At 42.0% G+C, this 144,179-nt stretch overlaps 1 protein-coding gene across 2 annotated transcripts; it reads left to right on the top strand.

Annotated features, from left to right (window-relative positions):
- The first annotated feature begins 49,091 nt into the window (after positions 1-49,091).
- Positions 49,092-142,387, top strand: LOC102444287 (beta-1,3-galactosyltransferase 2-like). Of its 2 annotated transcripts, XM_075936729.2 has the most exons (4): positions 49,092-49,438; positions 61,344-61,403; positions 132,085-132,192; positions 140,670-142,387. In XM_075936729.2, exon 4 carries the CDS (start codon positions 140,930-140,932, stop codon positions 142,073-142,075), a length of 1,146 nt encoding a protein of 381 aa, XP_075792844.1. In that variant the 5' UTR covers positions 49,092-49,438; positions 61,344-61,403; positions 132,085-132,192; positions 140,670-140,929; the 3' UTR covers positions 142,076-142,387. The 2 variants fall into 2 exon arrangements, with proteins under 2 accessions (XP_075792844.1, XP_075792845.1); XM_075936730.2 differs by lacking the exon at positions 132,085-132,192.
- Positions 142,388-144,179: the final 1,792 nt, after the last annotated feature.

Genomic DNA, 144,179 nt, shown 5'->3' with positions numbered 1-144,179 from the left:
AAACATGTAGTTCATGCTGACATTTTCAAAACAAAGCATTTTGACTGTCCTCAATTTTAAGATTTACTTCTGTTTTTTAAAGTGTGTTCTGTTAAAAAGCTTGAATGAAACCAAACATTCAATGTGGGGTTAACTAAAATGTTTTACCCAAAATGAATATCTCTTTGTAATTAATTAGAATTTCAGTGAACCAAAAAACACCTGCTTTAAATGTTATGTGGAATGGGGGCTCACATTCTGCAGAGACTGAGCAGCACCAGAGTAGACCTAGTTTGTCATGGCTCTGAATACTAGCTCCATTAATCTCCTGAATGCTAACTACCTGTATAAATGGTAGGCATGATTTAGCTAGGTCTCGTCTTTAACTATCATATGCAACTAGGCCTGCTCAGGACATCACAAGATTGATGTTATGCTTCCCACCCTCTTAACAGAGAAAGACATGACTTCTGGTATGATATTCCTGTATTGCCCGCCCCCCTCCACTTTTATGTTCAAATTATCTAATAAATATTATGGTTGCATGATTTATATACAATACTAAAGGGAAAACTTAAAGTATAGAAGGAGTAAATATTGCAATTTTAACTTCATCTCACTCAAAACTAACATTTAGAACAGCATTTTCTTACAGAGAGGCTCTGCTCTGTTTTTTGAAGACAAAGAAAGTTCTGGGGATGAGCTGTTCTGTGAATTACTAATTGTTAGACTCTCTTGGATCTCTGAGGGTACGTCTACACTACAACGTTAATTCGAACTAACTTAGTTCGAATTAGTTAATTCGAACTAAGCTAATTCGAACTAACGCATCTAGAACTAAAAACTAGTTCGAATTAGTGTTTTGCTAATTCGAACTAGCGCGTCCACATTAAGTGGACCCTGAACCGGGCTTAAGGATGGCTGGAAGCAGTGCCGGCAGGGCATCAGATGAGGACTTAGAGCGTGGAGATGCTGTCTCAGGCTAGCCCAGGGCTGTACTTAAAGGGTCCCGACCCCCACCCCGGACAGACAGTTCTCAGGGTGCCCCGCTTGCAAAGCAGTCCTGGCTTGGATTGCCCGGAGTACCCACACTGGGCACATCACACCACTCGGCCATCAGACCGGCTGCACTTGCCACAGGCTGCCATCTGGGGAGAGGGGGCAATTGGGGGGCTGCAGGAGAGTTTCCACCCCCAGAAGCCCGCAGAGCCAGCCCAGTCCTCCCCATCGGGGGCGCGTACCCCATTCCTCCCTCACCTCCTTCCACTTACCCTTCCCTAGCCCCTCTTCCTGACGTACAAAATAAAGAAAACATGTGGTCAAAACTAGAAACTCTCTTTATTTAACAAAACTCGGGGAAACTGGGAAAAGGAGGTGGGAGAGGGGAAGAGAGAGGCTGGGAGAGGGGACGAGGAAAACTGGGAGGAGGGAGCTGAAAGGGGGAAGCAAGGGAATGGAGGGGGTGGGGAAACTCAAGGATCAGGGGTGGGGGTCTCACCGGGCCAACCGCCTCCCAGCACGGCGAGGGAGGGGGCCTAGGCGTCCCCGGAGGGATGGTGTGGAGGGTGCAGAGGTTGAGGTGGGGGGTGTGGACATTGAGGAAGAGGTTGTGGGGGTTGAGGAGGAAGAGGTGGGAGGGGGGGCAGGAGTGGGAGGAGGGACAGCAGTTGGGGGGGCAGCAGGTGCAGGACCAGCACAGGGCACCATGCTCTGCAGCAGGAGCTTCAGGTTGGTGCTCAGCCCTCGGACCTCAGCCAGCAGCTCGTGCGCAGAACTGCAGGTCTTCCTGCATCCAGGCCTGCAGTGTGCGGTGCACGGCTCTCAAGGACCCCAGGTGCTGGTCCCAATACTCCTGCTAGCCTCCCACTAGTTCGAATTAAGGGTCTACACAGCCCTTAATTCGAACTAGTAAATTCGAACTAGGCTTAATCCTCGTGGAATGAGGATTACCTAGTTCGAACTAATCGCTCCGTTAGTTCAATTTAAATTCAAACTAATGGAGCGCTAGTGTAGCACCTATGAAAGTTAGTTCAAACTAACGTCCGTTAGTTGGAACTAACTTTGTAGTGTAGACATACCCTTAGAGTTCTTTGAAGGGGTTAACAAACATGCGGATAAGGGGGATCCAGTAGATATAGTATACTTGGATTTTCAGAAAGCCTTTGACAAGGTCCCTCACCAAAGGCTCTTGTGTAAATTACATGGCCATGGGATAAGAGGGAAGGTCCTGTCTTGGATTGAGAACTGGTTAAAAGACAGGAAACAAAGGGTAGGAATAAATGGTAAATTTTCAGATTGGAGAGGGGTAACTAGTGGTGTCCCTCAAGGGTCAGTCCTGGGGCCAATCCTTTTCAATTTATTCATAAATGATCTGGAGAAAGGGGTAAGCAGTGAGGTAGTAAAGTTTGCAGATGATACCAAACTGTTTAGGATAGTCAAGACAGAAGCAGACTGTGAGGGACTACAAGAAGATCTCACCAAAGTGAGTGATTGGGCAACAAAATGGCAAATGAAATGTAATGTGGATAAGCGTAAAGTAATGCACATCGGGAAAAATAACCCCAACTATACGTACAGTATGAGGTGGGCTAATTTGGCTACGACAAGTCAGGAAAGAGATTTAATGGGTAGCAGGTTTAAAATTAATAAAAGGAAGTTCTTCTTCACACAGCGTGTAGTCAACCTGTGTAACTCCTTGCCAGAGGAGGCTGTGAAGGCTAGGACTATAATAGAGTTTAAAGAGAAGCTAGATAATTTCATGGAGGTTAGGTCCATAAAAGGCCTAACCAGGGATAAAATGGTGTCCTTGGCCTCTGTTTGTCAGAGGCTGGAGAGAGATGGCAGGAGACAAATTGCTTGATCATTGTCTTCGGTCCACCCCCTCCAGGGCACCCGGTGTTGGCCACTGTCGGCAGACAGGATACTGGGCTAGAAGGACCTTTGGTCTGACCCAGTACAGCCGTTCTTATGTTCTTATGTTATGTTCAGACGGTGGAGCCCAGAGACCCATGAGACCACTGCAAGTTACCAACTCTGGAGGAACCCAGGAAGAGGCGGCTGCAGGGGAACCAAAGGATCCAATGACCTCATGGAACAGACCTGCACCACTGCTGGTAGGAAGTGACCCCAGGAGGATGTCAGAGTGGTTTCTCCCCCTCCCACCCTGAGGTAAGCTCAGCTCAGCATGTTTAGGTCAGACTCCCCACTGAGTGAATGGAAGAATGCTCTGCCGCTTATGGGCCCCGGGTCAGGACCTGGTGGAGTAGGGTGGGCCCAGGTCCCAACCCAGGGCCTTCCAGTACTGGGTAGTTGCTCCCACCCAACTAAATGACTCTGCCCTGAGTTAAAGGGCCACCCCATATTGACTTTGGCCACTAGGCCATGCTGACCTGAGTTAAAGGACCATACTTTATTGACTATAGCTAATAGGCCATATTACTCTAGATAGAGACTAATTTGTATAGATTGAGAGAGGCAGCCAGCAGCCAGAGAGACAACCAGGCAGTGGCCACACCTCTGGGTACTTGAACCCGAGGACGTGGAGTGCATACCACGTAACAGCATATTATAGTAATTTACAAGGTAACCACAGGGTCATCAGGGAAAATATTTGAACTTAATTGTGAATTGTTGGTAGTTTTGGATGCTCCCTATAAAAACAAAACTGTAGCCAAAATTCTGTGGCTGTGAAGTGCTACTGATGTCATTGGGAATCTATAGGGATGTGATCTTGCTCTATTGGGAAGTTTAGAAACCTTCCAGATTATATGATAGCAATGTGCAGTTTATGGAGTTTCTTGTGTTGTAATGGAAAGGGTCCCCCCTATTATTTTTATATTCAAATAATGCTTAACATTCAGAAATGCACTTGACTGTGTATATTGTGACATGATCCAAAGTAGTATATTGAAAAGTTAAGTCTCTGTGTAATTCAGAAATGAACTTGGTGTGCGTAGTACGTGCCATATTTTTGAACTTGGAATCTAAATCTTTAAACAAAGAGTTACTCTGCTTCACAGTGACTCATGCACTGGGAAAGTGCCTGTCATCCTAAATCATTCATAGACAATGCTGGTTATGCTCTGGAGCTACATAGCACTCAGATATCTCTTTATAGTATAAAAACTAGTTATAAATTAAAATATGCATAAGAGTAAATCAGAACATATGGGGGAAATTGTCCTTGTTGGCCCCTCAAGAGGGGAACCAATAGTGTTTCAGGCTTTGTTCCAATTCTGGCTTTAGTGAGAAGTGTGTGAAAACTGTAAGATTAACATAATTTCAGTACCTGCATTTCACCTCTTGAATACTGACCTTGTGCTTGCATTGCTTAATTGCTGACTCTAGATCTGATCTATCTTTTTAGTGCTTCATATATGCCTAGATTGTGGTTGACAAAGGAGTCTAAGGGAGTTGGGCACTCAGCTTAGTCGCTAGACAATGGGCAACCTGAATGCCCACCAGAGCATGTTATTTACACACAATGAAAATAATCCCTTCTATTTTTTTCACTGTCATAAGCTGTAGCTAAATAAATTCTACTCCACTGGTTTTTGGGTCATCTAGCAAAATATTGTTACAATTGCTAGTTACAGTTTGAATTCTTTCTCCCAGAAGATGTGGTCCAATTGTTCCCTGCTTTGTTCCCAACAAGCACACTTACTGCAGGCGTGGACTTCATTCTGTTTGCAGACAGCAAATATAATCAGGTCCAGAGCACTTGCACCTAAGGAACCATTCACTTTTTGGTTTTTCGTCTTGATCCATCAAAGTGAGGTGTAGTATAGAATTAGTCTGAGCTGGATGAAACACTTGGGCTGTGTCTACACTGGACCACTTATTCCGGAAAATCAGCCGCTTTTCCGGAATAAGCTGCGAGCTGTCTACACTGGCCCTTGAATTTCCGGAAAAGCAACGACGCTCTACTGTACAAAATCAGCCGCTATTCCGGAAAAAGTATTCTGCTCCCACTCGGGCATAAGTCCTTATTCCGGAACACTGTTCCGGAAAAGGGCCAGTGTAGATAGCCCAGTAGTCTTTTGCGGAAAAAAGCCCCGATCGGGAAAATGGCGATCGGGGCTCTTTTCCGGAAAAGCGCGTCTACATTGGCCACAGACGCTTTTCCGGAAAAAGGGCTTGTGAATGGCCAGACAGTGATATGACAGTTGTGCATGTTGCTATTAACAAAGTGCCCCCTGCATTAAGTGTGCTTGCCTGTAAACTCTGCTCCACGCCTCTCATCCCACAATACAGTACAAGCAAGAAAGACATTGTTGAGAAATCTTGTGCTTTTATTTAGGGAACATAAAGAAGCAGGGACAGAAAAGGAGTTCAGAGCGGGAGCTACAATGCCCCTGTTCAGCAATCACCTAAGTGTGAGAAGGACAGCCTTTTGTTCCAGAACCATCTATGGGGGTTAAATGTGAGGCTGCCCTTGAACTCCCCTCCCTCCCCCCCTCCCACACACACTCTCCCCACATGGATATATACTATAGGGCACCTGGGAGAAGGGGCCATTGAACCTGGTGAAGCGGGAATGTGGACAGGATCTCTGTGCATCTGACCCTCCTGTGAGTCTGAGGCATGTAGCTCTGTTATGATCCTCGAGATGTTCTCCTGTGCCTTCACTTTGTGTTCCCTGCACTCTCTCCTGTCTTTGGGCTCCAATCGCAGCAGCTTTCTCCTCCATTCATTGTCCAAGCAGGCCGGTTTCATTTGCTCATTGAACAAGTCAACCTGAGAACGTGTTCACCTTTGTACCTGTGGTAGCTGAGAAAGCTGAAGGAGCTGAACCCAGGAATTCTGCAGCAGGTTCGCTGTAGCACACACTGCAACAAATAAAGTGAAGGACAGATTTTACAGGAGATAGAATGTGGAATCTACTCTCTTAGCATAAAAGAACATCTGTCCAAGATCATATACACGGCTAAAGTTATGCTTTTACGTGCCCACTATGCAGCAGGTATACCACAGAGCTCTTAAAGGAGCAGCTGGACTTGATTTGGTGGCAGGCATGGTAAGGGACAAGTCCGCACTTCTTCTTTTGCTTCTGCTTTGAAAGTGTGTGTGACACTGGGCTGGCACATAGTCACTCCCACAGCTAGGCAAGTGTCTGCATTTGCAAAGGAAGGCCACAGCGGAGTAGTGGCAGGGCAGGGAATCATGCGATGACTGTGTGTTCGGCACTTTTTGTTTGCTGGAAGAGTGCAACTTCCCCTTCCCATCGGGCCTCTGTTTCTCCTCACGAAAAGCAGGACTGCCAAAATTGAGTTTAATGGCCCTTTAAGTTAGTGGAAGGGGTTTTGTGGTTCCAAGAACATGGCCTTCCTTCCACTCGTGGAAGTTCTGCAGCCACTGCCAATCATCCCACATCCACATCACAATGCAGACCCAGCCGTCTGATGGTGTCTCACGGTCCCAGAACTGGTGGTGCACTGTTTCCAGGGTATTGGCTGGTGGGTGAGTTAGCATGATTTCATGGCCTTGCCTGAGGCAGCGCCTCCGTATCATGGCAAGCTTCAGCCTCTTCCTGGTGGAGCAACATGGTCAGACTCTCAAAGCACAAGGCCACGAGTTGCACCACAACACACATGAGCATGACAATGCTTTCCTGCATATCAAGCTCCATTCTCGCACTGCTATGGCATCCGCATGGGCAACCAGGGCATAAAATGACACAAGTGGACTGCTTCCTGGTGATGTCACACAAAGTGGGAAGGAGTAGATGAGTGCATTCTGGGACACTGGTGACATGAGCCCCTCAGTACCTGCTGCACTGTTTTGGACCCAGTGGACACTGTGAGCATAGCCCAGAATGCAAAGCTGCCCATGCTGCCTCACTTTCAGAGTCAATGGGGATGTACTACTTCGGACTACATTAGATTCTTCCGTGCAGCAAGGACTCAAACCTTTGACTTTGCAAAATCAGGTGGTAGGCAACCGATCATATTATATTCGACCTTCTCTCATAGTGTGCCTCTTGAGTGGTATTTAACACTTTTAAGGCTGTGCCTGGACATGTAAGGCCACATGAGTTTTTATAATTTCCTATCATTTAAATCAAATGTACACTTGTTCAGAACTCATTTTAACCAATGTATGACAACATATCTGATAAAGTCCTGTGCTTTCTTTTTGCATTGTGCTGATTTTGCTGGAACCAAAATCTTTCAGTGTAGCAAACATTTAATTTAATTAAAAAATATGTTTGGTCAGAAAGAGAAGTATTTCTCTTACTCTTAGTATTCCATTCGGATTTCAAGCTTCATATTTAGTATTAGTATGCTATTTCTTTGGGTGCTAGCTTCAGCTAAAAATCTCATCTTTCTATAGTCTGAATTCTAACTTTTATAGTTTACACCTTCAAAATTTCAGTGTCAAATATCTCAGCTTTAAGAAGCATGGAACAAAATTGTTTGTTTTCTATTAATGCCTACGACATTTTTAATGATTGTGGTTACTTGAAAATGCTTTTTCAAATTAGCACAACTTTTTAAAAAGTGTTACTGTTAGATCACCTTCACTTCTTTGTCAAAAACCAGTATGAATTGCATAGCACTGTGCCCTGTCCCTATGAAAAGATGTTGTTCTACCATGAAGGCCATTGTATCATGTTATTTCACATATAAATACATTTATTCATAGGACATTTCTTCTAGAATAGAAATTGTGGGCTAAATAAATTTGAGATGACAAAGATTTTGAGTAGACTATATATAATCAAATAACTATTGGGACCCCATTCTGCAAACTTATCCCCAGGAGATCTAATGCAATCATCGCAGATGAAAATGGATTTTTTAGTTAATCGTACATGAGTAGTCCACAATGAGCTAAGACTAATCAGCATTTAGCTCAATATTCTGGAGATAGTATTTGCTGTTCTGACTTCACTGCATACACTTCCTGCCATGCATACTATTTCAATGGGATCTCCTTGCTTATCACACAGTGGCTTAGTATCAAATGTATTCAAGAGACTAAATAACTAGAGTCAGTTTTATACCTAGAAGTCAAATGATTCAATATGATACCAGTTTCTGGGATGCTTTCTCATGCAGCCCGGCTATATTCACCTAACTCAGAAGAAGTGCTCCAAAAGTTACACATTTTAGCTGAGAGTATTTGTAAGATTTTTGCCAATCACAAAACTGTCTACATGACACTAAATCCACACATCAGTTCATCCCATTTCCTTGTTTTATACCTTTTCTTATCTTTATTTTGGATACTAGCATTCCAAGTACTGGTCCATAAAGGTACCTTCTCTGCATATACCATGGCACAGCATTAATAATCCTGGCTTTGGAAGCTTCACATTTTCTCATGCCAAAAGCTTTGAGAAATGGTATGGGATATTCAGTAGAGGCTTAGTGAATAGGTTTGTAAAAAGACAAAGGCCCATTCAGGCCATGTAAGTGCTAGCAATGCGTATATACACAGTATAGTGCTATATTGCTATTGTGTGCTTTAATGCATATTAATATACATGGCATTATCATATTCTGGGATGAAATCCAAGCTAATGAATGGTTGTCACAACCTGCCTTGAAACCTTGGATGCCTCACAATGCTTTGGCTGCCAGTCGGGACAGTTCACAAACAACATGCACTTCACAATGTCTGTGCGTATAGCTGCAGCCTGCCAACTACGTGCCAGACACACTCTGGCTTCAGCAGTTCTGATTACTGATTGCAGGCTGACCCTAACACACATCTCGTTCCAAGCTTTCCCCATGAGGTAACATCTGCATTGCCCAGCCTTCTCCTGGACAGTCTAAATATTAGAGAGCTATTGCCCTGTAAGGGGTAAATATTCATGAGTGTGCTTCTTTAACTGGAGTTGCCAAGCTATTCTATTTAAACCCCACACTGACTTAGTTTTGATTGCAGAATAAAACCCATTTCTTTAACTACAAAGAAAGTTTTAGCTTAGTACATGTAGATTTACTTAAAGTTAGGAAAGATTACAAGAGAAATAATACCAGTAACTAAAACTTAACATACCAGACTTAACATTCATGGTAAAATTCTTAACACATGCTCCAAACAACACAGCTAACCAATTCTCAAGTCAGGATCTATCTTCACAGTTCAAAGGGCTGATTTCATTGCTATTTTAGGTGAAAGAGTGAGGGTACGTCTACACAGCAAAGTTATTTCGAAATAACTTTCCTAGCATCTACACAGCCAAACCTCTATTTTGAAATAAATTTGAAATAGTGGAGCACTTATTTCGAATATGGTAAACCTGATTCCACGAGGAATAACGCCAAATTTGAAATCACTATTTTGAAATAAGTGCTGTGTAGACAATTTCTGCCTTAAAAACTCATGGTGTGATTAGCCCCCTTGTTACATTCTAAGCTTTCTTTGAACTATTTCTTGAAAGTTTGCTGATAATGGTAATTTCCCTCTCCTTCTTCCTTCAACTAGAAGAGGGGGAGAGATTACACTCTTCAGTATCAACCTACCAAATAATGAAGGCAACAATGGTTCTTTGTCTATGTAGAATAGTGATAGAGATGCAGCCGTGTTAGTCTAGTGTAGTTGAAACGAAAGACAGAACAATGTAGCACTTTAAAGACAAACAAGATGGTTTATTAGGTGATGAGCTTTCATGGGCCAGATCAATATGTGGAAGAAAATTGGCACAACTATATATACCAAAGTGATACAATAAAAAAAAAGTGAACGCATATGAAATTGACAAATCAAATTTTAGAACAGAGTGGGGGTGAGGGAGGAAGGTAAGTTTCTGTGAGGTAGTGACATAGGGGTGATAATAGGGACGTTTCTGTGAGGTAATGACATTAGGGGTAATAACTGGGGAAGCTATCTTTGTAATGGGTGAGATAATTAGAGTCTTTGTTTAAACCAATACATAAAGTGTCAAATTTAAGCATGAATGACAATTCTGAAGTTTTTCATTGAAGTCTGGAGTTAAAGTCTCTTTGAAGCAATATGCATGTTTTAAGGTCATTAAATGAATGATCAGTCTGGCTGAAATGGCAGGCAACAGCTTTCGCTCTATGAGAGAGTCTTATGCCTATTTTGTGTGCATTGATTCTTTGGTGAAGTGTCTGAGATGTTTGGCCAATGTACATAGCAGGCAGACACTTTAGGCACATGATGGCATAAATTATATTTCTGGATGAAAAGGAATATGTATTCTTGATCTTGTAACTGGCATGGTTTGGTCCAATAATGGTGTCAGCAGAGTAAATATGAGGGACAAAGCTGGCACCGCGGTTTGTTGCAAGGGAAAGGTCCTGGGTTGTTATTACTGTGATATGTCCTGTGGTTGTTGGTAAGAATCATCCTGAGGTTAGGTGGTTGTCTATAGGAGACTATGGGTCTGTCTCCTCATTCCACGAGGAGTACCGGTAGTTCAGAATAGGAATCCTAGTCCGAACTACCTAGTTCGAGCCCCATGTAGCCGCGCTGCACGGGGTTCGAACCAGTGGGGTTTTAAAAATGGCGGCTCCCCGCTTATGCAAATGAAGCCCGGGAAATTCAAATCCCGGGCTTCATTTGCAATTGCGGTATGCCTACATTACCCTCCTAGTTCGAACTAGGAGGGTAGTGTAGACATACCCGGGCTCCTTTTTCTTCCTCCCATCCCCATATTTTCCTTCTTCCACCCCCACTCCATTCTCCCCTATTTATTTTGGTTAAGGACATCCAACACTCAGGTCATCTGGAAGAAGTGGGTTGTGCCCACAAAAGCTCATGATACCATCTACGGCTATGTCTAGACTGCAGGCGGATCTTTCGAAAGAGCAATCCGCTTTTTCAAAAGAGAGCACCCAGCAAGTCTGGATGCTCTCTTTCGAGGAAGCCCTATTTACATTGAAGAACGCCTTCTTTCGAAAGAGGAACTTTCGAAAGAAGGCGTTCTTCCTCGTGAAACGAGGTTTACCGCCATCGAAAGAAAAGCCGCGTTCTTTCGAAATAATTTCGAAAGAACGCGGCTTGAGTCTGGACGCAGGGGAAGTTTTTTCGGGAAAAGGCTACTTTTCCCGAAAAAAACCCTGAGTCTGGACACAGCCTACATGTTTTGTTAGTCTTTGAAGTGCTACCAGACCATTTGTTGTTGTTTTTAAGTTTATTCTGCACAGACTAACTTGGCCACCCCTGAAGCTTCAATATTCTAGCTCAATATAGTAGAGACTGAGAGAGCTCCATGAATTGGGGGTGGGGGGACGGGGAGAGGGAGTGGGGAGGGGAAGGACGAAGGAGAATTCTGTTAATCTGATCTGATATTCATTTAAAAGGATGCACCAGTAAATAAAAGAAGTGATAAAAGCAACATAAAACCTGATAACTTTTCCCTTGATAGCCAACCTGATAATAGAAAAGCTATGGAATTAAATTATGCTACTAGAGATGGGCTAGTATTCTGTATTGCAAATACGTACTTTGAAGAAACATAGGGAAATGTCCACACATTTCTCAGAGGGTTTCATAATCCCAGGCCTTATTTCCATTCTTTGATATAAATATCCCCTTGACTAAGAGAACAAAACAAAAAAATCATTCATATGTGTTTCTACTCCCCTGCAAAGCTGTATGTCCCGCAGGACTACATAGTCACTCTAACACTGGTTAGCATTCTGGGACACTGACATAGGACAGGATGTGGCTCAATACTGAGGCATAATAGGGAAAAGCTAGAAGCACAGCTTTAAGCTTTCAATTTCATTTTTCCAGCTATTGTGAATTTATGTGCCATCCTATCATTAAACTAAGCATTTTGTGTTTTAGACAACCATCAAGGTTCACCATATTTCATGTAAAGTAAGTAATGAATAATTCTTTTCGTGTTACAAGGAAAGCATTCATAGTACATGAATCATAAATGAAAGTTTGCATCCTAAACCCTCTGCCTTGGTGGTGATATTTCTCCAAGGTTTAGAGACCTGCCACTAAGTAATGTGATTTCCTTTTAGGTCTTATTTTTAGGTTGAAACATGCCTCTAAAACTATAGTCCATCAATTCCTTTTTTTTCTCTATGGAACGAGCACATGGAGGGGTCATATACTGATAATAAAAAAGCTGTGGAATTAAGCTATGCTACTACAGATGGACTAGTATACTATATGACAAATGGCCACTTTGAAGAAACATAGGGAAATATTCACACATTCCTCAGATTTTCATAATTCCAGAACTCATTTCCTTTCTTACATATAAAATCCCTTTGGCTAAAGAGCTTTTTTAGTATCAGTATTTATCATGACTGTAGCAAGTCATGTGGTAGAGAGGCTGATTTAAGTGATGTTACCTACCGGAGGCTAGGTCCTCACTGCTATGGTAAGTTGTACAAAGAAACGCAATTTGCGGTATGCAAATTGCACATCTTTTTCCGCTTTACTGTCGAAAGAGGCTTTTCCAAAATTTGGTAGGTCTACATGGTGACAAATTTTGGAAAAAAGTGCTCTTTTGACACATCCCTTATGCCGCATAAAATGAGGTTTACTGGGATGGCGAAAGAGCGTGTCCACTTTTTCAAAAAAAATTCCGAAAATGCAGACACATACCTTGGACGTGGCATTGCTTTTCTGGGATACCTGTAGATATAGCCATAGTTAATAGTCCTGAAGAAATTCAGTGTGACATTGACGTTCACTCAAAGAGTTCTTCATCTGGTCCAGGGGACTTTTTACTTTTCAACTTATCATTGTATTTCAAAAGCACCTCTACTGAGAATTCAGTCTTGGACAGTTCCTCAAAGAATGGCTCAGGGGTGGGAATCTCTTCCTATGAAGTGCTGACTAATTCAGAGAGTTCATTAAGCTCTCTCCTATGGCCTTGTCTTGTCTGAATGCTCTTTTACTACTTGAGCTGTCCACGGGCCCCATTAATTTGTTTGTCTGGCTTCTTGCTTCTGGTGTACTAAAAAAAATATGTTCCTCTTAGATTTTGTGTCTCTTGCTAGTTTCGCTTTAAATTCTTTTTTGGCTTTATACTTATCCCTTAAACTCTGGCAAATCAAGTGTAAATTTAATTTTCCTCAATAGGATTTGACTTTCAATTTTAAAAAAAGTCTTTGTCACTAACTGCATCATTTGCTCAGTTTAGTCATTGTTTCACTTTTTTCTTTTTTGCTTACCTTTTCTTGACTGGAGGGTTAAATGTATAATGAATCTCTGTTATGAGATTTTTTTATAAAGTTTGCTTACAAACTGCAGGAATTTCACTCTTGTGAGTGTTTCTTTGAGTTGCCACTTAACAAGCCTCACTGTTTTTGTGTAGTTTCCCTTTTTGAAATTACATGTTACTATTGTAGGTTTCTCTGGTGTACATAGCACCCTAAACTTGAAATAAGATACACAATTTGCATTCTGCAAAATGCGTATCTTATTTCGATTCTATTTCAAAATAGCTTATTTTGAAATTTGGCACATCAACACAGCATCAGATTTTGAAATAACACTATTTCAAGACATCCCTTTACCATCCTGGAACGAGGGTTACTGGAATGCCAAAATAGTGCAACCATTATTTCAAAAAATATTATTAAGACATGGGGTAGTTTGTTAAGATGCAGGGTATCCCAAAATAGCCATGCGGTGTAGACGTACCCCCTACTGAGTAGCTTCAGGGGATAGCCAAGTTAGTCTGTACAGAAAAAAACAACGAATGGTCTGGTAGCACTTTATAGACTAACAAAACATGTAGATGGTATCATGAGCTTCGTGGGCACAGCCCACTTCTTCAGCTGACTGGAGTTTTGAGTTTAGGATGTCCTTGACCAAAATAAATAGAAGGGAGAGGGAGGAAGGAAAAGAAAGGAGGTGGGGCAGGAAACAAGGAGCAGAGGGTATGAAAATATCAAAGAGAAAAATGGGAAGGAAGAACTGGCAATCAGTAAGCACCTGAAGTTTGGATAGTTAAAACAAAGCAGATAAAGATCATAAGCAATAGATAGGAAGGGTACTAATGCAAGAATCTACACAAATAGCTGTTTGCATCTTTATTGAATGTTAGGTTGATAAGGTTCATCAGGTGCTTACTGATTGCCAGTTCTACCTTCCCATTTTTCACTTTGATATTTTCATATCCTCTGCTCCTTGTTTCCCGCTCCCTCCTTCCTTTTTTTCCCTTTCCCTCCCTCTGCCTTCTCCCCTATTTATTTTGGGTCTGCGCATCCGAAACTCAAAACTCCAGTCATCTGAAGAAGTGGACTGTGCCCACAAGATGGCTCATGATACCATCTATATTTTGCTAGTCTTTAAGTGCTACCAGACCATTTGTTGTTTTTTAAGTTTATCCTCTACAGGCTACCCCTTGAAGCTTCTGTGTATGTAGTTGATTCCTTTAACTAATTCTATCTATCTGTCTATCTATATTTTTATAAATGAGATGGTTTACATATTAATAATATTTTAGCTACTAAATGATTGGAAACAGTGATTTTGGGGGGAAGTGGTAAGTTCTGAGTTGCATATTGACTTAGGTATGTAGCTGATCTTTTGGGATCAGAAAAACCTGTTATTTGATTAGAGTGATTTAAATAACCGCTCATCTTTAAATCCAGTGTTTTTTTGGGGATAATACAAGTATTGGGATGCCCTATTGGCTAACAGAAGTTTAGCACTGTGGCTGGTTTGTTATATCAAAACACCAGCATTTTGGGGTGTATTTACCCTATTTCTCAAAAGCATGACCTGAACTTGGTGTTCTTCATTGTGACACACAAAGACATGGATACATACAGCAGGCTAAATTTGTCCTCCAGGATCTCTCTCCTACCTTTCCCTACATCAGTGGTACCAACAGTTATCACCAACACTGGCTCCTCCTCAGCACTGCACATAAGCTTGTTTAGAAGTCTCAATATCTGTACCCTTAAAACAGGGGTGGACAATAAAAAAAAGCTAGCCCACAGGGTTTGTTCCTGATGGGCCACTGCCGCTATGTTTACTTACACCTCTGTAGGTACCAGAGGATCACAGCGCTTGTTGGCTGCAAATCACTGTTCATGGTGTGGAAGAAAACATTGTCCTCACTCTGAGTTTGTAAGCAACAAGTAGCCAGAGGCAGTTTTATTATGAGCTGCAGCAAGGGAAAAACTGGTTCGGACAGGGGGGAGGGGCGGGAAGGCGGGAAGCCCACCCCCCTCCGAGGCAGATCTTCGAATACAATCAATTATGAAGCAGTTTATAGACTGTCCATTAGATATAATAACATTAACAATTAGTCTCCTTCCCATTACCAACACCAATAGCTAACAGTTATTTTAGTTCCAAACAGATGCTCCTTTTCTCAAGGTCCCTGCCAGAGTCAGCATTCTATCCTTATCTCCGTACGGAGGCGAGAGGCAAAGGCAGCGTCTAATTACAGATCTCGCGATGTCAGGCCACAGACTTAGCCTGACTCTTGCTCTCTTGTTAACGAGACCAAGATGGCTGCACACAAATTCCCTTATTCCCTTTTCCTGCCTCCACAATTGCCAATGAAAGTGACAGAAAACATTACAGACCAGGATGCCACTTCCTGCAGCTCTCATTGGCCATGAATGGCGATTCACAGCCAATGAGATCTGTGATCATCTTATACCTATGGAGGCGCAGAAAAACATGGGGGGTCAGGCTCTGCTAGGGACTAACCCTGTGGACTGGATTAGGCCCACTGGCTGGAAGTTGCCCACCCCTCCCTTAATACTGATATGCAATTCACCACTCAGTTCTCCTGGTCACCACACACCCAACTATCTCTTTTTCTAACTCCCCATGACTATTATCTATCTCTTCTTAATACCTGGGGTTCCCTCTGTCAGGGGTTATCCTCAATGCAAAAGTGCATCATGACGTCTGGAAGTAGGTTCTCACTAGTCTGGCACCCTTGAGACCTGAGCAGTCCCGGACAAGGGAATTTGCCAAATGAGGGAAAATCCCCTACTACCAGCCCCCTGAGCCTGCTGCCCCTCCCTGCTGCTGGGTCCTTCAGCCATGCTGCCAGGCAGATAACATGGCTGCCCTGGCACTGCTTCCATAGCTGCCACTCCAGCCCCACTGCTGGCACGGCAGCACACAGCGTTGGCCCTGCTGCTGTGGCATCACTCTCACTGCAGGCTGGCACATAGCCCTGATTGGGCTGCTGACCTGCCTCAGCCCCAGCTGCATTGCAGTGGTCCCAGTTCCATAGCAGTGGCTTCACTTCCACAGCCCAAGATGGACTTCCCTTGATGGGCTGCTGCAGCCCAGCCTTGCTCCCAGCCAGGCTGCCACAGCTCTGTCCCTATGCTGGACTGGCAAGCAGGCCCCCTCGGGCTACTGAGGCACAACCCCGCTGCTGGGCTGCTGGGCTCCTCATTCTGAGGAACATGATCTGCTTGCAGTGAATGCACACATACGTCTCCTGCCCACAAGGTGACTATATACATCATTCAGTGCAATAAACTGAAGAACCCCCATTTTGCATTATATCTTTCAGGGTTTTGAGGGTGGCTTTTTGAAGGGGGAGTAGAGGGTGAAGGGCTTTATTGGTTTAAGTGGGGAGAATGTTTATTAGCTCAGTCTGGCTTTCGGGTTCTGACACAAAATTCCCACATTAACAAGCTCCTCTAGTCAGGTGAGGGGTTTAAAAGCGAGTCTTGTTCCCTCTGAGTTAACCCTGATCCCTTGTAAAGTTGTAATAAAACTTACTGTTCATATAGTGCCAACAATATATTAGGTGACTTTTTACAATAATTAAATATTTTTACAATATATTAGGTGACTTTGTACACTATGGAAACTAATAAGGAAATTAAACCTATAGATTTTCTTGACATTGCCCTTTACACTGAAGTTTAAGATCAATATCAAATTATCTTATTTGTTTTCAGTCACATGATCATGAAAATGATTTACATTAGCGGGATGAATTAGAATTTCAGTAAGCTCAATTGTCTGTTACTCTTTTCTTTCTAAAGATATAGGATGTTGCCCTACTTTATGACCATTCCTATTCCTTCATGAGCCCTCCGTTATCCTTGTTATGAACTTCATAATAAGGAGCTTTTTCAGAGTGCCTAGTAAGTAATTATGCATTCCTCCCCATTGTATGTGTTTCTGAGCTGCAAGACACAGACAGAAAATGAATCCATAACTATATCATGCTTTTTTAGAGAATGTCACTACTAAGCAGAATTGCAATATTTGGTTTTATTCATTTTCCCATGCTACAAGTGAAACTAAGTACAGAACTGGGTTCCCTTATTAAATTCCTTGGATTTTCTATATTTACTGTATTAACTTTCACAGGAAAAAATACAAATATCTGAACTATTTGCAACTTGTTAAGACATGCATTTTTAATAGTGTTTTTCACCCTTCACTCTTCTGTTTTATCTTTCTACCCTTTGTGCCAGACCAAACGTAGCACTAGTGATTCACTGTTTATCACTTTTCCCTTCCATCCCCCCTCCCAATCCTATGGGATCATAAGGATGTATAAAGGATTGCTCATATGAACAGCAGCTTCAGGTTGGGCCTCAAATCCACACATGTCCTGCAGCACTGGGAACACCACTGTGGATTTTGTGGAGACGATAAAAGCATCATTTTGTCAGTATCATTTAGCTTGTGGCATTTGTTTTGCAAAATTCAATGCTCAGGGGAAAAGCACATATTTCCCATTCATATTCCCATGATATCTTATGCCAAGAGCTTCACCAGCTCATTAGCACAAAATGTTTTCTGCATTCCATTCCTTGAATATAGAAAAGACTGCGATAATCAGTGGATTTGAAAAAAAAAACCTAACCCTAACCTCTGTAGTGTTATGTAAACTATGAAGTTGGGTACCTGGCTAGCAACAGAACTTTGGAAAGTGGTGGGATGATTTTCCTCATTTCAAACGATTAGCTCATGATGGTTATCTGAAGGTGGATCCACAGGATAAAAGCCTAACAAAGCTAAGTGTTGTACAAATACACAGTTTTGATTAGGTCTATAACCCTTCTGCTGGATAGGGCCGGCAACAACCAGGGTTGGGTTCAATGTCTAGGGGTACATCTCACACAGAACTGGCTCGAGCCCTCACCCAGTAGCCTGGGATATTCACACACCCCTGGGTGCCTCTGAGTGGCAATGCTTCCCCACTTGCAAGCACAGAGTCTGAGGGTGTGTCTAAACTACATGGCTCCGTCGACAGAGCCATGTACATTAGTCAAGACGGCAAAGGGAAATGAAGTCGCGATTTAAATAATCGTGGCTTCCTTTACATCAAAATGGCCGCCGTACTGTGCAGATCAGCTGATTGTCAGCTCAGTACGTCAGTCTAGACAGGGATCTGCCGACCCCAGAACCCTTTGTCGGCAGATCCTGTAAACCGTCGACGGAGCCATGTAGTTTAGATATACCTTAAGTGTAGAAAAGAAACTTTTAATGAAAGAGAGGGTATGTCTACACTTGTAGCCTATTTTGGAATAGGGCTGCAAATGTAGGCATTCAGAATTGCAAATCAAGCCTTGGATTTAAATATCCCATGCTTGATTTGCATCTTCCTGGCTGGGCACCATTTTTGAAATTTACAAGCTCGGAATAACTGCCCACGTCTACACGCGGCAGTGAAACAGGTGTTTGAACTAAAGCCCTATTTCGAACTACCTGTTATTCCTCCTGCAATGAGGTTTAACAGGTAGTTCAAAATAGGGATTTATTTTGAACGCCCGTTTCACTGCTGCATGTAGACGCGGGCAGTTATTCCAGGCTTGTAAATTTCAAAAATGGTGCCTATCTGGAAAGATGCAAATCAAGTGCGGGATATTTAAATCCCGGGCTTGATTTGCAATTTTGAATGCCTACATTTGCAGCCCTATTCTGAAATAGGTGTCAAGTATAGACATACCCAGAGAGAGGGAAGAGACATGGCATTAACTTGGGAAAAATACCATGAACAGAGTTCATAACTTCCCATGAGTAACGGTCCCAGCTCAAATGAATTGAGCAATGTCCTTGGTCTCTCAGGTTCACTAGTCCAACAAGGTAAGGGTTCCATTCACTTACCCAAACTTTCCCCGTACCCCACTTCAAATGTCCCACTTACAGCTCTGTCCAGTCAGTGCAAACCCAGAGACATCACCCTGATAACTTTCTTCATGGAGCTTGATGTGATGCCACCTGTATGCTGTCTCTGCTGCCCACTGGTTGTTCCCTCCAGCCTCTCCTCTGGCTGCCTGCCGCCGCTGCTACTGGCCACTCACTGGTCATTCCTGCCAGCTGCTCCACTGGCCGCCTGCCACTGCTCCTACTGGCCTCCCGCCGGTTGATCTTGCCAGCCACTCCACTGGCTGCAATGGGTCTGGCTCCAGGCCAAGCCAGTGACTTCAGCTGTTAGTGATTTCAACTCTTTAGTCAACACTTAGGCTGGCAAAAGATTCCAGGTTTCACTGGACTAGCAAAAAGACTCATGGAGTCTGCTTTAGGTCTATTCTTAAAGCAAGGGGGAAAGAGGCAGGTTGAGCCAGTCTTACAGGTCACACCTGACAGGCATGAAGCAGGCTGACTCAAGCCCTTTAGCTCTTTCCTCCCCAACTCAGTTCACTCAACTCTGGAAGGGGGGAGGCTTGTTCCTCTGAGACCTCTTACCATGATGGTGTCTCTCCTGCAAGCATTGGTGTCATGCTTTACAGTTCCCACATTTAGGGGTAGCATGATTTGTGACCCCACAACAGCCCAAATTAGTTACAATACATCACATTCCATTCCATTCCAACACTGATCCTCCATCAGCCCTGGCTGAATTGTATTTACATGACCACACTTTGGATTCTTTCCCCCTCCTGACATGAGCTGTATTTACATATCAACAGTTAACAGTTAATTATCTTGCAGGGATAAAAAATTGGAGTGAGCATATCCACCCCCAGGGCAGTTCTCGCCTTTTAGCTGGCTGATAGCAAGCAATAATTCAGCCCCTGCTTACAGTTCAATCCTCCCCACTCTTGGGGTACGTCTAGACTACATGCCTCTGCCGACAGAGGCATGTAAATTAGACATACTGACATAGTCAATGAAGCGGGGATTTAAACATCCCCTGCTTCATTGAATAAAAATGGCCGTTTCACGAGGTTTATAGGATCGGTCGACAAAGGCTTTCCTTGTCGACTGATCCCCGTCTTGACTGCCGGTTTGTGCTGACAAACAGCTGAGCTGGCACAACGCAGCAGCCATTTTTATTCTAATGAAGCAGGGGATATTTAAATCCTCGCTTCATTGACTATGTCGATATGTCTAATTTACATGCCTCTGTTAGCAGAGGCATGTAGTCTAGACATAACCTTTTCTGAAATGGTTATTCTATTTGACTCAGAAATAACATTTCTGCAGCAGAGAAAGGGCCACTGCAGAACTGATTTACAGTCAGGGAACTCTTGATATCAAACCCCCGTATTAATGCCTGATCCAAAGTGCCCTGAAGTCAATGATAGTCTTTCATCAACTGACTCTAACTCAGTTGCAAGTGAATTATTTTGCTGGTGAAAACACATTTATAATTTTTAAAAATATAGAATTTGTTTTTGAGGTACTGTTAATACATGTTTAAAGAGCTAGACCCAGTCCTTTGGTCTGTCTTAACTGTGTTTTATATTCTCCTCTAATTCTAAGGCTGGTTGACTATTTGTTTCTTAACAGAACTTCAATCATCCTTTTGTGGGCTCCACAGTTACACTCAATGTATCACTTACGGATCCCCAATACTGGGAAAATCCTATCTAGCCAGTTAACCTAGCTTTGTAGTCCCTTTATACTGATATAGAACCACAAAAGGGACATAACATAGTTTGTATTTCACCCCTACAAATCAAATCTAGAACAAAATCCAACATTTATCTCAATTGTTGGTTATTAGAATTTACTAGCTGAAATAGCTTTAATAAAGATCACAATATCATCTACCAAGTTTTCAAACTTGATGGCCGACAGATGTCTAAATCTAAGTGTAGGCATTGAAATTAGGCTTTTTCCCCCCTGTTGCTGCTCCTTCAGCTGAGTCCACCACCCACTAGACCCAATAAAGTTCTAACACATGTGTAACTTTAGACAAATGAGTTTGGAACTACTCATGTGCATAAAAGCTTTGCTAGATGAGGGTTTTACATGTTTAAAAATTTTGGCTATAGTTTTTAGGCAGAACTCTGAAGAAAAAGGCCAACATTATTTTCTCAAATGCATCTCTAATTCTAGAGAAACTCAAAAGAAATCAAACGTAATACCAGAATGAGACTGAGTGAAAGCAGAATTTGACCGAGAGGCTATGTCTATACTACAGAGTTTTTTTCAGAAAAATGGCAGTTTTTCAAAAAAAAAAAAAAAACCTTCACTTACGTCCACACTGTGTGTTTTTTCACAAAAAAATAGAGCAGAGAGGGGTTTCCGACATTGGTAAACCTCTTTCTATGAGGAAGAATCATTTTTCGGAAAGAGCTCTTTTAGAAAAAGGCATCTGTGGATGAGGAAGATGGAGTTTATTTGAAAGAAGAGAAAAGAGGAAAAAGCACAGGTGCCATGGTGGCCACTCCATCCATAGTAATCACAGCTTAAATGTGAGATAGCATCCATTCAGTGTGGATGCTATCTTTGAAAAAGGCAGATCACTTTTTTGATGTGCTTTTGCAGTGTGGATACTCTCTTTCGGAAGAAGTTTTTTCAGAAGATCTCTTCCAGAAAAGCTTCTTTCAAAAGAAGCCTGCAGTCTAGAGATAGTTTAGAACTATGGATTGCAGAAACAAGGCTTCAATCTTAACCTATAGATACTGAAGTTGTTTAGGAATTAAAGAGATTAATTTAAAATTGTATATAAACAAATTAGCTATGATTTGATAGATACTTGCTGCCAGCAGGAAAGTATTAAACAAAACAAATAAACAGATTGACTGATTCAAACCTGAGCAGATGAATAAATCTCCAAGACACAAGTCATCAAAACTGAAAGACAGTATCTTACATTAAAAATATCAGACAAGTCTGTTTCTGAGAGGCAGGGTGAAATAACAAGAAGAGACGCACTGAAGCAAGACCATTTGCATTCTGCAGACAATTTAACAGTGTATGTAGAAACAGAGTAAATGAGGGGAAAACCACTTGCAAGAAATAACCCATGCAAAACAAATACATGGTCAACTGTAAAAATAGAAGGCTTTGGATATTTTTTTCTTTTTTTCTCTTTATTCTTACACATTGTATTGTCCAAAAGAAATATTTTCAGAATTGATTATATGAAAATACCTTGATGTGAAAAATATAAAATTTGGGAAATTGCTTGCTTGTTGCAATATTGACTGCTGCTTGCAATCAGGCAGCCTGGCTCAGGATTCTGTATCTTTTCTCCATGAACACTTCTAGTATAAAAAGACATTGCGACTAATATACAGAGATCAAGCAAATAATGAAAAATTAAATTAAATAATAGACAATTTGTCAGAAGCTAATCAATAACAAAGTATAATATCTGTTTTATTCGTGTGGATGCTAGGAAAGGTGCCATGCACCTCTAATTATGTGCTTACATCTACTTTACAAAACAGGCATATCATCAGAACTCATTTGATGCAACACACACATACTTAAAGTAACTGCTTCATAATTGTAAAGATACCCTGTAGAGTAGAAGAGAGAAGCTGGAAATTACGGTGTCCCTGGGAACTCTCCTATTGTGCAGAAGCAGTGGGAGATAAGAAACCAGTTCCATACTTCTGCATCTAGAAATATAGCTGTACACTGGGAGAGGGGAGAGGATATATGTGTAACACATTCTAAAGTGAGGGTCGGGAGAGGGATTAATTTCCTGGAACTCCTACTGCACAGGTGTCATAACTAACAAGCCTTGAATTAGGTTTAACAATCTAATATAGAAGTCTTTTGGGCAAAACACCAATTGGAGACACTGAAAGAGGATAGAGGGTTTGTTGTTTTTTATTTCCGAGGGACCTTTTTTAAAGGATGTTATGCCTTCTGCAACAATTAGAAATGAATTTGGTGACAGAGTCTGCAAGAATACAGGACAGGAATAGTACAAATATGATCTAATTATCTTTGAGAATGCAATGCAATGCAGTATGCAAAATAGACTAAGGTTATAATCTTGGCTCAGCCAGGCACATACTGTTTGACCTTGAGCAAATAGTTTCTTCCCCTTTTGCCTATGTTTCGGTTCCCTCTGCTTTTCTATCTTATGTAGTTAGACTGTAAGTTATTTGGGGCAGGGACAATCTCTTACTAGACATTTGTACAGTTCCTAGCATAATGGGTCCACCTCCACTGTTGCCTGGACGTGCTTCTGTAATACACATTAGATTATACACAAGTCAGAATGGGAAGGGAAAGCGAAAGCAAAAAAACCCACCCCACCCCAAAACTGATTCACATACCAGGTTGGATGAAAATAGGAAAAAAGTCAATCAGTAGAGCTTGTAATACCTCTGCAATGCATCTTAATGAAAAAATATTCTAAGATCCCAACCAGGTTAAAATTAAGAAAAAATCATTTTTAAAAAACAAGGAAAGTAGTGTTAATAGAAGGTACAGCATAGAAGTAGTCTGTAATTTTGTAGTACTCGGTTTAGAAACTGTCTGCCATATTTTCAGCTGGTCTAAAACACTTAATGGCCTTTGCTTTTTCCTGTGTGACATTAGTTTCACTTACTTTCAGACTTGTTATTTAAAAACAAACGAACCCCCCACCTTGTGTTGCCAGTAAAACTGGTTGAGGATTTTTATGAAATAATTTGTTAGAAAACACTAAGGGTATGTCTACACTACAGCATTATTTCAAAATATCTAATTTCGAAATAGCTTATTTCAAGATAACGCATCTATATACAAAATATATTTCAAAATAGCATTTTTCTATTTTGAAATAGCACTGAGTGGATGTTGAATCGCATTTAAGGCTGGTTACCTTGTGGCCAGGGCAGCCAGCAGGGCACCCTGGGAAGGGCTGGAGGCCCCCTATTTCAAAATGAGCATCTACACAGCGCTTGTTTCGAAATAGCAATTTTGAAATTGGTGCTATTCCTTGTGGAATGAGATTTGCCAATTTCGAAATAAGCCCTCTGCTATTTCGAATTAATTTTGAAATAACGGAATGGCTGTGTCGTTGCTAGGAAAGTTATTTCAAAATAACTAATGTTATTTTGAAATAACTTTGCTGTGTAGACATACCTTAACTGAATAACAACTTTCTTTGGGGGAGGGAGGACAGAAAGCGGATCTGATTAGATCCAACTTTCCTTAGTTCTAGAATGCATGATGGACTGCCACTCTGACAAAAAAATAGCTATTAGCCCAGTGGTTAGGACATTCACCTCCACTGTGTGACGGGGCAGGGAGACAAGTTTAAGTACCTGCTCATTCTGAATGGGAATCCCCTAACCACTGGGCTATTGGTGTTCCGAGAGATGGGGAGATCTTCCTCTGTTTTATTTTCTCTCCAGGCCCCTAGTTATCAGTTACTTGCCTGAACACTGTGTTTTACTGTTTACCGGTATCTGAATACTTAGAGGTCATTCAGGATCCATTTCCATCTCGTCCTATATATATCTCTTCCCTCAGTTTTCACAGTTGTAAATTTCCCATCAACCTCCTGAGAGTTTTGTCAGGCCAAGAATGCATGAGGACTTCAGTGTTTGGGTATAGTTAGTTGACCTGAAACTCCAAACTTAGGGTGAGAAAGAATAAACATTCATCAGATATTAAATGTGTTATGCATTTGGGAAAAGCTGTCATGAAAAATATTGCTTCTCTTTCCTTGCTAGTCTTAACATGATAGATGAACAAGTTAAAGGGAGAATGGCTCCTTAATTCTGTCCTCAAACATCTATTGGAGCAGCTGTGGAGATTCCATTGGGTACCATCAGAATCAGGAAAAGCAACTATTAAGTTTTATTTTCATCCAGCAAATTTAACACAAAATTGCAAAGAAGTTTTCCTTTGACCCAAATTATTTTATTTTTTTGATGGGAGGAAGAGAGGGAAATTAGATTTTTGGTTGGAAGTTTTGCCTAACTTTTGCACTAAAATCTATTTTTCCACATTGTTTTAGGAGACAAGTATTCCTAGTCAATATTGATATAAACTATTCAATGGATATGAGGTTTTTAGGGAGGAAGAGTGTGTGTGAGGGAGAGATCTTAATTGTGATAGTAATACGCTAGGAACTCATTTCACATCTTGGCAAGGTGCTTGCTTTCTTTTGCCTTGGAGTGCTTTTTTCTAGAAATCAGCTCCTGAAAATCTTTCTAGTCATTCACATTGTCTGAAGTGATGGCTTGTATAAGTACGGATGATTAAATACAAGCTCTTCTGCTGTTCTTTGCCAGCAAGGAGAAATTCATGGCTCCAGCAGATGTTCCTATTTAAGATACGAGAAACTATAATTGGGCTTGAAAAATAGATTTGAGTCCTACATAATTGTATCAGAAGCAAAATGCAGGACAATGTAGCACTTTAAAGACTAACAAGATGGTTTATTAAATGATGAGCTTTCGTGGGCCAGACCCACTTCCTCAGATCAAATAGTGGAAGAAACACTCTTTCTTCCACTATTTGATCTGAGGGAGTGGGTCTGGCCCACGAAAGCTCATCATTTAATAAACCATCTTGTTAGTCTTTAAAGTGCTACATTGTCCTGCATTTTGCATCAGCTACCCCAGACTAACACGGCTACATTTCTATCACTATTCTCATAATTGTATCAATGCTTCATTCTTCATACAATGAAACTGTCTCAATCCCCTCCTTGACCCCAAAAAACAAATTTAGAAATTTATAAGCAAAGGTTGTGCCCATTTTTGGCATCCAGTCAACCCCATTCTTAGACCATGTTCATGTTCATGTTGTGGTATCTGGCCACAAGCGTGAACTCAGCTATCAGTCACAAACAGGAACATGTAATTTATTTTTATCATATTGGTGATAAAAAGAAAAAAAACCCTGCTAGATTAGGCTTGGGAGATTTCTCTATAAATGTATCTAGGTGAGTTATGTGCTCTATTTTCTTGTCTTATTTATGAAGTCGTAATTTATAATATATGGTATAATACATAAAAGTACTTGTACAATATATAAAATAATAAACATTCATAATACTGTCTAAAAATAATTTATCTCTTATTGAAAGTAAGAATACAGCACTGTTCTTAAATTTCAAACAACCCATTGGACTATCATTTATATTGTTTAATATAATTTGTCTGGTGTTTGTCTCAGTTAATGTAATAAGAGGAGTGCTCCAGAGCTAAGGGTCATATTCCACCTTCCTGTAAGATCTGGGAGAAACAAAATACAACCCATGGGCTGCGCTTGGCCCACCAAGTCACTGTATCCTGCCCGCAAACACAGCGGAAACCTCCAGAAGGCTCCCTGCCTGCCTCACCACCACATACCACTCAGAAAGGTCAGCATTGGGGCCCTGTTTCCTGTGAACAGCTACAAGCCCAGAGGGAGTGGAGGAAGAGGCTTTGCACACTGTCCCTGCCCCAGCACAATCTTGCAGCTTCCAGTTTCTGAATACCAGTTTCTGAGTCTGGTACTCCAGCTCCTCCTTCCACCAAACTCTCTGTCCCTGTCCTGCACCAATACCCCTCCCAGACACTGCGCCCCAATACTTTGCCCCAGGTCACAACCTTCCCCTGCCCAAGGTTACAACCCAAACCCCTGCACTCTCTCCGGTACCCCAGTATCCTGCCCCAAGTCACAACTGTCTCCTTCATCCAAACTCTCCCCCAGATCCATTCTGGATCCCTCTGGCCCCCAAGTGCTACCACAAGCTCCCTTCTGCATACAACTTTCATGCCAGACCCTGCACCTCCTCTATTAGTATCATGGAAGAGTGTGGCTCTTGAACACTTACCAAAGTCTTGGAGTGCCCCCTATCAAAAGTTATTACCCATTCTGCCTGAGGGTATGTCTACACTACAGAGTTAGTTCGAACTAACGGACGTTAGTTCGAACTAACTTTCATAGGCGCTACACTAGCGCTCCACTAGTTCGAACTTAATTCGAACTAGCGAAGCGCTTAGTACGAACTAGGTAAACCTCATTTTATGAGGATTAAGCCTAGTTCGAACTAGCTAGTTGGAATTAAGGGCTGTGTAGACCCTTAATTTGAACTAGTGGGAGGCTAGCACTCCCCAGGTTTCCCTGGTGGCCACTCTGGCCAACACCAGGGAAACTCTATGCCCCCCTCCCGGCCCCTGACCCCTTAAAGGGGCACAGGCTGGCTACGGTGCCCGTGCCAGGTGCAAGCCTGCCAGCACCCAGCCAGCAGACCCTGCACCTGGCACGGCTCGAGCCAGCCGTCCGATGCCCCCCAGCCCTCCCCCTCTTCCCGGAACCAGGCTGGCGGCTCCCGGGAGCTTGCCCGGGACCGCAAGAGGCGGGCACCCGCCTGGGATAGTGCAGACATCGAGGACCTCGTCCACGATCTCCGCACTAGGAACAGGAAAGTGGCTGGCTTGGGCAGGAGAGCTGCCAGCCTGGCCACCCAGGAGCAGGTGTGCATGAAAATCAATGGGGTCCACTGAGACCCCCAACCCTGAGCCCTGAGCTTACAATGGCCATCCTGGGACAGACCAAAAGTCCATCTAGCCCAGTAGCCTGTCTGCCGACAGCGGCCAACCCTAGGGACCCTGGAGGGGATGGTCCAAAGACAGTGACCAAGCCATTTGTCTCATGCCATCCCTCTCCAGCCTTCCACAAACCTTGGGCAGGGACACCACTCCTACCCCCTGGTTAATACCACTCCATGGACCCAACCTCCATGACTTGATCTCACTTCCCTTTAAACTCTGTTCCTAGTTCACAGCCTCCTGCAGCAAGGAGTTCCACAGGTTGACTCTTTGCTTTGTGAAGAACAACTTTCTCTTACTAGTTTGAAGCCTGCTACCCATTCCTTTCCTTTGGTGTCCTCTAGTCCTTCTTTATGGGAACTAATGAAGTACTTTTCTGTATGCACCCTCTCCACCCCACTCCTGCTTTTAGAGACCTCTATCCTGTCCCACCTCCGTCTCCTCTTTTCTAAGCTGAAAAGTCCCAGTCTCTTTAGCCTCTCTTCATATGGGACCTGTTCCCAACCCCTGATCATTGTAGTTGCCCTCCCCTCTCCCACCCTCTCTCTTCCCCTCTCCCACCTCCTTTTCCCAGTCTCCCCCAGTTTTGTTCAATAAAGACAGATTCCATTTTTGACCACAATTGTCCTTTATTTTGCCCATTAAGAAAAGGGGCTAGGGAAGGGTAAGTGGAAGGAGGTGTGGGAGGAATGGGGTACGAGACCCCGACGGGGAGGACTAGGCTGGCTCTGCGGGCTTCTGGGGGTAGAAGCTCTCCTGCAGCCCCCCAATTGCCCCCTCTCCCCAGATGGCAGCCGGCGGCAAGTGCAGCCAGGCTGATGGCCGAGTGGTGTGATGTGCCCAGTGTGGGTACTCCGGGCACTCCAAGCCAGGACTGCTTTTCAAGCGGGACACCCCTGAGAACTGTCTGTCCGGGGTGGGGGTCGGGTCCCTTTAAGCACAGCCCTCGGCTAGCCTGAGACAGCATCTCCACGCTCTAAGTCCTCCTCTGATGCCCTGCCAGCACTGCTTCCGGCTATCCTTAACCCCGGTTCAGGGTCCACTTAATGTGGACATGCTAGTTCGAATTAGCAAAATGCTAATTCGAACTAGTTTTTAGTTCTAGACGCGTTAGTTCGAATTAGCTTAGTTCGAATTAACTAATTCGAACTAAGTTAGTTCGAACTAACTCTGTAGTGTAGACATACCCTAAGATACTAACACCTAAATTCTCTAATTTCAGCAATAGCCTGATCATGCCTAGAGTTGTACAAATAATAAGGTTGGTTGGTTCACACGACAATTTCAGAAAATCAGATTTTTCTTTTGTTTGACCCCAAAATAACGTTGAAATTTCTGGCAAATTGAAAAGATTTTAAAAAATCATTTGGGGGCAAATGAAATGTGGTTTTTTTAGCATTTAAAAATGAAATACAATTACTTTTTAAAGTTTGAATGTAGTTTTGAATGGAAAGTGACAAATTTTCATTCAAAATTTGTTAAAATGGCTTTCTGGATGTTAAGTGTCTTAATCTAGAGTTTTCTAGAGATGACACATTCACACTGTTTTGGATTTTTCAGTTTTTACAAAGGGGGGTGATAGTTGGTCAAAGATTTGCCCAGGTCTAATCATGGCCCCCTTTCTTCTTTAAATGAAGTTTTGTATTATGGAAATGCCTTAAAAGCCTCAATCCAGAGAGGGGCAGTGGGATAGTCCCCCCCCCCCCCCCATGCTTTATGAAAATTGGCTTGTGAGTATACAAATGCGTAACTCAAAGATGCTTTATGCATAGATGTGTCATTTTAAAAATTGTAATCTACTGAATCTGAATAGCCTATTTGCATTCTTGTATCTTTCTTGTATGTGAAGTTAGAAGTATTAAGTAGGAAGCTGCTTTATTAAACCATTTATTCTGGTAAAAGCCATTAATGATACTTTAGGAACTTTATGGCTCAGTGGTCCTAGTCAACGACCTGTGAATGGATTTGTTGTTCCTGTAACCCTAAACTGTGATTGGTCCTAAAAAGACATGTGATCTTGCCACCAGAGACTGGAATCTGTTGTTCCCTCTAAACTGAACAGTAGCACATCCCTGCAGCTGCTTAATGAGCACTACCTAGCCAGGGGCTCAGGACTCATGCACGGAGCTGCCTGGCTGGGGAAGAGGCACTTCTCCCTCAGTGACAGCAGCAGCTCCCTGCTGAGGCCAGAGCAGTGAGTCTTTCCCAGTGCATAGGGCTACGTCCCCCACCAGCAGCTGTGCTAAACTTTTATACAGAGTCAGATGGGTTTATCTGGGGTTTGGTCCTCTCTGGGATTTGCTTTCCTGGCTGCTGTCAACAGGCCTATAGCTGAGCCCTCCCAGAACTGAATTGGTTCAGCATCTGTGTTGCTCTGCTGGGGGGCTGTTACCCCAACTCTGTGTCTTGGCTGAGGGAGCCCAAAAGGACAGAGTGGTGGGCATCCCAGAATGCAGGAGGTGGGTTCAGTGATGTGACCGGTATGCTGGGTGAGATTCCCAAGGGGACCCCTGTCATCCAACCCATCACAGGGAAGTGGGGCTCCTTTGTAGTTACCCCTTCAGGACCACATGCAGCTCCCTGCATTAGTCAGCAAGGTTTGACTGTCTGCTTGTGGCAAGGTGTCCAATGTTACAAATTTGGCACCAGTCCCTAAACAATCAGGTAACAAAACAGACCCTCAGAATTTGGCTGTCTGTGTCCTAAAACAAAGAGGGGTGTATGGGTTACAGGTAACCTTTATATTCAGCTACTAAGGGTAAGGCCCTGACCTGGCTCAGGGTTCTGTGTTAGCCATGAGGATCTTCTCCTCTCTCAGTCTCATCTAGTTCTACCCCTGAACAAAAGGGGGCAAGTCTTCTTAACTGGTCTGTTGGTTCTCAGTGGATTAGTATCTTCAGACAGCTCTTTTAGGCCTCTGGAGGACTGTGTTGTTAGTCACTTGGTCTGAGTGGATTTTCCTTGAGTGATGAGTATCTTGTTGAGGCCTTCAAAAGGGACCAGAGAAAGCCTGATAGACTATGATTAGAATCTGTTGTGTGAGGTATTGCATTAGGTTGTTCTGATGGTTTCTGCAGCAGAAGACTGGAATTCTCTAGAGAGGTTTCCCAAACTATTTATAGTGCATAGATTTGGTTTATATCTCTTTTCTCTCCTTTCACAAGCTGGGGAACTTGGACACGGATTAAGGTCTTGATCCTGAAAGCTGCTGTAGGTATTCTTCTGCATCGGTGGTGTTACCAAATTGGGGCCCCATTGTGGTAAGTGCTGTGTGTACACATTGTAAGAAGTCTCCCTTGCCTTGCAGAGTACAATTTAAATAAGCACAGTAGATTACAGAAAAGATACAGACAGATTCCTACCAAAGGTCACATGGGAAGTCCAGTAGAGTTAGAAATAGCACTTAAACATCCACAGTTTTAATCCAGTGTCTTAACCATCCTTTCCCTTATAAGGAAGATCAGCAGAGTTTGACCTGAAGAGGCTAAGCCCTCTTTTCCTAATAACATATGTTTTAGAAGAGTGGGGAGAGAAGGTGTACATCCTCCTCACACCTCCCTTCAGGGAATGTGACATTTTAATTGGTACTGAAGAAAGTGTCAAAATGTAAGGTAGCAGGACTAAATGTGCATTTTAAAAAGAAATAGGCAGTTCTGTCTGGAATGCAGGCAGAGCCATGACCTAACAAAGCCCAGACATACGCTGTTTGCGTCTGTAAGTGCCTAGTTCCTGTTGCTTACACTTATGTTTGCAGTCAGATTAGAGCGCTACTCTGTATAATTCTGTGAAAATAAAATGTGGCATTAGTTTGTTTTAATATCCCTAACGTTTTAATCTCTTGCATTCCATGCAGCTTCAGCTGTAATTATCAACTCTTGGAAAGCTTTGTTGACAGAACATAGAAAATAACTTTATTTTAACCTTTTAGTACTGGCCTGGATGGGTCCTAAATAGCACTGAAATCATGGTGCTAAATTGCAGACAATTTACAATTTCTTTCAGTCTGTTTTTAGCCTCTTTGATGTTGAGGTGATAATGAATGGTCATAAGTGATAATAAATACATCTCAGGAAAGTACTCTTTAATTTGTCTCTCAACATACTTGATTTCTCTTAGTAAATGAAAGCAGAAGGTCTGAATCTTGCAATCCTTGCGCCCAGTAAGAATCCTATTAATTCAGCACCAGATTGGGTCCTGAACCAATATACTGAGCATAGCTGGAAATGTAATGTATTCATATAGGAGTCATCATCTCTTATTTGTCTGCTTGCTAACCGATTGGTTAATGGCAATCAAATGGAGGACAAACTACGTTTTATTGCTCAAGACAGACAACCTCTTCCTCCCATCCACACTTTATTCATAATAAGAGTCATATGCCAGCCTGGCTAATTATAGATATGTTTCTATGTTCAGTTAACTGTACCTTCCAAATATCTCTTTAAACATATAAAAAAGCTTGTCCTGCCAGGTGACAGAATGATATCATCATGCACTCTGGCCACAAAAGCTGCCAGAGAGAGGGGGGTTGGCAAGTCTAGCGAGCAGCGGGTGCAGCCCCATAATTTAAATTAACACTAGATTTCTTCACAACTGTATTTTAATAGTTGTTTCTCCTATTAAGTTTCTTTATTAAAAGAATCTATTACATCTATAGCAGTAATGGGTTTCATGGTGAGAATTCTTTTATGCAACACCCTGAGAATGGGAAGGAAATGTAATGTATCTTCCTAACACTGCTTGCTAAAATGAGAAATGCAATGGTGAGGTAATGGACTTGAGTGGAGGGGTTTGTGTTTCTAAATTAGTTATCAAATACTGTGGAATCAAATATTTAACTAAGAGTATTTTTCTCTCCCCATGGACCTCAGTGGGAGTAAAACTGCAGATATAACCTCTTAAAATTCTCTTTGGTACTCACCTTTTACTTATTACTGGGTGTGCACATGTTGGGGATAGCGTAAAGGAGGGTAAGGTTCTGAATGATAGCTTAGTATTCTTACACAGGGGAATAAATCTTCTCTGGCATTATATGGTGAACAGCCTATTGTTCTGATGGTGCCACCTGCATAGCTTATATCCAGAGCTTAGACTAGAGCTGGGTGAAGCTACCTTTTAGAGGCATAAGAACTGGGTAGCTAGAAATGGGGAGAGAAAAGGTGAGATGGTAAAGCAAACTTTTAGGGTACATGTCTAAGTCCATGTTTTCTTCTGTGAGTCCAAGTTTCCATTCCTATTGAGTCACTTCCTCCCCCACCTGGAAGAAAAAGGAAGTAGTAGCCCTTCTGAGGCTTTCGTTTTACCTAACACATGTTTGTTGCTTTCTATGACTCAGATTCTTATGCCCCATTACTTCCCCACTTGGGGTACATTATTATTGTTATTGTTTTTTTTTATTGTTGTTCAAATAATTAGCATGGACTGAAAAGAGATTTATGGAAAAATACATTTTTAAGGTTTTTGTCCCCATTTTTTAGAGTTTAAAATGAAACTTTTAAAAAAGGTTGTTTTTTTTTTCTTTTCGGAAAAATTTGAAATTCCACAGCTTCCTCTCCTTCACATTTGCCTTTTGGTCGTGGAATGCAACAATTTGAATTATAATGATTCACTTCCACTTTTTCCTCTGTCTGCCATGCAACTTTTTAAAATAGTTACAGGCAAAAAGAAAAATTAATACAAAATTAAAAGGGGGGAGGTGGGAGAACACTATGCACCACACGTTCTGTTGCATTTGGCGGCAGAAATGAATAAAGAAGAAGGAGATAACACAAAAATTCTGATTTTTGTTTATATATCATGAAGGTGTCTATTCCTTCCTCTGACCCTGATCCTGCACATACATAAGAGTACAACTTTGAGCGGTTCTAGACCTATATCTAGACTGCACTGCTTTTCCTCCGGTATCCCAGAAAAGCAATGTTGAGTCCAAGGAAAGTGTCTGCCTTTTTGGAATTATTTTTTAAAAAGCCAACATGCTCTTTTGCCATCCCTGTAAACCTCGTTTTATGAGGAATAAGGCATGTGTCAAAAGAGCACTTTTTTCAAAATTTGGCACCGTGTAGATGCACCATATTTCATTAAAAAATTTCAGCAGTAAAGCGAAAAAAGATAGCATTGCAGTGTAGACCTAGCCCTACTAATGTCAATACAAACTTCAGCACAACTCTCACCAGGGATTTGTTAAAAATATTTCTTTAACAGACTGGCTCATTATTTTTTACTCTACTCAGGTATGTCTACACTAGCCCCCTAGTTTGAACTAGGGAGGCTAATGTAGGCATTCGAAGTTGCAAATCAAGCCCGGGATTTAAATATCCCGCGCTTGATTTGCATCTTCTTGGCTGGTCACCATTTTTGAAATTTACAAGTCCGGACTAACTGCCCATGTCTACACGCGGCAGGGACCCGGTATTTCGAAATAAAGCCCTAAATCGAACTACCTGTTATTCCTCCTGCAAGGTAGTTCGATTTAGGGGCTTTAATTCGAAATACCGGGTCCCTGCCGCGTGTAGAGGCGGGCAGGTAGTCTGGACTTGTAAATTTCAAAAATGGCGACCAGCCGAGAAGATGCAAATCAAGCGCGGGATATTTAAATCCCGGGCTTGGTTTGCAATTTCAAATGCCTACATTAGCCTCCCTAGTTTGAACGAGGGGACTAGTATAGACATACACCTCCAGAGGATTGAGGAAAGCTATAGTAAACAAAAAATCCATTGAATTACTGATTTTTCTTTTTTTAATTTGCTAGAAACAGTCATGCTGACTTTTTTTTATCTTTTATCTAAATAGGTATCCAGTTTTGTCTTCTGTCAATATTGTCTATTGGTCCTAATTACTAGTTCTAATATCCATGACAAACATGTTTTCAGATGTGAATAAACCACCATAACTTCTTTATAAAGAAGTCCAATACCTGAGCCCTTGCTACTCGTGTCTTTAAAGAGCACAGATATCAGTTGCTGGGTTAAGGAATTGTGAACAAAAGACATGGAAACCTAGTGGAAAGCTACCAGCTACCAGTTGTCTTGCTGCAATGGGTGAAAGCAGACCAGCGCTGTGCTGGTGGTCTTAAATATCACTGCAGGCTGGTAGCATAAGAGGTTCTTTCCTTATATTGTCACAGTAGGGTATAGAGTAGCAGGGGACCTGACAGCCTGTGTAGGCCCTTGGGCAAATTCGGGGAAGTGGCTCCATGCTCCTGGAAGGAGTGAGATCTCAGAAGGAGGGACAGAGCTGGGGCTATCCAGAGCACGCTGCCCCCAGCCCTCAGAGGCTCTCAGAGTGCTCAGTGCAGCACTCTGGCAACAATGTAAAGGGCAGTCAACACTGTCACAGTACCAGCATTGGTGCCAGGGAGACTGAAGCTCCTTTGAATCACTAGGCCACAGAACAACTGTCCCTTCTGTCTTCCCCGGTGGGCAGGCCTGTAAAATATTGTGGTAAGAAGTACTATGGAACCTGACTAGCGCAGTAGGATGGAATTGTGTCAGACTATCCAGCTTTGTAGAGCCGTTACTCTGTACTCCAAAAAGAGAGGGAAATGCCTTGGAGCATCGCACACTGATTCTCAACCGCAGTTACTAGAGTGTATGTTACCAGAGTGTACCCGGTGCTCTCCACACAGCTTTAATAGAACCTCACCACGCCAGCAGCATTTTAGAAGCTAAGGTCTCCATCTAGAGCAAGGCATTCTTCTGGGAACAGAGATGACAAAGGTAGCACCTGTACTATGGGATTCCCAGCAGGGTGCCCTCTGAGATTTTCCATCCGTGAGCAAAGCGAGTTTTGTCTAGTGTGCCAACAACGAGGTCACGTGTGTTTGTTCAGGTGTGAGCCAAGAGACTCTTCCAGGTAGTGCCCCCCCACTTCTTGGGGACAAGTTGAGATGTGACCCCACCGAGGGATGCTGCTCTCTGGGCAGCCTGTGTACAGGGCAGAGACTGCCCCAGCCTGCTCCTTGTGGGGCTGCTGAGTTCCCACAGAGGAAAGTTGTTGCCAGCACCCAGGGTTTGCAGGGAGTGAGATGCTGGGGCAGGGACATGTGAGGTGCGGGGGGCAGTGGGCTCTGAGGGGCAAAAGAGAGGTGCAGGAGGGGGGAAGAGAGGTGCGGGGGGGCCCAGCCCCAGGAGTAGCTGCACCACAGCCCAGCTCCAGTTTTGGGCAGCCGCCACACAGCCAGCCCAGGGAGCATTTGGGAAGCCACTTTGATGCCCTGAACACAGCTCCAGCCTTGGGGAATGTCTAGGGCTGGAGCTAGCCCTAGCCATTAGTGGAGCCCCCCATCATGTGGCCACAGCTGCCGGAGCAGCCCTGGCCCCCCTGAGCCGGTCTTGGCACCAACCCACCACACAACAGGTCCCAGCACCCCCCTGCCATGCAGCAGCTCCCAGCTCCAGCCCCCGCGCCACATGGCCTCAGTCCCCCCTCCCAATTCCTCCAGCATGCCGCTTCAGCTGGCCCCGACCCTGAGCCACTGTCTGCTGCGCCACTCTCCTTCCAGCAGGAAGGTGAGTGCTGCCGTGTGCTCTGCGAAATATGTGGGCAGGTGGAGCATTTTTTGTGTGTGGCCGCGCAGGCGCGCACCTGAGCAGGAACTATGATGCCCAGTCATGTCTGTGAAACAAGGCACTCGGGACTGCATCACACAAACACATTCAAATTTTTGCTACAAATTCATTGGATCTTCATCAGCTTCATTAAGCGTGGCCTATGTCAGGGGCCTTGATCAAGCCCATATCACAGGCACTGGTGAACTTCATGGGCACAATATGGGGTTCCTGCATCCTGGTTCCTTGGGGCTCCAGATTGTCTGACTAGGTTTGTGTCTATTGGCTATGGCTGTTCCTGCTGAACATCAGGAAGCCTGGGATACCATGACATAATACACAAGGGTCAGTTCTAGAAGCTAAGTCCAGTATCTCCACTTTGACAATGATCTCTGCCCTGCTAGCAGGATCTGGACAGAAGCCACTAGCTTGTGGGCAGTAGGCTGTTGTGCTTAGCTTATGCCCGCCATACACAGAACATAATTCCTTGAGCATCTGGGACCTGTGGGAAATGCCATATTTTATAAAACTTCAATGGCCAAAACTGGACAAAGTATCACCAGAAGACTTCTGCAGTTTCTCTGGCTGTGCTCTCCCAGAGGGGCACAGCATATATAGGATATAGGCTGAATGCTCTCACTTAGCTCTACCTTCAATAATCCAGTGCCATCTAGGGAAGCACTGTCGGGATAACTATTTCATTTGTATCAGGTTTTCTAGACCTGTCTGCCTTCATCATGTTATAAATTGGCTGCTGTTGCTGCAATAAGTGGGTCATTTTCAGGAGCAGACTGAATAGCAGAAAGTACAGTACTGGATAATTGGACAATTCCTAGTACTTTCTGAATAACAGAACTCCAAATATGGATCTCTCCCAGAGGTCCTCACCCTTTTTGAACACCTCCCTGGGCTCCTTGTGCGTCTTAGGGGAGACAACAAATCAGTGGCAACACAGTAGCATTGCTTGAGCAAGGATAACAATGAATGCTGACATCTCTTAGGATACGTCTACACTGCATGGCTATTTTGGGGTACTGGAGGTATCCCAAAATAGCTACCCTGCATCTACACAAGCCTCCCATTATTTCAAAATATTTGATTAAATAATGGGTGTGCTATTTTGCCATCCCAGTAAACCTCGTTGCATGAGGGATAAGAGATGCTTGAAACAGCGTGTTATTTCAGAATTTGGCGCTGTGTAGACATGCCAGATTTCAAAATAATCTATTTCGAAATAGATTTGAAAGAAGATACACAAATTGTGTAGCACAAATTATGTATCTTATTTCAAGTATAGGGTGCTGTGTCGAAGCACCTTAGTCATCATTGTGGTTATCAGGCACTTCTTCCAATCTTGCATTAGAAATTGCCTTAACAAAGAAGACCAGTGGTCCATATAGTCAAGTATATTGTTGTTTAATTTGGGTGATTTTTGTAGCACCAATACAGTTTCATCTTCCGGGCTTGTTAGTGTGACATTTGCTTCCACCTCCTGTTAGCTTGATGCATCTCTTCACTGAATCTGTGTAAATTGAGGTAAGTAGACATTTCTTTGTTAAGCATAGACTTTTTTAACAACTCTCTTGAGACCAGCTCTATAGACATACTTTATTTATAAATGCAGCTTATCTTCCTAACTCTTAGTATCTATTATTTGTTTACAGAACACAAAATATAAATGATTAGTGAATTATTAGTTTTCAAATGATATCTCATGAGGCATATTTTGTACAAAGACTGTTACAATAGTGTGTAAGGTATGAATTCAAGGGTGCTTAGTGTCACAGTGTATCCATTCATTAAGAATATTACACTTATTCCCCCTTGCAACTAACACTTATACTCAGCTATTCATAGAAATGCTTCCTCAGAGATTTCAGGAAATGAACATTATGCTCCAAAAAAATCCATATAAAGTTCTTAACTAAGGAGTACACAAATATTTTGGCACAATTTATTCTCAGCAAATTTACACATCAAATCTACTTAGTGTCATTTGTAAGTGGTTTTACAAAAAAGCCTTACATTTCCTTTTCCTGAGAGTGTTCTCTTGATCTTTTACCATTTTCACCCACCAGAAAAACACATCTTATTTAGACTGAGTACAATGGAATCATAGAATCATAGAACATTGGAACCGGAAGGGACCTCAAGAGGTCATCCAGTCCTGTCCCCTGCCTTCATGGCAGGACCAAGCACCATCTAGATCAGTGTTCCCCTTGTCTGCAAAGGATGAAACAGAGCCAATGGGAGCCACGAGGCTCCATGGCCATGGCGCCACTAAATAAACAAACCGAGACAGCCAGTTAAAGCGTTTCTGAATGTGTTTCCACTCATTCCACGAGGAGTACAGATAGTTCGGAATGGCTAAGTAGTTCGAACTATCTAGCCGGTGCCGCGTGTAGCCGCGCGGCACGGGGTTCGTACTAGCCGGCTTTTAAAAATGGCGGCACCGGCTTTATGCTAATGAAGCCCGGGAAATTCAAATCCCGGGCTTCATTAGCAAGTTCGGTATGCATACATTACCCCGCTAGTTCGAACTAGTGGGGTAGTGTAGACATACCCTCAGATACCTATGGAAATAAGTGAATATACAAACCAGCACTTTTCTTTTACCTGTTCATTGTCATCAGGGAATATGACTCTGCAAGTATAGACATAGGTTTAACTTTTTCTTAGGGCCATGCTACTGGTGTTGTTGTGGCTCTCTGGTGTTTACTTGCTCCCTTCTCTCTCAGCAACTCTGAGCTTTCTGCTCTCTCATGACACACTACCTTCACAGAACATTTTCCAGTGTAACCTTTCTGCCTTCGTGTGTCTTTGTTTTGCATGGAGTCATAAGCTCGTTTCTTGTGTAAGGGCTGCTTTTTTTTTGTACCATATGGTTCCAAAAGGAGCTTCTTATATCTATTATAAGTAAATATGGCTGTTAGGACCCCAGGTTCAAGGAGGTTTAATGCAATCTGTAATGTGTGCGCGTGTATAATGAATTGCTTAGCAGACTGCTAAAATGTAGCCAATGGTAACATGCAGCAACTGCTTTAAACAACACAACATTGCACTGCAGTTCAGAATGGGAAGCAAAGAAGAAAAGCTCCTGAAAATACTGGAGAAATACACAGGGGCTTCACTTGTAAATTTTTTCCCAGAAAGATTTTTCAAGTGCAGGATCTTCTATAATTATGAATTGTCTATTAGCTGTTGTTAGCATCAGATGGAAGAGGAGGAAAATACTGCATGTTAAGATCTGGAGACACTGAAGCTTCATGAATATGTATCTACCAGCCTGAATCCCAGCTCCACTCCCTTATCTTAAAAATAATTAAATTATTAGACTTTCTAATGATCCACCATGTGAAACAAGGTATAATGGAACAGTGTAGTCAGTGTTTGTTCCCTTTATTATTTGGTACATGCAAATACAACAGCACTATGTGGTCTGGGACTGCGCGGTATAGGCTGGGGATTGTAAAGGAAAGTAATTATAGCTACCGTGACTACAATAGAGATGATTTAAATGACTCTTTGATAGGTCCTTCCAAGGAACTGTACACGATTCTGAAATGAATTTGCAAAAAGTGACAGGCGTGCTATCTCCATTTGCACCCATATGGACAGGGCCGGTCCTAACCAAATGGCGGCTCCAGGCACTGGACAAAAATGTATCAAGCAAAAAAAAAAAAAAAAAAGAAGCACCAGGGAAAATGTGTTGGGGAGTAACCAGAGAAACCTGGGGGAGAATTCAGGAGGTCAGGCTGAAATGCTACAGGAGTAATGGCAGCCGCAGGTGACTGCCTGGCTCACCCACACCCCTAAGACCAGCTTTGCATGAGGAAAGCAAATCAAAGAAGGTGAACCCTCCACAGCTGACCAGCCATGATTGAAGTGCTGATCCCAATGGCTTCTGTAGGAAAGGAGGGCTCAGAGTCTCACGGAAATGTACCCTACAATAACACTAAGGGTACGTCTACATTTGCACCCTTGTTCAAATTAGGGAAGCAAATGTAGGCGACCGAAATTGCTAAAGAAGCGGGGATTTAAATAGCCCGTGCGTCATTAGCATGATCTTGCCGGCGTGTTACTCCGTTCAACAGCTGTTTCAAAAGTGAAAGTGCGCACCGGGATGTGTTAGTTCGAACCAAATCCCCTGGTTTGAACTAATGTTACTCCTCATTTTCAAGCTTTTCTTTCTCCTAAAACAATGAATTCCTCAGGGAGAATCAGCAATTTATAAAGGAAGCAAATAAGATAAATATATCTAGGAAAGTTGAAGACAACTCAACATATTTTCCTTGTTTCTGTTGCAAATGAAAGGTCATACTTGGCATATGTTAATTAAATATGCGAATGTAATAGTAATGGGGCTCCTTCCTTACTAAGTGGAGGCATAAAGAGAGTTGATGGCACTGAGATCAACTTTTTCATATTTGTTTGTAACAGAAGAATGCTGTGGTATCTATGGAATCAGGAGTTTTAGCTAGAACTCCTCCCTCTCTTTTTGCTCCAAATGTCATTATTTAATACACAAGTAGAATAATTTAGAACTTTAATGTTGTTAATTTAGATGCTATGGGTTATAAACTTGCCAATTCCTCTGATCAGAAGATGATAAGAGTCTCATCCCAAAATCAGGCTACACAGAATATGCAAAGGACCCTCCAAGGTATGACAGAATACTCACCCTGAGACATAATTCATACTTTTATTAAATGTATGGAATAATAATTAAATGGTAAATTGAAATCAGAGCTACAAATTAAATGCTGTATTCGAAAGGTACAGACGATATTGACTTCTGCAAAGATTTGGTTACTCTACTCGCACCCTTTCTGGATAATCTGGTGCTAAAGGACGAGCCCTTGCTTGTGCCATGCCCAGAGAGTTCAGGTCCGGGTTCATCAATTCTTGAGTGGGAGGTGCACAGCTCAGATGAAGCTAAAGCTAAGAGCTATTCATGTTAACTGAGTTTACTTAGCTGACTTAAAACTTAATATTAAGACTAACAAACTACTGAAAGTCAAAGCTTAGAGCAGGGGTGGGGAACCTGGAACCCATGGGCTGGAGCTCACCCACAGCTTGCCTGGATCTGGCCCGAAAGCCTTGGGGTGCTCCCCCAGCAGTGGAGAGCCAGCACGGGTACTCCAGCCACATGGGAGTGTGATGTGGCTGGAGCCCTGATGCTGGCTCCCCGCTGGGGTTGGGAGGGAGCCCCGTGTGCCCAATCAAGGCAAGCCGCAGGCTGTATCTAGCCCAGACACTCTCCCTGGCAGGGGGAGGAAGTGTCTCTGTTTGCTGCAGGGAAGCTTTCCCTATGGGCACTGCCCCTCATCACTCCCATTGGCTGGGAATTATGGCAGTGACGCGCAAAGACCCTTGTGCCCAACCAGGTGGACAATCCAAATCTCTTTCCTTCCCACCCAGACCCCATACCTCCACCCCCTCCTTATCAGATCCCACACTTTCATCCCACTTCTGCAACCTCCTTCAAAGACCCTACATTCCCCACCCTGCTCCTGCCCCCTTCTTTTCCCAGACCCTGCACCCCAGCCCATTACCCAGCAGCACCCTCATGCTCATTGAACCCCTCATTTTTGGCCCGACCCCAGAGCACTGGACGGGGGCATAAAATCTACTGGCCCAAGGCCCCCAAAAGAGTTAATCTGACCTGGGAATAAGCCCTGAGCCCCTGTACCTCCCTTTCTCTCTCCCAGTATGGGGCCAGAGCTTGCTTTTCACTTGTGTGTGTCCCTGACCCAAAAAGGCTCCTCACTCCTGGCTTAAAGAATTAGGGTATATCTACACTAGGGTGGCTAATGTAGTCATTCAAACTTGTAAATGAAGCCCGGGATTTAAATATCCCGGGCTTCATTTGCATGTTCCCAGGAGCTGCCATTTTTAAATTCCCTGTAGTTCGAACTACCTGCCCGTGGCTACACCCGACACGGGCTAGGTAGTTCGAAATAAAGCTCCTAATTCCCGGGCTTCATTTGCAAGTTCGAATGACCACATTAGCCACCCTAGTCCGAACGAGGGTGGCTAGTGTAGATGTACCCTTAGAAACTAGCTTAGAAACAAGCACACCTTTCTCCTAAATTGCATGAATCTCTGGCACCCATTTCTTATAGGGCCCTCCTTCTATATCCAAACTGGCATCCCCACTCCCCAAAATATTAGGGTATACCTACTTCATAGGCAGGTGTGTGTGTAATGATGGATAACATTAGATAACTCTCACGTGTTAATTTAGTTCTCCGGTTACTTTTGATTCTTTCCTTGTGATGTACCTGTTAAGTGTGAGAGTATAGATATGAAACCACATCCTATCCTGCCTTTTATTTATCTAGCTAGGTAACAGGTCATAAACATATGTTAGCAAATTTGCTATCTGGATGTAAGGTCCCAGATATAGATATGCAAACTGTCTTAGCTCAACATAGAGGATGTGGACTATAGGTCCCTTGTGTTCTAGCCAAACCGATTTAACATAAATCTATAAACAGCTTAGCCCTATAAAGAATGTCATGATGACAGTTCTGTTTAAAGATCAAATGTGGGTTTTTTTGTTTTATTGTTTGTTTGTTTGTTTTTGCATGTTCATTCCATAGGCATATTAAAGGCCAGACCCTCAATGTAAATCAGGGATCTACGACAGTTTATAGCAGCAGAGGACTTGGCCCAAGGATTTTAACATTTGTTATATGATCTTTTTTGTACATTACAATTAAACCAACTCCCCATTTAAGAAAAACTCTAGATAATTTCTGTAGAGAGCTTATTACCTGTACAATCCTAAACATATAATAGGTGACATAGACCAGCAAGGAGCGTATATATTGATCTTTGTATGCTGCATTGACGGTTATGTATTTTTTTACTTATTTTTTTGATCAAAATTGCAGTCTAATATCATTCCTGCCTGGCTTGTTGAAGAAATCCACTGACTGCAGTTTGTGAAATGCTTTTGATAATGCATAATGAATTAGCTAGAAAATGGTGAACTAAATAGTATATAGCAGCACATAATTTTTTTTCCATTAAACACTAACGGCATGAATTGCCAACCTTGTTTTTCTTCTAGAGATGAGACTAGATTCATTAGGGTAATAGTAAATGTTTTACCACCTTTAATGTACTTGTATAGACGTAATTCATAAATGAGCTTGTTCCTTCATAAAATCACTCAATGATCTGTCTACAAAAAGATACATAGACTATAGTAAAGTAGCCTGAACTGTATGCGTATAATGTTTAATGACATAAAACTATAACTCCTGAAGCAACCCAAACTTAACTCTTGTTTCGTTTGACAACCACAAGGGTTGAGCCTCCAGGGAGCTGAGTACTTTGTGTCCTCACTGAAATGAGGGACAGCTGAGGGCTCAGCAATCCCTTCCTAAATCATATCGCAGTTTCAGCTACATGATGTGACAAAACCTGGATCATGTGACAAATCACAACCACCCTGAAGAAAAATAGTATCTTAAGCTATCACACTTGACATAAGAGTTATATGGCTAGAAGTGCTAAATATTGTTGGAAGAAGTGATTATTTATGGTTGAGGGAACGAAAAGGAGAGATTGTACTATGTTACAAATGATTTACTCTTCCTTCAGTAGTTAGCTTGCAGATAACTTTGAGGGAAATGTGTAGGTCTGAGCTTCCAGTAAAAATCTTTCTATTGCGAATTTGTGATTTCAGTATTGGCTTGGGGTAAAATGGGGTTGCTTGCACTTACATCTTATGGCTACACAAAGCCCCAAAGGGGGGAGTGTGGTCCAAAGGGGGCAAATGCTCTGCAGCCTACCAGGAGCCCCAGGACCTGTGAAGCACCAGACAGCATGCTTTAGGTGGCACTGAGGGCTGGTTGCCCCCAGTTCCCTCCCTTTCCACCTGAGCCCCTCTCCCTTTTGGGAGCAAAGGCCTCCCACCCTACCTTACCCAGGAGCCAAGCAAGTCTATTTAATTTTTGTAAGTACTCATTCTATCTCTAGTGACTTGAATGAAAATAAAATAATGAATGGTAATTTATCAAAGATCTTGTTGTTAGAGTCATTATCTTTGAACAATAAAATAAAAAACCATTAGGATCTTAACAACTAAAATCCCAAATCCCAAACTTACCTTTCCAGAGGAAGGTCAAAGCTGTGACAGAGCAGCAAAACCAATCCATCTCCCAACCCCAAGTTTACTACCTAAGATTCTCTTCCTAATCTTTTTACATATTCCTCATATGAAGCCTCACTGAAAACCCACTGAAATTTGTTAGAAACACTTCTATAAACTTCAGTGGGTTGTCTTGGTTCAGCAGATTTTGGCTCATGTACCTAATGAGTATTTCAAATTAAATTTGTCTGATCTGTGGAAAAAAAATCACCACCCCGAAAAAATAAAATTATGTACTTAAAACTAATACAGAAAGGAGACAATGTTGTGTAGGTCAAATACATTTTCTTGTACAAATTTTTGCATGACAACCTATCAATGGAAGTGTGACTCCTTTCTAAATCTGATCCTTCCTTCAAAATAAAAAGGGACAGGAGAGTAGTCCCAAAATAAAAAGGGAAGGTGACTGATGCTGGTGGGGGGCATAGCATTCAAACCCACCACCCTGTGCTCCCCCAGTGGTTATCCTAGCCCTGAGGCAACACTAGAACCCACCCCACCTTGCTATCTTGAGGATGTCCCTTATCCTGCTGCCAGAGCCAGGTCATCCAGGGGGTGACCAGAGCTGTCAGGAGGATGAAGTATTCAAGTCCATCACCTTGTGCTCCCCAGGCAGATGCCTTGTCCTCTAGGCCACTCCAGAACCCACCATACCTCCCTACCATTGGGATGTCCCTTATCCTGCCTTCCTAGTGCCTGAGACTGGTCCACCAAGGGTGCAACCAGTGCTGGCGGGGTGGGGGTGGGGGGCTGATTCTGGTGTGGCCTAGGGGAAGGCTTTAAAAAAATAAATCATTAATGGAAGGGGCATATTTTCCTTTTTAAAAAGGTTGAAAATTGAAAAAATTTTGGATTACTAATGGAAAACTTTGAAGTTTTCATGAGGAAAAAGAAAAATCCACTTTCTGACTAGTTCTAATGTCTGAATTTAACTCAGAGTAAGCAGATCCCTTCATAACACCCTTAGGGCATGTCTACACTAGCGAAAAGATCGACCCTCTGGATCTAGCATTCAATTTAGCAGGTCTACTGAGGGCAGCCCCTGCTGGTGTCCAGTATTCCCCATTCTGTGAAGAGTAAGGGAAGCCAATGAGAGTGTGTGCTTCTGTTGGCTGTGTGGGTGTTTCCATGGCTCAGCTTAAGGTAAGCCGACTCTAGCTACGCATTTCATATTTTGTAGCTGGAGTTGTGTACCTTAAACCAACCTGTCTGCTCTAGAGTAAAGTAGGCCTGAGTGTGTAGAGGCCTAAAAATGGATAAAATGTAACTGAAGGTCTCTTTACTGTTCAGAGTGGAAGAAATGAGAATAAGGCCCATATTTTCTTTAAACAAAAGACAGGACTATGCAGCACTTTAAAGACTAACAAGATGGTTTATTAGGTGATGAGCTTTCATAGGCCAGACACACTTCCTCAGATCAAATTGTGGAAGAAAATTGTCATGACCATATATACCAAAGGGATAAAATCCAAAAAAGTGAACACATATAAAATTGACAAATCAGATTTTAGAACAGAGGGGGGATGATGGGCGGAGGTAGTGCCTATGAGATATTGATATTAGAGGTGATAATTGCGGAAGCTATCTTTGTAATGGGTAAGATAATTAGAATCTTTGTTAAGGCCCATTCGTAAAGTGTCAAATTTAAGCATGAATGACAGTTCAGAGGCTTCTCTTTGAAGTCTTGTGTTAAAGTCTCTTTGAAGCAGGATACATGTAGTCAGGTTGTTGAGACAATGCCCAGGGTGTTTGAAATGGCAAGAAACTGTTTTTTCTTTGTGGTGACCTTGAGGCTTTCTTTTGCCGCCTCTGCCTATGAGAATATTTCCAAACTACCAATGAACATCAGTCTGACCAACCAGATTCCCTCTATCAACACCAAAAGATTTTAGAACAGAGGGGGGATGATGGGCGGAGGTAGTGCCTATGAGATATTGATATTAGAGGTGATAATTGCGGAAGCTATCTTTGTAATGGGTAAGATAATTAGAATCTTTGTTAAGGCCCATTCGTAAAGTGTCAAATTTAAGCATGAATGACAGTTCAGAGGCTTCTCTTTGAAGTCTTGTGTTAAAGTCTCTTTGAAGCAGGATACATGTAGTCAGGTTGTTGAGACAATGCCCAGGGTGTTTGAAATGGCAAGAAACTGTTTTTTCTTTGTGGTGACCTTGAGGCTTTCTTTTGCCGCCTCTGCCTATGAGAATATTTCCAAACTACCAATGAACATCAGTCTGACCAACCAGATTCCCTCTATCAACACCAAAAGAAAAATAATTCTATATGGACTCCCCCTGACGAATTACAATCTGGATTTCTATATACAAAGCTTCTGCAACAATGCACAGACTGACATTATCCACAAACAACATCAAGTGACATACAATCGCAGCCACAATGAACACTATGGTATCCAGAGTCTCAAAAACAACCAAAACATTATAATCAAACCAGCTGACAAAGGGGGTGCTGTGGTCATTATGAATAAGGCCGACTATGGCCAGAATGCAACTAGAGAACTCTCCAACACCACATTTTACAGACCTCTCTCCTCTAATCCCACTTCAGAATACCAAAAGAAATTACACTGTGTCCTTAAAGAACTCCCTACATCTACTCGGGACCAAATCCACACAGAAACACCTTCTGAACCCTGACCGGGATTATTCTATTTGCTTCCCAAACTTCATAAACCTGGACACCCCAGACGTCCCATCATCTCAGGTATCAGCACGCTCATTACTGGATTATACAGCTATGCAGACTTTCTTCTTAAAACCTACGCAACCAACATTCCCAGCTATCTCCGAGATACTACTGACTTCCTGAGAAAACTACAAAATATCGATAACCTCCCTGATAACACCATGCTCGCTACCATGGATGTTGAAGCTCTCTACAGCAACATCCCGCATGAAGACGTATTACAAGCAATTAGAAACACTATCCCAGAGGACACCACTGCCAATCTGGTAGCAGATCTATGTAACTTCGTTCTCACCCACAATTATTTCCAATTTGAGGACAACTTATACCTCCAGATCAGTGGCACAGCATGGCCCCACAATACACTAACATCTCTACGGCTGACTTAGAACAACATTTCCTCAGGTCTCATCCCCTTTTACCCTTTCTCTACTTACGCTACATCAATGACATCTTTATGATCTGGACCCATGGCCAAGAAACACTGGATGCATTCCACAGAGACTTTAACAACCTACACCCCAACATCAATCTCAGCCTGGACCATTCTACACAAGAGATCCATTTCCTGGACACCACAGTACAAATCACCAATGGTAAATAAGATAACACTTTCTACAGAAAACCCACTGACTTATACAGTTACCTACTTGCCTCCAGTTCCAATCCAGAACACGATACGATCCATCATCTATAGCCAAGCCCTTCAATACAACCGCATCTGCTCTAATCCCACAGACAGAGACCAGAAACTTCAGGATTTCCACCAAGCATTTATAAACCTCAATTACCCACTGTGGCAAGATCAGTCTCCCTCCGGAGACCCTGACCACTGTTCTGTGCACTGTCCCACACTTTGAGGACTGCAGCACGGCCCTCACCTGCAGAGTTTTTGTCCCTGGGCCTTCCTGGCCCTTAGCATAAAGGATGTTGTATTCGGCTGAAGCCATGGGACAGTCATGGCTGACCAGAAAGCCCTCTTCTTGCCCCGAAGGGTGGGGGGTAATGGAGCCCTCCAACACCCTCTGCTCAACTCCTCACCTCCCCTTGTAGCCTTTAGCAGGACTGGTGGTTCCTTCTGCTACTCCATGCTGAGTCTCCTTAACACTGGGTTGTTTTCCTCCTCTCCACGCTCCACGCTCTGAACTGTTATTCATGCTTAAATTTAACACTTTATGAATGGGCCTTAACAAAGATGCTAATTATCTTACCCATTACAAAGATAGCTTCCACCTCTAATATCATTATCTCATAGACATTCACCTCCCCCCCTCATCCCCCTTCTGTTCTAAAATCTGATATGTCAATTTTATATGTGTTCACTTTTTTTGATTGTATCCCTTTGGTATATATGGTCATGCCTGTTTTCTTCCATAATTTGATCTGAGGAAGTGGGTCTGGCCCACAAAAGCTCATCACCTAATAAACCATCTTGTTAGTCTTTAAAGTGCTGCATAGTCCTGTCTTTTGTTTCAGCAAGACCAGACTAACATGGCTATATCTCTATTACTATTCCACATTTTTTGACTGATCAAAGTAACAATTTTGAATGAAGCAGAGAGAAAATCAAGTTCATTTTTTCATTTTTACTTCTCTTCAATATTCAGTGCTTGTAGTCTTTCTCCAACAACATAACTCCCACTCACTTTCCTATGCTTTGTGTATGTTTACCCGATACTTAATTAACACACTGTTTAATTTGCAGATGTACAGTAGTTTTATCCTCAACCCACTGCACTATTGCTTTTAACCCTATGCTTCCTCTAAGCTGGGTAGTGGCTTGAACTGTTAACAGCAAGATATTTTTTATCGGAGGGAAATACATTACTTAGGATTGGATCATATATTGACTTATTAGCCTTTACATAGTATGATGAACATATTTTCATTTAAAACTGAGCAAAGAAGGAAGGATTCAAGGTTAATAAGAACAATATGTTTCTTTACATAACTATATAAAGGAAGGTGTTGAGGCCTACCCAGAATATGTCAAATGAGCACCAGTTTAATTGTAAATGTAAAGGAAAGGCAGAATTGTGATATACAAGAGATGTAAGATAAAAAAAACAAAATTTGATTGGATGACCAACAGTAACCCCATCTTTAGGGAAGTAAGTAATACAGACTGCAATATGCAACAAAGTGCTGAAAATACCAAATGGAGAAGACAAACATTTTGAAAAGGCAGAATGAGACAACAAAAATCTAACATTAGCAATTGTCAAGTGAGTGGAGGAATACCGAAATACAGAAACAGGGTATATAAGGTTGGACAGAACAGACCAAGAGTGGACGGGTTGCAGATCCAAAAAGCTAGGTCTGATCAAGCAGGGCTCCCTCCCCGGCGCTGAATCTCACTGCCACACATAAGCTCCGAAAGGGGAACAACACCAGTAATAAGTGGCAACGAAAAATCCAAAAAAGGAGAGACATAAAGAAAAGAATATCTCCTGAATCTAAACAATGCTTCTATCTTTCTTAACGTGAGTATTATATATTTGATAACTCCACAAATTGTTTAAAGGTAAATCTGGAGGGTATATCTGTAGGAAGAGTTATTATTTCTTGTTTTTTAACTGTACTGTTTTTCTACTTTTTATTTGTATAGTACAGTCTTAAAAGAATCAGTGATAGTGAATTTAGTTAAATGGAAAATTAATTATAAAGTAAACAGAAAAATAAAAATCTTTGTTTGACCCTTAAAAGAAGTATTCCTTTGTCTGTGGTTTCAAATACTTTAAAGAACCAAACCCGGTTACCGAAATGGCATCATGAACAGGATTAGATGAGAGCAGAGGGTGTTCCTTTGATGAGTTAAACAAGACAGAAGAAGACTCTCAACCTCTGATTATAGCATAATAAGGATGAGAGTGAAGAACACATGCTCAAAATAGGAGCAGTTCTAGCAACAGGGGAAGAAAATCATACATATACTCTACATGTAACATGTTCAGGGTTGAGATGTTTAATGGCTAATAATGATCTAGTCAAATGGGAGTTAAAAGCAAAGTACCATTACCAGATGTAACACAAAAAAAACATATCTATAGAAACAGATTATAAAAAACTGCAAAACATATTAGAAAGAATAGCAGATATGACAGATCCGTATTGAAAAGGGGGTACCCCAGAAATATTAAAATTGCTAAGTCAAACAACTGACAAGTTGATAGGAGAGGTACTAGAGGACAGCCGACAAATGGGATCCAATTAAAGAGGTCTGTGTACTTTGGCACTGGTTAAAAAAAGCCGGAAATACAATAACTAGATTAGAAGGCACAGTAAATACCCTACAAGCCATATTAAAAAAAGAAACTCGGGAGAGAGAGAAAAAGGGGAATAATGGGAAAAAGATATGATAAAACCAACAGCCCCATCCTCTCCTTATCCTGAATCAGTCATAGACAAAAATCAAAAGGAAGAAAGGAAAAAAGAAGCAAAAGGAGGTTTGTACCCATGGGATATGCTAACGGAATGTAAATGTGAGACGGGGATAGGAGAAAAGGTTGAGGCTGGAGATGATTCAGTCAAGGCTCATCCGATAACACAAATAATATATAAACAGAGGGGAAGGCTTCCACCCATAGCCACTATGGAATCAAGGGAAAGATCCTGAATAGAAATGAATGACTTAATAAGTCGAACCCAAAGGAGACAGGGAGAGAACCCAGCAGTGTGGGTAGGAAGGCTAGTAATGGAAAATATGAATGAATTAATTTCACAACCAGAGCTAACTATATTAACAGGAAATCCTGGTTATTCAGGAGGGCTGATGAAAATGAGTTCAGCTATAGGGAATGAGGACTGGCCGTTAAATCAACCAGCCCCAATAGCCTTATCAATAGCAGCTACAGGTCAGGGAGGAACCTTACCAGAGAGTTGCATAAAGTTAAAGGAAGATGTTAAAGCTGCAGCTGTTGGAATTTCCTTCCTATTTTAACAACCCACAACAGCAGCCCAAGAACAGTTAGCAGCATAGACTCATAGACTTTAAGGTCAGAAGGGACTACTAAGATCATCTAGTCTGACCCCCTGCACAGTGCAGGCCTCAGAATCTCACCCACCCCTCCTAGAATAATCCTCTCACCTATATCTCCAATATTGAAGCCTTCAAATACTTTTAAGACCCCAAGATGCAGAGAATTCTCCAGCTGTGATCTATACCCCATGCTACAGAGGAAGGCGAAAAACTTACAGGGTCTTTGCCAATCTACCCTGAAAGAAAATTCCTTCCCGACCCCAAATATGGCGATCAGCTAAACCCTCAGCATGTGGGCAAGACTCACCAGCCAGACACCCAGAAAGTTCTCTATAGTAATTCCTATCATCCCTCCATTGACCTATTTTCCACTGATAGTGAAAGGTCAATTAGTTGCCAAGATCATGTTATCTCATCAAACCATCCCCTTCAGAAACCCATCTAGTTCAATCTTGAAACCAGATAGATCTTTTGCCCCCACTACTTCCCTTGGAAGGCCATTCCAGAGCCTCACTCCTCTAATGGTTAGAAACCTTCTTCTAATCTCAAGTCTAAATTTCCTACTAGCCAGCTTATATCCATTTGTTCTTGTGTCCACATTGGTATTAAGCTTAAATAATTCCTCTCCCTCCCTGGTATTTATCCCTCTAATATATTTAAAAAGTGCAATCATGTCTCCCCTCAGCCTTCTTTTGGTTAAAGTAAACAAGCCAAGCTCCTTGAGTCTCCTTTCATAAGACAGGTTTTCCATTCCTCGGATCATCCTAGTGGCCCTTTTTTGTACCTCTTCCAGTTTGAATTCATCCTTCTTAAACATGGGAGACCAGAACTGCACACAGTATTCCAAATGGAGTCTCACCAATGCCTTGTATAATGGCACTAACACCTCCTTATCTCTACTGGAAATACCTCGCCTAATACATCCCAAGATCGTATTAGCCTTTTTCATGGCCATGTCACAATGGCGGCTCATAGTCATCCTATAATCAGCCAGGACTCCAAGGTCCTTCTCCTTCTCCGTTACTTCCAACTGATGTGTCCCCAGCTTATAACTAAAATTCTTGTTATTAATCCCAAAATGCATAACCTTACACTTCTCACTATTAAATGTCATCCTATTGCTATCACTCCAATTTACAAGATCATCCAGATCTTCCTGTATGATATCCCGATCCTTTTCTGAATTGGCAATAGCTCCCAACTTTGTGTTATCCGCAAATTTTATCAGGACACTTCCACTTTTGGTGCCAAGGTCAGCGATAAAAAGATTAAATAAAATTGGCCCCAAAACTGATCCCTGAGGAACTCCGCTAGTAACCTTCCTCCAACCTGACAGTTTACCTTTCAATATAACCCGCTGTAGTCTCCCCTTTAACCAGTTACTTATCCACCTCTCAACTTTCATATTAATCCCCATCTTTTCCAATTTAACCAGTAATTCCCCATGTGATACTGTATCAAATGCCTTACTAAAGTAGAGGTAGATTAGATCCACTGCATTTCCTTTATCTAAAAAAATCTGTTACTTTCTCAAAAAAGGAGATCAGGTTGGTTTGGCACAATCTACCTTTTGTAAATCACAGAGAGCTGATCCTCACCAATTTAAATATATAAGGGATTCAGGATTGAGAACAATGGACAGAGTAACAGCACAAATGGTATGGTAAGGAGTAGAAATGAGGAAGGAAACCAAAGCCTGAAATTATGGCTAACAGCCCTAACAGGGAATAGTGTTTGGGGAATATTGGAAACTTTAAATGATTTGGAAGTAATATGCAAACACACCCCAGCACCTACATATGAACCCCCAAAAGACGCGCATAAAACGTGCGAAAATTTCCAAACCCTGAAGAAGGGGAAAGACCCAAGTAAGGAAGAAAGAGCCATATTTGGTTTTCTGTTAGGAAATGGATACAGTAGACAAGATTTAAAAAAGATGATACCCCAAGAACAAAAACAGACAGCAATAGAAAAAGGATGGCAAGAATGGACAAAATTCCCTAAATCAAAAAACGAATAGCAGAAGCCCCAAACCAAGGGCCCGGAAACAATCTAAGGGAAAAAGACAATAGAATTTATATAAGTGCCAAAGTATTAAATTGGGACACTGGAAATTACCGTAATCTCGAGTATAATGCGCACCTATGTATAATGCGCAACTGCCTTTTAAACCTCAGAATTCTTGAATAAACTAAACTCTTATCTATAATGCGCACACCCATTATACTCGAGATTTTACAGTATGCATAGGAAGGAAGGGGTTCACACCTGCCATGGGGTTCCCCTCCTCAGCTGAGCTCACGGGCTCTGAGCTTGCGCCTGCCGGGGGAACCTCCCCCTCCCAGCTGCCAGTGCACTGAGCTCATGCCTGCCAGAGGGGGGTGTCTCCTCCTCCCAGCATGCCATGCTCATGTCTGCTGGGAGGGGCCCCTCTCCGCCCAGCTCATGCCTGCCCCCTCCCCCGCCCAACTCGTGCCTGCAAAGGGTGATTTTAAAACTTTACAAAAAAACCTTCTATAGATAATGGGCACTCCGACTCTGATGCTAGAAAAAAACGGGAAAAAGTGCACATTATACTTGAGATTTTATGGTATGAACAATTTAAATGGTTATTAGATACAGGGACCCAAATAACCATAAGAGATGAAGCAAAAGTACCACATAAAGAAAGAAAGTGTAAAATATGAGTGTCAGGGCTAAATGGAGATAAAATATATCGAACAGGGGTAATAGAAGTAAAACAGGGACAGAATGTAACAAAAACCATGGAAGTACTAGGGGAAGAGAATATACTAGGCATGGATATAATAACACAGAACCCAGCAATACAACAGGATTTAAAAGCATTATTTCTAATACAAATATCAAATGAAAAATTACATATCACACAAATTGACGAGAATAAATTCAGATCCCAGAAGGTAAACAGTATACTAACAAAAGCGAAAGGAAAAGAACCCATTAATCAGTTATTAAAAGAGTTACTAGAAAGGAAAAACTGAACACACCCAATATAGGAGTCTAGCATGGGGGATAGAGAAAAAGGAAAAGGGAAAGTGGCAAATGTTAATAGATTATAGAAAAATAAATGAAGAAACACAATCAATTGCCTTTACCACTCCTTGGGATGAACCAACCATAGAACAATATTTAAAACAAAAAGGAGAATTAAAATGGGGAGCGCTAATAGATTTAAAGGATATGTTTTATAGTATACCTATAAAAGATAAAAAAGGAGCCTTAAATTTTTCAATTGGAGGAAAATACTATAGGTGGAACGTATTACCCCAAGGTTATAAAAATTCATGAGCATTAGCAATGGATGCCATTAGGTATACCCTTAGTCAACTAGGTTGAGAACAAGATCCCCAAATAATATTCTATGTAGATGGCCTTTTCATAAGAGAAAAGACACCAGAAAAAATTGAAAAATTAAAAAATTAAAACAAGAAGTTATAGAACATTTAACCTCTCAGGGATGGCAGATAAACGAAAGAAAAGTAGCTATGGCCCAAACTGAGTACTCCTTTCTAGGAATTCAGATGACAGAAAATAAAATAACAATAGGTACCATTTACCCCACTGGTATAGGTAAGTGGTTAAACAGCCCTCCGAAAACCCTCAAACAGCTACAGGAAGTTTTAGGCATGGTAAATTATAATAGGGCAAGTATTCAATGGTTAGGACATAAAATAAAACCCTTAATAAAGTTGAAATACCCCACTCTGATAAAAAGGTGGGGATCTAAGAGACCCCCGATAGATTTACAAATTAACTGGAATAAATGGTGGGTAACAGGAAGTGCAACACAAGGAGAAAAAACAGGAAGAGGTAGATAGGTGGATTTTGCAATTTAACGGACCCCAAAGACATTATGGTGAATATGGAAAACTATTATGGGTTTTAATGAAATAAAAGATAGGTACTTTTTAATGATGAGCGTAGGTCTTACTTTACATAACCCAAAGGTGTCAGCTTTATCATGGCTAATCATGGACATAATACTACCAACCTTTCAGAGTCAGAAACATATTTGGGCAAAATTGTATTATAGCTGGCTAGTAAGTTGGGCAAACATTAAACTGGGAAAAAATGTAGTACCCTGGAAGGCCCCCAAAGCTATACCAGGAATAACAGAAAAACTGGATATTTACAGATGGGAGCACGAAAGGGGGAAAAGCAAAGGCAGGATATTACTGTACCAAATGTGAAAATACATTCTTTATTGTGTTAGGAGAAAAAGTGAATGCCCAAGAAGCAGAAGTAGAAGGAGTTAGAATAGGATTACAACATGCACAAAAGAGCTACCCTAACGAACCGTGGGAATTAGTTATAGATAGTATGTATCGTATAAAGACACTGTTAAAAGGGAATACAGACATTGAAACACATGCAGTGTGGAGAGAAGTATGGACCATAATTAGAAATCATGTAAGTGGCACATCAGTGAAACATATCCCTAGCCATAAAGAAGGATATGATCCTGACCACGAACAACTAGATAAAGAATTGAAAGAATTTGACATGTTAGTAGAAAAAAACAAAGGAACAGGAGAAGTGGATCCATTCAAAAAATGGTTACATGAATGCACAGGCCACTTTGGGATACAAAAGGAAAGAGAATGAATAAGACAATATACAGGAGGAAACTCAATAATTGGAGTAAAAGAACATGACTTGAAAAAGAAGCCTCTGAACTGTCATTCATGCTTAAATTTGACACTTTATGAATTGCTTCTGCAATTATCACCTCTAATATCATTATCTCAAAAACACTACCTCCACCCCTCATGCCCCCTCTGTTCAAAAATCTGATTTGTCAATTTTATATATGTTCACTTTTTTTGATTGTATCCTTTTCGTATATATGGCCATGCCAATTTTCTTCCATAATTTGATCTGAGGAAGTGGGTCTGGCCCACAAAAGCTCATCACCTAATAAACTATCTTGTTTGTCTTTAAAGTGCTGCATAGTCCTGTCTTTTGTTTCAGCAAGACCAGATTAACATGGCTACATCTCTATTACTATTCCACATTTTTTGACTGATCAAAGTAACAATTTGAATGAAGCAGAGAGAAAATCAAGTTCATTTTTTCATTTTTACTTCTCTTCAATATTCATTGCTTGTAGTCTTTCTCCAACAACATAACTCCCACTCGCTTTCCTATGCTTTGTATGTGTTTACCCGATACTTAATTAACACACTGTTTAATTTGCAGATGTACAGTAGTTTTATCCTCAACCCACTGCACTATTGCTTTTAACCCTATGCTTCCTCTAAACTGGGTAGTGGCTTGAACTGTTAACAGCAAGATATTTTTTATCGGAGGGAAATACATTACTTAGGATTGGATCATATATTGACTTATTAGCCTTTACATAGTATGATGAACATATTTTCATTTAAAACCGAGCAAAGAAGGAAGGATTCAAGGTTAATAAGAACAACATGTTTCTTTACATAACTGGAGCCAAGAATTGCTCAGTTACTAGCTTTAGCATTTCTCTTCCAGGAAGCTCAGCTCACAAAATAGCTTCTCTAATGTTGGCTGATAAAGAGATAAAGAAGCAATCCTGCCATCTCTTCACTCTCTCCCTTGTTAATATCAGCTATGATGTCAGGAGCTATGAAGATAGTACAGCGTTCCAAAACAAAACACAATGCACCTCTTTTGATGCCTCCAAGCCATAAGTGTTGCCAGTTAACAATACAGCCTTAGTAGTCTTATTAAGCTTGCTAGACATTGCATTGCCACAGAGATATGTCTTACCTTGAATTAAAATACAGGACTATGTAGCACTTTAAAGACTAACAAGAAGGTTTATTAGATGATGAGCGAAAGCGGGGTTGGGTGGGAGTTATTCCTCTTTCTACGAGGAATAAGCCTTTTTGTGCAAAAGCTCTTGCACAAAAAGGCATGTGGACGGACAACAGGGGTTTTCTGTGCAAGAAAGCCCTGTTGGAAAAAGCACAGGTGTTCTGATGGCCATTCTGTGAATAGCCATCAGAGCTTTCTTGTGCAAGAGCATCCATGGCAGTGAGGACTCACCCCTGTGCATGAACTTTTTGCAAGAAGATCTCTTTCCCAAAAAGTTCTTGCATAAGAAGCCTGCAAGTGTAGACATCACCTATGTGTATAAATACCTGTGCTGATAAATAGCTGGATTATCATTAGTTTTAAACTTGTTCATTATTTACAAGAAATGATGTCTGGAAGAATTAAGCCTTTGCCGGCAGGAGCCGTCCTGGAGTGCTCTCACCAATGGTGCTTCTTCACCTTCTGAAAGGCTACAGTGTATAGTACTTGGGTTCTTTCCAGGTTGTAAGGGTGATAGTGGGAGAACAGATCTAGTGCCATCTTTCTACCTACCCAGGTATGTCTGTTGTTCAGTCAGTGTTACTGACTGTGCAGATGGCATCACCTTCCTTGTGCTCTATCATGCTCAAGCAGCTCTGAACCAGCAGGCTTCACGCTCTCCAGGCATGAGCTGTAAGACTAGTTCAACATGTTTCTCCCCCACCCCTCCTTCTAATGACAGAACTAAATCAGACTTCATAAGGAGTCTCTTTCTTTTCTGCTGGCCTGCGCTGTTGTGAGTCAAGAGCTGAAATCACTGAGAAACTGGGATCACAGAGAGCTGAAATCACTAGGTTTGGCCCAGATCCAAACTCATTGGCAGCAGGTAGCTAGCAAGGCATCTGGCAGGAGCAGGCGGCTGGTGGGAGTGGCCGGCAGGAACAGCTGGCAGGAGCAGGCGGCCAGTGGGAGTGGCTGGAAGGAGCAGCGGTGAGTGTCCAGTGGAGTGAGTGAGATGCCTCCTAGCCCCACCTCCCCAACTGTGGAAAGTGAGCTCTGCAAATCACCTCTGAGCTCTGGTCTGCCCTGACCAAAGACTGCAATTGTGAGTGGGGTGCAGAGAAGGGTTGGGTATGTGAATGGGACACTTACATTGCTGGACTTGTGAGCCTGAGAGGCAAAGGTCATTGTTCAATCTGCTTGAGCCGGGATGTTTACTTATAGTTTGGTTTTGAGCCCTGTTTGTGATGCTTTCCCAAGTTAATGCCATGTTACTTCCCTCCCTTTTTCATTAAACGTTTCTTTTCTATGCTCAGACTCTGCGCTGGTGAGTGGGGAAGCATTGCCTCTTAGAGGCACTGGTGTATGTGTGTGAATTTCTCAGGTTATTGGGTGGGTGATCAAGCCAGTTCTGTGTGGCATGGATGAAAAGGAACCCCTAGATATTGAACCCGGCCCTGGCTACTGCCGGCACTACCTGGTAAAAGCATTACATATGCTACATATTTAAAAACATATTCTGTTCTTATTTAAGGATTTTGAAAAAAAAAACATTTCAATGTTTCATTTTGAGAAGCATTTTTTTCATTTATAATGCATAATAAACTCAAAACTGCTTTTTACAGCCTTTCAGTCACCCTACTCTGTTTCTAGTCAGACCAAAGCTAAACTCTAACATCTTTCATGAAACAGAATTCTGTCCTCTGCACAGTTTGAGATTTCAGAAGTAGCGTTCGCACACATGCTGGGCATGTCTGCAAGACTACTGGGAGAGAGGGATAAAATTTGGGACCAAAGATGATTTCATGACTTGTAGAAAGATGCAGTAGATTTTTGCCAAATGATTAAACTATAACATATTGCCTGTGTGTGTGTGATACTGCACTCTAGTGGTTGGCATAAGGAAAAGACCAGATAGCTGATACTATCAGCAAGAAATATCTCCTGTAGTTAATGGTGTTGAGGACTTTTTGAGTAGAACGTTAAGTGGCCCTTGTTTCCTCAGTTGTGTTTACATGTGATTTACTGAATTGGGCCTGTCTGAAGCACAGCTACCAAAGCACTTAAGCATGTGAGTAGACTTATTGCCTGCAGTGGCACTACTACAAGTTAAGTATGGCTAAAGTTAAGTATGCACTTACATGGTTTGTTGAATGGGGGCCAAAGTGAAACGTTTTTCTTGTTCATGGAGAAGCTGCAATTAGTGTGGACTTATTTAACAGATGAGAGAAGTAAAAGGATTTGAAGGTGCCATGTTTTAGATGGGTCAAAGAAGAATAGTGAGATGAAGGGCCATATCCTCGTTAGCTTTATGCATACACCTTAATCTGAAAGCAGCCCTACTGAAGCTAAAGTGCCACTCAGTGTAAGAATCTGGCATTAAGAAGCCATCTTTAGTTTTTCACCTTGTGCTGACAAAAAAATCCTGACTTTTGGGCTGGTGGAGAAAGTGCAGAGAATGGCAGGTGTCTTGATTTTCTCATTTTTCTTCAACTTAAATTTAAAAAAAAAAAGAACTCTAACAGTAAATTACTGTATTTTTATGGTGAAGAGAAAAAATCGCTGGAAGGGACAGGTGAACTGTATCTGACATGAAGATTTTCTTCTCTGCTGCTGCACTGGGGATGCTATAGCTTATCTATTGAAGATGTAGCTGTATAAATTACCGCAAGAGAGATCCATAGAGGGCCATCAGATAACAAACTGGACATTTTCATGAAAATATAACATGGTGTTTATTCCATTTCCTACTCTTCCCACAATGACTGTCATGAAAATAATACTTCACTGTCTAGTCTTGTTAAAGACTTTGTCACAAAAATGAGATTTTTTTTTTTGCCTTGGCCATTAAACCTGGCTCAATAGTGTATTCTTTCTCTCTTCCCCCACTTCCAACCCTTGGTCACATTTGAAGAAGTTCTTCCTACAAACTTGATTAAATGAGCACATTTTTGTTTCTGTCTCTAATCTAAGGGCACGTCTTCACTCGACGTGCCAGAGATCAACATTCTGGCATTCAATATAGCAGGTCTAGTATAGACCCATCAGACAAACACTCAGAGCAGTTCAGGCCAGTGGCTGTATTCCTCACAGTTGCAACGAGTAAGGGAAGTCGATGGGAGTGTTTGTTCCCATTGGTTCCCGCAGTGGGGTCAGTGCCAAGCTGTGCTTAAGGTAAGCCAACTCCAGCTAGGTATCCTACATAGCTTGAGTTGCATACCTTAATCCAATCTTCCAAAGTGTAGACCTCTCCAAAGCGTAGCATTGTCAACCAATGAAATCCCAGGTGCAGTGAGGCAGAATAGCTGTCCACAGATCTGTAGGGGGAGAAACCCTTCTCTGATCCCTAATGGGCAGAGCCCTGCCCCACCCCAGCATCTTACCAGAAGTCATGGGGCAGGGCAGGAAATATAAAAGGCAGGCCCAGGAGCTCAGTTGGAGCTAAGCCCAGCTGCCAGAGGAACCAGATGCCTTCACTAAGCTTCCAAACAGGTAAGAGTGCTATAGATCTCATGGAATTGAAGGACTGGTCAGGACTGCCAGACCTATTGAAGGGCTTAGACCCAGAGGAGCTGCAAGAACTGGCAGAGACCCCATTCCCCAATGACTCAGGGAACCTGCTACCAAGCCAGGTATACCCAGAAGAGGAGTTAGGAAGTAACCCAGGGTAGCTGACCCTGGTCTGGCTGAAATAGGGTTCAGTGAAGGAGACAGCATGGATCAGTGGTCCCCGCTGATCCAGTGACAAACTGGTCTTCTACTGTTGCAGCCCTGGTATGGGATGAAGTGGAGCGAGTGTGCCCCCCACGCCACCGCTCCGAACCATAGATTGCAATCTCCCACCTGCAAAACTCCTGTGCTTGCTCTCTGCCAGAACTAGAAGACCTGACTGTTTGCTGCTCTGCCCTGAGTTATGGCCTGTATCTAGTGACTGTTTAAAGGCTCAGTCTGAGTGTAGACCTAAGCTCCTGAACTGTTTGCTGTCCCATCCTGACCCAAAACGTGGGCTAACTGAGTGTGTTTGTCAAACTATACTCGCAACACCAGTCACCTGGCTGATTCTCCACATTCAGAGCCCAAGTGTGTAAAGAACCGGAGTGCTGTCTACAGACCCAGGAGAGATGGAGCCACACTCCAAGTGGACTACATCAGGGTATAACTATTCTTTTCACAGTTATATCTAAATGATTTTAAAAGGGCCATTTTCAATTCAAGAATATCCATGTATGTAAATTGAATTCCATTGCTCTAAAGTACATGGGCTTAATTCTGTTCTCACTTGCCCAGAGTAAATCAGCAGTAATTCCTCTAAAGTTTGTAGAGTTATAATGGTGAAAAACTGATGTAAATGTAAGCAGAGCTGGGGCCTATTGTTTTGTCTCAGTCACAAGAGGAATAAACCCTTAATTAACACAATCCTTTTTCATGGCCATTTCTGAGGCTTACCGCTTAAAGAGAAAGAAAAAAAATGTAACGGGTTAACCCAAGCTCCTATCATCTTTCACTGGATGGCTGAGTGGTTTAATTTTCTGTTTCCTTAAGTTAATAATTTTTTTCTTGAATCTCTCTTGAAGCTGATGGAGCTTATCTTGATTTTCTTTTTACTCTAGTCCTATTTCTGAGAACACAATGGTGCTGCTTCTCCTTTTCTGTGGCAAGGCTCACTTTGGGTAAGTATGAGTTCTGCCTCACTGGCAAACTGAGATACACCTGCTGCAACCCAAACATTTTCTGCATCCCAGCCCTCCATACCTTTCATGTTCTTGGCATCAGATATATTCTGCATTATGTCATGGGTTGAGGAGCACTTGGTGCAGGAAAGGTTAGGTAATGAAAAGATGGCTTAATGACATCTTTGTGCTCCCTGTCCTTGTGATCATTTGGGCACTTATCCATGGGCCATGATAAAGCTGAGTATCAAGCATGTTATTGCCTACAAATAGCAACTGGTTATTTTAAAGCTGGTTGAACTGTCTAGAATGAATAATAATTACGAATTAGATATTTGTATTGTTCTTAATATATGCTCAAACTAGTCAGTGAATCCTTGTAATATATGACTTACGCAGACTATATGTGGCATGTAGTTGGTAACCTAAATCACAAGGATTATTTTAGTAATCCAAACAGGAAGAAACATTTTAAATAGAACAAATAACACAGTGCTAGGATGAAGTTAAGTAATCATACTTACTAATAAATTCCATCTTTCGTACATTTTAACAATTTAATTCGTACTCAGTGGCTTTCTAAACACTCACTGTATTGTTTGTTGCATAGAAATAAACTTGGTATTTGTATATACAAATTTGTGCTAGCCAGCCTGCTCTGTTATTCAACCTGCTCAGTTTGTAATAGAGAAAAAAATGGCAGCACTTTAACAAGAAAGCACAGAAATACATCTGTGAAGATTCTATATATAATCTTCAATATCACCAAGGAGGAGAACTTTAAGGGAACAAATGGGAGTTTGATTCCCAACTCCCACTTGCTTTAAACTGGAATCAGATGCCTTTCAAAATCTCCTTCCATATCTTTATACAATTTGAGTGAACTGTAATGAGTTAAAATAGTGACAGATTCTTTCTTGAAGACAGTGAACGAGAACCGTGCTGAGAATCTTTCAGGCCTGGATATTGCTGGGAACAAATTATTCAGAAAGGGAATTATGAAGCTCAAACAGTGGCATTATGACACATTCTGCAAGTATTACTATGACATGATGGTGTCACCTTTTCAGTGCAGTTGCTACATCTGACAAACACAGATGCCACGGTAGAACGCTCCTAGTCCCCAGACACTTACGTCTTTCAATTATCTTAATCTGCTATGCTGGGTTTCAGAACAGTTTTGATGAATCAGAAAAACCAATGGGATTTCTCATTTCCCTACAAATTGAGCCAACAATTGCTGCATTTCTGGTGAGATGATTTAGTGATTTAAACAAATGGCCTTCGTTCAAAGTATTTTGATTCAAGCACATCTTGTAATATCAAATAATTCCAATTTGTGGATATTAACTCAGTCATCAGAAGACTGTGTCTCACCCCAGAGTATTTGTGAGCTGGCAATGTACAAAGGAGACTAAAAATCAACAATATCACTGTAGTAAGCTGAAAGAAGTCTAGAGCACTTGTTAGTCCTTATGATTTATTTACTCACCATAATATCTGAACACCTAAATAGAAAGAGAAGGGCATAAACAGCTTATCACTCCTAGGAGCCTCAATATTTGCACTCCAAGTATTCTGTATGTGAGACTTCCTTGAAGGCTAATGATTATAGGAGTGCTGAGTGACAGTTCTACAAAATTATGCTCCTTGGTGACATTTCACATGGTCACTAGATATTCTTGAAAATGTGTAAGCCAAGGCTCCTGTCCCTATATTTTAATAATAATGAAGGCGACATATACATTGCACACCTCTTGTAGCCACACGGAAGGCATGTGTAGTTGCATGCTGTAATGAAAAAGCAGGCCACATCCACCCTCTCTGCCATGTCTGGCAATGCTTGTCATAGAAAGGCTCTGGTGAGGACAGGTTGCGAGGAAAAGCAGTGGCTGTGGGCAGCTCTTGGATCTTTTCACTGTGGCTGGAGCCTTTGTCTGTGATAGAAGAAAGTTCTGGCAGTGGGGTTCAGGTAGCTGTGGGACATTACATTGTTTAAAAATATGCATGTAAACCTGGGAGTAGAGTGGAAAAAAGCATGTACTCTGGTGAGGTATAGGCATATCTTTACTCACCTAAGCTGTGCCTCAGCACGTGTCTACACAGCAGCGTTATTTTGGAATAATGGCTGTTATTCCGAAATAACAGTGCAAGCGTCTACACAGCAATTCCTTTATTTGAAAATAAATTTGAAATAACTGACGGCTTATTCAGACTTCTGTAAACCTCATTCCACAAGGCATAATATCTATTCCGAAATAGCTATTTCAGAATAGCTGTAGTGTGGATGCTCCCCAGAACCATTCAAAGTAATTACTCCCAAGTGCCTCCGGGGCTCTAAATCGAGGTAACATGTCCACATTAGGGAAGCCTGCCTTGGACTAATTTTGTAGCTTCCCTGTAGGGTCGACATGATATTTCAAAATAAGCTATTTCCAAGTATTTCTTCCAAGTATAGCTTATTTTGAAGTAAGTGTGCAGTGCAGACGTATCCCCCCAGTGCTACTTATTACCACTCTATACACTCTATACAGCTCTGAAAAAAGTGTGTCATATAGATGAAGCTGAAATCAAAAAGATAACAGATCATGGGGGTTGGGGAATATTCACTTGTCATCTTTAAGTGTTATCATAGCTGGCTTGTACCACATATTTCACACAAGAGGCAACTATAAATGTTCACTAGATACAGTCAAAGCCAATAGGGATCCTTTAAAATGAAAGGCCTTTACATTATTGCACAAAGTTTACTGTCCAGCATGGCAGCCGTCATGCTCAAAAGACTTCTCGCTACATGGCTGATGTGCTGCTTTTGTTTAAAGAAGCAGCTTAACCTTCTGATATAGGCCTACTGACTTCAGTGGAATTACCAATGAGTGCAGTGTGAGGAATATGGTTAAATGCTTCTTTGCATTGGCAAGATCACTATGAATTGTTTTCTGTTTCCTCTCACCATGACGTATCTAACAAGTAGGGTTGTTTGAAACCCTAACTAATTTGGCATCATGCAGTAGAGCTATGATATATAAAATCTTTCTGAAAAACTATAATCATCGCTCTCCAAATCTCACCTCACTCGGCTGTTGTGAACTTGAGTTTGTCACTGTTTGGAAAACATTCTAGAGATCCTTTGGTGAAAGGTGTTACAAAAATGCAAAGTGGAATTCTAAAAACCTTAAAATTTAGCTACTTTTTAGATTATTCTTTCTTCCTGAACAACTTGGACAGTGAGATTAATTTTAACAGTTTTTTCCTGATGAGTATTAGACCAATCATGGGTAAAATTTAAGGATGATACATTGTGATGAATCTCATGTAAGTGTGCACTGTGAGACTGTATTGAATGGAGAAAATGCACTTTACATGGACAGATTATTTGGAATTCATCTGTATAAACATCATTATTGTACATCATTGCATAACTCTGTGGATTTGACTTGTAAAAACAGGCAATTCTGTAAGCTTCATTATCAGGTTTTCAGGAAAAATTCAAACCTAAGATACAATAATAGCTCCTGACATTGTAGCTTGTTCTTCATCAATGCAAGAATCTACCCAAGTTGCTAGGTTGGAGCCATGATTAGCAAGAAAAGTTGAAATTTTATTTCCTCCAAATTTCAGATGTTTTCAATAGGGTTGTTGCAGCAATGTAGATAAGTGGGGAATAGAGACATATTGAGATGTCACTTCTTCCTAACATACATGTAGCTCTGGCCTTCAAAACTCCTATGCTAAACTACAGAGAAAAAAATGAACAAAGAATGCAATAACAGGGGCTGTTAACAGGGAGTTTGGAGAGGGAGTTGGGAAGGGAGTGAGATACACTCGCCATTCTTTAAAATCTTTTCAATACATTCCTGCACTTCAAGGACGCATTTAATAACAACTGAGGAATCTCTGAGAAGGAAGCCAGGTATGGATGGTGATAGGTCTGCTATTGTTACCTGCACATCATGTGCCATGTTTGTCTTCCTCTCAAAAGACAGAAGGGATTTCACCTGCACTAAGTGCAAGCTGGTCACCATTTTGGAAGAAAAAATTAGAGGACTTGAGGCCCAAGTATCGACCCTATGTTCTATCAGAGAGGATGAAGACATCTTCAATAGAAGACAGCATTTAATCCTGCAGGCACAGTAGGCTGAAGAGCCAATCAGGACAGTACAGGGTAAGGAAGAGAACTGGCAGCATGTAACCTCTAGAAGGAGAAGGTGGCCAACTCAGGTATCTCCCATACCTGTAGAGATAAGTAACCGCTATCAGGCTCTCTCCACAGGCACTGCAGTGGAGAATGCTTTTGGCAGGGATCTCTCAGGGAAGAAATCAGAAGGGAACACCATCTACTGGAAGGCATGGGATGCATAGTCCTAGGGATGGGGGTTCCACGACCACCTCCCCCAAAAGAAAAGGCGGGTGGTGTTGGTCGGGGACTCCCTCCTAAGAGGGACTGAGCCATCCATCTGCCATCCAGACTTGCAATCTCAAGAAGTGTGCTGCTTACTGGGAGCTCGCATTCAGGATGTGACCAAAAGTCTTCCAAAAGTGATTAAACCTTCGGATCACTACCCTTTCCTGCTTCTCCATGTAGGAACTAACAGTACGGCCAAGAATGACCATGAATGGGTCACAGAAGATTATATAGTGCTGGGAAGAAGGATCAAGGAATTTGAAGTGCAAGTGGTGTTCTCGTCCATCCTTCAGGTTGAAGGAAAAGGTCCAGATAGGGATCGTCGAATTGAGGAAGTAAATGTGTGGTTGTGCAGGTGGTGTCAGAGAGAAAGCTTTGGTTTCTTCAACCATGGAACTCTGTTCCAGGCACAAGGATTGTTAGGAAGATATGGGATCCACTTAACCAAGAGAGGAAAGAGCATCTTCATGGGCAGGCTTGCAAACCTAATGAGGAGGGCTTTAAACTAGATTCACTGGGGGACGGTGACCAAAGCCCTGAGGTAAGTGAGGTAGTCTGACACCAGGAAGAATCACAAGGAGGAATGAGCAACAAAGGAGGACCCCTGATTCAGATGGAGAAGGTAGGGCGATCAATTGGTTATCTAAGGTGTTTGTACACAAATGCAAGAAGCCTGGGAAACAAACAGGAAGAATTAGAAGCCCTGGCCCAGTCGAAAAGCTGTGATTTGACTGGAATAATGGAAACTTGGTGGGATGACTCGCATGACTGGAACACTTCATGGAAGGGTATAAACTGTTCAGAAAGAACAGATGGGTGAGAAAAGGAGGAGGAGTTGCACTGTATGTAAGAGAGCAGTATGATTGCTCAGAGCTCCAGTATTTAGCGGAAGAAAAGACTGTTTAGAGTATATGGGTTAAGTTTAGAGGTGGAAGCAACAGGGGTGATGTTGTGGTTGGGGTCTGCTATAGACCACCAGATCAGGTGGGTGAGGTAGACAAGGCTTTCTTTGGACAACTGAGAGAAGCTTCCAGATCGCAGGCCCTGGTTCTCGTGGGGGACTTTAATCCCCCTGACATGTTTTGGGGGACCAATACAACAGTACACAGACAATCCAGGAAGTTTTTGGAGAATGTTGGGGATAACTTCTTGGTACAAGTGCTGAAGGAACCGACCAGGGTCCATGCACAGCTTGACCCACAGCTCACAAACAGGGAGGAACTAGTAGGGGAAGTAGAGGTGAGTGACAACCTGGGAAGCAGTGACCTTGAAATGGTAGATTTCAGGATCCTGACTAAAGGAAGAAAGGAGAGTAGCAAAATATACACACTGGACTTCAAAAGAGCAGACTTTGACTCCCTCGGAGAACTGATGATCAGAATTCCCTGGGATGCTTACATGAAGGGGAAAGGAGTCCAGGAGAGCTGGCAGTATTTTATAGAAGCCTTATTGAAGGCACAGGAAGAAATCATCCTGATGCGCAGCAAGAAAAGCAAATACAGTAGGCGAGCAGATTGGCTTACCGGGGACATCCTTGGTGAGCTTATATACAAAAAGGAAGGTTACAAGAAGTGGACAGATGACTAGGGAGGAGTACAAATATATTGCTCAAGAATGCAGGGGAGTTATCAGGAAGGCAAAAGCACAATTGGAATTGCAGCTAGCAAGGGATGTGAGGATAACAAAAAAGGTTTCTACAGGCATTTTAGCAATAAGAGGGTGATCAGAGAGGGTGTGAGGCCTTTATTGGATGAGGAAGGTAACCTAGTGACAGATGATGAGAGAAAAGCTGAAGTACTCAATACTTTCTTTGCCTCTCTTTTCACGGACAAGGTCAGCTCCCAGACAAATGCACTAGGCAACAGAGCATGGGAAGGAGGAGGTTAGCCCTTGGTGGGGAAAGAACAAGTTAGGAACTATTTAGAAAAGCTAAACTTACATAAATCCATAGGCCTGGATTTAATGCATCCAAGGGTACTGAGGGAGTTGGCAAGTGTCATTGAGGAGCCTTTAGCCATTATCTTTGAAAAGTCATGGAGATTGGGAGAGATCCTGGATTATTGGGAAAAGGCAAATGTAGTGTCCATTTTTAAAAAAGGGAAGGAGGACAATCTAGGGAACTACAGACCCGTCAGCCTTACCTCAGTCCCCGGAAAAATCACGGAGGGGATCCTCAAGGAATCTACTTTGAAGCACTTGGAAGAGGGGAAAGTGATCAGGAATAGCTAATGTGGATTCACAAAGGGCAAGTCGTGCCTGACCAATCTGATTAGCCTCTATGATGAGATAACGGGCACTGTAGATATGGGAAAGTCAGTGGATGTGATATACCTTGACTTTAGCAAGTCGTTTGATACAGTCTCCCACAATATTGTTGCCAGTAAGTTAAGGGAATGTGGATTGGATAAATGGACTGTAAGATGAATAGAAAGCTGGCCAGACTGTCGGGCCCAACGGGTAGCTATCAACGGCTTGATGTCAGGTTGGCGGTTGGTTTCTAGTGGAGTGCCCCAAGAATCTGTTCTTGGACCTGTTTTGTTCCACACCTTTATTAATGACCTGGATGAGGGGATGGAGTTTGCAGATGACACTAAACTAGGCGGAGAGGTAGATATGCTGGAGGGCAGTGATAGGGTCCAGAGTGACCTGGATAGATTACAGGATTGAGACAAAAGAAATCTGATGAGGTTCAACAAGGACAAGTGTAGAGTCCTGCACTTGGGATGGAAGAATCCCAAGCATAGTTACAGGCTGGGGACCAACTGGCTAAGTAGCAGTTCTGCAGAAAAGGACCTGGGGATTACTGTGGCTGAGAAGCTGGATATGAGTCAACAGTGGGTCCTTGTAGCCAAGAAGGCTATTGGCATATTGGAGTGCATTAGGAGGAGCATCGCCAGCAGATATATGGAAATGATTATTCCCCTTTATTCATTTCTGGTGAGGCCACATCTGGAGTATTGCGTTCAGTTCTGGGCCCCCCACTATAGGAAGGATGTGGACGCATTGGAGAAGGTCCAGCTGAGGGCAACCAAAACAATTAGGGGACTGGAGCGTATGACCTATGAGGAGAGAATGAGAGATTTGGGTTTCTTTAGTCTGCAGAAGAGAAGAGTGAGGGGGTGGGGGGATTTGAAAGCAGCCTTCAACTTCCTGAAGGGAGGTTCCAAAGAGGATGGAGAGAGGCTGTTCGCAGTAATGACCAATGGCAGAACAAGGAGCAATGGTCTCAAGTTACAGTGGGAAGGGTCTAGGTTGGAAATTAGGAAAAACTATTTCACTAGGAGGGTGGTGAAGCACTGGAATGGGTTACCTAGGGAGGTGGTGGAATCTCCATCCCTGGAGGTTTTTAAGTCTTGGCTTGACAAAGCCCTGGCTGGGTGGATTTATTTGGGATTGGTCCTGCCTTGGGCAGGGGGCTGGACTTTATGACCTTCCAGCTCTATGATTCTAATGTTCCAAAGTGGCAGTTGAAGTCTACCACTAACACTGAGTCATATGATCTGAATCTAGAGGGACCTTTAAGATGCTCTTTTTCATAGTTAGAGAAGCTTTGAGTGTTTTTTTTTTCTTTTCTGCATGGGAGGGGTTGAGGAAGAAGGGGGAAGACACATCCCTGGTATGCAGATCTAGCTCCTACCAAATTGCAAGACCTCACACAAAAACACAGAGACAACAAAATGGTTAAAACATGAGAAAAACAATGCATTTCCCCTAACTTTATTCTGTGAAATGGCTAAACTGTTTTAAATTAATTAAAAAAAACTTTCTAGAGGAAGCATTTAGCATAAACAATTTCAGCTCTCATGGCTTAAGTATGCCAAAGTTTTCTAAACAAGTGAAAAACAGTTTTCTAAATGTCAGATAACCTTTAATATAGGCAATGCTACCTGTACTGGCTAAGTCCTTCCCCACCCCTCGTATTTACAGAGCAACTCCCTAACCTTTCATTCAGAATGGCCTTTATTTTATATTAACAGAACAAGAATAAAGTCTCCATGAAAGAACACCCTGTATATAACTCCCCCATTGCTGGTTGCATCTGGACAAAAACAACAGTTGCTGCTACTTCATTTTCTTGAATGATATTCCACACAGAAAACAAGTCCCACATGCAGTAAAAATTGCTTTCAGCTTCTCATAATCAGCTCCTCCAAATTAGCTCTGCACTACTGTCCCAGAGAGAGTACAGGTCCTTTCTGCAACTTTTACTCTCACATAAACAGTCCTCCAACCTCCATGGCTCATTGCAAATACAGCCAGACTTACTATCCTGTAGCTCTCTCACAACATTTGTGTAATTGCCAAGTTCAGAAAGACATCAATAAAATCTAAATCCTAACTGCTGACCTTAATACTAGGTAATTCCTTTAGTTTACATTATGCAGATAGCTGACTGCAAAGTCTGCTCCAAGCAACAAAGAAAACATCCAAGTTTTCAATTAAAACCATCTATAATGTGTGGCTAAGCAGGTCATTTGCAAAATCACATCATAGGCAATGAGCAGAAAATAGACAAAGCTTTACTGGCTGTAGCTTGCAGTCTAAATTGCTGCAAAAGCTATGACCTTTGAAGTCCTCAATTACTTATTAGAACCTGAATTTTTACCTCTGATTTTTTTTTTAACTGAGCTCTCTTAAGAACTCATATCAGTTCCTCAGTTAAAGGTCACAATGTTCTGCCATGTTACCTGGGTTTTCATTATTTCCTCATAAACTATGACATTTCTAAAATGTCAGCATCTAAGGAAATCAGCACCCTATAGATATGGAGGAAGAATAAAACATGTTTATTCCAATATTTATCTGAGTGGTGCCTGGAAGAACTAGACAGAATCACAGTGAGAACAGAGAATTTAGGTTGGCTTAACTACGTTGCTCAGGGATGTAGGAAATCCATGCCTTTGAGCAACATAGTTCCGGTGTAGACAGCACTAGATCAACAGAAGTACTCTTCCATTGCCCTAGCTGCTGCCTTTCAGGGATTGTCTATGGTAATGAGCAGGGTTGTCCCATTGGTGTAGGTAATCTCGATACCTAAGTGCTATGGTGCCACTCTAACATTTCAACTTTTTAGTGTGTGTCTACACAGCAGGGCTTAACTCGAAATAAGCTATGCAAATTGAGCTATGTCAATTGCGCATCTTATTTCGAAATAGCTTATTTTGAAATAGGGAATGTCTATACAGCACTTATTTCGAAGTAGAGCACTCTTCCTCCGACTTCCCTTTTCTCCTCGTACAATGAGGGTTATAGGAATCAGAGTAAAAAGTCCTCCAGCTTGACAGTATTTTGACACTGTTTCAAAATAACTGTGGGCTGTATAGATACGGACTAAGTTATTTTGGAATACCTTTAGTTATTTTGAAATAGTGTTGCAGTATAGATGTATCCATTGTGAAGACCTATGTTTAGTAGTATTGTTTATATTTGTAAATGATTGCTGATTGGAATGGTCACAGATCTAAAGATATTTTGGAGTAAAAATTAAGAGATAGAACACTTTATGCAGAGTCAGTGAATCATTTTCAGAAACAACATCATGGTGTCTAATAAGAAGTACCCAATATGCAAAAAAGCACAACAAAGAACTTTAGAAGAAAAAACAACTGACAGGAGAGGGCACAAGATAGCCTATCTGCAAGAATATTCTATGTCATCATGCTTCATTCTGTCAGTTTCTTTTCCTGCCATAACCCCCATAGTTATGTTCTTTCAGGCTTGACTCTCCTCTGACCTGCTCCTGGTATAGTCACTTACATCTATGTAAAGTGAATATACAGTGCTACGTGGTGAGAATGTTAGTTTTTTATAATCAATTTGCACAGGCAATAATGACAGCACAAAATAGAAAGCAATGCAAAATCAGGTACTTGGGGACAAATCTTCAGCTAGTGTAAATCAGTGAAGTTCCATTGCTTTCTGAGAATTTACACTTCTTATAGCAACTGAGGGTATGGCTGAATAAAATATTCTGCAACTTACTGACTGTCAATTCTATTACAACCTGCATCAACTCTGAGCATAACCCAATGAGTTTAATTCATGAATGAGTAACAACAGTGAATACGGATTTGTCAAGAACAAATCTTTTCAAACCAACCTGGCAGTTTTTTGACTGGGTAACAAGCCTTGTGGATAGTGGGAAGAAGTAAATGTGATATATCTAGACTTTGATAAGGCATTTGATACAATCTTGCATGGCCTTCTAATTAACAAGCTAGGGAAATGTAACCTAGGTAGAGCTAGATGAGTGCATCCAGGAAGATTAAAATTTTCCCCTACAAGTTTATGTATGTTACCTTTTCTAATGCCTGATTTCTGTCCATTCCATTGTTGCCGAGACTGTCTGGTTTGGCCAATATACATGGCAAATGGGCATTGCTGGCACTTGATGACACATATCACATTAAAGAATATGCAGTTGTATGAGCCCCTTGATGTTTTGGATTATGTGGTAAGGTCCTGTGATGGTGTTGCTTGTATAGATGTGTGGACAGAGTTGGTAGTGGGGTTTGTTGCAGGGGTAGGTTCATGGGTGAATGTGTCTGAGGGGTGATGTGTGGCTGCTGGAAAGTATTTGCTTCAGATTGGGGTGTTGTCTGTAGGTGAGGATTGGCCAGTCTCCCAAGATCTGTGAGAGTGAGTGTAGTGGGTTGAAGGGGCCACCCACTAACCCCAACGGGGAGGCACCCCTCCCAGAGCTTTGGTGGGCTACACCTGGCCTTAATAATCCACCTGGATGGAAGCCAGGGGATGGGATCAGAGAGATAAAAAGCCTGCCAGTAAGACCAGTGCAGGCCCGACCACTGAAGAAGCGAGAAGTCTCCCCTGCACACCGAGAAGCTGAGCTAAGGCCCGGAGAGGGGGAGAACTGGCATAGGTCACAGGGCCCCCTTCTGAACAGCAACCCAGAGGGACTGCTGATGAGACCAGACTCCCCAGACACCCTGCAAGACGCTGAGGACTGGCTGCTGGAGCTGGACCCATTCGATGTGCCGAGAGGCATACCAGACACCAAGGTACCTGCTGAGGGGGAGAAGGGGAGTGGCCCAGGGGACAGTGAGGGCTGTTAAAGGCCACAGGTCGGCGCGTTGTGGACTGGAGATCCCGTTGAACCAGCAGCAGCTTGCACTGCTGAGTCTAGGGCCCTGGGCCAGGGCACAGTGGAGTGAGCAGGCCTGCACCCCTCTGCCCCCCCCCCCCCACTGCTTGGGTGGTAGTCTCCACCTCTCCATCGTTGTGGGCAAGCTGCCTGCACCCCTCCTGTGCCAGGGGACCCCAATTGTATAACCTGTTTAAACTGTTTACTACCACCCTGCCTTGACCAAAGGCTGGGTTTACAAACTGCTTCCCTGCAGCTCCATCCTGAGCTATGGCTGGGCCTTTACAAACTGTTTGCCTGCTGCCCTGCCCTGACCACAGGCTGGGCCCTGAACTAACTGCTAACCGGCCTACCCTGAACTAAGGCCTGTCGAGAAACTGCTTACCTACTGCCCCGCCCTGTACTAGGGCTGGGACTTTAGAAACTGTTGCCTGCTGCCCTGCCTTAACCAAAGGCTGGGCCACCCTGCCCTCAGCTAAGGCTGGGCTACGCACTGTTTATCTGCGGCCCACCCAGACTACGGGCTGGGCTCGTAAACTGAAGGCTTACAGCCCCACCTTGAACTAGGGCTGGGCCTTTCTAAACTATAGACTTGGCCACCAGCCCTGAATTAAGGCGAGGCCTCTGACTGCCATTGGCTGGCCTGCCTAGACCCAGGCTGCCTTTATTATTGTTTATTTTGTCGCCCCACTCTGAGGTCAGACGGGGGCCTCCAGACTGGTTGTTTGGACTACTAATTCTCCCAGGGTATGTCTACACTACAGAGTTAGTTCGAACTAACGGACGTTAGTTCGAACTAACTTTGATAGGCGCTACACTAGCGCTCCGCTAGTTCGAACTTAATTCGAACTAACGGAGCGCTTAGTTCGAACTAGGTAAACCTCATTTTACGAGGATTAAGCCTAGTTCGAACTAGTTAGTTCGAATTAAGGGCTGTGTAGCCCCTTAATTCGAACTAGTGGGAGGCTAGCCCTCCCCAGCTTTCCCTGGTGGCCACTCTGGGAAACTCTATGCCCCCCTCCCGGCCCCGGACCCCTTAAAGGGGCACGGGCTGGCTACGGTGCCCATGCCAGGTGCGAGCCTGCCAGCACCCAGCCAGCAGACCCTGCACCTGGCACGGATCGAGCCACCCACCCGATGTCCCTCAGCCCTCCCCCTCTTCCCGGGACCAGGCTGGCGTCTCCCGGGAGCTTGCCCGGGACCGCAAGAGGCGGGCACCCGCCTGGGCTAGTGCGGACATCGTGGACCTTGTCCACAATCTCCGCACTGGGCACAGGAAAGTGGCCGGCTGGGGCAGGAGAGCTGCCAGCCTGGCCACCCAGGAGCAAGTGTGCATGAAAATCAAGGGGGTCCACTGAGACCCCCGACCCTGAGCCCTGAGCTTACAATGGCTGTCCTGGGTCAGACCAAAGGTCCATCTAGCCCAGTAGCCTGTCTGCCGACAGCGGCCAACCCTAGGTACCCTGGAGGGGATGGACCGAAGACAGTGACCAAGCCATTTGTCTCGTGCCATCCCTCTCCAGCCTTCCACAAACCTTGGGCAGGGACACCACTCCTACCCCCTGGCTAATAGCACTCCATGGACCCAACCTCCATGACTTGATCTCACGTCCCTTTAAACTCTGTTCTAGTTCTAGCCTTCACAGCCTCCTGAAGCAAGGAGTTCCACAGGTTGACTCTTTGCTTTGTGAAGAACAACTTTCTGTTACTAGTTTGAAGCCTGCTACCCATTCCTTTCCTTTGGTGTCCTCTAGTCCTTCTTTATGGGAACTAATGAAGAACTTTTCTGTATGCACCCTCTCCACCCAACCCCTGCTTTTAGAGACCTCTATCCTGTTCCCCCTCCATCTCCTCTTTTCTAAGCTGAGAAGTCCCAGTCTCTGTAGCCTCTCTTCATCTGGGACCTGTTCCCAACCCCTGATCATTGTAGTTGCCCTCCCCTCTCCCAGCCTCTCTCTTCCCCTCTCCGACCTCCTTTTCCCAGTCTCCCCCAGTTTTGTTCAATAAAGAGAGAGTCAATGTTGGAAAAAACGTTATCTTTATTTTGTACATCAATAAGAAGGGGGGCTAGGGAAGGGTAAGTGGAAGGAGGTGAGGGAGGAATGGGGTACGAGCCCAAGATGGGGAGGACTGGGCTGGCTCTGTGGGCTTCTGGGGGTGGAAGCTCTCCTGCAGCCCCCCAATTGCCCCCTCTCCCCAGATGGCAGCCTGTGTCAAGTGCAGCCGGGCTGATGGCCGAGTGGTGTGATGTGCCCAGTGTGGGCACTCCGGGCACTCCAAGCCAGGACTGGTTTTTAAGTGGGGCACCCCTGAGAACTGTCTGTCCGGGGTGGGGGTTGGGTCCCTTTAAGCGCAGTCCTCGGCTAGCCTGAGACAGCATCTCCACGCTCTAAGTCCTCCTCTGATGCCCTGCCGGCACTGCTTCTGGCCATCCTTAAGCCCTGTTCAGGGTCCACTTAATGTGGACATGCTAGTTCGAATTAGCAAAACGCTAATTCGAACTAGTTTTTAGTTCTAGACGCGTTAGTTCGAATTAGCTTAGTTCGAACTAACTCTGTAGTGTAGACATATCCCCACTTGCATGAGTGAATTAAAGGTATATCTTTACATTTTCTTTATTTACACTAATTCAGACATCTTTATAGATGCTCATACCTATTTATGCTTACCTGTTTTTTAAATTTAAATTGTCAGTGAATTTACAGATACATGCTAAACCAATGTAACTGGTATAGCATTCCTTATCGAAGTGTAGGTAATGTGCAATGTTTTAACTTAATGTAGATTAGTGCAATTTCTTTCTATGGACAGGATCTTGAATTTTTTTCTCTCTAAATGTTTTCCCTGTCACTTACATTTTTGAGAGATGCTCACCAACTTTCCCTCTGTCTTCTCTCTCCCTTTCTGTAGTTTATGTTATGTGCAAGGACATTTCTTGCATGAATAACAATATTCATCAGTCAGGTTTCTCCTTGGTTTTGAAATATATGAACAAAAGCAACATCTGGTCTCTTTTAAAGACGCTTTTCCTGTCTCTGCATTTCCCATGGGGTCACTTAGTAGCTATCAATTAGATTCTGTTAAGTGAAAGTTCAACATTAAGATGATCTGATTTCATTTTAAACTTTAGGTAAGTGGAAAACAAAAATATTTTGAAAGGAGATGACTATATTGTGCTGAATGTCCTTCTCACTTCAGTCTGTGGACATACATACGTTGTAGTAGAGCTGAAGGAAGTTTTCCTTTGCAGCTAAATGAGGAAAATTGAGATATTTTGATGAATGTATCTAAGCAGTGACATTGCATAACTGACTAGGTACAATTAAGAGCAAACTGATAAACTGATCAAATGATTACAATGTAAATCAGGACTTAAACACAATGAAATATGGAAATGGGGACAAGTGGGCAATCAGGTTAGAGATGAAGAGTGAAACTGTCTATACTTGAGTATAAAAGATCTATAGAAATACTTTACTGCACTGAGTGACTTTGCACCTAATTCTTGTTTTATGAGCAGTTAATTCACTTGTTGGAATGATATAGAAAATAGTTCTGGCCAGAAAAAAATAATTCTGTTACACAAAATATCGCAGTGTTCCTAAATCTAATTGCATTTTGATGTAGAATGATGCTGAGACCTGTCAATTTTTTGAGGGGGGGAAATAGAGTGAGTGTGAAGTAGTTACTATATTTGAGGTGGAAGTCCTAAGTTAGCATTTCTCACATGCAGCTAAGGACTTTTCTTGCAGGCACAGCCTCCTGGGCAGTGAGGCGTGGGAGACAGAAATCAATGGCTTCTCCTTGGGGGGCAGTTAGTAGTGACTGGGCCCTGCCCCCTTTGAAGACACAAATTTGGAGGAGCAGACAGGCAATGAGTTCTTGCAGGTGGTGGGGGGAGGCTTCAGATCTTGAATGGTGCATGATATGCTTCCTTGTGGGACTTCAGGCTCCATTCCCCAGCCTCACAGTGGCAGGCTCTGGCCCTGTAATGGATGGGAGGAGTGTATGATTACATGCCTCTGTCGTCAGACTACCCGACATAGTCAATGAAGCCGGGATTTGAATATCCCCGGCTTCATTAAAATAAAAATGGACGCCACGCTGTGCCAGCCCAGGTGATTGTCAGCGCAGCGTGGCTGTCAAGATGGGGATCGGTCAACAAAGAACGGCTTTGTCGACTGCTCCTGTAAACCTCGTCTTGACTGTCGCGCTGTGCCGACAATCAGCTGAGCCGGTACATCACGGTGGCCATTTTTATTTTAATGAAGCCGGGGATATTTAAATCTCGGCTTCATTGACTATGTCGGGTAGTCTAATTTACATGCCTCTGTCGCCAGAGGCATGTAGTCTAGACATACCCTCAGTGACTAAAGGGTAGCTAAGGGTGTTGGCAGGGGGGCCAGAAGAACCAATGGGATACAGGGCTGACATTTAAATCCTGCTGCCCCTTCTCTTTGTGTGAGTTCTAAGTTAAGGGCTGGAGGGTGTGAGTTCTAAGTTAAGGGCTGGAGGAAGAAGATGCAGTGATCAGAATTACCATGCTTACAAGGATTATTGGGCATGGGAGTAAACTGGGACTTGAAGTACCGATCAGCATGGCTAGAGAATAGAGAGAAGAATGTATGTTTTAGTCTCAGTCAAGGTGTTTTTGTTCATTTTGGTTGTCTGGTTAAACTTCTCCATGTTAAAGCCACATGCTCCCACTCCTCCCCCCCCCATTCACTATCTAAGCTATACCCTGAGATACTATGTTCTCTGTGTTTTCATTTGTTTTTCTCAGTTGCTCTGTAACACCTAGCAACCAAGTATACTTTATTAAGGATCTCTTTTTTTGTAACTAAAATTATTTTTTTTAAGGTGATGATTTGATTCTTGTGTCCTGGAAGGTAACAGGTCTGTGTGTGCACCTGCCTGGTCTGAGAGGCCAACTATCAAAGTTTCTTTTTTCAAGCTCTCTTCTGGCAGAAAGGCTTGGGGTACCCTCTGGAAGGAATTTAGGTGTTCCTTCCTGGATTTTCAGGATTTTTTAAAATGACTTGATGGTGGAAGCCTATCTTCCAGAGATAGTGTATCTGTGACTCTCAGGAGGCTTGGTTTATTTTATTTTATTTTTTTTTATTTTATTTTTTTTGTAAGCAGAGCCTGTAGAGGCAAAATATTTAAGGTCTTTTGCAGGCCCACACCTTCTGCACTCAGAGTGGAGAACATCCCTGACAGGCTGCAAGTTCACCCTTCCCATCACCCCTGGCTCTCCATTGCTTCCATACCCACCTCCTCATCTAGGGCTTAATGTTTCCTCAGGATAACTGGGATTGAATTATAGTCTGCTGTGAAAAGTGATGTTTGCAAGTTTGTTCATATCACTTTTCACAGCAGACTTAGTAGCTAGCAAGTCTTTAAAAAGGAACCAAAGAAGCTAAAGAAACAAGACATGAACATGCAGCACACCACATTTGTCTTTCTACTCTGTTTAGTTAAGAATAGTGACAACTGTACTTCTTAAAAAAATATTGGGTCTGCAAAGAAAAATTTACATAAATAAATTGCAGTTATTTGGACATGTATATTTGTTTTATTCTAAAGCTTATTAAGTATGTTAAGAAAAATGGTCAGAGTTGATAGCTACCAACAATTTTTGTGAGCACTCCTGCCCTAAAGCCTGATTTATTATATATTCTGAGATATGTCTCTCTGTCCTCCAGCCTTCTCTGAAATTCCATTCTCAACAAATTGAATATTTCAGGTGAAGGCATATTTTGTCAACTTCCTGACCAGCTCTAACAATCAGGTTGTGCTTGCTGTCACCACCTGTGATGGATTAGCATCTAAAGTCGTCTTCACCGCTATTTTACCCCCTTATCACATATTGTCTTCTAGCCAAAATAAGGTGTATGCATTCTGGTGGGTAGGAGATCAGATGGTTACGAGTGGAAAGTTGCACCACTGAAACTCTGTTCTCACTGTGAATCTCATTTGCATGCCTGGAGCTATCACAGCCAGTCAAATGCTTTCCCAGGAAGAAACTTCAGTGAGAAATATATGTGCACCCAGTACATAATTTTGCCCTTGGAATCTGAAGTGTTTCTGTAAGAGAAGTTGTTTGTGGGTACCAGCAAACTCCTAGAGAAATTTATTGTAAGGAGGAGAAAAATTGACAAGTATTGGAAAAATGTCATTGGTCGGCTTTTTTCTTCCTTTTTTGTCTCCTAATTGTGAGAGCAATTAATGACTTTCCCATTCTAGTTTATTTTATTATTGTATTTGAAAGTAGAGGCTGAAGCAGGTTGACTGAATGAGAAGCTGATGACAAATTGGAGAGGGCAAAGAAGTTTCATGCAGGGGCATGTGTACACAATTGAATACATAATCATGGGGTTGCTGCCCACTTCCTCAGAATGTTCTCTTTTCACTGGTCCTTTCAATGAAAAAGCAAAATCCCTTCTAATCCAAGCAGAAGGTAACCCTGCAGTCTGGTATTTCTTCAGGATAGATGAAGCTATTGTACAACGTATACAAGCCAGGTAGCAAAGATAGGGATGAGTGGTTTCATTTCTACTGCAATTGAAAGGGCATTATATAATCTCTAGGAAACGTAAACTATGCCTGTCTCCCAGATTTGCTAGTTTGCAGCATTTGAGGTTCTCTCAGCCTCATCATAACTGGCCTTTAATTTAGACTTTTCCTACAAGATTCAGATTCTGATCTTTCTTTTGTGCTAGTGTAAACTAAGAGCAGCTGAAGTAAAATGAGTTACATGAGTGTGAACGTGGAATGTGGAAAGGGCAGATTCAGCCGATTAAAAACTGGCTCAAAGCACTTCTGTAAATCTCAGTCCCAATATGCACACTATGTAATGCCAAGATGAACAGAGGCTCTGCTCTCATGGTGATGAGCATAACACAGATACTTAGAGCTATAACTAGACCTTCTTCTCTATTCCATATTTTGACAAGCATCAGTGAATTGGGACCTATAACAAGGTGGACACTGGAAGTATATACAATCAGAACAGAGAGATAATTTAATTATTTTAGAAATTTTCAAATTAACCCTGGAATAGGATTTGGCATGTTTTCTTTAAGGATCTGATAGCATTTTGATTTTTGTGAGAAACGTGATAGGAAATACATTTGAGACCTACAACTACAGAACCTCAACATAGTCACATTTATATCTGTGTCCATTTTTTAAATGGCACTGAGGGTATGTCTAGACTACTTGGCTCCGTCGATGGAGTCATGTAGATTTGTTTATTGGGCAAAGGGAAATGAAGCAGTGATTTAAATAATCGCCACTTCATTTAAATTTAAATGGCTGCTGCACTGAGATGACAAACAGCTAATTAGCTGTTTGTCGGCTCAGCGCTCTAGTCTGGGCTCTCCGTGGTCGACATCAAAGCCCTTTGTCGACTGCCCCGGTAAACCTCATCCCACGAGGAATAACAGGGCAGTCAACAAAGTGCTTTGATGTCGACTGCGGACCGTCCAGACTAGTGCGCTGAGCCGACAAACAGCTGATCAGCACGGCAGCCATTTAAATTTAAATGAAGTGGTGATTATTTAAATCGCTGCTTCATTTCCCTTTGCCTACAACCCTAATCTACATGACTCCGTTGATGGAGCCATGTAGTCTAGACACAGCCTGAGAGAAGAGGCAACTTTATTTCTTTTTTGAGGGGGTGGCTTATATGGGAGAAGAGGAGAACAGAATATTTAATCCACATCATGTTAGTTTTTCATTGGGGAAATCTACTCATGCTGTTTACAAAGCTCTCGCCTCCACTGCATCTCTTTAAGTTCATGGGTGACCTGTACGATCCCCCCTCTCTCTGTCCACCAGACTGCAACCGAGGAGCACTGGTGGAGCCAGAGTATGTGGGCCTCCCTCTCTCCAACTTCCCCTGCCCCGTGGCAGCCGCAGGAAGAAATTGGTGGGCAGGGTGTGGCCACTCTTTCCATCCCAGGCCAACCCCAGGGCAGGAGTAGTTGCTGGAGGATGAGGTGTGCAGCCCCTACAGCCATAGGCTAGCCCTGGGAAGAAGCCAGAAGCCACCCCTCCCAACCTTTCCCCTGAGCCCACCTCCTGCACCTCCACCCCCTGTCCTGATTGAAAGAGATTGAAATTGGCTTAATATATGTATTGTGGTGAGACTGGGGACACAGGGAATAGAACTGTTGATACAACTGGAAAAATGGTGACAATTAAATGCTACAAATATATTCTTTCACTTTGTTAAAATGAATTTGTTTTGTGCTACTATCGTATTTGTGTTCAATCTCCATGAATGTTGTCAGTGGCGTATATTCAAATAAGATTATTCACAGACAGCATCTTTTGAATTCAGTGTCAGAATACTTGCTCTAGAAATTTTTATTTTAAGAAGTATGCAGATTTATCTAAAGAACAAAGTAACCATTTGTGCAATTTTTCCATTCAAATTGTGTTTGTAAGCAATCAACTCAAGTATTCAATCTACATACCACAAATTTTTCACAGAAATTATTTTGAAAATATTTTCACTAATTTACACATCTGGAAAGATCAGTATTTACAGAAATGTGATAGAAAGGCAAAAAGTGATCAAATTATTTATTACAAATTATCTGCTCCGTTCCAATCAGGCACATATCTGCATTGCTTCTGGTATGTAGGAATGTTTAGTTAAGGCATAGGACTCAATGCTTTGAAGTAATCATTTGCAATGTTGGACCAGATTTTGTGGGTGTAATTAGATAGATGAGATGCCCTTTACCTGCTTTTCACATGAGCATACTCAGTAGTGTATATGTGATTTAATTTCATTGCATACTATTGGCATTTTGTTTTTACCTTTAATAATCAAGGTTATTATTTAAATAAACTGGATGTCATTATGAAATCTGCCAGAAACAAAGAGTTACAGCAATAAAGTCTGCATGGCCCTGCTAAATGAGAAATGAATTAATCAGTTCTGCACCTCCAGCTGCACAGCCTCCTTCATTATGTGGGAAAGAAGTTGGTGTATCCACCATCTGTCAGCACTTTTTTCCTCTGTGTCCTCTTCTTGCTCCTGCAGTTACACCTGTGAGCTGAATACTCATAAACATGGTCTTCTAGTGTGACATTATTATACCCTTCTGCTACAGCAGAAGCTTTCTGAAATCCACTTGTCTGTTTTAAATCATGTATTTTTCTTAAGGGCTGCCATGAAGAATTCATGAAGTTCCACTGAAATATTCCACTTTCATTCAATTTTCTTTTTAGTTGTGGAAATGTTATAATACAGATGTCTAGCCTAGACAGATCTGATGTGCTGCATGGACCTGCAAAGGGTAATAAATTAAATGTGAGTAATAAGGAATAGTTCCAACAAGGACAAAAAATAAACCTGCAAATGTAAAATTATTAATTTAGATTATTTTTAAACATGGTCTTCTAAATGCTATGTGCAGAAACTCAGAATATAATTACTTGTAAACAGGCAAGTACTAGAAATAGTACGTGTCTTCCCGCTCTCTGGGTCTCCTCACCACCCAGTCCTGCTGGGCCAGCTCTGCTGGTCTCCCCCACCCAAGGCCCTGAGCTGAGGTCCCTGTCCCCACTGAGAAGCAGTACAGACACTAACCACTTCGGCTGTGTCTAGACTGGCAAGTTTTTCCGGAAAATCAGCAGCTTTTCCGGAAAAACTTGCCAGCTGTCTATACTGGCCGCTTGAATTTCCAGAAAAGCACTGACGATCTCATGTAAGATCGTCAGTGCTTTTCCAGAAATACTATGCTGCTCCTGTTCAGGCAAAAGTCTTTTTCCGAAAGACTTTTGCGCAAAAGGGCCAGTGTAGACAGCAAAGATTTGTTTTCCGCAAAAAAGCCCCGATCGCGAAAATGGCGATCGGGGCTTTTTTGCATAAAAGCGCATCTAGATTGGCCACGGACGCTTTTCCACAAAAAGTGCTTTTGCGGAAAAGCATCCTGCCAATCTAGACGCGCTTTTCCGAAAATGTTTTTAACGGAAAAGTTTTCAGTTAAAAACATTTTCGGAAAATCATGCCACTGTAGACGTAGCCTTCAGGTCCAAGGAGAGTCCAGTTTAGAACCCAGCCTCCTGAGAGAGCACTCCCCAGATGGGATCAGACCCCAAAGAATTAGGTAAGCCCCTTTAACAATGAAAGGGGGAATGTGCACCACACTGGTTCTCGCCCCACCCGGTAACAATCGCTTACACTGGGTTTGATAGAAAATAAAAATGGTTTTATTAAGTTGAAGTAAAAGGATTTGAGGAGTAAGTGAAAACAGGCAGAGCAAAGTAGGTTACAAATCAAAAGAAACAAAACTGCTTGGCTAATTCTCCTCTGAAACCTCAGTGCAAACTCTTCAAACTCACCCTAAAATCTCTTTTCCAGCTGCCACTCTAAACCAGCTCTGTATTCCCCACCCTGGGGTCTCAGGCTCCTTCCTTCAGGTGCAGCCCAGCCAAAAGACCCAGGCCTCTCCTCTCCTCTCCTATTCTTTTTGTTAAGGAGTTGAGGCCACTCCCTACCAACCACTGCTCAGACTTAAGGACGAAAGATTGTTTAACAGTGGCTCATCTAGAAGTTGCAGGTAACACCCTCCATTGTGTCTCATTCACACATTTGAAACTCACAAAGTATTCCCCACTCTGTGGGTGTGTCTAGGCTACAGAGTTTTGTTGACAAAAGTGGACTTTTTTTGACAAAACTATACCTGCATCTACACTGCCGCTGAGTTCTGTCAACATAACGTCAACAGAACTCAGCAGTTTTGTCGACGTCTGTAAACCTCATTCTACGAGAAATAATGCCTTTTGTCAACAGAGCTCTGTCAACAGAAGGCGTTATTGCATCTACACTGTCCTTTGCATCTACACTGTCATGTCGACAAAGCAGCTTGCTTTGTCAACAGAAGTGGATGTAGTCTAGACACTCTTTGTCGACAGAAGCTTTGTCGACAGTATCTGTGGACAAAACTTCTGTCGACAAAAGCCTGTAGTCTAGACATACCCACATGTGTCTAATATTATGCACACAAATGATACATACCACAGAGTAAGATAAACATAACCAGAAGATCATGACATGAAGATTGATGGATTTCATGAAATAATTCACCCAAACCACCTTTGAGTTATGTATATCCATGTCCATGAGTCCAGTTCATAAACCATGGAGAGGGTGCTCCAGCACACCAGATTTAAATAATTTCGATTAAAAGGCTGATTTTCCAAGTTGCAAGAACCAGTGGCTTGCATGGCTTACATTAGCAGCCCTGAGTGGTCAGCACCTATAGTCTAAGCAAGTCACGCCTTAACCTTATCTTTGTTCAGCTACATTGATTGAGCTCCTGGAGCCTATCACTAAAAGTCATATTTTCCAATCCCTTAATCCTTCTCATGGCTCTTATCTGAACCCTTTCTAATTTACCCACATTTTTCTTCTTACAGGCATGTTTTATTGGCTTATGATTCTCAACTGTTATGTGCAAGCTTAATTTATTTCCATATTATTATAAAATTATTTGGATGCTGGATATACAAAGAGAGCTGAATAAAGGTAAAAATACACTTAGAGCTAAAGAAGAACATGAGAGGTAGAGAGGGAGAGGGAGAGAGCTCAAAAATGAGGTTTATAGGATCTTGTGCAAAAGGGATTTTTTTCAACAAATGGCCCCATCTACACCGGGCTTTTTAGGATCAAAACCTCTTCTGCAAAAAGGATTGGAAGAAGATATGCAAATGAGAGCATGATTTGCATATCTTCTGCCAAAAAAACCACCAGTCAGTGTAGATGTAGCCTAACAGATTTATTGGAGCATAAGCTTTCATAAGCTTCATAAGCTTCGTCGGTTGCAAGTGGGTCTTTGCCCACAAAAGCTTATGCTCCAATAATTCTGTTAGACTATAAGGTGCCACAGGACTTCTCATTGGTTATGCAGACTAACACGGTTACCTTTCTGATACATAAGAAATCATGTTTATCATGCAGCAATAGCACTATCTCTTTCCACTTCTCTCTTTATGGAGCCATCACTTTTTGTCTTCTCTTCCATCAACAGAAGTGCTTAAGATAATCTGACTTTTTTGTTCTGAGGTACAGGATAATTTAATGCATGGTTTAAAGATTTCTGTGTTCTGCTGGATCTCTAAGAAGACCACTGTACCTAATGTTATGCATTTCATGGAAGTGGAAATTTTACTTTATATAATCGGTCTTTTAATGTTAACAACCATGTAAGATACTGGTTGTGCTAATAAAACAAATTGGAGCAAGAGAAAAGATGTGTGCAGTGATGAGAATAATTGCAACTGGCTGCTATTTAAAAAAAAATGAGCTTGTTGCTTAGCGCTATCAGAAATACCTAGTGTTGCTACAACATCTCTACTGCACAGTCCATTTACAACAGCTGGCATCTGCCATAGGAACAAACATTTTCTCGCACCGCCAGTGATGGATGGGAAGTCTGCTGCACTTTGTAAGGAAAAATCTGAAATATCCATCTTTGTTGGTTCAGCATTTGTGACATAGTGAACTATATATGAAGAGGACAGTCCCACAGGTTCTTTCTTTAATATTTATACTTGGGCTAAATGTATAAAGGGGCTCTCCAGGACAGTTCCTTGTGGAATGCAATTTAACAGAGATAAAGCAATAGCTTGTTCAGAATGTGAGAGTTCTTTCCTTAACTACCAGAAAAATCTGACTAGTCACAGTGGTACAGTGATGTCTCTTTTGTTGCTTGGCTTTTTACATCCCATCTTTCTAGGAAGCAACAAAACTACAGCGATGCTGTGAATACTAAGTTTTAAATTGAAAATATAATGACCGTGTGAATGAATAAAGGGGATTAGGAAATTTTGGCTCTTCTATTTTGGGTATTTTTCTTTTTCTGTGACTTAACCAGCTAGAGAAAAGCTTTGTATTGAAACTTAAAGCTGTTCCCAACAAAGCAAGACAAGAATATGAAGTGCATACTCAGTTTTCATTCAAGCCTTTTTTAGTGTAAAAAACTTCTGTGAAAGTCAGCAGAAATCTGAGTAAAATCTGAGTAAGGGCTTCAGCAAATGGCCCAGCAAATACTGTGCTCCATGTACATATCCAGTTAGTCTGGCTGATACAATTCAGATTAAATAACTCTAAGCCATTGCCAAAAACATAAACTAGATTGTTTGAAAGGCCCCCAACCATATGTGCTGCCATCATTAGTATGAAATTTGTGTCTGTTCTGTGCTCTGCCCTGAAACCAAAACGGGGCCCGGAGCTGAAAATAATTGCAAATTAAAGGAAAAATTTCCTATTTTTCAACCAGCTACAGAACTGAATTTTGTAGCGGAATGTATTCAGTAATTTAACAATACAGTGGACAGAAAAGAGATGTAATGATTGTTTCTAAGACACATAACTATTTCGGTTCAAATAGTCAGCCAACTTTGTAGAACTGGACTTGTGCACATACTGCAGAAACATATTTGACTATTTTGGTGATTTTTTTTAAATGTATCCACTTTCAAAAATGTTCTTTTTTGATATATATAAACAAAGTAGAGTAATCCACCAATTAAAATAAAGAAAACCTAACTGGGAAGGAAATTAAAGGGATAATGCAAAGGGTGGATCCACATTTTACTAAAACCCTTTGCTGAAAATTTTTATTAAAATCTCAAGAAGATGGGGTAAGAGAAACTACCTGCAAGGAACATACTACAGAGTTGGCTTCATTCTTTCTCCTGTCCTATTACAAACAGACCAGAAAACCTTATCTCGGGTGAGTTTTTGCTTATTATCAGTTTTCCTCTGGTTGCAGTACAATTTAATCCTGTTTTTTAATGAATACCTTATCAGCTCTTAAAAATGGGCTTGGATTTGCTTAGCAGCACATAAATACAGAAATGCAGAGTGGTTGCTTCCCACTGACATGAATGGGAAAAATGGAAAGCAACTTCTTGGGTTTGGTTGGCTTTTGCTGTCTTTAATTGTCATATTGGTGGTAGATTTTAGAGGGCTCTGGGCTCCCCTTATTTATGAGGAAATAAGGTGACAACCTATATTTTTAAATTATCTAACACAATAGCAGCCAAAAGTGCCTACATATAAACTATGCATGAAACCAGCATAGAAAATTGGAAGGGTATGACTGACTGAAACCAAATGGAAATTAAACCAAGACAACATAAAGCTGTCTTCCAGCACCAGCCTATCAATTCAAGCTAATCTTCATTTAGGTGGATATTTGCACCAAATTGAGCTGCTTAATAAAAATGGTTCTTTGGATGGTACAGCAATAATCTAACTGGATGTTATCTGAGGCTTCATATGCCAAATGTACTACTTTTATAGAGTTTAATTTAAAAATAAAACCTCTAGTTTTGAATACATTTTGATTTATTTCTTGCCTGTCTCCTCTTCCCTGATGAAACAGGTCCATTACCCAAGATATTTGTATTGCAGCTGTAGCCTGACAGCAGACGTTCACGCAAGTGAGTCACTAGCATGAATGCTCCTAGAAAACAAATTTAAAGCTTTCATGCTTGCACGTGTGTGGCAAGCAAATTCCAAATTTACTTTTCACAAACATTTAAACCCAAAACCTCATTATAAACTCTCCCAATCAAGAAAAGGAAAGAATACCAAGTGTCTTATCTGGCCAATTAAAATCAAGCAAAGCAGTTTGAATTTTAGATTCTGAAGAGCAACAACTTCGTTGATTGTAGGCAGCAAATTTGAGAAAATCAAAGTCCCTCCATGAACTCTGCCATAAAGAACAAAAGAAAAATTTACTTAATAAATTATTATTCTACTCTGAACTTTATGGAAATTATTGGAACCTCTTGCTTCTCCCAAAACACCTTAGGAATTTCATGAGTATTTCTCTAGTGGTTGGTCACAGGCTGCTATGCAGTAATTGTGGGGCAGAATCCTTCCTATGTGCTCACATCCATATTTCTCTAGTCATTCCGTGATCATGGCTACAACCTAAGAATTAAAACATGTTTGCGGCCCTTTTGTTGTTTTTTGAGAGGAATTTTCGGCAGTGGGGGTCACATCCCTGACAAAGAAGAGACACATCCAAACATCTGTCAGGGATTGTCTAGACGGTACTTGGTCCTGCCATGAGGGCAGGGGACTGGACTTGATGCCCTGGTCCCTTCCAGATCTAGTGTTCTATGAATCTATGATAGTCAACGATGCCCTGGCCATGTCCTACAACTCCTGCTTTATGGTATCTGGACAATTGTCCCGAGCCCCTTGAATAGCTGCCAGAGTACCGCTGCATGCTCTGCATTGCTCTTAGGGCTGCCTAGGGAGACCTAAGAGGGCATTGGCAGGGGGCACCATGGTCTAGGTGGCACAGAGGACTGATTGCCCTCAGCGCCACACCTGCCCTCAGTCCTGTCCCTTCTGGGAATGTGGAGTTGGAGCCCCGCCCCACATACACACATCTTGCCCAGGGGCCCAGTGTGGCTGCCTGCTTCCCTGCTGGGTCTACACAGAGTTCAAGTAAAGTTGTTTTACAGATCATCATGATCCAGCTGTTCTTTGATCTGCAAGAGTTCCCTTTATATTTCAGAGATTCTAACTTGCATGCATAATTTGACAGAAAGAATGAGAATTTATAGAATTGATTACTAATGTAAAGTATACGAGTCTGCAATTCATTTTGATGGGTAGGAGACTAAGTTTACATGTTGATGTTATGGATAGGTATGTAGATGATACAGGTGCACAAAAGAGTCTTTTGAAGTGAATTTGTACTAGGAATTAAATGCATAAATCTTTAGATTGACTCATCTGTCTCTTCTTTGTTTTGTTGAAGAATACAGGCTGTCAGTGTCAAATGAATATTTGCATGCAGATGGCAGAGTTTAAATTTGCTTGTAAGCAAAGTCAGTAGAAAATCTCTTAACAAAAGCATTCTAAGGCTATGTCTAGACTGCAGGCTTCTTTTGGAAGCCAGTTGGTGCTGGACTATCAGGAGTGCCGGACCACTGGATGCCGGATAATTGGAGTTTTACGGTAACCTGTAGAATGATGCAAAGTATCTGCAATACTTGAAATCCAAACTTCTAGCAGTTTGCATATAATAATTTCACTACTTGAAATTATGCTTCTTGCATTCAGGAAAGTAGCCTGTAGAAATACAGAGTCCAAACCTACAGTCCGTGGCTTAGTGATTTCAATGGGGATTTAGCTTAACTGGATTGTAGGAACAGATCTTAGCCTCACATAAAACAATGGAATGAAGAATTAAGAAAGATGCCACAGGACATCTTCCTTATCTGTCTTAATTTCCATTTATCACTGCTATTTATTCTGAATTTTTTAAAAAAGTGTATATGTTCTTTCTTTTGCTGTCTCTCCAGACTAGTAAATGCTTTTGTCTATATCTTACTAAGTCCAACTTCCCCATTCATCATAAGAAAGACCATAAGATGTTGTTTCAAATTGATCTTGATCTTTTTTCCCAGCTGTTCATAATATGATGTAGTAGACTACAGAGAGAAAAGTCAGTTAAGCCTCAAAATGTCTATCATTTTTGCCCATAATACAAGAAAAATCCCAAGGCACCAACGAAGTTCTAGTGTTAGAGCTTTTTTAGAAGTTGTGATAAAATAAGCCTACAAAATGCTGGAGAATTGCTACCCTCAACCTTTCTCCCTCCGTTCCTGAAAACATTTTTTTTGTCATGGAAACCCAGTAATGTGCTACTTTAAAATCTATGGTGTGTAATAAAATCCATACACTGTATTACTGAATCTTGTTTAAAAAAACCTCTGTATCCTCTTAGTACTACCAAATAAATAGTACTTCTGTCTTCTGTGAGTAAATCTGGGATGACAGTTGCATAGTATTTTTATTTAAATGTAATTAATTCAGTTGAAGTAATATTCTGAGGTGCAACATCTGAATTTTAAAGTCAAGAAAGCAACATCTGAATTTTAAAACCAGATAAAAGTGGTATCAGACAATGAGGTACAGTAGCAGATGGAAGGTAATAATATGGTACCAGGGGAACTGAGTGAAAAATTACAGGCATGCCTAAATGCTTTTATATACCCAACTTAAACAGCTGATTCTCCATTTAATAAGTGAAATACAGCTTTTTTAACTACTTCGTCATTTGTCATAGCTAAAGTCAGTAAGAGAAACAATGAGTCTAATTGGAGAAGAATGCAAATGATACAAATGATAAAAATTTTATCACCTATTTTGTTTACTAATCTGTTACAATGATACCAGTTATTGCTTCTCTAGTTCAACTTCAGACCTCAGCTGCATTGCAATAAGTAATGTCTTAACAAATTTTATCTCCTGTTAGCCAAATATTTCTAAGAGCAATCAAGATCTTTCCCAAAACAGCTATTAAAAGGTAACTCGGTATTAGGGGACATTTTGAAAAAGAAGTATTTGTTCATTTGTAATGTTTTCTATTGCATAAGCATACCAAAAAATTGTCTTTATAATATTGACTGCAAGACTAAAGATGGGATGGGTTTTTTTTATGGCACTGCTACAGAAATGTGAGTTTTTGTTTTTTACAGTTTTTTTTCTCTTGTATCTGGCAGTAAACTGCATCAATTTTTCGCTCCAAGATTCTTTGTAACTATCTGATATTTAGTCAACCACATGTAGTGGATATAGGAAAGATCACATATAAATGTCAATACTCTTGACTTCTAGATGGCATTAAAAGGGTTTCCATAATAATATCATTGTTAGAGCTAATCGATTCCTTTCATCTGTGTAGTAAGTGCATTTGTATGGATTTGTTCACCTAAGTCACATAACATTATTTCTGATCTACAATTAGAAAATTCCAAAATGCAGAAAATAAGCACAAAATGGCTGCATGAACATTTTCAGTGCAAATACCGTGTAATCCCCTAGAAATGTTGTATAATTTGTATTGCATTCAATTGTGATTGTATGATTCTAGATTCACATTAGCATAACTGAGAATAGAATTTTGGTTGTATAGGTAGTGACACCTATAGATAAAAAATAATCTGACAGCCATTGAGTTGAGAATGTCGGCAATATAATGCTTTGGAGAACAGTCTTACTTTCTTCAGTTTTTAGCAGAGTGGGTTGCCCTGGTATAACATAGATATCTCTTCACCATTTCTCTTATGTCTATCCCAAATTTGGCCCATTTCAGATCATCTGGATATTTTCAGTTTGCACTTAACTCATTGTCTAGCCACACTGAAGGAAGAACAGGAAACTCTCCTGACATGGATTTAATCAGGCTGCTCCACTATGCCACATCTTCTTTATCAGGGTAATATCCTAAGAAACCATGAACACCTTAAGCCTATGCAGAATGGGGGCCCATGCCCATTGGCCCACCCCCCAGCTTGCACCCCTACTCTTCCTGCATCCTGTTCCTCGTGACTCCCTTCAGATGAGCCTGTCCCGCCATTGGCACTCAACTCACCCCTTATCCTGCTTTCCCTTTGCAACTGAACCCTGCCGCTCAGGCAAGAACGGGACAAATAGATTCCAAAGCATATCTTCTATGCATGCTTGAATGTATGGATGCTGCAAAAACAACCCTTTTTATTAAATACCTAGCAAATACTACTATATGACTTATGCCCCTGAATTTCCAGTCGAAGGAACAGGCCCTTCCTTACCTGTGAGAACTCCTGGTCCCTGGGGAGTCATCCACTCTTATCACAGCATGTGATGAAATATGCCCCATCAGATCCCAGTTTGTGTTTCTGCTCTTAATCAGAACTGCTCATCATAATTAAACCAAGGTATGACCATTGCTGTATTGTATGCCAGTCTGATTATCTCCTCTGTATTTGAAAGTTTGTGCAGCTGTCAGTGTGCGTGTCATAATTCTTATCCTAATTTAAAGCAAGGTCATGGTTTGGTTGTGCCAGGAAAACAGAATGAGCCTGGAATGTGATCGTTTTACATAACATGGAAAGAGAGGGGGCTACTAGGAGGGACAGTTCTACTGCAGAATGACCATGAGGGTGGGCGCACCAGTATGGCAGTGCGCACCAGTATGGCAGTTGGAGAGGGGTTCTGAATGTTGCCAGCCACCTTCCATGGGTAAGGTTCCTATACTGGTTCTGGGCATGGTTTCACCTATCCCAAGCTGGCCCTCACGCCGCAAAGTGTAGTACCATCTTTACAAATTATTGGCCCTGTGCAAGTGAAGGCTCCTCCCAGCATCTGCTGGGTTCCAGGTGCTTCCTCCCCTCCTTGTCATGCAAGGCTCTTGCTTCCCTCCTCCTCCTTTTTGAGGCTTCTGCCAGGGGTTTCCCTGCTCCTCCCCTCTGTGTGGCTGGGGCCTAGGGCTTCTTCTCTCCTCCCCCTCTACATGACTCTTGATGGGGGCCTTCCCCTCCCCTCATGTGCAGCTCCTGCTGGGGGCAGGGGCTTCCCCCTGCTTTCCCGCTGTGTGGCTTCTGTGGAGGGCTTTCCTTCTCCTCTCCACTGTGCACCTCTTGCTGGGGGCTTTCCTCCTCACCTCCTGCCCTGAGGCCCCACAAAGACCCTAGCAACACCAAGTAAATCTTTTAGTATCCATAAACTTCAACAAAACTGGGCGTCTTTCTGGATAAGCCTGTACCATAATACGCACATAGATAAGGAGTGCAGCCTCCCAATTCTTCCTAAGCTAGGCAGCATAGACTGCTTGAAAAACTCATATTGTTTGCTCTGACGCAGCTTAATTTCTGTCAGCACATCCCGTGCAACAGGAATAATAATATGGCCACATAATATTTCCCTCAGTACTTTATCTTTAGGTATACCAAGAGGGTGAACATCCACACCTCAAAGCACATCACAAAAGCCATGTGCTTTTGTGCAAGAGAGCGTCCACTCCGCATGGACGCTCTTGTGCAAGAAAACTCTGATGTCCATTCACAGAACGGCCAGCAGAGCACCTGTGTTTTTTCCCATAGGGGTTTCTTGTGCTAGAAACCCCTCTGGAGTGTGCACACTTGATTTCTTGCACAATAAGGCTGTGTCTAGACTGGCCAGTTTTTCCGGAAAATCAGCCACTTTTCCAGAAAAACTTGCCAGCTGTCTACACTGGCCACTTGAATTTCCACAAAAGCACTGACCTCCTATTGCAAGAAATCAGTGCTTCTTGCAGAAATATTGTTCTGCTCCCGTTCAGGCAAAAGTCCCTTTTGCGCAAAGCTTTTGTGCAAAAGGGCCAGTGTAGACAGCTCAGATTTGTTTTCCGCAAAAAAGCCCCGATTGCGAAAATGGCGATCGGGGCTTTTTTGCGGAAAAGCGCGTCTAGATTGGCACGGACGCTTTGCCGCAAAACGTGCTTTTGCGGAAAAGCGTCCGTGCCAATCTAGATGCTCTGTTCCGAAAATGCTTTTAATGGAAAACATTTCTGTTAAAAGCATTTCCGGAAAATCATGCCAATCTAGATGCAGCTTAACTGTAGCGCTAAATGCAGTTATGCCTCAGAAAAGGAGGTTTACCTATGGTGGAAAAAGCCCTCTCTTCTGCCATTTAACTGCCCATTTAATTGTGTAAGAGCTCATTTGAGGTGTGGACGCTCCGCAGGTTTTTGCGCAAAAATTTGTAGTGTAGATGTCGTCATAGGGTATACTTACACCATAGGCTGGATACATATGGCATGTTTGTACCTATTGATTATATGTACATACATATTAATAATATTGGATCGTTCTCACCCATGTTTTTTCTGTTTTTCTTGTGGTGTACTTGTTTAGTTTGAGCGTATTCTTGGAAGCCCCCTGTGCATTTAAAAGTCACTTTCTCTTATCAAGGTGCATCCAGGTGAAAGATCCCTAACATATGCAAGTTGTTTTGCTATCTGACTGAAAGATCCCAGACATAGATGTACTTTGCCTACCATACTGGGTATGGCCTGTAGGTCCCCTGCATTACAGCCAAATTACTTTAATACAGTAATTCCTCATTTAACACATGCCCACTTAACACGTTTTTGTGATAGCACGATTTTTTTTTTAGGGAATGTCTTTTGAATTACACGACCGTCCCCAGAATAACACAATTTCCCCAGCTGGCCCATTGCCGGTGGCTGCGCGGGGCTTCCCCCTGCTTCTTGCAAAGGGTTCACTGCTCGCCGTGCCGTTCCCCGGTGACCCCCCCTTTGCCAGACGCAGTGCGGGTCCCAGAAGACCTGTCACAGGGGCATACTCCCAACCCAATCCCCCCCCTCGTCCCCTTCCCTTCCCAGAGCCAAACACCTCCCCTCCCTGCTGTAACCCAATCCCCTTTTTCCCTCAACCTTATGTCCTGGTCCCAACAGACGCCACCACTTGAAACTCAACCTCCACCTTTTCCATTATTTTCAATGGGAAAATTGACCCCACAATACACGTTTTCACTTAACACAATCATTTTCTGAAACATATCTAGTGTTAAATGAGGAATTACTGTATAAGCCTACTGTAATAAAGCAGGTAATTAATCTATAAATGTATGTTTATTATGTATAGATATCTCTATAGGCAAGCAAACAGGTAAGCTCTAGAGGCTACTCACCCACCTATGCTGCTGCTTCAGAAAAGGCAGGTTTAATGAGAGGAGGGTGAGGAGGTAGGTGGAGATTCTGAAGGGGACTTCTGGGCATCTCTGGTGACCCCATCACAAACTCTGCACCATCTCCTGCAGCCAGTCCTATTCAGGCTGTGGGACGCACCCAGTCCTCTCAGGAGTCAGCAAGTGGTGTGAACATGGGCCAGAGGACTCTGAGGCTATGTCTAGACTGCAAGCCTCTTTCGAAAGAGGCTCTTTCGAAAGCATCTTTCGAAAGAGCCTCTTTCGAAAGAGCGCGTCTAGACTACACGCGGAACTTTCGAAAGAGCAAGCCGCTTTTTCGAAAGAGAGCACCCAGTGAGTCTGGATGCTCTCTTTCGAGGAAGCCCTATTTATATTCAAGAACGCCTTCTTTCGAAACAGGAACTTTCGAAAGAAGGCATTCTTCCTCGTAGAATTAGGTTTACCGCCGTCGAAAGAAAAGCCGCGTTCTTTTGATTTAATTTCGAAAGAACGCGGCTTGAGTCTGGACGCAGGTGAAGTTTTTTTGGGAAAAGGCTACTTTTCCCGAAAAAACCCCTGAGTCTGGACACAGCCTGAAAGAGCAGGGAGCAGGCATGCTGCTGGTGGATGGAGAAAAACAGCAGTCTCCCCTCTGAAGTGCTACTTCTGTCCAGTCACTGGCTACACAACCACCCCCTGCTCCTCCAGAATCCTCCAGCCAGTACTTGTGCTGCTTGCCACATCTGTGGCTCTTGCATATGGCATCCAAACATTTGGGGCCCCACTGGATCTTAATGTCCACCCACCCACCTACCTCTTCTTATCCCTGTTCTGGGGCTTCACTTCCTCCAGGGAAGATCTAGTTAACCCAAGAGCAACAAAGCCAGCCAGACCTATTTGCACAACACTGAACCTTTGAAAGAGCCAGTCAAGTAGCAATGAAGCCGATTAACAGAGCAACCCCAGGTATCTACTGTCAATTTCTGAATGTACTACATTAGTCTACAGGACCTTATTTTAAATTTCCTTTAAAAATATTTCATTAGTGTGCTGATGAAGATTATACAATTACATCTCTAAAGACTCTTTTTCTCTTGGGCTGCCATTAGGCATAGAGATGCCAGTTTATCAGTTCTGTGTAGGGCCCCATATAGCCCAAGGACATTTCACCCTGAGGTTGCGGGTCAGTGTGTGTTTAATGTGAAGATGTTTGTAAATTGGATGGTGGTGACTCGTAGAGTGCCTATACTCTGGACCCTGGTGCATCTCTGGGAGGTGTTTGTTGTCAGCAACATTCAGTACCTGTCAAGGTCTTTACTGATACCTGTTGGATTTACAGTGTGTGTATCCTAGAATAAAGAAGAGAATCCCAATAGCAATTTCTTGGCCTAAAACCTATCCTTTTAATCCCACATCCATGAAAGGAGTGTCTAATGGTCCATTATCCTCATGCATTAATAGGATAATCTCTTGTTTGGCTTTATCCATATTAAGTGATTGCGAGCAAAAACAGACAAATCAAAGTAAATTACGATGGCAAAATAAAGAAACATGTCAGCTAATCCCAATCCACTAAAAAATGTATTACATGAAAATTCTTACCCCAAACAGTTGTTCTAATCATCTCTTTCACTAGCTAAGCAGCCTCCTGGCTTGGGCCATATCCTGCCCCCCTTCAGTTTGAGATGTTTCCAACAAGCAACCTAGGTGGTAAGTGAGGGGGAGGAGGGGGCTCCTTGTGTCTAGCAGCTCCCTTTACTGTTTGGGTATGTCTAGACTACATGGCTCTGTCGACGGAGCCATGTAGATAAGGTTTCTAGACATAGGGAAATGAAGCAGCGACTTAAATAACGCCGCTTCGTTTACATCAAAATGGCTGCCGTGCTGTGCCGATCAGCCATTTGGCAGCATAGCATGGTAGTCTGGATGCTCCGTAGTCGACCGCCCCAGTATGCCTCGTGGAATGAGGTTTAACGGAGCAGTCGACAAGGGCTTCCCTTGTTGACCGCGGAGCGTCCAGATTACCATGCTGTGCCGCCAAATGACTGATCAGCACAGGGTGGCAGCCATTTTGATGTAAATGAAGCAGCAATTATTTAAATTGCCACTTCTTTCCCTATGTCTAGAAACCTCATATACATGGCTCCGTCAACGAAGCCATGTAGTCTAGACATACCCTTTAATTTCCCCCTTTTATAGCCCTGTTGTCCAAGGTGGGATTCACGGTGTTCAGTTCCAACTTTTCTCACTTTGATCCAAAATGGGTTTCAGAATCAGGTGACCTAGTCACATGTCTTTGTATGACCATCTACAGTTTGAGCTTACAGGAAAAGCAAAACCATTCACAGGTCATTGACTAGATCACTGAAACATAATGTTCCTATAGTATCCCCAATGGCTTTTACTAGAATACAGTGACTCATGAAAGGGGTTTCCACTTAATATTTCTCACTTCACAAATAAGAAAGATATATGCACAGAAATAGGATATACAGATTCAGCAGATTGCAACCTTTAAAATGACAAACTATGCCTCCTGTTTTGCATAAAGCATCTTTGAGTTATTCATATTCATAAGCCAATTTTCAAAAAAGCATGGGGGTGCCCTGGGATAGCTGCAATGACTACAGATTAGTTTGCAGCAGCTGTGCAACATCATTAGTGTACCCGCCAGTGGCAGCCCCTCCAGATGGGTCTCCTGTTCCTGACTCTCACCTATTTATTACCCTTTGAGACTCACTCATGTTCCTCTGCAAATAAACTCTTAGGTTGTGTCAAGACTGCATCCCTTTTCCGTAAAAGGGATGCAAATTAGACACAGCGCAATTGCAATGAAGCGGGGATTTAAATCTCCCCCGCTTCATTTGCATAAACATGGCTGCCGCTTTTTTCCGGCTCGGGGCTTTGACGGCAAAAAGCGCCAGTCTAGACGGGGATCTTTTGGAAAATAAAGCCTTTTCCGAAAGATCCCTTATTCCTCTTAAAATCAGGAATAGGCTTTATTTTCTGAAAGATCCCTGTCTAGACTGGCGCTTTTCTCCAGCAAAGCCCCGAGCCGGAAAAAAGTGGCAGCCATGTTTATGCAAATGAAGCGGGGGGGACTTAAATCCCCGCTGCATTTGCAATTGCGATGTGTCTAATTTGCATCCCTTTTACGGGAAAGGGATGCAGTCTAGACACGGCCTTAGGGTTCGTCTACACAGCAGTGCTATTTCAGAATAATGTCCCTTATTCCAAAATAATTATGCAAGTGTCTACACAGCCAGCTCATTATTTCAAAATAATTTCAAAATAACAAGCAGCTTATTTCACATTTGTAAAACTCATTCCACGAGGAATAACACTTCTTCCAAATTAGCAATTTCAGAATAGCTGTAGTGTGGACGCTCCTCTGCTGCTATTTCGAAATAGCTCCTCCCCCAGCCATTCAAAGTAATTACTTCCCAGTACCTCTTGGGACTCTAAATTGAGGTAGCACTTTCACATTAGGGGAGCCTGCCTTGGACTAATTTTGAGATTTCCCTGCAGTGTAGAGGTGCTATTTTGAAATAAGCTATTTTGGAGTATTTCTTCTGGAAGAGCTTATTCCAAAATAATAGTACAGTGTAGACGTAGCCTACGAAACAGACAATTTGAGCCTGCACACTGCACCTGCCATAGGCCTATGCAACTGACATATATTGTCACACTACTAGGCAAGGTATTACCAGTGCTCCCTATTCCCCAACTCTCACTCCTGGGATCACACTTACCCCCATCTTCTGGGCTCAGCGTAAAAGGATATTGTGGATTCAGGCAGCCCAGTGCACTTTGGAATCCCTGCAGTGCTATGGAAACAACCTCAAAAACAATCTCACATGCAATCTTGGGTATGTCTACACTACAGAGTTTTTTGGAAAAAACATATTTCCGAAAAAATTTCAATTACATCCACATTGCAATAGCATTCTTTCAAAAGAACAGAGGTTTTTTTCTGACATTGGCAATCCTCATTCTATGAGGAAGAATTCTTTTTCCAAAAGAGCTCTTTCGGAAAAAGGCATGTGTGGATGGGGAAGAGGGAGTTCTTTCAGAAGAAGAGGGAAGAGGAAAAAAAACTGGGTGCCCTGGTGACCACTCCATCCAAAACAATCACAGCTTTAATGCGAGATAGCATCCATTCAGTGTGGACACTCTTTCAAATAAGCAGATTGCTTTTTCAATGCACTTTTGTAGTGTGGACGCTCTCTTTAAGAAGAAATTTTTCCAGAAGATCTCTTCTGGAAAAGCTTCTTCCAAAAGAAGCCTGCAGTCTAGACATACTCTACACTAATGGGGAAAGTCAACTTAAGGTACGCAAATACAATTTAAGTATCTTAAATCACACTTTGGGACCATCCACACAACAGGAGATTTATGGGAGCAAATGCTCCTGTCAACTTCCCTTACTCCTTGTGAGGAGCAGGACTACCAGTGCCCTCTCAGTTTGAATTAACAAGTCTTCACCGATGTTCTGTCATTTGTGCACTTGTGCAGCCACTCATGAGAGATTCCAGTGCCGGCCAGCCGATTAGTAGAGTGCTTATGGCTAGGTTTTGTTTATACTGTTAATGCACATTCACACATCTAGGTGCACATCATAAAAATTATTTTGCAGATGTATGTAAAAAATCCTCATATGGATGGAAAAGATTAGAGGGACCACTGGTCTTCACTAGACCCTCTAATACGAACCCCGGTGTTAATCTTCTCTATAGTGCAGACAGCCTCTAAGGGGGGTAGCCATGTTAGTCTGTATCAGGAAAAACAGTGAGGAGTCCTGTGGTATCTTAGGGCTTGCCTATAGTACAGAGAAGGTTGACACTGCCACAGTCGACCTTCTAGGGTTTGAATTAGCGGGTGTAGTGAAGACCCACAAATTTAAACTGAGGACGTTCCCATGGGTGCTGGTAGTCCTCTTCTCCCCTCTGTGTAGATGGTGCCAAAATGAGATTTAAGATACTTCAATTCCAACTACATCATTAACGTAGCTAGTGTTGTATATCTAAGTCGGCTTCCCCCTTTAGTGTAGACCTAACCTGAAAGATTAATACATCTGTTTGTCTCTAAGGCCTGTTCTACACTAAACAGGTGGGTCAGCTTACAGTACACCATCCAGCTATGCAAAATGCATAGCTAGATTCGACTAACCTAAGCTGAGCCATCATAGCATCTACGCTGTGGGAGGGTGACTGGAGCACATGCTCCCATCAGCTTCCCTTACTCCTCACAGAATGAGGAGTACAGGATGCTGGCAGAGGCTGCCCTCAGTATTCGATTTGGGGGTCTACACTAGACCCACTAAATCAAATGCTAGAAGATCAATCTCCGTAGGGTCAATCTTCTCCATAGTGTAGGCAAGCCTTATGGTGCCACAAGACTCCTCATTGTCTAAACCTCTAAAATCAAGCAACTATCTCTGTAGGAGGTAATACCTTGCACATAATCAAAATTCACCAATCACCAATTATACCACATTATTTCAATTAGCATGCTTGTTGTAAGCCATTGTTTGTTATACCAAAGGCATAAAAATTTAATTAGCATAGCTTATATATAAAATTACTGAAGAATTGAGCTAAGCACTGACAGAAAACAGAATTTTGATATACTAATCTCTCTCTAGCAAAAAAAAAAAAAAAAAGCTTTCCTAATGGATAAAAAGTCTGCCTCTGTAACTGGATAGTACAAAGGTGTCTCAATAGACTTAAAAAAAATGAGGAATTCATTGCTTACCAATAATTATTATTATAATTGTTATAACAGAGAGAGATGTTGGGTTATAAAATGCCAATAAATAAAATAGATTTATAATGTGTAAAATTCAGATACTTTACTCTGCTTTTAGCACATGCTAAACCATTATGGGTTACAAATTACTCTTAACTCGATGCATAGAAATCTGGATGATAAAACTGTTAATTTTCAGAACATGTACAGCAAAGTGTAAAATGTGCTTTTTATGTTCTTTAAAGCTCTAATTCAGGACAAGTTCATTTTTAATGGTGTGATCCATGACATTTGCATGATATATTTCCATTCAATTCTTTCTTATCTGTTTCTTATCTAAACTTCAACTTCAAAATGGATAAAGAACCCAAAATAGAAGTCTCTGTTCACCTCTTTGCTAATAATATGACCAGGCCTCCAAATGCAATGCTTTGTGCATTGTGTACTGTTTGTTACCCATTGCCTTTCATTGATCTGAAACTACATCTATCCCTTTGCAATGGCAGAAAACTGACTTTGTTTTTCAAATGAACTTCAATGTTCAGCATTTATATGATAAATTCCAACCCTCTTTTTTTTTTGTCTTCCGCATATGAAGTGGCAACTTTATTAACAAGAACAGTTCCACTGATTTCAGTTGAATAGCAGCTTATTCCAGCAGAGGTCCCATTGATTTCAATGAGTTCAGTCACACTATTCAGCATGAATAGGTGGTATTAGAATCTGGTAATCAATTCTGACCTTTTCCCAATGTCCTATTGAAATCAGTGAAGAGCCTGGTTTTGAAAAGTACTCATTAGCAGTAGGGAGTGCAGCAGAGTCTGGCCTAGTATGATTAGACGTACAACCATTCAATGCCAAGTAATTTTTCATAGTGGACTTTGGCAATTAAAGTTACTCTATTATGGATAAAACAATATGGCTTGAAAAGATGAAGTTCAGTTTTCCTTGAACTCTTGCATTTTCTCTCTAGTTGGAATGCTCTGCAAGCCACAGTTTTAAATCTAAGGCCAGCCAGTCTTCCCAGTGGATTTTAAACATCCTGGTGACTTGAAGAGAAATTGGAGAGGAGGAGAGGAGGAAAAAGTAGAGGAGGAGAATAGTCAGCCACTGATTCTGAAGAGCAAGGAGAGCAGGAGCTTCTTGTGAATTCACAAACTTTGTCTAACTACAAGCAAGTTAAGGCAATGTGGTATGAGGTACAGCACACTCTGTGCCTACACAGCATGGGAGACATGGAACACGTTGTTCATGTGTCTGCCGATGGAGCAGGAGTCTTGTTTGCACAGTTCCATGACGCTCTCACATAGGAACTCTTTGATCCTTCTCACAAGGTTCTTGGGAGTCTAACCTTATGCCATCCTCCACAGTAGGACACTTCCCATGCCAAGTCACCAGGAAGTGGTCTGGTGTAATTGAACCATAAAACAGTTAAGGTCCAGGACCATTCAGTCAGTGTAAGCTCTCGATCACTCTCCCCGGAAGGCCACATGTGCTGGACACAAAACCCTCACCCCACCCCATGGGAAGAAAAGGAATCAGGATCCCTGGGAGGCCATGTGTGATGGACCTAGCATGTGCCACACACAGCAGAAAGCTGACCCACCTCTTCCCTTCTCCCACCTGTAGGCTTCTGCCCTGACTGGGAAAGTAGTACTGTCCCAGGAAGCCATGTGTGCCGGACACAGCAGGAAGCCACTCTCTGCCACAACCACCTTTCTACCTGTAGGCTACAGCCCTGGCTGGTCCCTTACCTGCCTGCTTTTGTATCAACTTTGTCCCCATGCTCCCTGATAAGTCTGTGCATCTACTGTAAAGTGCCCACTTTAAAGCTAACATTTGGCCTTGCACAGAATCCATCTGCCTTGTCTTTAGAGAAAACTTTGGTGTAGGCTAATAGATTAGGGGTAGGCTTAACACAATGTATTGGCTGTAAAGTCTGCCCTTGTAACTTTTCTTTGCAGCTGGGACAACAGCCAGCTCAGTGCATCCTCCACCTCCTACCGCATCTGCCCACGTGGCTCAGATACGCAAATGCATGAGGGAGGAGATAGTCCATGAGCCAATGGCCTGCATGTACACCTTTATGGTGGAGATCCAATGGCAAGAGAGGAGGGCTGTTAGGGAGCACCTAGAGTGGCAGCATGAGACAACGTTTTTCTCTCTGACCACTGTTATGAAGGATGTGATGACCTGCCTTGAAAGGGCCACTTCCCACACACTGTCTACCCTGATGATACCTTTTGAACACCTCACCTTCCCATTCATTTAGTTCTTTGGCTCCAATTCCACAGTGAACCCTGTGCGGATAGATGCCTCACTGGTTTCCAAAAAGCCTGCTTGTGCATTCAGTGACACCACCATGTGTAGATCCCAGTGCACAATTGGGGGCTCTGTGCTCATGCTTCAGAAGAATGGCGAAAATGCTTATGCAAATCAAGAAATGTGTGGCATGAGTAGCTGAAATAAATGATGCACATTTGTGAAGACATCAATAAAAAGGTGGCGAGAAAGACAGCACGATCACTAGCATCTGTCATTCTGCTGCTTTTACAGGAATCCACATAATAAGAATTTCTGAAATACTAATTCCAAAGGCAAGTTTTAGGGACTACCAATATATAAGACATGTAATTACATTTATGTTAATTTTTGTACCACTTGATCTGAATAACACAGTTGTGGTGGTAGTGGGGGACTTTTAATTTAAAAATATACATGAATTAAATATTGTGTAATACAAATTGCAGAACACAATCCCCTTCCCCCCTTTCTCCTTAACATCTATGAAGAATAAAGGGAAGATTTAAAATCCAATTTTCTTTTCTTTTATTTAAGTACTCCAAATAAAGCTGCTGTTTGGGAATAAAAATTGTTTCAACCTCATACCTATTTTCCTATATTACAACCAAGAAACAGATATACTTTTGAATACTGTTTGAGGAATTCCTGTTTAAAAATAAGTTTTAATAAGTGTTATGATTCTTATGATTTGGATTGCCCCCTTTCTTTGTTTGAATTTCATCAGTTAAAAATGAATCCAGATATGACTAATATAGCTTATCATGGACTCCTGGTCCCTCAAAATATAACCATTGAGATAGGAACAAAGATGCTGCTGCCTTGGCTCCCCTTTGTTTGTGTCAGCATAGCTTCCTTAAGAGGCCCAGAATTATAACAGCATATGGGAATTACCACTGCTCTGAGCTGCAGAAACATGTAGCTGGACTTCCCCTGGAAATATTATCCCATCTGGGGGAGCAGTCACAGTGTTTGTGCATGTCTACACTACAGAGTTTTTTCGGAAAAACGGCCATTTTTGCAACAAAATCTTAGTTACGTCCACACTGAAATTGTGTTCTTCCATGAGTAAATTGAAAGAACAGAGGGGTTTTTCCAGCATTGGTAATCCTCTTTCTATGAGGAAGAAGCACTTTTCCAAAAGAGCTCTTTCAGAAAATGGTGTGTGTGGATGGGGAAGAGGGAGTTCTTTCAAAAGAAGAGGAAAGAGGAAAAAACACTGGTGGCCGCTCCATCCATAGTAATCACAGCTGAAATGAGAGATAGCATCCTCCCTGAAGGGACTCTTTTGCAAAAGAATATTGTGTGGGGTTGTTTTGCTTTGGAAGAAGTTTTTTCAGAAGATCTCTTCCGAAAAAAGGTTCTTCCAAAAGAAGCCTGCAGTCTAGACATAACCTTTGTTGCAGCACCTCCAATCCCTGACTATTGTCCCATGAAATCCTGACTCTATGAAAGAAATTCCATGTGGGAAAGGGGAGGGGAGATAAAAAAACTGTTCCTCTCATGTGTCAGTTTGTCCTCCCTAACATTTTTCATTTTAATGAGGGTGATATTCTGTAATAAACATTTTGTAATGTAAGCTATAGTGCCACTTTCCACTTGACCACAAGATGGAACCATTACAAAACTATTCATTTCAGGTGCCTTAAAACCAGAGTATTGATTTTGTGTTTACCAGTGTTTGTTACATGGGAGTCTGTGAACTCTCCTGCTTTCCCCTAAACTAATAAGAAAAAGGCATTGTCTATTTTATTTTTAAAGAGCAAGGCATTTGTTGTTGTTATACATTCCACAGTGTATGCCAGATGGAAATGATCACTTTGGCCTTCTACTGCCTTGTCTATAATTGTACTTCCTTGTGCTGCTGTGCAACCATATATCCTGTTTTGACTGAAACTGTCACTTTAAGACCTGTCCTTTTGGGGGGGAAAATGGGCATTTGTCCCTTTTTCTCATGCCAGCTGATCACGGTGACAAAAGCAAAGTGGACAAATGCCCTCTTTTGTCAAAGAAAGTGAGGTGTGGAGGAACATGTATGTGTGGGGGGAGAGGAAGCCAGCTGAGTTGCCAGGCTCACATGGTGGGGGGCAAGGGTCAGTCAGGGCTCTGGAAAGCACCACAAAAAGTCCCATTTTCCTTTTGAGAAATATGGTCACCCTACCTTGCTGTCATCAATCAGTTCTCATGAGCTAAGCATACCAGCCCCTCCCCCCCTTTTTTTTTGGATCAAGACTGCCAAGGAAGCTGAGGTAAGAAAATGTTTTTGAGGATCTGTAAGAGGCACTGCCCTGCTTCCTGGACACAATTTGTTATTAGGATTGTATTACCAGTATGCTAACTGGTTAAACAGCCCTTGCTGGTAAACTCCAGCTGCTCTACACCAGGACAGCCCTGACTGCAGAGGGGTTGGTGAGCCAGGCAGCGGGAATCCATGGCCACAGCAGGGACAGGTAGCAGGCTGGGCAGCAGGCTTTAAGCTAAATGGTTAACTGGTTAAGCACTATCAATTAACCATTCTACCTGGAGCCCAAAAGATCAGGTATGAAACTTCCAAAGGAATTTGTCTATCAAATGATGGTCACTGACAACACATTTTATAGGCAGACCCCTTGTCCCATCTTTGTGAATAAAAAAAAAGAGTTAAATTTTGAGTTAATTAAGATCTTGGGTACTGGGATAGTCCACAAGTCATATAGACTGAAGTAGGTGGGTGGAGCCCACCACCATCTGTAGAGATATAAGGTAGGATCAGGCTTAGTTTAGTGGGTCCCCATGACCTCTGTCATCTTGCAGTTCCTAGGTCCTTGTGATGCCAGCAGATCTCACTTTGCAATTTAAATTCTGGACATTTTTCTTTCTCCCCCCCCCCCCCTCAGATTTCTGCCATCTCTTCCTTTCACAGTCCATGAGCTTCTGACCTCAATCTCCATGAGCTTCTCCTTGCTTGTTTATACTATAAGCTCCGTCGACAGAGCCATGTAATCTAGACATAGCCTTTGATGCAGGGTCAGTTACAAAGTATATTTTGGGCACTGCTGCTGTGTTAATAATCAATTAAAACACAATACTGTCAGGGCAAAAGTGGTTTTTTTTTCTGATTCTCAGAAACAAGGAAACAATGACGTGAACAGTGGAAGAGGAAATCAATTCTACCAATAACCATTATCCATTTTAAAGGATTATTTTCCTCACACAATAATGGCCCAGTTTTGCAAAGCTGTAGTTCCACAAGTAGTTCCATGGAATTCTGTAAGACTTTAGTCTACATAAAGATTAGTCTCTTGACCAAGACATTGCAGTTTATACTCTACTTACATATCACTAGCAAAAAATTAATATTTCATGAAGCTTTCCAAATTGCTGGTACACAACCTATCAGTACATTACAAAAGACTTAACTAGCCAACCTGAGGCATTTTATTGGTGTAGAATCTAATATCTGACCTTAGAAAACCAAAAAAGTTACAGTGGCTCTTTACCTGACCTCAGAGCCAAAAAAAAGGACTTTATTATAAATGCATCTTCCCTTTAGTCACTTGTCTCCATGCTATTCATGATACTCTTTTTCATAGATGACAGAAAGAAAACGTACATAATATTGTTTTAAAGATAGAGACTTGAAGTAAATAAGTAAATCTATTTAAAAAACAATTTATTTTTGTATGCTGAAAAAGGTAAATATTTATTTTTATAAAATATTGTTTAAAAATACTATATCTGTAAAGAAATATATTGTGCTGCAGGACATAGTTACATATTGTAGTGACCTTTGTTAAATGTATTTCCTAGAAAGCTATTCAGACACAGTGTATATCAAAATATCTTGCACATAAATATTTGGAAATAAGTGCAGGATAAAATAACCAAATGGAAATGTCAAACATATAAATTACTTGACATATTTCTGAGGTTTAAGGAGATGTGCCTCATGAGGTTCTTTTAGTTGGCTTAAAGTGTAACTATGGTGCAATGTACTGCAATACAATGCAATCTGTCATCAGCTTCCTCTACTCTAATCTCTACTCTCTTATCAGATGTTGTCACTGCCTTCTTTCCACACCTACTGTAAACAAATTTTTTATGACTTGGTAATACCACTTAAATTACTGACATCTCTTTCCTTTCAGCATTCCTGGTTTACATCACGCAACACTCCATTTTGTCCAATATGCCATAACCACATTTACCAACTTCACTCAATGTCGTAACTCTCTGATTCACTTAATTTACAATTAGGCTGTATCTGGACTGGCAAGATTTTCCGCAAAATCATCTGATTTTGTGGAAAAACTTGCCAGCTGTCTACACTGATCGCTTGAATTTCCACAAGAACAGTGACGATCTCATGTAAGATCGTCAGTGTTCTTTCGGAAATACTGTGCTGCTCCCGTTGCACAAGAAGGCCAGTGTAAACACCACAGTACTGCTTTCCGCAAAAAAACCCCGATCGCTAAAATGGCGATCGGGGCTTTTTTCGCAAAAACGTGTCTAGATTGGCCACGGCTGCTTTTCCTCAAAAAGTGCTTTTGTGGAAAAGCATCCTGCCAATCTAGACGCGCTTTTCCAAAAATGCTTTTAATGGAAAAGTTTTCCATTAAAAGCATTTCCGGAAAAATCATGTCAGTCTAGACGTAGCCTTAATGTATTTCTGTTTCAAAACAATCTCGACTACTCAAGCTACCACAACAAGCCTGTGCAACCTGTTCCCCTGCCTTAATTTAATCATTATCTTCTTCAATGCATAGCCAGTTGGCTATAGTGATGATTCGCTATTTGGTCTGTTCCTACACAACCGTGAAGGCTTGACAACCTGAGAGTCCAACACTGGAACCAACTTGATGAACTTCTGGGCTGCCTTCATTCCTTGGTTGGTGAAATTTTATCTTAGATATTCAAAGCCACCCAGAAAATGGTGTTTGCTGGAAGGTCTTTTGGCATCCTTGTGATGTGTCTGATAAGCATAAGGTGCCACCCTGCTAACAATGTCTCCAGTAGTGTGTAAACCCAAATGACCATAAACATCATTATAGATGAAGTCATTCCACTTTATGCCCAATATATGACACTGACATTTTTTGTGGCAATCCTCCAGCTTTGTCCAGTCCAAATAGCACAGTGTGTCTGTTTCAAAGCTGTACAACAGAATAGGAAGAATACAGCTTGAATAAATCCTGAACTGTGTTATTGCACTAAAGATGATGTGTGATTCCATATCCATTTTAAACAGCCCATGCAATGCCAAGCAGAAGGAGAAACTCCATGTTAGAACTGGAAGTGCTGGTAAGCATAGAACCCAGATAGTTAAAGCTGGAAACTGATATATTAGTTTTGTTGTTCATAGAGATTGGAGTCATAGGTGGATCTATTACTAAATTTTGCAGTTTTGTGTTTGTACACGACACATGGAGACCATGATCTTATCACCCTTATTTAATGCTACTTCCTTACTTAGCTCCTGTACTCTATGGTAATGTTTTACCTCAGGGGTAGGGAACCTCAGGCCTGGGGACTGGATGTAGCCCCCAGCTTGCCTGGATCTGTCCCCCCAAGGGTCAGCATTGAGACAGGAGACAAATAGCTTGATCATTGTCTTCGGTCCACCCTCTCTGGGGCACCTGGTGCTGGCCACTGTCAGCAGACAGGATACTGGGCTAGATGGACCTTTGGTCTGACCCAGTACGGCCGTTCTTATGTTCTTATTGGGGAGCCTGTGCTGGTACTTCAGCTCCCCTGCCACCTACCGACAGGGCTGAAACAAACAAAATCTATTAGCCTGGGGCCCCCTAGGCTCTGGTGTGCAAGGGGAATGTGGGGAGCATCCTTCTCCTCCTTTTCATTCTGCTTCTCACTTGTGTTCAGCCCCTGACTGATTTTTCTATGGGTCAGTGGCCCATGATCCAGGAATGGAAACCCAGACTCGGGGTTGGAAGGAGAGAAACACCTTTATTGAAACACAGCTCTGGGAAGTTTCAAAGGAAGACTTCAAAATCAAACTGTCCACAGCAACCTTATATATCCAGAATTACAACAAAATGAAATGGACAACACGTAAGCTAATAATAGCATTATGATTAGCTTAATCCTCAGAGCTACCTCTATCGCAAGTATGCATAGATAACCTTAGTTACATAAGTTTTAGTTTCATCTTCACAATCAGCTACACTAGATCAGACAGGTTTCAGTCAGTTCACTATCTGTTACACAATGCAGGGTACATTTGGTCAGTTACATACAAGCATCCGGAACTTTTCAAATTGTTCCCTTCAACAGCATACATTTTCCTTCTCAGTCCCCCCTTTTTCACTTTTTGTGCAACTTACACCTAGGACCCCATCTCCGCTTCCTGTGAAGTGGAGGGGCAGTCCTGTCCAGTATACCTCTATATCCACCAGAGCCTGTATCTCAATTGCTTGTGCCTTTTGTTCTTCCTGTATTTTCAACACCATTTGTCTAACAGCCCTTACATTAGTTCCGACAGAAGCAGCTGATTTATGTATTCTTTGTATACAATAGTTAAGGCTGCTTTTGAGCATCAAAAAGGAAACATAAAGGGCTAGAAAAAGCAATACTATATAGAGAACAGCATGCAGGATTTGTGATCTCAAGGGTCCAAATATATTTGTGATCCAACCCTGTAACGGGTTACACTCACCACCACAGCGCCACCAGCCGTCGGTCCTGGGAATTAGTTCGGACGGCAGGTGGTGGGATCTTTCTTGCAACACTGCCCATCGGCAGTACCCACAACAGTCTGAGGGTATGTCTACACTACCCCACTAGTTCGAACTAGCAGGGTAATGTAGGCATACCGCCCTTGCAAATGAAGCCCGGGATTTGAATTTCCCAGGCTTCGTTTGCATAAGCGGGGAGCCGCCATTTTTAAAACCCCGCTGGTTTGAACCCCGTGCAGCGCAGCTACACGGGGCATGAACTAGGTAGTTCGAACTAGGCTTCCTAGTTCGAACTACCTAGTTCGTGCCCCGTGTAGACGCGCTGCACGGTGTTCAAACGAGCAGGGTTTTAAAAATGGCGGCTCCCCGCTTATGCAAATGAAGCCCGGGAAATTCAAATCCCGGGCTTCATTTGCAAGTGCGGTATGCCTACATTACCATCCTAGTTCGAACTAGGAGGGTAGTGTAGACATACCCTGAGCTCCCCCATTCTGGGGGTGGGTTGTAGGTTGGTTGGCCTCATGGAGGGGTTCCTCCACCTCCGGGTCAGTGGGAGATACACCTGTCCCACTGCGCAGCCCCTGTCAATCATCCCCCAGTCTCTAGTGCCACCGCCGGGCCTTGCCCCAGATGGATAGAAGGGATCAATAGTTCACAGCCCTGGCCTTGCTTCAGGTCCGGGGTTGGAAACCAATAGTTCACATGCCCGGCCTTGCTTCAGGTCCGGGCCACGGGGAAGAAGTTCAACATATACTCAAGTCTCTCAGCTCACAGTTCTAGGCAGGGGAACAGTCCTAGTCCTGCCCCTTTAAAAGGTCCAGCCCAGATCCTGGCCAGGTTCCAAAGAACAGTATGTAAGCCTGGGCCATTAAGCAGGGCAGGGCACCAAACACAGGTTCAAATAAGCCCAGGCCCTGGGGCAGGGCGGGACACCAAACACCATGGCTGTGTCTACATTGGCCCCTATTCCGTAATAGGGATGCTAATGTAGCACTACAGAATAAGAGATCCTCCGGAAAATAGCTTATTTTCCGGAGGATCACGTCCAGACTGGCGCTTTTCTCCAGCTTATCTACAAGCCGGAAAAAAGCGGCAGCCATGTTAATGCAAATGCCATGGGGGATATTTAAATCCCTCGCGGATTTGCCTATTCCAAAGTGCTACATAGCATCCCTATTACGGAATAGGGGCCAATGTAGACACAGCCCATGTGTAAGCCTGGGCCCTTGAGCAGGGTGGGGCACCAAACACAATAAGCAAGCTCTAGCCCTGGGGCAGGGCGGGGAAACAAACATATAGGTTTGAGGAAGCTCCTGGTTCAGGAGCTGGGCAGGTAGCGCACCTGCAGCAGCGGCGAGGGGGAGACTGCCACCCAGTTGGTGGGTGGGGGGGCACATTCCTGAAGACAGCGGGAATCCCAAACTGGGGAAAGAATTCTCTCAACAACAATTTAGCCACCGAAACAGTCTGCCTTTTTAGCCAGGTATGCGTCTACCTATCCTGAGAACATATCTACTAACACAAGTACATATTGGTAACGTTGACAAGGGAGCATCTGAATAAAATCAATCTGAACAAGGACAAAAGGGTCCCAGGGTGGTGGATGGGCGGCAGGCAATGTTTTAGAATGAGAGCCAATGTTGTGTTGTTGACAAACAGCACAATTTTGGTAGCAGTGTTGGCCCAAAACAGAAAAGGAGGGAGCAATCCAATCCTTTCCAATGGGGGAGATCATCCCCCCTTTGCTCATATGTGCCTGACTGTGAGCCAGACAAGCAAGATAGGGTAAAAGAAACTTGGGCTCAACCAGGCAGCCGTCCGGGGGTGACACAAGTGGTCAGTATGAAGTTTGCAACTAGCAGTTACCCAACAATCTTTTCATCATCAGGGGCCATATCTTGTAAAATAGCCAATTGGGAAAGAGAGGATAAGGAAGAGGTAACTGTGAGTGCATTGTGAGAAAGTGGATACAAAGATGTAGCCTGAGTGGTAGAAAGAGCCATTTTCCGGACAGCAGAATCTGCCAAGGCATTTCCTTTAGAGATCTTATCATGTAGACCAGAGTGAGCTATACATTTAGGATGTGTCTAGACTGGCCGCTTGAATTTGCTCAAGAGCACTGACTTTGTAATGTACAAAATCAGTGCTTCTTGCACAAATACTTTCACGCTCCCTCTCGGGAAAAAGCCCTCTTGCGCAAGAATACTTGTGCAAGAGGGCCAGTGTAGACAGGGAAGAACTGTTTTGCGCAAAAAAGCCCCGATGGCTAAAATGGCAACCGGAGCTTTCTTGCGCAAAATCATGTCTAGACTGGCCATGGATGCTTTTGCACAAGAGCATCCATGCCAATCTAGATGTGCTTTTGCGGAAATACTTTTAACAGAAAAACTTTTCTGTTAAAAGTATTTCAACAAAATCATGCCAGTCTAGATGTAGCCACTATGACAACAATAGCAGACGGAAGTTGAAGGGCATCTAAGAGAGCAGCAACGTAGGGACCATTGTGAATAGGGAAACCTGTAGAAGTTAAGAAGCCATGCTGTTTCCAAAGCTGGGCAAAGTCATGAACAACCCAAAAAGCATATCTAGAATCAGTGTAGATAGTAACAGTTTTTCCTGAAGCCAACATACAGGCACAAGCAAGGGCAAATAACTCAGAAACTTGGGCAGAAGTAACACCAGGTAGGGGATTAGCCTCAATCACAGAGAAAGAAGTGCAAATAGCATAACCTGCACAGAGATCACCAAAGGGAGAGCGAAAGCAAGAGCCATCCACATAATAAACCCAATCAGAATTGGAGAGAGGGACATCCTTTAAATCAGGGAGAGGCATAAGTGTAGAAGAAACAGTAGTAGCGCAGTCATTGGGTTCATCATCATCAGCTGTAGGATAAGAGAGAGTCAGGGTTCAAAGGAGAGCAGCGTTTCAAAGTTACATGAGCAGGAACAAGTAAGAGACGTTCATAGAGAGTAAGGTGAGCAGCCAACAGATGCTGTGTGTGACATTTAAGCAAAAGTGCTATCATGGAGTGGGGTACAGCAACAGTTAAAAGAGAACCCAGAACAATATTTTCACAAGATTCAACAAGACAGGCTGCCGCAGCAACAGCACATAAACAAGGAGGAAATCCAGCAGCAACAGGATCCAGCAAACAGCTATAGTAAGCAAGAGGACGTTGTTTATCCCCATGAATCTGGGTAAAAACGCCCAAAGCAAATCCATTCTTTTTATGGCAATACAAGGTAAAAAGTTGAGAGTAGTCAGGAAGACCCAAGGCTGGGGCAGTAGAAAAAGCTTGTTTAAGTGATAAGAAGGCATGATAACAAACAAGGAAGAGATTCAGGAGTACCTTGTTTAAGCAAATCTTGCAAGGGTTTTATGAGCTCAGCATAAGCAAGAATCCATTGTCGACAGAACCCAGTCATGCCCAGAAATGAGCATGATGGGACAAAGTAGTAGGACGTGGAGCTTGCAAAATAGCAGAGACACGAGATGAAGAAAGGTGGCAAGAGCCAGCAGAAATGTCATGGCCCAGATAGTGTGTCTTGGGAAGACAAAACTGCAATTTCTCATGTGACGCCTTATGACCCTTATGAGCCAGAGAGGTAAGCAGGTGTATAGAATCTTTGTGGGGAGCTTCTAGGGAAGGGGAACACAAAAAGAAAATCATCTACATATTGAACAAGGGAAGAGCCACAAGGAAAAGAGATGGAATCAGGATCATTTTTGAGAATTTGGGAAAAGAGGGAAGGGCTTCCAGTGTATCCCTGCGACAATCTTGTCCAAGAGAATTGGCACCCCTTATAGGTGAAAACGAAAAGATAGCACGTAAGATAGCATGATTTGATTTATAGCATGTAAATCCTGAACAAAACGCCAAGCATTTTTATTAGGGATTTGGGGCAAAAATTTGTCAGGGATGGTACTTGGTCCTGCTGTGAAGGCAGGTGACTGGACTCAATGACCTTTCAAGGTCCCTTCCAGTTCTAGGAGATAGGCAATCTCCATTAATTTATAAAATTTATTAGGCTTTTTGACAGGGAGAATAGGAGTATTACAAGGGTTACGACAGGGAACAATCACACCTTGTTGCAGAAGAGATTTGATAACAAGAGCAATGCCATCCTCAGCCTCCTTCCAAAGAGGATACTGAGAAACTCAAGGAAGAGGTTTAGACAAATCCACACGAATGTGGACAGGGGTAGCAGATCGACTATGACCCACATCATTATTGTGAGTTCATAGAATCATAGAATCATAGAACTGGAAGAGACCTCAGAAGGTCATCAAGTCCAGCCCCCTGCTCTAGGCAGGACCAATTCCAACTAAATCAACCCAGCCAGGGCTTTGCCAAGCCGAGACTTAAACACCTCTAGGGATGGAGACTCCACTACTTCCCTAGGTAACCCATTCCAGTGCTTCACCACCCTACTAGTGAACTAGTTTTTCCTAATATCCAACCTGAACCTCTCCCACCACAACTTGAGACCAGTGCTCCTTGTTCTCCCATCTGTCACTACTGAGAACAGCCTCTCTCCATCCTCTTTGGAACCTCCCTTCAGGAAGTTGAAGGCTGCGATCAAATCCCCCCTCACTCTTCACTTCTGCAGACTAAACAGACCCAAGTCCCTCAGCCTCTCCTCATAAGTCATATGCTCCAGCCCCCTAATCATTTTGGTTGCCCTCCGCTGGACCCTCTCCAATGCGTCCACATCCTTTTTGTAGTGGGGGGCCCAGAACTGGACACAATACTTCAGATGCGGCCTCAAAGCCGAAGAAAGGGGAAGGTTGACATCTCTGGATCTGCTGGCAATGCTCCTCTTAATGCAACCTAATATGCCATTAGCCTTCTTGGCTACAAGGGCACACTGTTGACTCATATCTAGCTTCTCATCCACTGTAACCCCCAAGTCCTTTTCTGCAGAACTACTACTTAACCGGTTGGTCCCCAGCTTGTAACTATGCTTGGGATTCTTCCGTCCCAAGTGCAGGACTCTACACTTGTCCTTGTTGAACCTCATCAGATTTCTTGTGGCCCAATCCTCCAATTTGTCTAAGTCATTCTGTACCCTATCTCTGCCCTTAAGTGTATCTACCTCTCCCCCCAGCTTAGTGTCATCCGCAAACTTGCTGAGGGTGCAATCCATCCCCTCATCCAGATCATTAATAAAGATATTGAACAAAACTGGTCCTAGAACCGAACCTTGGGGCACTCCGCTAGAAACTGACCGCCAACCTGACATCGAGCCATTGATCACTACCCGCTGGGCCCAGTCTTCTAGCCAGCTTTCTATCCATCTTACCATCCATTTACCCCATCCACATTCCCTTAACTTACTGGCAAGAATATTGTGGGAGACCGTATCAAAAGCCTTGCTAAAGTCAAGGTATATCACATCCACTGACTTTCCCATGTCCACAGAGCCAGTTATCTCATCATAGAAGCTAATCAGATTGGTCAGGCACGACTTGCCCTTTGTGAATCCATGCTGACTATTCATAATCACTTTCCTCTCATCCAAGTGCCTCAATATTGATTCCTTAAGGATCCCTTCCATAATTTTTCCAGGAACCAAGATAAGGCTGACCGGCCTATAGTTCCCTGGATCATCCTTCTTCCCTTTTTTGAAGATGGGTACTACATTTGCCTTTTTCCAGTCATCCGGGATTTCTCCCAATCTCCACGACTTTTCAAAGATAATAGCCAAAGGCTCCACAATGACATTTGCCAACTCCCTCAGTACCCTTGGATGCACTAAGTCCAGACCCATGGATTTATGTACGTTTAGCAATTCTAAATAGTTCCTAACCTGCTCTTTACCCACCACGGGCTGTCCATCTTCTTCTCGTCTTGCGTCACTTGGCGCAGAAGTCCAGGAGCCGACCTTGTCCGTGAATACAGAGGCAAAGAAAGCATTGAGTACTTCAGCTTTCCCCACATCATCTGTCACTAGGTTACCTCCTTCATCCATTAGGAGCCACACACCCTCTCTGATCACCTTCTTCTTGTTAACATGCCTGTAGAAACCTCTCTTGTTACCCTTCACATCCTTAGCCAGTCGCAATTCCATTTGCGCTTTCGCCTTCCTGATAACCCCCCGGCATTCTCGAGCTATACCTTTAAACTCCTCCCTGGTCATTTGTCCAAGTTTCCACTCTTTGTAAGCTTCCTTTTTGTGCTTATTTCACCAAGGATTTCCCCTGTAAGCCAGTCCGGTCTCCTACCATGTTTCCTCCTCTTGCTACGCGTCGGGATGGTTTCTTTCTGTGCCTTCAACAAGGCTTCTTTAAAATACTGCCAGCTGTCCTGGACTCCTTTCCCCTTCATGTTAACATCCCAGGGGATTCTGCCCATCAGATCTCGGAGGGAGTCAAAATCTGCTTTTTTGAAGTCCAAGGTGTGTATTTTACTACTCTCTTTTCTTCCTTTGGTCAGGATCCTGAAATCTACCATCTCATGATCACTGCTTCCCAGGTTGTCACCCACCTCAACTTCCCCTATTAGTTCCTCCCTGTTTGTGAGCAGAAGGTCAAGCTGCGCACGGCCTCTGGTCGGATCCTTCAGCACTTGTGTCAAGAAGTTATCCCCAACATTCTCCAAAAACTTCCTGGATTGTCTGTGTACTGCCGTATAGGTTTCCCAACAGATGCCAGGGTGATTAATGTCCCTCACAAGAACCAGGGCCTGTGATCTGGAAGCTTCGCTCAGTTGTCTGAAGAAAGCCTCATCTACCTCATCCACCTGATTCGGTGGCCTGTAGCAAACACCAACCACAACATCAATGCTGTTGTTTGCTCCTTTAATCTTTACCCATAGACTCTCAAACAGATTTTTCTCCCTCTTTATACTGGAGTTCAGAGCAATCGTAGTGCTCTCTTACATATAGTGCAACTCCTCCTCCTTTGCTCCCCTGCCTGTTGTTCCTGAATAGTCTATACCCTTCCATGACAGCGCTCCAGTCATGTGAGTCATCCCACCAAGTCTCTGTTATCCCAATTAAATCATATTTCTTGGTCTGGGCCAGGGCCTCCAGTTCTTCCTGTTTGTTGCCCAGGCTTCTCGCATTAGTGTACAAACACTTCAGGTAACCAGTTGATTGTCCTATCTTCTCCATTCGAAACATGGGTCCTCCTTTCTTGCCCCTTCCTCTCTGCATTTCTTCTCGGTATCTGACTTTCCCACTCCCCTCAGGGTTTTGGTCACCGTCCCCCAACGAACCTAGCCTTTGCAAGCCTTCCCACGAAGATGCTCCTTCCTCTCTTCGTTAGGTGGATCCCATCTCTTCCTAACAATCCTTGTGCCCGGAACAGAGTCCCATGGTTGAAGAAACCAAAGCCCTCTCTGCGACACCATCTGCGCAACCACGCATTTACATCCTCAATTCGATGATCCCTGCCCAGTCCTTTCCCTTCAACAGGGAGGATGGAGGAGAATACCACTTGCGCTCCAAATTCTTGGATCCTTCTTCCTAGCGCTACATAATCCGCAGTAACACGCTCAAGATCATTCTTGGCTGTATCATTCATTCCCACGTGGAGAAGCAGGAAGGGGTAGTGTTCCGAAGGTTTGATCAGCTTAGTAAGCCTCTCAGTGACATCCTGAATGCGAGCTCCCAGTAAGCAGCACACCTCTCGAGATTCCAGGTCCGGACGGCAGAGGGATGGCTCAGTCCCTCTTAGAAAGGTGTCCCCGACCACCACCACCCGTCGTTTCCTTTTGGGGGTGGTGGCCGTAGAACCCCCATCCGTAGGACTACGCATCCCATGCCTTCCAGTAGATGGTGTTCCCTTCTGGTTTCTTCCTTGTGAGGTCCCTTCCAGAGCTTTCAGCACTGCAGAGCCTGTGGAGAGAGCTTGAAAGCAATTGCTTACCTCTATAGCATCGGGGGATTCCCGTGCTGGCCTTTTCCCCTTCTAGAAGTTACATGCTGCCAGTTCTCTTCTTGGTCACGTACTGCCCTCTCTGGCTCTTCTGCCTGCCGTGCTTGAAGGATTAAACGCTGCCTTCTATCGAGGAAGTCTTCATCCTCTCTGATCAAGCGTAGGGTCGACACTTGGGCCTCCAGTCCTCTAATTTTTTCTTCCAAAATGTCGACCAGCTTGCACTTGGTGCAGATGAAATCTGTTCTCTCTTCCTGGAGGAAGACAAACATGGCACACGCTGTGCAGGTAACAACAGCAGACCCATCACCAACCATCGCTGCTGTCCTGGAAAAGGGATTTAAAAAGAAAGGCAAGAGACCTCACGCCCTTCCCTCTCCCCTCCCCAACTCCCTCTCAAAACTCCCTGTTAGCAATCACCTGTTCACAAGCTCCTTGGTCGCTTGCCCACTGCCTTATAAAGCCCCTCCCCCTACCAAGGCTCAGCCAATCAGCAGAAGCTTCTAGAATTCAAACTTTAATTAGAAGCCAACAGTTTCCACCTGCCAATCACAGCACAAACTCCATCAAGGGGAGGGGGAGGGCAGAGGGGAGGTGGGGGAAAAAAAGCCTCACTCTCAAACACAGGGGAAAATAAATAAATAAATAAACAAAAAAACAAAAAAGAACACACACCAACCCTCACTCACAAACACAAGCTAAGCACACAGCAAGAAAGCCCCAAACACAACACCCACTTCCCTCAAGAGTCCTGTATCTGCTTCTCCTTCACCTGGAGAACTCCCTCTCAAAACTCCCTGTTAGCAATCACCTGTTCACAAGCTCCTTGTTCACTTGCCCACTGCCTTATAAAGCCCCTCCCCCTACCAAGGCTCAGCCAATCAGCAGAGGTTTCTAGAATTCAAACTTTGTGCAGTTGACCACAAAGAAGAAGGCACTTGTGAAAGAAATTCATCAGAAGAGGTAGACATTGATTCAATAGCAAGGAATACAGCATCAAAGGTGGATAGCACAGCTTGAGCGGAATTAACATTAGACTCAGGCACTTACAGAAAAACACCTTGCAGAGTACAATAAAGAATACAGCCTAACTTACAGAGAAGATTGTGTCCCAAAAGATTAACAGGGGCAGCAGGGCTCAAAGGGAAGGCATGTTTATCTGAACCCAGGTTAACAGACAAGGGAATCGTTAAAGGATGGGGAATAGGCTTATCTGAAATTCCAGTAGCATTAATTACTTTGCCAGACAAGGGAATAGCCACAGAGAGTTGAGTAGCAGAAAGAGCAGAATGACTAGCACCAGTATCAAGCAAACAGGGTAGTTTGACCATTTATAGTACAATTAACAAAAGGACCTGACTGATCAACAGGAATAAGCAAAGAGGAAAAGAGGTCTGCAGTGCCCTCTAGGCTTTCCTGGCAGGACACATTTCTATCAGCCGTCTGAAAGTTAATTTCTCCTCCAGTTAGCTGAGGCTGTGGAAAACAGGGTTGAGGCAGAGGAAATGCAAAAAAGTTAGGAAATAGGGGAGCATTACTAGGAGGAAACATTCCCGGTGCAGAAAGAGGGCGGTTTGGACATCCACTTTTCTAGTGGCCTATCTGACCACACCAACGATAAGAAGTTACTTGCATTTGTCCTCTTGCCTGTCCTCTAGAAGCGGGAAAGGCCATAGGTTTGGAAGCAAGAAGGAACATAGGATTCCTGCCTCCAAACCCACATCTCCGTCCTTGTCCCCTAGTCCAAAACCCCACAGGTTTAACCTATTGTATCTGCAGAGCCATAAAGCTTTGCTGACATACTATCCTTTTTATCTTCCTGATTTTGATACCAATGTACCACAATTTCCAGTAATTTAAGCAAAGTTTCTGATTGCCACCCCACATAAATCAATTTAACAGCACTAGACATTTTAAGTTGCAATCCATTAACAAAAGCATTAGCAATAGCCTGCTGAGCTGTTTTCTCACAATCTTCAATACCTGAGTGCTGAGCAAAAACCTTTTTTAATCTGTCCAGATAATCTTCAGGATTTTCACATTTCTTCTGCTTGCAAGCATTTATTTTTCCCCAGTCTTTCCGTTTTGGACAGATGTTTAGGATTGAGTCCAGAATCGCTTTCCAGTGGTCATTTAAGGCATCTTGTTCCCATATGGGTTGCGTGGTAGGCCAATGAGCCTTGTCTTTTAATCTATCTCATACTTCATCAGGGATTATCATGCACATGAGTTGATTAACATCAGTCCAATTAGGATTGTAGCATTCAAATTTTCAATTTGGATCGGAATTTTTGCGAATTTTCTCGAATTTTTTGAAAGGTTTTTTTTTAGCTAGCTTTAACAGATCTGTAGGTGACCAAGGTGCATGCACTGTGATTTTGCCTCCAGATGCTGGATACTCGCAGAGGGGATAATTAGCACAAGCTCCTTTTTCACTACCTGCAGGTAGAACCTTTGGATCAAGGTCTTCTAATTTTTGGAGCTCTCTGGCTACTTTTCTCTGCTTCTTAGCCAGTTTCTTTGCTTTTTCAAGAAAATTCACATTTTCTTTGCAGGATATCCAAATGCCGAGTTTTCACTGGGGTTGGGACACCAGACGTGGAGTCACCAGAACCCGAGGTGTCTGTTCTACTTAGGCTTTTAACTTAGCATTAGTATCCTGGAAGCTCCAAACCTTAGATTCGTGCTTCCATTTAGAGGATTCTTAAGTGTTCCATTGTGGCTGCTAATCTTTGACCCCTGAGATTCTCAGGCCCCTTTCAAGTGCACTATTTTATCCAAGTCAAATGTCCCTTCTAGAGGGAACTGCTTCTGCTTGAAGAGGTTCTCTCTAGTAAACCAATTTCATTTTCTCAAATACCTGCATGTTCTGGTTCTGTAATGGACATACATGTAATTTAGTGGAGGCAAAGGCTCACCATACTTAAGAGTTGGATGCACCTAACTTAAAGTTTTAACCATGAACAGGAATTGCATTAAGAAGGCTTTTCCACTCTCAAGGAGTGGGACCATGGAGGGAAAAGGAAAAAGTTGGCCTAAGTTTTAACCATGGACAGGAATTGCATTAAGGAGACTTTTCCACTCTCTAGGAGTGGGCCATGGAGGAAAAAGGGAAAGTTTGGCGACAACTCTCACACACCATTCATTTAGTGCTGTTGATCCATCCTCTCTTCATTTCACCTGTGTCTTTAACCTCTAGGACTGAAGTCCGTACACGGTGGGCAGCCTACTAGGAAAGGCTGACAAGTGCCCCAAGGAGGATCACACAGCGACTCATGCATATTCACTCACACACACACACAGGGTGCAATCAATTCACCAAGGAGTAGTCTGTCCCTCCACCCAGCCCAAATGGCACAGATCTCGTTAGTCTGCCCAGCTCACAGGGGTTACAAAACTCAGAAGGGAAGCCCCTCTATGGAGATTTCTAAAGGTCTCCCACCTTAGATGCGCACCGAAGTGAGTTCCATTCCAAGATCTGCAGCAGCTCCAGAACTGGCAGGTGTCAAAGATCCGAGTCACAGCACCAAGGAAACTGTCACAGAAACCCAGACTTGGGGTTGGAAGGAAAGAAACACCTTTATTGAAACACAGCTCTGGGAAGTTTCAAAGGAAGACTTCCAAATCAAACTGTCCACAGCAACCTTATATATCCAGAGTTACAACAAAATGGAATAGACAATATGTAAGCTAGTAACAGTGTTATGATTGGCTTAATCCTCAGAGCTATCTCTATCTCAAGTATGCATAGATAACCTTAGATACATGAGTTTTAGCTTCATCTTCACAATCAGCTACACTAGATCAGACAGGTTTCAGTCAGTTCACTGTCTATCACACAATGCAGGGTACATTCGGTCAGTTACATACAAGATTCCGGAACTTTTCAAATTGTTCCCTTCAACAGCATACATTTTCCTTCTCAACCTAAAAAAGGTTCCCCACCCCTGCTTTGCTTAATGCAACCTTTGTATCCTACAACTGCCTTGGATTCTTTTTAAATATGTGTATAATTGCCTAACTTGCCTAGAAATCATTTTATGTTAAAGGATAATGATTTAGTTGGGATTGGTCCTGCTTTGGGCAGGGGCTGGACTCAATGAACTACTGAGGTCTCTTTCAGCCCTATAATTCTATGATATCTGAACTGGGTAAGGAGTCTGATATCTATTGCCTAAAGGTAACTGGGGGTGGGTCTATACAGAACCCTTGCCTTGAAAACTACGCAATTTGTGCTATGCAAATTGCATAGCTTATATTGAGGTAATTTTGAAATAAAGTGCTATTCCAAAATGTTCCTTATTCCTCATTGTTGCTTGACTAATTATGACCAAAGTTTTTGTGAGAGTTTTATCACATGTAATACATAAAAGAGGTATATGTAAATATAATAACAATTGTTAAACTTTATCATCCACAGTTTCTGAGCCTCTTAAAAATATGCAAGGTAAATATGCCATGTAACCTGTATTGTCATGCAGGCCTGACTAGATGCTTGTGTGTCTTTCCTGTGACCAATAATATAGCGAAAAAACAGCCTCTGTACGAGTAAGGCTAATAGCAAACAAAACAAAGCATCAGACAATTAATGCAAAATACAAATAGTGCAAACACATAATTAGACTCATCTAATACTATGCTTTACTTCAATATTAATTAAATGGGTTTGTCTCAGAGTTACAGAATAAGGAACAAAACTGACAGGCTGTGTCTAGACTGCACCCCTTTTGCGGAAAAGCTTCACACTCCCACAAGGGGCAGGACCTTGATTGGAAGAGGGGGCTGGAGGTAGACAGCCCTCAGTGCTGCCTGGAGCAGTCTGTGCAGTCTCCTCTTTCCCCATCCAGTTCTTAGAGCTGCCCAGAGTGCATAGTGCGGTGCTCCAGTGGCAATCTAAGGGTGCATCTGCACAACAAAGTTATTTCGGAATAACATCCATTATTCCAAAATAGCTATGTGAGCATCTATCTACACAGCAATTCCGTTACTTTGAATAATTTCAAAATAATGGATGACTTATTCTCACTTATGTAAACCTAATTCTACAAAGAATAACACCTATTCTGAAATAGCTATTTCAAAATAAGGCATGTGTAGATGCTCCACTTCTACTATTTCGAAATAGCCCCTCACCAGAGCCATTCTAAGTTATTCCTCCTGAGGCTCTAAATCGAGATATAACATCTACATTAGGGAAGCTTGCTTCTGACTAATTTTGAGGCTTCCCTGCAGTGTAGACGTGCTATTTTGAAATAAGCTATTTCGGAATAGCTTATTCTGAAATAACTGTGCAGTGTAGACATAGCCTAAAGGGCCTGGTCCTCCAGCTGCCACCACTTCTGGAGGAGCGACAGCATCTGAGATGCCTGAGTCCTTTTGAATCACTGCACCCTGAGGCAGCTGCTCTCTTCTCTCCCCACCAGCAGCAGGCCTGGGTATAATATGTAAATAGTCAGCTGGGGTAAGCCCTATTAGCTGCACAGACGTTATGTATCAGAACTACTGTGGTTCAATTGCATGGCTCACCCATGCAATAAAGATGTTCGTGCAGCCTTCTGCATGTCACATATTCAAGGGAGCAGATAGAATGTGTCCAGTTGGATCCACTCACCCCAAAGCAGATATTTGAGAAGGGATAGTAGTTCCCAGCTAACAACAGAAAGAATATTAGTAACAGATGCAAGTTGGCAACTAATTTTTGTCCCAGGTGTCATATTTTTTCCCTCCCTCAGAATTCACACTGCTCATCTTGTGCAAAACTATTGACTAGATCTTTTCTTAGGGTATGGAATCTTTTGTTAAATTATTATTTTTTAATTGTACCATACCAATGGCTTTTCAATTCTCCCTTAAAGACACTCTTTTTTCCAATCAGCATTAAATGAATCAGGGACATAGCCATGAAGGCTGAAGTCCTTTGTGTGCTCTTCTTACATTTCTGTGTAAAAGGAAAGAATTTGCAAAATGTAGTAGAAAAAGAAATGAACTAGTATGGTTAATATACATAAGAAATATTTCATCAGGTTAATCAAATCAGGATAGAATCATTTAAATGAAAAGAACAAATCCAAAAAGTTTATTAAGTATTATACTATTTTTAGAACTTTAGAAAATAAATACTTTCAAAGGCTGCTAAATCTGTTGTATATTTCCATTAAGTGCTATTAAATGTAATTAACATAATTTTGCAGTGGTATCCTAAAAGTGCTTAATTCCTTTTGCTTACAATAGAACCATTTGTTATTCAAATTGCTGCAATGATTATAAGCAAAACTGGTTTTAAAGAGGCTGCCAAGTCATTAATGCAAATTATAAACTCAGTCCAGAGTCTGAAGCAAATTAATGCAAATCTTTCCAACAATATTTACTATAAAATTAAAAATAACCATTATATATGCTGTGCTAAGACTGTGCAGTATATGTGCTACATTACTTTTTCAAGGCAACAAGAGATGAGAAATAAAGACTCCATGCTCTTTCTCCTGGCTTAAATCAGTGGTTGTGCCCAGAGTATTTGCAATTGATATTCCACAGGGTTAAAACAGTAACATGGTTCTGGGGGCAAGTGTCCATCTGTAGGAGATCTGATCCCTCTCAAAATCCCACATGGTCTGTAGAAAACAGGCACAGAATGAGAGAACTGCTCATTCAGAGGGTATTGGAAGGGATTAAAGTCTTGACTGGACAAAAAATGCTTAAAGCGCCTCCTTTTGATATGACCCATGGTAAGGGAAGGTGGTGTATCTTGAAAGATATTAAATCACAAAAACACGATGGCAATTTCTCTATTTCCCTGGGGCCAACTAGTTTCTATTCCCATCCCAGTGTTGTCATGAAATAATATCATTGTGTTCTCTGAGGACCTATCTTGGAAACAGGACAAAGTATCAATAATACAGTTGTCAGTTTGAGGGATGTGCTAAAACAAGAAGTAAAATGGGTATCCAAGATTCCAGCAGCATGAACCTACAAAACCACCACAACTGGCTGCCAATAATCTGAGGCATGGTTTGATTTTTGAATGAGACACAAACCTGCTTAATTCCTCAGCCTTTCACTCCATATACAAACTGCTACAGGAGTGGGAGAAAATGATTGCTTAGAAGTCTTCTCCCCTAAATTCCTTGTGGAGGGCCAATTCTCCTACCATAGTCCCCACTCAAAATACACCAAATGTGATACCACTAAAAGTATCAAAGTGTTTCTGACTATTTGCCCAAAATGCATTCTGACCACTAGCATGAGCCACTGAGAAATCCTTTCAAAAATTGTTGCCCAGATCCATAGGCTGTCCTTCAGCTCCCTTGTAAACAGAATAAGAGTATTGATGCCTTTGGACCCCACTATGGGCTCCCAAACATGACATGGAAGTAGGCAATATCTGCCCTGTTAGGATAATCTAACACCACCCCCTCAGTACTTCCATTTTAATCAAGGCTGTCTATTCAGCAGCACAGGTCACCATAAACATCCCACCTGTATATTCTTCACTGGCACTCCAGGAACACACAGTCCAGTTCAAGTTTTCTCTGGGGACGCTCAAAACTCTTCACTGGCTTCATCCTATAGACCTGAGAGATCACCTCTCCCACCACAACCACTGAACTCATAGAAATGTCAGAGTCACTGACTGAAAAACACCCACAAGCCTCAGAAACCAGCACAATCCATATCTCTTTCTGAACCACCCCATTTGAATCAGGGAGCAATTATGAGGTTCTAGGGATGATTTGATGAATGAGAAGTGGTAGAAGCTGCCTCATCTCTACCAAAATGTAATGGGACAAGAGAAATCACTAGACTCAGATCCAGGAACAATGTTTTCTCTCCCCTGCAGAGACTGTTCTCCATAGCCAAGGGAGGGGAGTGTGTTAGTGGAGCCTTCTGGAGAGCTGGGAAGTGCCTCACTCCATTTCCTTTCCTTCCTTCAGTGGCAACTCAAGCAATCTGCCCAAAGGAAACTGCCTGATCCCCCACTAGTATTGTGATTGCCTTTTTGCCCCTGCCATGACAGTTACATCTCTTCCTTGCAGGAAAAGAGGTTGGTTAAGAATCCCTCCATTAATACCATCCTGAAATTGGAACAGTGGGTTGGGTTAGAAGTCCCTCCATTTCTCTCCTTTACAGAGCTGCCTCTTTTGAGGTGAGGCAAGGCTTTGAACCAAAGGTCCTAAGAATGACCAAGTGACTTATCACTGCTTCAGATATCTTGTATGCATTCAATCTGTTCAGTCTTGAAGAGGCTAGCTGGGAGGGGAGGGATAGCTCAGTGGTTTGAGCATTGGCTTGCTAAACCCAGGGTTGTGAGTTCAATCCTTACAGAGGCCATTTAGGGATTCAAAGCAAAAATTTGTCAGGCATGGTACTTGGTCCTGCTGTGAAGGTAGGGGACTGGACTTGATGACTTTTCAAGGTCCCTTCCAGTTGAAGGAGATAGGCAACCTCCATTAATTTAATTTACTATGGTCTGATTTTCCACTGGTATTCTTGAAATCAGATTAATTGACCTTCATGCCTTCCTGCTTTTTGGCTAGCACTTTATTTGCATTTTTAAACAGGTGTGATCTTTTAGCTCAAAAGTTTAGATCTGAAATTCTACTCTTGTAAAATCACATTGGCAATCTTAGGTATGAAATATTGCCAGGGATTGCATGTGTTTTTTAAAATAGGCTATCAAAAACTTAATTAGGATAATACGATCTTTCAGCTTCTGTGTTTTGGATAAGTCTGGTTTCCATATTTTAAAGCAAGCTGTACATTATGTCTAAGGTGGCAAATGCATAATATTAATCTTTCCTATTCCTAATTTAGTCAGATTTATTATTCATGACAAGGTCAACAAAAATCTCCAGTGATAACAGAACAGGAGGATCCTTACCTTCTGGAACATATGCTGCTATCCCAATAATTTGTCATGGAAGACCCAATTCTTTCCTTCCTCAATATACATATCTGTCAACAAAATAAGGCAAGATTCTGGATAAGGCTAAGTATATGTACAAGTCAGCGAATTTATAGACACAAGCAGTGGAGCATGAATAAATTTATTTGCCCCGATTCTGTCTTTCAGAATTGTACAAGCAAAATCATTCCAGAGGCTACCAAATACATGATAAGGGATAGGAGTTTATTGGTGAGTGGCCAACTCTCAAAAGAAGTAGAATTGTAGGCACCCTTTAGTATGAACATTCATAATAAGCAAGGGTTCTTGAGCAAACTCTCCTATGAAATGTATTACTATTACTGCTAGCAAGAGAGAAATCTGGGTGTAAGGCTGGTATCACACAGAATATATACAAATATGGATTTGCAACCTGTTGCTACCATTACATATTACAACCATATGCAATTTTTTTTAAAGACAGAAGAACTAACGAAAGAATTCAAAATTATTCTTAAACAACAGAGTAAGCTTAGGATGAAACTTCCTAGACACGCCCCCCTCCCCCCGCCCTCTGCCCTCTGCCTACTAGAACTACCCAACTGATTTTAACCAGCCAATATCAATCCAAACTCTCATACAAGTTTCCAATAACATCAAATCCTTTTGTATCAAAGCATGCAATTGATCTCTCTGCCCAGAGAGTGGATTCCCTTAGAAGCAATGAAGTGGAAACAAATTCCTATCTTGACAGGTGATGCTCAAGTGATTGAAAGATTCAGTTGGGTTCAAAATAGTATCCCAAAATTAGTCCTTTCCATTGATTTTAGTCATAACATATTCAACACACAGACTTATTAATAAAACTTAATATATGCTGGCAGAATTTGCTGAAATTTTTGCATTAAAATATTTTTGATGAAAAATGGCCAAGAAAAATCAATTGGCAAAGAGGAAAGAGCATGGTATCACTCATGCCTGAGTCCTCTGCAATAGCAGGAAATTGAAAGTGAGATGCCCAGATGATTCCAGCAGGAGAATCATGTCCTATGCTAAAGAAGGTGAAAAATCCTCAAGGTCCCTGCCTAACTGACCCCAGGGGAAAAATTCCTTCCTAATGCGTGTTCTTAGTAATGTTAGCAAGTCACATCAGCCAAAACAGATTCTCGGTCTCATCTCTAGCTGTGGCCAATCTAGTACGCATCAGAGGAAGATGTGTAAGGAGAAACACAGCGTGTCTCTGGTCAAATATGCCTTGGCGAAAAAAATCAAGTAGAGCTGCAAAGGTTATGAGCCTGCTGATAGCCATGTAGAGCTTCGTGTTCCTCTCATAGCCCATGAAGGAAAGGATTAAAACATCAATTCAGAAACTCCAAGACCACAGCCATCCAGCCTGACTGCCTCTACAATGACTCCGTGATGCTGGATTAAAGCAAGTTTTTTAAAAATATAGCTAATCTCTTCCTAAAGAGTCAAGGTGATGGAGCGGCTGTCAACACCTCCCCATTAAACTGTTTTAGTGTTTAACTATCCTCACAGCAAGAAAACGGCATCTTATTTCAAGCCTGAATTTACCTAGCATTATATTCTAGCCATTGGAGATTGTTTTTCATAATAAATTTGAAAAGTACCCTGTTATCTTTTTTTCTGTATGTACAAAGAGATCAAATCACTTCTCAGCAGTCTCTCTGGTAAACTGAATCAGTCAAACTCTTTAAGTCTCACATCATAAGCCTTAACAAACTATGTAGCACTTTAAAGACTAACAAGATGGCTTATTAGATGATGAGCTTTCATGGGCCAGACCCACTTCCTCAGATCAAATAGTGGAAGAAAAACTTAAACCTGTCCAACACATTATCAATAAACTACAGCCTATACTGGAACAGGATACTAAACTCCAAGAGGCTCTGGGAGACAGACCCATAGTCTCCTATAGACAACCACCAAACCTCAAGATGATTCTTACCAACAACCACAGGACATACCACACTAATACCAATCCTGGTACCTTCCTTTGCAACAAACCCCATTGCCAGCTTTGTCCACATATTCACTCTGCTGATACCATTATTGGACCTAACCAAGTGAGTTATAAGATCAAGAACACATATTCCTGCGCATCCAGAAATATAATTTATGCTATCATGTGCCGAAAGTGTCCATCTGCTATGTACATTGGACAAACGTCTCAGACACTTCGCCAAAGGATCAATGCCCACAAAACAGATATCAGACAGGATCACAAAGAAAAAACAGTTTCTTGCCATTTCAACCAGAAAGGACATTGTCTCAACGACTTAATTACCTGCATCCTGCTTCAAAAGCCTTTTAAGACTGCACTTGAAAGAGAATCCTCTAAACTGTTATTCATGCTTAAATTCAACACTTTACACTTGGGTCTGAATAAGGAATCTAATTACCTTACCCATTACAAAGATAGCTTCCCCAATTATCACCTCTAATATCATTAGCTCACAGACATTTACCCTTCTGAAATTTGATTTGTCCTTTTCATATGTGTTCATTTTTTTAAATGGTATCCTTTGGTATAAATGGTTGTGACAATTTGCTTCCACTATTTGATCTGAGGAAGTGGGTCTGGCCCATGAAAGCTCATCAGCTAATAAACCATCTTATTAGTCTTTAAAGTGCTACATAGTCCTGTATTTTGTTTCAGCTACACCAGACTAACGCGGCTACATTTCTATCACTTTGCTAAAATCTGTAAGGGTAGGGTTAAGTGGTGGAACCGCACAACATGACTTCACAAAGAGTTGAGAGGAATTAGAGTGCTCAGTACAAGACAAGTCTGGGGAGTACATCAACACAACTGAAACTTGGAGAAAACTGATTTTTTGTTTTAAATTTTACAGTGCTTTATTATTTTTGTACTTTTTACATCCAAAAATTTCATCGCTTGCCCAGCTACAATTTAGTTGGTTAAACTAATGTGTTGCAATAGTAAAAAAAATATGCTGTGTGTCTGAAAACTGTAGGTACTGGGGGTACTTACAATTTTTTAAAGGGGGTATTTTATTAAAAAAAAAGGTTGAGAAACACTGCCTTAGAGTATTCAGTAATTCAATTAATAGTATCTGGTCTTTCTCTAGGAAGTTCTTTCCAGCATGATGAATGCTACTTGAAGATTCATCTTTGACTTCTCAAAAGTCAAGCAACTTAAACTGCAAGCCATCTGAGGCTACGTCTAGACTGCACTGGTAAATCGGAAAAAAACCACAATTTGCAGTATTGCATATCTTTTTCCAATTTACTTTCAAAAGAGGCTTTTCTGAAATTTGGTGCGTCTATACAGTGCCAAATTTTGGACAAAAATGCTCTTTCAACACATCCCTTTTTATTCGTAGAATGAGGTTTATAGGGATGGTGAAAGAGTGCATCCGCTTTTTCAAAAAAATTTGGGGAAAACTGGACACATTCCTTCGATGGGGCATTGCTTTTCCGGGATACTAGAGGTATCCCAGAAAAGCACTTCAGTCTAGACATAGCCTAATATGTTAGAGTGTCGTAAGCACATTGATTTTAATTGGCCTATAATATCTGATACATCAACTGCTACAGGGAAATATATGGATTGTTATGATGGCAATACTGTTTAATCCCATGAACAATCCCTCACAGGTTTTGTGACCAAAACAGTGGTCTCTCATAGCTCTTGCTTAGTTCTTGCACAAGGCAATTTGTTAGCAATGGTTGGCGTGTGAACCATTTCACTAACAACTTTAGTCACAACAGCCTGTACTGTAGAAATAATGCTGTGGTGAACGGTGTGGTAAATTATTACAATTTTGTCACTTTCAATGTTTGAAGAGAAAAATAATTTTAATAGTTGACAGATTTTTGACCCAGGCTTTTTTCTTGTATCCACCTTTGCTGAATGCTGCTTTAAGCCAATCTTGCTTCCGTGCCCATTAATGAATTCACATTGATATAAAGGAGAAAAGGCTTTATCAAGATTGCCACAAATAGGCAGTATCCAGGTGTATTTTTTCTCATTGACATTGTATATGTACATTGTATTATTTTTTTTTCTGTTTAGATCCAGACCTTTCTGAAGTTCTCACTGTTTCTGGTATCACTGGGTATATGGGCTACTGCATCTGGACCCACTGGAGATTTCTGTGTCGATATGCACCCCATTGACCTGGCTAAAATTGCAGTCTGGAGAAATATATTCAGCACCTCTAAATTGCTCCTCCCACTTACATTCTTGCTACTGGATAACAAGATTTATGTTCACATCCTGTTCCAAATTTTGTATTACACATCCCAAACCTGACCTGGCTGCATTTATAGGTGAATAAATTGCTTCCTGAGACAAATCCACTGCCACTTTTCAGGAGAAACTTCCATCATGGCCACAGAGAGTTCTGCTTGAGTGGGAGATGCTTAAATTGGCTTGGAGTTTAGAAAGGACCTTGGGATCATCATATGAAGCACTTTAAAAGAATACTAGAATCATAGAACACTAGAATTAGAAGGTACCTCAAGAGATCATCAAATCCAGCCCTCTGCCCTCACGGCAGGACCACGCACCATCTAGGGCATCCCTGGTAGATGTCTCAATGAAACCTGCTCTTAAATATCTCCAGAGATGGAGATTCCACAACCTCGCCAGGCAACTTATTCCAGTGTTTAACCACTTTGACAATTGGAATTTTTTTCCTACTGTTCAGTCTAACCCCCTCTTGCTTCAATTAAAGCCCTTTGCTATTTGTCCTATTATTAACAATTTTCTCCCTCTCTTGTGAGACCTTTTTAGGTATTGAAAGCCACTATCATGTCCCCTCTCAGACTTCTTTTCTAAACTAAACAAACCCAGTTCTTTCAGTCTTTCCTCCTAGCTAATGTTTTTTAGCACTTTCGTCATTTTTGTTGCTCTTTTCTGTACCCTCTCCAATTTCTCCACATCTTTCTTGAAATGTGGTGCTCAGAACTGGACACAAAACTCTAATTAAGGCCTGATCAGTGCAAAGTAGAATGGAAGAATTATTTTTCATGACTTGCTCACAACACTCCTATTAATGCATCCCAGAATCATGTTTGTGTTTGTTGCAGCAGTGTCACACTGTTAACTCATAGTTAGTTTGTGGTCCATTACGATCTCTAGATCACTTTCTGCAGTACTCCTTCCTTAGACAGTCGCTTCCCATTCTGTATGTGTGATATGGATTTTTCCCTCCTAAGTGGAGTACTTTGTATTTCTACTTATTAAGCTTCCTTCTATTACCTGAGACCATTTCTCCAGTTTGCCAGATACATTTGAATTATGGTACTTTCCTCCAAAGCACTTGCAACCCTTCCCAGCTTGGTATCATCTGCAGACTTTGTAAGTCTCATTCCATAAACCTCATTCCACAAGGTTTAACAGTTAATTCGAACCAAGGGGTTTATCTCGGAATTCCGCTTTTCTGTCGCATGTAGACGCAGGCAGTAACTTTGGGCTAGTCAGTTTTCAAAATGGCGACCAGCCGGGAATATGCTAATCAAGCGCAGGATATTTAAATCCCGTGCTTCATTAGCAATTTTGGTCACCCTCATTAGCCTCCTTAGTTCGAACTAGGAGGCTAGTGTAGACGTACCCTAACAGAGAAAGATATCAGATTAGCCTGACATTCTTTGTTCTTTACAAATCCATATTGACTATTTTTATCACCTTATTATCTTCCAGATATTTTCAATTGAACTCTGCAATTATTTGCTCCATTATTTTTCCTGGCACAGAAGTTAAACTGACTGGTCTGTCCCTATTTCCCTTTTTATAGTATGACACTATCTTTGTCTTTTTGTAGTCATCTGGAATATCTCCAAACTTCCATGACTTTTCAAAGATGATAGCTAAAGGTGCAGATATCTCCTCTATCAGCTTCTTGAGTATTCTAGGATGTATTTCATCAGGCTCTGGTTCTAGTAGCCATCTAACTTTTCTAAGTAATTTTTAACTAGTTCTTTTCCTGTACTAACTTCTGAACCAAGCCCATTACCACTAGCTCTAGCTCAACTTTTACCGCTCTCGTATTTCAGTCAATGAGCAAACAAGGAAACAAAGTGTTGCCAAAATGGATTATAATATGACTTGCTTTAACGTGTAGGTCCCACCCATGCAAGAAAAAATAACAGCGTTCATAAATATAAGTCACTCCCATATTTCTTTTGCTGGTTTAGATCACACTTACTTAGTGGACTAAGGAACTGAGAGTTTAAATCCTCCATCAGAAGAGTAAACCTGCATGAGCTCTAGGTCATTTTAAGATACCACATGAATCTACGTAGGTAAGAAACAATCTTGTTTTCAATATGAATTTTAGTCGTGATTTTTCTGTAAAGAATTTTAATAGACAAGGCAGTGCAAGGGCTGAGTCTCTCTATCTGCTTGAACATTTTAAGAGTCTCAGGTACAAAGTGTAAAGTACAGAGAATATTTGCAAAAATAAATGCAGCTTTGTTCAGCTGCATGAATGCTGTTCCCAATCATCTGATTGTTTATTTATCAAACTATGAATTGTGAATGTTCTCAGCTGCTTTAAGGAATGTGTTCTATGAATTTGCCATCGCCTTTTCAACAGGTTCAGGCTTTCATCCAAAAAGGGTATATGGGTGTAAAAGGAATGTAAGCAAAATACAATTATGCCAAGCAGGTTCAGCATGGGAAGGAAAATCACAAAGAAAAAAAAAAACAATATGAGAATATGAGAACAATTTTTGTAACATGAAGACTGCTATATAGCTATGCTTTTATCTTCATACACTTGCATGTAAAAGTGGGCAAATAGTGATGAAAATTATACATGAAGGCTGTGTCTAGACTGGCAAGATTTTCCGCAAAATCATCTGCTTTTGCGGAAATACTTGCCAGCTGCCTACACTGGCCGCTTGAATTTCCGGAAAAGCACTGACGACCTCATGTAAGAGGTCATGTATCCTCATTTTCACTGGCACTTTTGCATTTTCTTCTTTAATATTAAAATACAGTACAGTAACTTGTTGCTTTTTATTTGTTCCTAATTGTTCTCTCGTTGGAGGACTTTGATTTGCCAGATTAGTGGGTGTAATACTGCTTCCCTCAACCTGAGTTTGCTTTGTCTATTGAGACTGTAGGTTCTTCCAGGCAGAAAGTTTCTGTAAAACTGTTCTGATAATTGAATGTATGTCCTGTGCAAAATTTCAAGGCTTACCCGGGTTCACAATAGAAAGTAAAATCTCTCTTTTCTGCTGATCAGAAATTCTGAAAAACTATTTTTCAGGATAGCCAAAGTGGAATTTGTCAGTATGTTGGGTTTCCACTTACAAGCTTCTTCTCCATCATCTTCATTTTCTCTTCTTTTATATGTGGAAGGAAACCATTTTTTTCTGAAACCATTTTTTCTGACAATTTCCCACTGAAAATTTCAATTTTGCAGAAAGGGTTTTTTTCATCAGGAAATCATACAAAAATTCCTGCTTCTCTCTGCATGTATGTTTTTAACAAAAGGGGTCTTTTAGAAAACACAGTGATAGTAACATTGTCTGGTGAAGTATATTAGTTACCCTGCAAAGAAACTTGTATAATGAATTAAATTTGTTTTCCTCCTTACATATAAGGCCCACTACAAGGTTTTTTTTCATTAATGTAACTGGAATAAATTGGCACTTCTGACACTAAAGATGCTCTATAATTTTATTTAGTATTTCAGCAAGTCATAACTAATTTTCAGAGGGTCTCATAGAACCATAGAATCATAGAACCATAGAGCTGGAAAAGACCTCAGAAGGTCATCAAGTCCAGCCCCCTGTTCTAGGCAGGACCAATCCCAACTAAATCAACCCAGCCAGGGCTTTTTCAAGCCGAGACTTAAACACCGCTAGGGATGGAGTCTCCATTACTTCCCTAGGTAACCCATTCCAGTGCTTCACCACTCTCCTAGTGAAATAGTTTTTCCTAATATCCAACTTGGACCTTTCCCACCACAACTTGAGACCATCGCTCCTTGTTCTGCCATCCGGCACTACTGAGAACAGCCTCTTTCCATCCTCTTTGGAACTTCCCTTCAGGAAGTTGAAGGCTGTTATCAAATCCCCCCTCACTCTCACTAGAGTGAGCAGAGTGCACAGTGCAAGCAAATTCATGCTTATTCAAATAATTACCTGGCGCTTCCACCAGCTCCCTTTCATTTTCCATCCAGGTCACCCCATACACTTCATGGGAGAGTTAAGGTGGCATTAAGAGTGGGGCAGGAGGCTGGCTCTCTGTCATACCAATCCTAGGAGTTCCCAATTCCCCTCCCATGGTCTGTCCCTTTATTCAGAGCTGCCTTGCCCGCTGTGTGAAAAAGGGGGGCTTCCCATTTCCAGGGCATTCACTGCTATGACCATCAGACCTCACATTCAGAATTAGTGCCACAAAAGTTGACCACCATTCACTATTTGCAGCAGTCTCTGATCTTCTCTTCTCCTTTCCTGGCCATAATGCAGAGCTGCCTTCCCTCAGCAAGCCCAGCCCCAGTTTAGCTATGGCATGGTTATTATCTTGTCCATTATAATTCTTGGTTATACTTTCTTGTGGCAGTTGCTATGTACACTCTCTTACAATACCTAATATTAAAGATCCTGCTTCTGTTAGAAAAGATCCTATATAGAAATCCTGTTGGGAAATATGATACTGAAGAAACAAGAGTCCCATGGCACCTTAAAGACTAATGTATTTATTTCGGTACAAGATTTTGTGGGCAAAGACCCACTTTCTCTGTTTATGCCCAAATAAATACATACTGACATGGCTACCCCTCTGATAGTTTTCCTAATTTTTAGTTATATTGATCTTCTTTGTGTAAAATCCAGTGATTTATTTCAGTTTTTTTACAAAGACCCAGTCATGTCTTAGAACATTCAGATCAATACAATTAAATGATAATGGGATGATTTTAAGTACACAGTTCCACACAATGTACATTAAATGGCTGGCAAATGCAAAGGGCATGCCCAGAGCAATTTAAAGAAAACTTACTGCATGTTACTCTTCATAAATGGTTCTTTCCCCCTTAATCTTACTGCCTCTTCTGTCTCAGCCATTTTCATTACCACCACTAGTGATAAGGCAACTTCAAAACTAAATTGATGGAGGAGCAGATGTAGATTCTAGGCTTTGGTACAGATTTCAGCCAAACATGTGTGGAGTAAGGATTGCTCCTGCCTTGGGCAGGGGGTTGGACTTGATGACCTCCTGAGGTCTCTTCCAGCTGTATGATTCTATGATTCATTACCTGCCCCAGATTCCTATACTATTGTGTCACTGCAGTTAGCAGTTCTTGTTAGGTGAAGCACTGCTATAGTCAAGAAAGTGGGTTTGTGATTTGCCAACTTGCCGGCTGTCTACACTGGCCACTTGAATTTGCGCAAGAGCACTGACGTTCTAATGTAAGAATTCAGTGCTTCTTGCGCAAATACTTTGACACTCCCACTCAGAGATAAGCCCTCTTGCACAAGAATACTTGCGCTGGAGGGCCAGTGTAGACAGGCACCTTAATTTTTTGCACAAGAAAGCCCAATGGCTAAAATGGCCATCAGAGCTTTCTTGCACAAAAGCGCGTCTATACTGGGCACGGATGCTTTTGCGCAAAAGCATCTGTGTCAATCTAGACACTCTTTTGCGGAAATACTTTTAACGGAAAAGCTTTTCTGTTAAAAGTATTTCCACAAAATCATGCCAGTCTAGACACAGCCAAGCTGTCTCAACATATTTCCAGTCTTGTTGATTAGGAGGAAACACTAGGTTTTTGTATTCCATACAAAAATCCCTTAAAATCTGTCCATCTTGCAGTTCTCAGAAGGGCTTGATATTTGAAATAACACTTGTATAAAAATGTCAGTGATCCTGTGACTTCATAACCATTTTTCACATGGCATCCTTGCCAGTGTAGCAAAATCCTGTTTTATGTCCCATATTTGTGTAACTTATAAAATACTCAGTCATTTGTCCAGTGACCTTAGCAAGTTTACCTTAAGCTGAGCCGAGGCAGCGTCCACACTGTGGGAGGCCAATAGAACCAAACACTCCCATCAGCTTCCCTTACTCCTCACCAAAGGAGAAGTACTGGATGCCAGTGAAAGCTGCCCTCAGCATTCGATTTATGGGTCTATATTAAACCGACTAAATCAAACGCTAGAAGATCGACCTTCAACGCATCCATCTTATGGTAAATATAAACCTGTCCCTACTGTCTAGTAACCAGATTGCTAAAGCCCCCCAAAGCATCCATTTAGCAGAGGTTTTTTTTTTTACTGTAACTATTTGTGGTCACTTCTGTGTCTTCTCAGGATGAGAGTATAGAATTTATGACCTGGACCTGTCTTCCTTCTGGACTTGCAATTCTTTTAGCCATAATCCAACTCTTACCATGACTATATACATACATACGTACATATTCACTAATGTCAGAGTGTATTGCCTATACACTGAAATATATATATATATAGCTTTGATATGATTAACGGCCTAGTTTCAGTAGTATACCCCAGTAGTGTCATTCTATTTATAGTACGCTTCAATAACATATGGTACATGAGACAAGCCAACAGGTCAACAATTCTTAGAACAATAATTACACTGCTTAGCTGATACGCTGTCACAGCTTAAATGAGATGCTGTCATAAAACAGATGAGAGAGATGGTGGGAGGGGAAACATTCTTTCATATAAAATTGCGGGTGGTGTTCTGTGATCTTCTACTCATATTCAGCACAACAAAAAATCAGTATGTTTTGCAAAGGAGGTTAATTTCCTCTGAAGTATTAAATATTAACTACTTGACCAAATCACAAAGCTGGTCAGACCTAGAGCCAGGAATACAGTCTAGGTGTCCTAATTCCCACTGCAGAGGCTTATTGGCTGAACCATGCCACCTTGTTCCCTTGTTAATCATATTGAAAATGAACCTTGTATATGTATGTACATGCAGCGGCTCGTCTTGGCTACAAAGGATGAAACAGAGCCAGTGGGAGCCACAAGGATCCGTGGCCACAGCGCCATTAAATAAACAAATCCCAGCGGCCATTTAATGTGTTTCTCAAAGTGGTTTAGTGGAACACTTTTGGAAACACTGATCTAGACCATCCCTGATAGATGTCTATCTAACCTACTCTTAAATATCTCCAGAGATGGAGATTCCACAACCCCCCTTGGCAATTTATTCCAGTGTTTAACCACCCTGAAAGGTAGGAATTTTTTCCTAATGTCCAACCTGAACCTCCCTTGCTGCAGTTTAAGCTTCTTTTCCTGTCCTCAGAGGCCAAGGAGAACAATTTTTCTCCCTCCTGATTGTAACACCCTTTTATATACTTGAAAACCGCTATCACATCCCCTCAATCTTCTCTTTTCCAAATTGAACAAACCCAGTTCTTTCAGCCTTCCTTCATAGGTCATGTTCTCTAGGACCTTTAATCATTCTTGTTACTCTTCTCTGGGCCTTCTCCAATTTCTTCACATCTTTCTTGAAATGTGTTGCAAACCCCGGGGAAGGAGGTGGCCCCCTCGGGATCAGAGGATGGCCACTCCAACCCACTACACACAGTCTAAGTCTGAACCTGGTTCAGAGCCGGACTACTGTATTAGTAGTTTATGGCCCAGCCCTAGTGCAGGGCAGGGCTGCAGCAGTAATCAGTTTGTAACTCAGTTCTAGAGCAGGGCAGGGCTGCAGTAATCAAGCAGTTTATAGCCCAGCCCTAGTGCAGGGCAGGGCTGCAGCAGTAATCAGTTTGTAGCCCAGTCCTAGTGCAGGGCAGGGCTGCAGTAATCAAGCAGTTTATAGCCCAGCCCTAGTGCAGGGCAGGGCTGCAGCAGTAATCCGTTTGTAACTCAGTTCTAGAGCAGGGCAGGGCTTCAGTAATCAAGCAAACCAATTCACCACTGGTAAACAAAAGCAAATAGTCTATCTCCTTGTTCAGGAGGGGTTCAGGCACCTTGCCTGTGGTAGCAGAAGAAGAGAGAGAGGGGAGACTACCACCCGATTAGTGGGTGTTAGGGGGATGCGGGTCTTCCCTACACCACACGTTCCAGCTCAGGGCCCTAACAGCAGCCAATCAGTCAGCTGCTGGGTCTCTAGGGATCCGTGTTCAAACACACTGACCTTTTGTTTCTGGGCCAGCAGGGGTCCGTACCGCAGCCCACTGACCCTCTGCCAGACCGAGGTCGGCTATTCCTGGGCCGGTCTATTTTTCCCCCCCACCTCGGTTTGTACCTGGCTTCGGGGCCGGTCCCGTGGGCAGTGAGTGTTGGAGTCCTCCAGCCAGATAAGCAGACCCTCCAGGTAGTCCTCCAATAGTGGGCCCATTGGCCCAGGTCCATCGTTAGCTTCTCCCAGCTCTGGTTCCTCACTGGGTTGGGCTGGGGAGGCTTCTGGCTCTCTTGCTGGCCGGGGACTGACTGGACTTTCAAGCAGGCCTTTTATATCCCTGGACCTGGCCCCTGGCTTCCTCCCAGGTGAGTCATTAGGGTCCGGTGCTGCCTACCAAGGCTCAGGAAGGGGCATTTCCCCCTAGGGGGTTACTGGGTGGCCACTCCAACCCATTACAGTTGCCCAGAATAGGACACAATACTCCAACTAAGGCCTAATCAGTGCAGACTAGAGTAGAAGAATGACTTCTCATGTCTTGCTCACAACACTCCTGTTAATGCATCCCAGAATCATGTTTGCTTTTTGCAACAGTGTCACACTCTTGACACATATTTAACAAATGGTCCGCTATGACCCCTAGATCCGTTTCTGCAGTACTCTTTCGTAGACGGTCCCTTCCCATTCTGTATGTGTGAGACTGATTGTTCCTTCCTAAGTGGAGTACTTTGCATTAGCCTTTATTAAACTTCAACCTATTTAACTCAAACCCTTTCTCCAGTTTGTCCAGATCATTTTAAATTATGACCCTGTCCTCCAAAGCAGTTGCAACCCCTCCTAGCTTCGTATCATCTGCAAACTTAATAAGTGTACTCTCTATGCCAATATCTAAATTGTTGATGAAGATATTAAACAGAACCGGTCCCAAAACAGACCCCCATGGAACCCCACTTGTTATGCTCTTCCAGGATGACTGTGAACTTTTAATAACTACTCTCTGATAATGGTTATCCAGACAATTATGCACCCACCTTATAGTAGCCCCATCTAAGTTGTATTTGCCTTGTTTATTGATAAGAAAATAATGCGAGAGAGTATCAAGTGCCTTACTAACATCTAGGTATACCATGTCCACTGCTTCTTCCTTATCCACAAGATTCATTATACTATCAAAGAAAGCTCTCAGATTGATTTGACATGATTTGTTCTTTGCAAATCCATGCTGGCTATTACCTATCACCTTATTATTGTCCAGGTGTTTGCAAGTTAATCCCTTAATTATTTGCTCCATTAACTTTCCTGGCACAAAAGTTAAACTCACTGGTCTGTACGAGTACGTCTACACTTGCTCCCTATCTCGAGACTGGGATGCAAAAATAGCCTATCAAAATTGCTAATGAAACGGGGATTTAAATATCCTGTGCTTCATTAGCATAATCTTGCTCACGCTATTCCGATCGCCAGCTGATTCGAACCAGGAAGTGCTCTCCGGGCTGCATTAGTTTGAATCAAACCCCAGGGCCCTTATGGACACAGAATTACCTTCAAGCCTCTGAGGCTGTCCATCTGGAACTAAGGCGCAGGAATGCCCATGCTTTTCAGGTCCTGTGCATGTAGGATTCTAGCTGAATTCCTGAGTCAAGTACATAGCATAGACTTTTCAGCATCTATCACCTTTCATCAACGCTAAATTCACTTAAAAGCAGAACCAAGAGTAATCAATTTTTCAGTTTGGTGTCTCAAACTGAAAAAGAACTCTGTTTGGATCAATGCAAGATAAACCATGGGTTTTCTTTATTTGTTTGCTTGCTTTGTTTTTGTTTTTGTTTTTAACTTTCCAACCAAATGAAAGAGTTTTTAAAAAGTTTCAAGCCAAGGAAACATTTTGTTCAACTCAAAGGAAATATTTCATTTCTGCTGTTTTAAAGTCCTTTTCAGTTTTTAAAAAATAAAATTCAGCGAAATTCTGAAAAAGAAAAAGCTTACTGAAAAGTTAACACATTTTGTTTCAGAAATGACAAAACAAACTGCTTCAATGTTTCTGATGAGTTTTTTTCCCCCTCCAAAGTAATTAGGCAAAGTAGACACAACTCTTGTGTGATCCAAATTGTTTTGGTAAACAAACTATTGAAATGAAAAATTTCACCCAGCTCTACTTAAAAATGCAATAACATTATAAAAGGAATTGAAATACTTGCAAATTATAATCAAAATTGAAAGTACAGGCATGTCATTTTCATCTGCAGACTGGTGATGAGTTTGTGTACATGTCAAATTGACCTATGACTGATACAAATAGATAAAATATATTTATGTCAAGGTTTTGTTACTGTTATTACTACAAATATGGTTCATTTTAGCATGTTTCTTAAACTTATATATTTAAAATAGAATATGCTCTCTTGCCTTTAGCATATTTACTTGTTATGGAGTTTTTTTCTGTCAAGATATATGGATAATTCTATTAGTGTTAAAGTTGCAGTTTTAATGGAAAGACACAGGATATGGAAAACATTTGGAGTTATACTTTTCATATAAATGAAATTCTATCACTGCAGTTTGTTTTTCGTATCATAAAAGCTGAGAAATTTTGTAAAGTTTGGGCTACATTGCATTGGACAATAAGTGTTTCGTTTATAATTTTGTATTTGTGTATTATCCTCAGAGAGCAAAGCTGGAAAATGAAGGTAACAGTAAAGTCCAAAAATACAGTATCCAGTTTTTTGACAAGAAAATAACCTGCGTACAGTCTGAGCATAAAATAGGGAACATGTTTAGCTAAAAGAACCTTGAACATTCAGTACTATGGAAGTGATTTGATGATCTGAATTTGTCATGGAAGAAACCAATCAGCTGCAAACAACCACTCTTCTTCATATGTCTGCATGACCAAAAGCAGTTTATATCAATTTGAAAACTGCCAACATGACCCACTATAGACGCTTTTTTACTGTTCCTTGGAAGCGTTCCAAGATGTGTATTTTCTTGATTGGCTCCATCTGTTTTGTAGGAATATATTTCATTTTCATTCCTGTGACTTTTAATTACTTTGCTCTTATAGCAAAAATCAAAGTTAAAGAAAACATTGCTTTGAATGTAATGGAAAGATTTGCATTTCCTATCAAAGGATATGACAAACCTCAGACAGCAAAAGAAAACAGAAGCAATATTTTCAGATTCAAACCATTCTTATTAAACAGGAAGGTAGAAGGACCAACTGCAAATGTGGCACCATTTGCTAGTGAACTCAATGATACTCAGCCCTTTCGGTTTCTTATTAATGAAAGAGATCTCTGTAAAGACAGCACTCCTTTCCTAGTACTATTAATAGCAACCAAAGCTGATGAAAAGCCTCTCAGAGAAGCCATCAGGAAAACCTGGGGGAATGAATCAGTGATTCCAGGAACAAAGGTTATTCGCTTATTTATGTTGGGTGTTAATGATAAAGAGAGAAATGAAGCTATATTGAAAGAGAGCAATCAATATCATGACATCATTCAACAAAACTTTCTGGACACCTACAAGAACCTGACTCTTAAAACCATAATGGGCTTGAAGTGGGTTGCCACCTACTGTGCTGGTGCAAATTTTGTCATGAAAACAGACACTGATGTTTTTGTTAATACAGAATATTTAATACAAAGTCTTCTAAGACCACTCACGCCTCCTTCATCATATTATTTCACTGGCTTCCTTATGAGAAATGCAAAGCCTCATCGCCATATTGAAAGCAAATGGTACGTACCAAAGGAGGTCTACTCATCTGAGCGCTATCCTGATTTTTGTTCAGGAACAGGGTATGTCTTTTCTGGGAATTTGGTTGCAAAAATTATCAATGCATCTTTAAAAGTCAAATTCTTGTACTTGGAAGATGTTTATGTAGCACTCTGTCTTGAACAAGAAGGAATTAATATGGTACCTCCACCTAATAACTATTTGTTTAATATACATAAAGTCCCATTTTCTCCTTGTACATACAACAGCCTGATTACTTCCCATGGAATTCAATCACATGAACAGATAATATACTGGGAAGAATTGCAAAAGAATAAACATATGTGTGCTAAATAAAGCTAGGGTATGGGAGAGATTGTGTGGAATTACAATATTTGCTTCTATATTATTTCAGCCTTATAATTGTTGACTGTGCTCCATGAGCCTTCCATGGAGGAAGAGAAAGACTTGAGTCTATATCCTACATTAAAGTTTTGATTTCATTTATATTTACAAAAAGAAACTTTATATATTAAAGTTGTATTCTACCCTACAGAACAACTTCAGCCTAAGTTCTTTTTTGTTATATATTGGATTGAAATTTACAATGATTTGGGGCTTCTACTTCACATCAAATGGAGTTTCAAATAAAATAATGAAATAAATTGATTCTGTTGTTTTCTATAGTTCATTAATACATTAGCATCTTGTACAACCGTCTAGACCCCTGATAATTACTGGTATTTGTTTCTTTTAAACCAAAAGATACAAAACCAATGGCTACTTTCCTTCCCTACAGAAATGGAGGGAAATCATCATGTATTCCCTTAGCTGCTGCTGGAGTATACAGGTTGAGTCCTTCTTTTGACCTCTTCTCCTTCAAACAAAGTGCAAACAAAATGAGTCTAATACAGTGATTCAACTGAGTTCAGTCTGCAGGACCTAATATTCAGTGTAACATTCTCTGCTCACCTGCTCCAATCCCTATATTACGTTGATTTTTGAGAAACGAAATTCTACAAGGGCTTATGAAAGAATGGAGTAACTAATATATGTGTTTGTGTGCATGGTACATGCCAGTTTTACTGGGTTGGGGAAAACCTGCAGCCTGCTTATGGGTTCTGGAAAGACTGTATAAGTGGGAGAGGCAAGAAACCAGATGAGGTGAAATTTTGAATGGTGTTGCAATTCCATGCACTATAGCAGCAATGCCACCCCACAGTCCTCCTTGCTCAGATTTGGCTCGTCAAGCCCCCATCATGCCAGCAGCAGAAAAGGGGTGTCTGTGCTGTTATATGATGTAGCTCTAGCCAGGGGCAAAGAGAAAAATCTTAGCATTCAGCTCCTCTTCCACCCAGGCTGAGTTCATCTTTTCAAAAGAAGGAAGGCACATGTCCCCTGGTGCGCAATGGCCCTTAGCCCTTCCCCCTGTCTTTGGAACCCAAGAACCTCCCCCGTCACACTCTTGATTTCTTATTTGGCTCACATTCTTCTCAGAGCTCTCATCCAAACTAGAGCAACTCATATTTAACATGACATTGTCCTGCTGAAAAAGGGGATAACTGAGCTGCCTCTGGGTTGCCATTTTGTACCTCTAGAGAAAATAGGGTACTGGATGAGGGGAGAGGGAGTTATACACCTTCCAGAAAAGGCTATCGCCCGAAAAACTTCCTGTAACATTCAAAGGAGATACTCAGAGGTGAGCACCTTGCTTTGCCTCTTTTTGATGGCAACCAAAATTTCATGCAACCTCTATTTGCCTAAGAGGCAAATAAGAATTTGTATCTTCTACATATGCCATTGCTTTGATATGTCTGTATCATAGTATTCTATACCTCACAAAGAGTTACACTTTGAATGTTAGAATAGCTGTCATAGCTCTTTATTTCCATTGCTGCTAAAAAAATGACATTAAAATCCATGATTCTGAATGATTAAGAGAAAAAAGTTTTAGTCCCTGATCCTGAGTTATATTCCATAATTCTGAATTTTTTTTTATAGGCAGCACTGATAATGCCAAATGTTATACAATACTTCTCTATGTAAGACCAGTTTACAGTTGCTCATAGCTTTTGTCAATCTTTAATCATTTGGACTGAAATGTTCCATGTTAAATCACTATCCTCTAAATTGCAGTCATAAAAGATAATCCATTTCCTAGAATAACGCTAGGGGAAAATTATGCATTACGTTTATTACAGAAAAGTGGTAACCCTATGTTATACTTAGAGAAATAGAATTAGCAGAATGTTCTTTGGGGGATAAGGCAATATGCCACATTTATTGTGAATGAAGAAATCATTTGCTGTCCCTAGCTACTAAAATTATCCACCACACGTACACACTCATACACACAGTTCTACAGATGGGATATAATTATCAGCCTCAGTTGCTCCTACTTTTCCATTGGCCAGGTGGTCTAGACATCAAGAGGGGAGCACCAAAGCTCTTGGAGGATGAT

Source organism: Pelodiscus sinensis, chromosome 9 (assembly GCF_052426305.1).
Source record: "Pelodiscus sinensis isolate ZL-2025 chromosome 9, ASM5242630v1, whole genome shotgun sequence".
Taxonomy (NCBI): Eukaryota; Metazoa; Chordata; order Testudines; family Trionychidae; genus Pelodiscus; species Pelodiscus sinensis.
The sequence above is the reverse complement of the archived record's forward strand: the minus strand, read 5'-3'. Positions and strand labels throughout refer to the sequence as shown.

Bases quoted from the DNA above. Each gene is read 5' to 3' on its own strand.
- LOC102444287 (XM_075936730.2), top strand. From the start codon at position 140,930: ATGACCCACTATAGACGCTTTTTTACTGTTCCTTGGAAGCGTTCCAAG.